Source organism: Saccopteryx bilineata, chromosome 1, assembly GCF_036850765.1.
Source record: "Saccopteryx bilineata isolate mSacBil1 chromosome 1, mSacBil1_pri_phased_curated, whole genome shotgun sequence".
Lineage (NCBI taxonomy): Eukaryota > Metazoa > Chordata > Mammalia > Chiroptera > Emballonuridae > Saccopteryx > Saccopteryx bilineata.
The window spans coordinates 3,277,140-3,414,820 of NC_089490.1; the positions used below are offsets into that span (position 1 = coordinate 3,277,140).

Genomic DNA, 137,681 nt, shown 5'->3' on the forward strand with positions numbered 1-137,681 from the left:
TCTCATATGTGCCTTGACTGTGGGCCTTCAGCAGACTGAGTAACCCCTTGCTCGAACCAGCGACCTTGGGTCCAAGCTGATGAGCTTTTGCTCAAACCAGATGAACCCATGCTCAACCTGGCGACCTCGGGATCTCAAACCTGGGTCTTCCGCATCCCAGTCTGATGCTCCATCCACTGCGCCACTGCCTGGTCAGGCTTCAGTGGATTTCTTTAAGTGAACTCATAAAATGAGAAAAGGATAAACTGAGGAAGTCACTCAGAAAATCCCAGCCAGACCCTGGCCATGTGGAAGTCCTAGATTTGATTCCCCGCCAGGGCACACAGGAGAAGCGCCCATCTGCTTCTCCATCCTTCCCCCTCTCCTTTCTCACTGTCTCTCTCTTCCCCTCCCACAGCCAAGGCTCCACTGGAGCAAAGTTGGCTCGGGCGCTGAGGACAGCTCCATGGTCTCCACCTCAGGCACTAGAATGGCTGTGATTGCAGCGGAGCAACATTCCTGATGGGCAGAGCATCACCCCCTGGTGGGCTTACCAGGTGGATCCCAGTCGGGAGCATGTGGGAGTCTGTCTCAAAAAAAAAAAAAAAAAAAGTAAATAAATAAATAAGTTTATTTTCAAAGACATGTTTTGAAAGTGGTTTACTGGTTTCTAATTTAAGCATTACCATTTGAGATCATATGTTAGATTGACAAGAGTCCTTATAACTTTTATGTAATTTATTTAGAAGTTAAATTTAACGAGGTGACATTGATCAATAAGAGTACACAGGTTTCAGGTAAACATCTCTATAGCATTTGAACTACTGATTGCGTTGTGTGCCCATCACCCCAAGTCAGATCATTTTTCGCCACCATATATTTGTCACTCTTGACTCCCTTCCTCACACCCCTCCCCCTGGTAACCGCTTCACTTTTGTCTAAGTCCACGAGTCCCAGTTTTATATCCCACCTGTGTGTGAAATCATATACTTCCTAGCTTTTCAGCTTCTTATGATTTACATATTTCACTTAGTATAATGTTCTCAAGTTCTGTCCATATTGTCATAAATGGCAATATGTCATCATTTCTTATGGCTGAATAATATTCCATTGTATATATGTACCATGTCCTCTTTATCCAATCCTCTATCAAGAAATACTTTGGTTGCCTGACCTGTAGTGGCGCAGTGGATAAAGCGTCTACCTGGAAATGCTGAGATCGACAGTTCAAAACCCTGGGCTTGCCTGGTCAAGGCACATATGGGAGTTGATGCTTCCAGCTCCTCCCCCCTTCTCTCTCTCTGTCTCTCTCTCCTCTCTCTCCCTCTCTGTTTCTCCTCTCTAATAATGAATGAATGAATGAATGAATGAATTAATTAATTAATTAATTAAAAAAAACCTTTAAAAAAAAAAAAGAAATACTTTGGTTGTTTCCATGTCTTGGCCACTGTGAACAATGCTGCGATGAACATGGGGCTGCATGTGTCTTTACGTACCAATGTTTTCAAGGTTTTTTGGGTATATATCCAGTAGAGGATTTCTGAGTCATATGGTAGTTCTATTCTTTTTTTTTTTTTTTTTTCATTTTTTCTGAAGCTGGAAATGGGGAGAGACAGTCAGACAGACTCCCGCATGCGCCGGACCGGGATCCACCCGGCACGCCCACCAGGGGCGACGCTCTGCCCACCAGGGGGCGATAATCTGCCCATCCTGGGCGTCGCCATGTTGCGACCAGAGCCACTCTAGCGCCTGGGGCAGAGGCCACAGAGCCATCCCCAGCGCCCGGGCCATCTTTGCTCCAATGGAGCCTTGGCTGCGGGAGGGGAAGAGAGAGACAGAGAGGAAAGCGCGGCGGAGGGGTGGAGAAGCAAATGGGCGCTTCTCCTGTGTGCCCTGGCCGGGAATCGAACCCGGGTCCTCCGCACGCTAGGCCGACGCTCTACCGCTGAGCCAACCGGCCAGGGCCTGGTAGTTCTATTCTTAATTTTTTTTTTTTAGCAATCACATATTTATTTATATGACAAAATGCTGTTAACTTTGTGCAACATATGACTGTAAATAGTTACAGAACACTGGGTGATAACTACCAGAAGTAATACTAGACATAGGATTACTTACAAAACAAGCAATTTTTAATAGAAAACTAGTATTTCCCTTGGGAAAAAAATTGAATATTTTATTATTCTTAATTTTTTTTTTATTCTTAATTTTTTGAGGAAGCACCATACTGTCTTCTATAACACTGGGGAACAACATTTTTATTGCATCCACAAAAACACTTGTTCTTTCCAAATTTGAGTGTGCTAATCTCAAATCTGACATTAGTATTTCTCTGTAAGCTACACTTTTTTTGCAATTCAAGATTTTAGGGTTTCATTTTATTTTAAAATTTTCAACATTTAGTTTAGCCTAATGAAGTAGAATGTCTTCTTGGGCATCATCTTTGTGAAAATATAATAATTTATATAATGCAGTTAATACACTAAAAGATATGATTGTATCAGAATTTGTCTACAATTTCAAAATAGAACATATTAAAACACTTATTTTAATCATAAAATTTGCGCAAAACTTATTTAAATTCTACTCAGGAAAAAATTTGCATTTGTAGTTCTTGCATTTGTGTACTTGTTGAGGACAATCTCATTTGATACTCCAGCAGTGTTGCTCATCACTAACAGCTCCAAGATTTTCGGGAAACTTATCAAGGTGACTGTTCAGGAAGTGAATCTTAACGCTTATGTTACATCCAATGTTGTGGAAAGCCAACAGCATCCTTTGAACCAGAAGTTCATAGTTTTCTGCTTTTTTGTTGCCAAGGAAGTTCTTTGTTACTGCCACAAAAGACTGCCATGCTGCTTTCTCCTTATTCATCTTCCTGGCAAATTCTCTGTCAAGAATGAGGGTTTGAATTTGAGGTCCATCGAATACACCTGCTTTTATCTTGTAGAAAGACAAGGCAAGAAAAGCAGAAATAATATGTTGAAAGCATTCACTTGCTCTATTCAAAGCCTGAACAAACTGCTTCATTAAGCCAAGTTTGATGTGAAGTGGGGGGAAAATGATCCTGTCTCCATTAACTACAGGTTTATTCACAATATTTTGCATCCCTACTTCTAGAGCTTCATGTTTCGGCCACTCCTTTTTTTTTACTTTTTTTTTAATTTTTATTTATTCATTTTAGAAAGGAGAGAGAGAAGGGGGGAGGAGCAGGAAGCATCAACTCCCATATGTGCCTTGACCAGGCAAGCCTAGGATTTCGAACCTGCGACCTCAGCATTTCTAGGTCGATGCTTTATCCACTGTGCCACCACAGGTCAGGCATGGCCACTCCTTCTGTGTCCAGTGTTTCTCCCGAGCTCGGCTGCCCACAAACACAGAGAGCAAGGATACTTCGTGAAACGTCTCTGTTGTCCTAGCAGGAAATTTACCATTTTAAGATTGTTGTTGTGAGTCAAGGGTGCAGAGAGAGAGATCAGCAGACAAAATTATCAAGGACTAGCAAAGGCTCACTCAGGCAAATGGCCCCAAGTTTGCACTGTGTCCTATTTTTATTCACAAGACTTCAAAAAGCTTATGCCTGACCTGTGGTGGCACAGTGGGTGAAGCGTCGACCTGGAATGCTGAGGTTGCCGGTTCGAAACCCTGGGCCTGCCTGGTCAAGGCACATATGGGAGTTGATGCTTCCAGCTCCTCCCCCCTTCTCTCTCTCTCTCTCCCTTCTCTAAAATGAATAATAATTTTTTAAAAAGCTTGTTTACTGAGAAATTGGCATAACATCAAGCGTAACTTTTACTTAAAGATACACGGAATACATCTGCATGATAGCTTAATAACAACATAATATCAAAAGACATTAATTGCTATTGTTTCTATGGTTTCCACAACATTCTTCTCCTTATCTGAAGGGATAACCTTGGAAGGTATAGAAATCTTATGAGAATGTTTTACTGAGAAAGCCCAGCAACTGCCTTCAGTCACATAGACCTGTTTCAGTGACCCGCCTTCAAGTCACAAAACAATTCTCTTGGCAAAACATTCTTTTCTTGTTGGCTGTGTTCCCATCCAAGGCCATGCAATGGGTTATTCCACTACATTTCCCCATTTTGTTTATGCTGAATGTTATGAAGCAGCACAGAAAACACAGCCTTCTGTCGTTCATCCCTTATTTCTCTTGCATTGATTTGTTGACAGACTACATATAAAAGAAAACATAGAATTAATATTATTATAAAAAGTCCTACAGTGGATCCCCCAAATTCTTCAATATATTCAATAGGATTTAACTGTGATAAATTATCCATTAATCCCTTCAGTATAGGCTGACATGTTACAATTTCTGATTTTCTTTGAAAAGCTTCATAAATATGTCTTTGTAATTTAATGATTTTTTAAATTACATTATCATGATTTAACAAATGCTTTTTAACATTTTTTAATGGAAATATGTACGATTTTAAGAAATAGGGGTAACACAAAAAGTAGTTACATTTTAATCACAGCTTAATTTGTCTTTGCAGGCTAACAATTTGATCTCTTAACACAATTATAGTCTGTTCTAAATCATTAACTTTAGTATTAATGTTACTATTTATACGTTATTGAGAAGTTCACAGTTGTTCAGAATCTTCATGATATTTTGTACAAAGGCCACAGTCTGTATTCTTTGATGTAATATAACTCCAGATACAGCAGCCGCGGTGGTTACAGCTATTTGTCCTATAATGATGGCCATGATCAGTCCAACCAGTCTCTTGGTTCGCTTCAAGGACTTAATAAGATGCTGTAACAGCAACATGAAGGGGAACCCTGCCACATCCGATGCATCTGTACTGAAATCCAGATTCCTGTTCAGTTTTTTAAAATGTAAAGACTGTGACTATTTTTATTAAAAAGAATAGAAGAGTTAATACATGTATAAAAAGCACACTTATTGCAAGTTATTGAATAATTTCAGCTGTCTATTTGGTTTCACCTATAATAAACATATAAGGCAATCTAACACAAGCAGATATGAAATGTGTTTCATTCTTCTTAAAGATTAACATAATATGATTAAAAGGATAATCTTTCTAGATTCCTCCTTTCCACGCTGACATATGTTTAAGTGCCGTGGCACTTTCTACAAATGATATTGTATAGGGCCAAATTTTATATGAGGAGCTGGAGGTGACATCCCTCCTCTATGCCATATGATAGTATGATTACTTTGATCACAGCTGTAATTAAATCATTGTTCTTATGCCACCTAAAATCAGCACCCTGCCCTTTAACTCGGATGGAGCTATGAGGGTTTTAACTTATGACGTTTTATGTACAGATATGTATTACTTTTAAATCCATATCCTTGTAACAAACCCTTTTTTTTTTCCATCTCCTTTACTGTTATCTTTGACAATAGAGAGCCAAGCTTCAGCTTCTATGTTTAAGCAATGTGGCTCATGTCCTATACATATAGGTAATTCCTCAATTCCTGTTGTATGATTTTCTAATTTTACGCCTTCTTCTGAAGGTGCTAAGGGTCCTCTATCATTAAAAGGTCCTGGAAGCCGATTAGAATCATTAACAAAAATAGGAAAGGCACTATTTTCCTAATGAATAGCTCTACTTAATGGAGGATTAGGGACATATGCCTAATAACTAAAATTTTCAGCTCTACTTACCGGCATTGTTACCAAAGCAATCATTGCTAAAAACAGGTTAGTAGCATTTTCTTCTTTTCTAGTAGCTTGTAGCATATTTTTACCATTAAAGATCAGTTTTTTTAAGTTGAACCCAACTTGGTATTTTAGCCTTTTCAATACCAAGCAGCAGCACCTTTAAGATTTTTCTTTTGAAATTCATTTCTTCCATCTGGGCAATGGGCAGATATGGAAAGAATCTATTGTTCTTATTCATGTTGTTAGTTTAATTCTGCGAGCAGGACTCCAAAGGACTTCACCGGATTCTGCAATGACACAAGCAAACCCTCTTCCCCAATGTTGCGCTACACTAGGTACCTATTAATCCAACTCACTTTTATAATGCACAGGTTGATTAATCTTAGAACTGTTATTTTTTGTCCAATGTCTGTCTGCAGCCGTCAAGTTATCCTCTCCTGTATTTAAGAAACTTAAAGTAAATAAGGCTTTGTGTAACATAATTCTAGGGGATAATCTCCTTTCTTCTCCCCCCTTTTGTGTAAGTAACATATTTTTCAGAATGCAATTACTGCGTTCAATAATTGCTTGTCCTTGTGGATTATATGGAATTCTAGTAGTATGTTTAATATTCTAAAATGCTAAGAATTGTTGAAATTGAGTAGATGTATAGGCAGGACTATTGTCAGTATTAATTGTTTTAGGAATGCCTATAACATTAAAAGCTTCAATAAGATGTTGAATGACACAATCAGCCTTTTTTCTAGGCAAAGGTGTGGGCTATCGAAAAGAAGAATAAATATTAATAAAACCATACATAAGATAGTTTTAAAAAAAATAAATATGAGTAATATTTATTTGCTATAGGTTATTACTGTGTTGCCCTCTAGGATTTATTCCTCTCGGTAATGGAGGAGCATTTATTATACTATATTGAGGAGAGTTTTCAATATTATTCCAAGCTTCTTGCCTGGTTATTCTAAATTTTTGTTTTAAACTTTTTCTATTTGTATGAGTTTTTTCATGAAACGTAGTAGCTATTTGTATTGATTTAATGAATAATTGATTAAGTTTATTATTTGTAGTAGACATAGGTCTTGGTAAAGCTGTATGAGAAGAATGTGAATTATATAGACAGGTGAATTTCATTTTTATAATAGAAGTTGTAACTTTTGAAACAATTTGTGTAATTCAGAACCATTATTTGAAATGTAAACAGTTTCTATAAGTTTAACTCTATGTTCTACATACTGTGAATCAGTAATAATGTTAATAGAACAGGATGTTTGAATTTTCTCTTCAGTCATAATTAAAATATGCTGATTTAAGCTTTCAGAAGCATTTTTAAGGATGACTGAAAGTTCAGCATTATTTTTACAAGCTATTAATATGTCATTTATATAATGGATTATTAAAGGTTGAGGATATTTTTGATGATTTTTTTAAAGGTTGATTGACATCATGTTGATATAGTGTTGGGTTATTCAACATTGCTTATGGAAGTAATATAAACTTAGTAAGAATAGTTCTGTTTATTGTTATAGACACAACAGCTAGCATTGCTAGATACAGAGTCAAAGATGTTTTTGAAGCCTTAGTCTTAAATAAAACATTTATTTTTTTGCCTCCTGGGTAAGTTTACTTAATTCTCAAATTTTTCTTTCTTTAATTTCAGACTTATGACGAGGCTTCAATTTTCTGGAAGGTATTTATTAGTCCCGTATTTGTGGAGATAAGAGTAAATTCTTACCTCTACATTGCTGTTGTAAATTAGTAAACTGTCTATTTAAAAAGGTCATTGTCGCCCTGGCCCGTTGGCTCAGTGGTAGAGCGTTGGCCTGGCATGCAGGAGTCCCGGGTTTGATTCCCGGCCAGGGCACACAGGAGAAGCGCCCATCTGCTTCTCCACCCCTCCCCCTTTCCTTACTCTCTCTCTCTCTCTTCCCCTCCCACAGCCAAGGCTCCATTGGAGCAAAGTTAGCCCAGGCGCTGAGAATGGCTCTATGGCCTCTGCCTCAGGCACTAGAATGGCTCTGGTTGCAACACAGCAACGCCCCAGATGGGCAGAGCATCGCCCCCTGGTGGGCATGCCGGGTGGATCCCAGTCGGGCGCACGCGGGAGTCTGTCTGACTGCCTCCCTGTTTCCAACTTCAGAAAAAAAAAATAAATAAATAAGATAAAAAGTTCATTTTCTATAATATTAATAAGTAGGTTAGCATTAGTATTTTGATTAGCTTGAATACAAGCCTGATTCTTTTACTAAGTCATAAATTGTAACTTTTTCATTTTTGAAAGAACAGTCCGAGTTAACATTTCTAAATTTTTTGAAATAAAACATTCAGAGTCTATGAAGGAGGATAGCAGCTCCTGCGTATAAAGACAGCTTTATACTGGGAGCAAGCCGTTTTTAGCTCTTTAAGAGTTTTGACAGAAATTTGTTCATAGTGAGTATAAAAAACTCCTTGTCAGAAAGTTTAGACTGTAATTTAAAAAGTTGCTCTTTTAGTTATTTATAAGATAAATGTTTTTCTTTATCAGAGACCAAATGACCCTTGTCATTTTCCTATTGTAAAAGAAATCTTAGAGCTTTGTTAGGGACTTTCCCTAAGCCATGTAGCTTAGTGACTACTGCCTAAGTGGGCTAAAAAGAAAACTAATGTTGCTTAGTAATAGGAGATGCATCAGCTTCTATAAGTCTTTTGTATTGTTCAGTCTATTATAGGGCATCAGAGGAACTAAATTCCCGCTTTCTTCAGTGCCTCCTTTTTTAGGATGTTGCCTTACAAGCAGCCAACTGTCTGAAGCAGCTTGAGATAATTCCTTTTTTTTTTTTTTTTTTTGTATTTTTTTTTTTTCCTGAAGCTGGAAACGGGGAGAGACAGTCAGACAGACTCCCGCATGCGCCCGACCGGGATCCACCCAGCACGCCCACCAGGGGGGGATGCTCTGCCCCTCCGGGCGTCACTCTGCCCGCGACCAGAGCCACTCTAGCGCCTGGGGCAGAGGCCAAGGAGCCATCCCCAGCGCCTGGGCCATCTTTGCTCCAATGGAGCCTTGGCTGTGGGAGGGGAAGAGAGAGACAGAGAGGAAGGAGGGGGGGAGGGGTGGAGAAGCAGATGGGCGCTTCTCCTGTGTGCCCTGGCCAGCCAGGCCGACGCTCTACCGCTGAGCCAACCGGCCAGGGCCGAGATAATTCTTAAAATGACTTAATTTTACTTAATTCCTTAGTTTTACAAATTTGAGCATATTTTACACACAAACAAGACAATTTTCAATACAGAAACACAAGTATCACATATATCTTTAATTAATCCTAATACTTGAATTCTTATTTGAATTCGAACTTTGAATATACCTTACAATGTATTAACTAAATTAGCAAGTCTTAAGGATCTATATTCTATTCAATTTAAATTTAAATGAGCGCTCCTTATAATTTCTAATTTTAAAGTAAAAAATATATGGATGAAACTATTTTTTCAATATAAAAGCCGGCATTTTTTATCTTTGTATGTAAACAATTCAGGCCTTAAAAATCACATTTTAGACAACATCAAACAAAAACTAAACAGAAATTAGAATCAGACAAACCAAAGAAAAACCCGGGATTTCAGAGCACAGACTAGAAAGATGCCTGCCTGATTTTAATCAGGGCATTTTCTGACAGAGGGACTGACGATGGATGAGACTAAACAAAATTTCCCCAAGAAAATTCTCTTGGCAGCTGCTGGGATATTTTCTATAGTTAGATCCAACACATGTCCCTCGCCTCAGTTTCCAGGCAAAGAATAAGAAAGAAACAAAATGATAGCTCAGAGAATTGTAGCTAAAACACCAAATAAAATCAGTACTTATTTTATTATTACAAAGACTAGAGAATTCTAAGAACTTCATGATTCTTCTGTATGTCCTAATTCTAATTGCGTTTGTATCAACTGATGTAAAGCTGCAAGCTTTTCTTCCTTGTCTCCATCTCCAGTGATCTGCATCCAGGCTTTAAGACAAGCGATCTAATCTGAGCTATAAAAGCAGCAGTATAACCAGTTTGTTGTCCCACAGCTGTATTAGCGTCAACGCCCATGAGCATTTCAAAAGTATTATAGCTTCCGGGGGATTATTTCTGGCATTCATGCGAGATATTCAAAAAGCTTCCTCTCTCCACCAAGATTTGAATTGTAAATATTGTCCTGGTTCCAAAACCGTACTAGCAAGTAAATCCCAATCCAAAGAAATCATTAAATGATCATTACAACAGGAATAAATAAGACCTTGAACATATGAGGACTGAGGTCCATACGTAGCAACAGATTGTTTGACTCGCTTTAAGAAAGTAAATTCAGTTTGGTCAAATTGGGTATTATGCCCTCCCCCAGGATCTGGAGCATTAAGAGGAAAAGGCTGTCGAATAATTGGAAAAATAGATGCAGAAAAATTACTAGAATTAGATTCTAAATCAGGGGTCCCCAGACTACGGCTCCCTGAGGCCATTTATCCGGCCCCCACCGCACTTCCAGAAGGGGCACCTCTTTCATTGGTGGTCAGTGAGAGGAGCATAGTTCCCATTGAAATACTGGTCAGTTTGTTGACTTAAATTTACTTGTTCTTTATTTTAAATATTGTATTTGTTCCCATTTTGTTTTTTTACTTTAAAATAAGGTATGTGCAGGGTGCATAGGGATTTGTTCATAGTTTTTTTTATAGTCTGGCCCTCCAACGGTCTGAGTGACAGTGAACTGGCCCCCTGTGTAAAAGGTTTGGGGACCCCTGTTCTAAATCATTATGACGCACAAGCACCTGTTGCATTTCAGAGATTTCAGGGAATTGAAAAACCCTTCCCCTGCCAGTACCAATTAATTCTTGACCTTGAATTGGAGGAGCCGTAGGCTCACATACATCTTGCTTTTGAACAGGATAAGCAGTATACTGATTTCCATTCTCCTGTTGTTCCAGTGTAAATTGTAGTTTACTTAATAAATGTTTTAGACAGGCAGCATCATCCATAGGGGCTCCCTCATTTTTTAAGAAAGAGGGATGAAAGCCTTTGGACGGCTGAATTTCATTAACATTATCAGTAACTTCAGAAGCAGAGACAGTATTGTCCAAATCATTATTCTGTTCATTCTGTGCTGAATCAAATTCTTCAGGCTCATTAAAAATAACCTCACTCAAGTCTTTAACAGAATCTCCATCTGATTGCAAAGGGCCAAGGGCTGTAGCAATAAGATTATAAGCAGCCCACATTTCAGCATCAAGCGGATCTTTGTGCTGATGAGCACGACGTAAAGATTTTCCTACTTGTTGCCAAACATTCAAATTCAATAGATTACGATGCTCAGGAGTATACCAATAACAGTGTTTCTGAATAGCATTTAAAAGACGTAACAAAACCCTGCCTTTCATCTGAATCTCTGACCCTCTTGAGAGGGATTTTAAAACTTGTACATAATTGTCCAATAATAAATGGGAATTTTCCATGACTTTGCTAGTTTTCCTGGAAGTTTCGCGTACACAGCGCGTCCAACTTACCCTTTCGGGGTTCCGCCTGTTCCTAGTCTCTTCTTAAGGCCCCACGGTAGGCACCAAATGTTGTTGTGAGTCAGGGGCGCAGAGAGAGAGATCAGCAGATGAAATCATCAAGGACTAGCAAAGGACCACCGCTGGCTCAGGCAAATGGCCCCAAGTTCGCGCTGTGTCCTATTTTTTTATTCACAAGACTTCAAGGCCCTGGCTAGTTGGCTCAGTGGTAGAGTGTCGGCCTGGTGTGAGGAAGTCCCGGGTTCGATTCCCGGCCAGGGCACACAGGAGAGGTGCCCATCTGCTTCTCCACCCCTCCCCCTCTCCTTCCTCTCTGTCTCTCTCTTCCCCTCCCGCAGCCAAGGCTCCATTGGAGCAAAGATGGCCCAGGCGCTGGGGATGGCTCTGTGGCCTCTGCCTCAGGTGCTAGAGTGGCTCTGGTCGCAACAGAGCGACGCCCCGGAGGGGCAGAGCATCGCCCCCTGGTGGGCGTGCCGGGTGGATCCCGGTCAGGTGCATGCGGGAGTCTGTCTGACTGCCTCCCGTTTTCAGCTTCAGAAAAATACAAAAAAAAAAAAAAAAAAAAAGACTTCAAAAAGCTTGTTTACTGAGAAATTGGCATAACATCAAGCATAACTTTTACTTAAAGATACATGGAGTACATCTGCATGATAGCTTAATAACAACATAATATCAAAAGCATTAATTGCTATTGTTTCTATAGTTTCCACAACATTCCTCTCTATCTCAAGGGATAACCTTGGAAGGTACAGAAATCTTATGAGAGGCCCTGGCCGGTTGGCTCAGTGGTAGAGCGTTGGCCTGGTGTGCAGAAGTCCCGGGTTCGATTCCCAGCCAGGGCACACAGGAGAAGCGCCCATCTGCTTCTCCACCCCTCCCCCTCTCCTTCCTCTCTGTCTCTCTCTTCCCCTCCCGCAGCCAAGGCTCCATTGGAGCAAAGTTGGCCGGGGCGCTGAGGACAGCTCCATGGCCTCTGCCTCAGGTGGTAGAGTGGCTCTGGTCGCAACAGAGCGACGCCCCGGATGGGCAGAGCATCGCCCCCTGATGGGCGTGCCAGGTGGATCCCGGTCGGGCGCATGTGGGAGTCTGTCTGACTGCCTCCCTGTTTCCAGCTTTGGAAAAATAAAAAAAAAAAAAAAAAAAAAAAAAAAGGAAAAGAAAAAGAAAAAGAAATGTTATGAGAATGTTTTACTGAGAAAAGCCAGCAACTGCCTTCAGTCACATAGACCTGTTTCAGTGACCCACCTTCAAGTCACAAAACAATTCTCTTGGCAAAACATTCTTTTCTTGTTGGCTGTGTTCTCATCCAACGTCATGCAATGGGTCATTCCACTACATAAGATCCACACAAATGATCCAGTTATGCTCCTCATACTTCAGAAAGTCAAGAACAATTTTTATGTCATTATAATCTTCTCTCAGATGAGTTGAATAACCAATTGGAACCGCTGCATAAACATTACCGTTGTGTAGAACACATTTCAGACTCCATTTAGAGCTGTCAAGAAATAGCCGCCATTCTGTTGGACTCTAAGTGGTGAGAAGACTACTGATACCATGACAGTAAACAAAGTGTTTATCTTCAGAAAAAAAGTCCACAAAAATTTGTTCAAGCTTCCTGAAATGGGATACTTTAGTTGACTGGTGAAGTACATTCTTTTCTTGAAGCCTGGAGGCTAATAACTCAGCTGCTTTCTTTGATAGGCCCAAATCTCTTACTAACTCATTCCATTTGGGTTGGCTAAACTGCTGAGGGGTTAATGACTGCTTGGCATCAGAAGAAGACCCTTCAGATTCTACAACCATTTCCTCATGCATCTTATCAAAATACACTTGATCACCATGTTCACTTTCTTCATCCTTAGAAGAAATAAAACCATTGAAAACTGGAATTGGAGTGTCTCAGAGTGTGGGATAGGTCGTATTGCTGAAGGAATATTAGGATATGCGATCATATGCGTTTTTTTCTTGCTGATACCCTTTGTATGGATCAGACAGAAATAATAGTCACTACTGTGGTCCTCAGGTTCACGCCAAACCATGGGAATACCAAAAGGCATTCCTTTGCATTTTCCTTTTGTCCAGTCACGAAGCATTTCCTCACAATTATAACACACAATACGAGAAACCCAATTCTTGTCTTGATCGCCAAACAGAACTTGAAAATAGGCAATATATGCACGTGTCACAAATGATGAAATATTTATTGTGCCTTTGATGTTGAAGTGTGTAACAGCCACATATATAACAGAAAGTGTGCCCTGGTCAGTTGGCTCAGCGGTAGAGCGTTGGCCTGGCATGCGGGGGACCCGGGTTCGATTCCCGGCCAGGGCACATGGGAGAAGCGCCCATTTGCTTCTCCACCCCCACTCCCTCCTTCCTCTCTGTCTCTCTCTTCCCCTCCCGCAGCCAAGGCTCCATTGGAGCAAAGATGGCCCGGGCGCTGGGGATGGCTCCTTGGCCTCTGCCCCAGGCGCTAGAGTGGCTCTGGTCGCGGCAGAGCGACGCCCCAGAGGGGCAGAGCATCGCCCCCTGGTGGGCAGAGCATCGCCCCTGGTGGGCGTGCCGGGTGGATCATCCTGGTCGGGCGCATGCGGGAGTCTGTCCGACTGTCTCTCCCCGTTTCCAGCTTCAGAAAAAGCAAAAAGGAAAAAATAAATAAATAAATAACAGAAAGTGTCAGGACTATTCTTACATTTACGCCTACTCAAAGAAGCCATGATTCAATCTTGAAACAAAATAAGAGGGTGTTTTTATCCGATAATAATTTTTTTTTCCTTTTCTTTTTTCTAGAGACAGAGAGAGAATCAGAGAGAGGGATAGACAGGAACAGACAGACAGGAACGGAAAGATGAGAAGCATCAATCGTTATTTTTTCGTTGCGCATTGCGACACCTTAGTTGTTCATTGATTGCTTTCTCATATAAGCCTTGACCGCGGGCCTTCAGCCGAGGGAGTAACCCCTTGCTTGAGCCAGTGACCTTGGCTCCAAGCCAGTGAGCTTTTGCTCAAACCGGATGAGCCAGCTCTAAAGCTGGCGACCTTGGGGTCTCGAACCTGGGTCCTCCGCATCCCAGTCCGACGCTCTATCCACTGCGCCACCACCTGGTCAGGCTCAGATAATAATTTTTTACATTTAAAAACAACTACAATTATGTAAAAGTGATGTTTGTAAAACATTAATTGCCTTGTGGTTATGTTCAATCCAAGAGTCGTTGCCTTTTAACTCCAATTTAAAAACCAATGCATGTCATTAACTGTAACAAATAGAAATTAAAATTGCATAAAACCTAGAGCACCCACCAAAAACCAGATTTTAGATTTGGAATCAGCGATGCAGAAATATATAGAAAAAGTTCTAAAACCTGATGCAACAGAAAATGAAAAAAAAATTGTTCCCCAGTGTAATGATTGTATTACTTTACATTCCCACCAGCAGTGGATGAGGGTTCCTTCTTCTCCACAGCCTCTCCAACTCTTGTTATTACCTGTCTTGTTGATAATAGCCAATCTAACAGGTGTGAGGAGGTATCTCATTGTAGTTTTGATGTGCATTTTCTCTAATAGCAAAGATGAGCATTTTTCATGTATATTTGTTTGTATGTCTTCATGGCAGAAGTGTCTGTGCAGGTCCTCTCCCCATCATTTTCAAATGATTTTATTTATTGATTTTCAGAGAGAGGATAGAGGCGGTGGGAGGAGTGGGAAGCACCAACGTGTAGTTGCTTCTTGTATGTATGTTCCTTGACTGGGCAAGCCCGGGGCTTCGAAATCGTGAGCTGAGTATTATCCACTGCACCACCTAGGTTAGGTCCCATTTTTTAATCAGATTGTTTGCTTGTTTGTTGCTGAGCTTTGTGAGTTCTTTTTATGTTTTGGATATTTTTTTATATGTTTTGGATATTAACACCTAATCAGAGCTGTTGTTTGTGAATATCATCTCCCATTTGGTTGGCTGCCTGTTTTTTTTTTTTTGTTGTTGTTGTTGTTTTTTTTTACAGAGACAGAGAGAGAGTCAGCGAGAGGGATAGACAGGGACAGACAGACAGGAATGGAGAGAGATGAGAAGCATCAATCATTAGTTTTTCATTGCGATACCTTAGTTGTTCATTGATTGCTTTCTCATATGTGCCTTGACCACGGGCCTTCAGCAGACTGAGTAACCCCTTGCTCGAGCCAGCAACCTTGGGTCCAAGCTGGTGAGCTTTGCTCAAAGCAGAATGAGCCCATGCTCAAGCTGGTGACCTTGGGGTCTCGAACCTGGATCTTCCCCATCCCAGTCCCATGCTCTATCCATTGCACCACCACCTGGTCAGGCTGCCTGTTTGTTTTAATAAGAATCTTTTTTTTAATTTTTTAATTTATTCATTTTAGAAAGGAGGGGGGGAGAGAGAAGAGAGAGAGAAGGGGGGGAGGAGCAGGAAGCATCAACTCCCATATGTGCCTTGACCAGGCAAGCCCAGGGTTTCGAACCAGCGACCTCAGCATTTCCAGGCTGACGCTTTATCCACTGCGCCACCACAGGTCAGGCTGCCTGTTTGTTTTATTGTCAAGTTTCTTTTGCTGTGCAGAAGCTTTTTAGTATAATATAATCCCATTCATTTATTTTTGCCTTTACTTCCCTTACCTTTGGGGTCAAATTCATACGTTGTTCTCTACGGCCAAGGTTCATAACTTTAGTACCTATGTTTTCTTCTATCTAATTTATTGTTTCTGATCTTGTATTCAGGTCTTTGATCCATCTTAAATTAATTTTTGTCCGTGGGGACAAGGTGTACTCAAATTTCATTTTTTCGTGTGTAGATTTCCAATTTTCCCAGCACAATGTATTGAAGAATTTGGGTGTTTTTGGCTCCTCTGTCAAAGATTATTTGTCCATATGCCTGTGGTGTTATTTCTGGGCTCCCGATTCTGTTCCGTCGCTCTGCACGTCTGTGTTCCTGCCGGTGCCCTGCTGTTTGGATTACTGAGGCTCTGTGGGGTAATCTGGAGTTGGGCAGTGTGCTACCTCTGGTTTCATTCTTTTTTAATTCATTTTAGAGAGGAGAGGGAGAGACAGAGAGAGAGAGAAGAGACAAAGAGAGAGAAGGGGGGGAGGAACTGGAAGCATCAACTCCCATATGTGCCTTGACCAGGCAAGCCCAGGGTTTCGAACCGGCAACCTCAGCATTTCCAGGTCGACGCTTTATCCACTGCGCCACCACAGGTCAGGCTGGTTTCATTCTGTTTTTCTCAGTGTTGCTTTCTTTGGCTATTCGAGGTTTCTTTATGGTTTCATACAAATCTGATAATATTTTGTTCTATTTATTTAAAACATGTCCTTGGGATTTTAATGGGAACTGCATTAAATTTGTATAATGCTTTGAGCAATGTTGGCCATTTTAATTATGTTAATTCTTCCAATCCGTGAACATGGAATAGTTTTCCATTTCATTGTGTTTTTTCAATTTCTTTAAAATGCTGCCTGACTTGGCAGTGGCTCAGTGGATAGAGTGTCTGACTGGGATGCAGAGGACCCAGGTTCAAAACCCCGAGTTCACCAGCTTGACTGCGGGCTTATGTGGTTTGAGTGTGGGCTCACCAGCTTGAGCATGGATCATAGATATGACCCTATGGTCACTGGCTTGAGCCCAAAGGTCACACTGGCTTGAAGCCCAAAGTCGCTGGCTTAAGCACAAGGTGGCTGGCTTGAGCAAGGGGTCACTTGCTCTGCTGTAGCCCCAGGTCAAGGCACATATAAGAAAGCAATCATTGGTCCACTGTCTGGTTGGCTCAGTGGTAAGAGTGTCAACCCAACATGTGGTGTCATGGGTTCGATTCCAGTTGGGGCACACAGGAGAAGTGAACATCTGCTTCTCTTCCTCTCCCCATCCTTCTCTTTCTATTCCCCTCCCGAAGCCAGTGGCTCAGTTGGTTCGAGCTTGGCCCAAACATGGCCCCAGGTGCTGAGGATAGCTTGGTTGGTCTGAGTCCATCAGTGTCAGGTGCTGAAAGTAGCTCAGTCAGAGCATGGCCCCAGATGGGGAGAGCATCGGCCCCAGATGAGGGTTGCTGGGTGGATCCCTGTCTGGGTATTTGCGAGAGTCTGTTTATCTCCTCTCCTTTCAACTAATCTACTAAGAAAAGAAAAAAAAGACAGAAGGAAGTGGGCAGTGGGCATGGGGAATGGAGATACTATGTTAGACCAGAACACCCAGAGGAGGATTGTGTTCCACAGGAGAGCCCAGAAGACTTCACCTCTCATCTAAGCCATGAGGAAGGTGCTGCAGAGAAACACATATCACTAAGGAATTCAGGGGTCTTTTCCTCTGCAGGCTGGGGGGGTGGTGGCAGCAAAGGTGCTTCCAGCTCATTAATATCACAGGGAGGGTATGGCCCGGAAGAGACAGAAGCCAAGTGGTGGGAGTTGACAGGGAGGAGAAGGGCTGGAGAAGCAGAAAGGGGAAAAGCAGCAGAGGGAGAGATCCTAAAGCAGGACTCAGATCTCACGACGTGTTACAGACCTGTGGTCAATACATCCTCAGAGCCTGGCAGGGTGTTCTTTGCATTTGGTACTATAAGAATGAGATGGCACTCGATCACCAGGTGTGCAGGCTTTCTTAGAGGAGAAAGACCTGCCGGGCACTCCTCTGGGAGAAGTGCACCAGTACAAGCTGGGGGAACAAATTATATGGGGTCAAGAATTTTGAGCATGTGGGTGTTGAAACAAAAGTCCTGGTATGTCCGGAGCCCCTCCTTGGGGTGGCTTGCCATCTTCTTGGAATTCCTCTGTCTCAGGGGCGATAGTCCAGTAAGGGTGAGGTCTGACAGATAAGCGGAACATCAAGAGGGCAGTTTGGAATTCAAGTATCTATCATTTCTCAACTGTGTGGTTACATATAAAAGGCAGTTATTAATTTTATAATATATGGTGAGGGGTGATGAGGAAAAAGAGGAGAAAAAATTGGAAAATTATTGCTTCTTCTAAAGAGAAGTCAAGAAGGGAACCTTGCCAAGCCAAGTCCCTCATCCAGTTAAGGAGGTCGTCAATTTCCATGCTGTAAGGTCTGAACCAGGCCATGTCTCCGAAAACCTGAGTGAGGAAGTAAAAAAATTTTGCGAGGTAATAATTGTTAGTTGCTTCCTGTGAGTGCTGATTGAACAGGGTGACATGGTGATACATGGTCTCCTGGTTGAGCCTCATGAGACGTGCTGGTCTGGTTCCCCTCGAATGGGAGGACATGTGGAGATTTGTAGAGACAGGAAACCTGTTGGTGTAAGTTTTTAGAAGGACTGAGTATGTGTGGTTTAAAAGGAAGGGGGTTTGGAGAACATTCAGGAGAGAACTTCTCGGGCTGAGGGGCGGCTTCTTCCTGCTGTCATCCCTACCTATTTGATATTTCCCTCGTGAAGTTCTCCTTGGAGTATTGGGAATAGGAGTGTAGGAGCATTTGATTGTAGGTAATTCTAGAGATTTCTGTCATCCGGGCCTGTAGGAACTTGTAAAGAAAGAGACAAGTATTTGGAGATCAGGAATGCAGAGATAAGGAGGGTTGTATAGCAGGGGGTGAAAGTTTTTCCATGGTAAAGTTAGAGATATTTTTCCTGGCAGCCCTGGAGAGAGCAGTTACCTTGAGCTAAAAGAAATGTTTCATGTCCGTTTGTAGGCTCTTCTTCAGCCAAGAAGACCCAGCGGTCTTGTCCCCTTACTATGTGAAGGGTAAAAAGACTGAGAAGCGTTAAGAGGTGAATGCTATTCATTCTCCTAGTTCTTCAGGGATACGGAAGAGCTTTAGGGTTAGGGGTCCTGTAGGGGTTGAAAGATAGGATTTAGGAGGTTTGCTGATATAGGGTTTCAGATTTTTCTGTTTCGCAAGGGCAGGTTTCAGGGTTGGTGTGTAGGGTTAGGTAGATTTTTCCAATTTTCTGATTGGTGAGGGTCTACATGTGGTTCTGGAAGAAACTAGTGAACAAACGTAAGAGGCAGGGTCCAAAAGTTAGAAAAATAAATAGGAGAGTCAGTAGACTAATGAAAGGCAATAGTCAAGATGCCCAGTTTGTGTGAAACCATTGACTCCATGTTTACGAATTCACTGGGCTTAAAAGAGAGAGAGAGAGAGAGAGTAGGAATAAGACAGGGAAGTAGCCAGTCCCCCTGACCCTAGACCTACTTTTGTAGAGATTTCTAAAGCAATAAGAAGAGGGATTACTTGTATAGCTAGTTTGGTTCTTAGATTGATGGGTAGTGTATTAGGAACTGGAAGAGGCTCATGGGGTGGGATTAGGTTGATATTTAGGGTGAGATAGATTAGGGTACAGGTTTTTGTCTAATTAGTATGGAGACACAAATAGGTGTTGGTCCCACACGAGTAGAAAGCCCCTGATTTGGTGAGGCAGGCTGAGAGGAGAATAGAGAATAGAAGGACAAGGGGTCAGTTTTGTTTCTCTGTTTCTGAGCTCCAGATGGTCAGGGTGGAGGAAAGAGTCATCCCAATAAGTGGGGAGGGTAGAGGATTGTTAGCTAAGGTGACTGATTAAACCTTCTTTGAAAACCAGTTTTCTGACTGTACAAATTTTTTTCTCTGTACAAACTTCTACAATCTGCACAAACCTTCTACAACTTACATCAACCTTCTGCTTTCATGCACTTTCTTATCCAGAAATAAATGGCCTTCATAACAACTTGCTTTTCCTTTTTCTTTCAAAAGTATTTCCATACCTTAAACCTTATATTATCAAAACCATACGATTCTTTTCTAGTCAGAACTCTTGATTTAAAAATCTTTAACCTTTAGTGACAATTAAGTTGACTTTCTTTTTATCTAGTTTCCCTTTTCCCAAAGCCTGATTAAAAGAGTCCTTAGTTTTTTCATATATTTGCCATACGTAGACCAACCAGCTTCTGGTTTGTGGTTGGAGTAAGGCAGAGGTCCCCAAACTTTTTACACAGGGGGCCAGTTCACTGTCCCTCAGACCGCTGGAGGGCCGGACTATAAAAAAAACTATGAACAAATTCCTATGCACACTGCACATATCTTATTTTAAAGTAAAAAAACAAAACGGGAACAAATACAATATTTAAAATAAAGAACAAGTAAATTTAAATCAACAAACTGACCAATATTTCAATGGGAACTATGCTCCTCTCATTGACCACCAATGAAAGAGGTACCCTTCCAGAAGTGCGGCGGGGGCCGGATAAATGGCCTCAGGGGGCCGCATGTGGCCTGCGGGCTGTAGTTTGGGGACCCCTGGAGTAAGGCATGCTGTTTTTCTACTTTAGCAGCAGTGGGAGTTGTCAGGATCACGGTGTGTGGACCTGTCCACATGAAAGTCAGTCCTTGGGTGATGTACTGCTGGAAGCGCCTCTTGGACTGTCTTTGAACAGTTTGCTGAGTGACCTGTAAATCCTGCAAGTGCTTAGGGAAAGAGTGGTTACATTTCTACACTTTGCAGTTAGAGTTTAAGTCCTAGTGACCACTGCTTCTAGCTGGAATTAGCAGCAGGTCCCAGCCTATAATAGGTATGGGGAATTGAGATAAGAGGAATAAAAGAGATATTATACATTAAATAAAGTAACAAAATCAGACTGTCAATACCCACAGTAGAGATCTTTGAGGGATAAATAAAACTTAAATATTCAAGTGAGGCATAGTAGATGGCACTTGTGTTTACAAGAAATGAGATTAGCTTATCTGCTATTTGGAAGAAATACCTTAGGCTCATGAAGAATGTTCTTGGGCCTTCAGTGGCAATTCCCAGCATGCTGGGCAAGGTCAGGTCACAGGTAGCTGGAGCAGGGCTAGAAGAGACTGAACCCTCCCTCCATGGAGCAAGAGGGCAGCTTACCTTCTCGTGTCCCTCTTTCTACAGCACAGGTGTGCCACTGATGGGGCTGGGAAGCCTGGCAGCCTTCAGTTCAATGACCTTTCTTTCCACTCTGGAGCAGGGTCTTGATGAAATGCTATGAAGCCCCTTAGGGCGCTGGTGCCTTTAAGAGCGTATGCCAAAAGCTGGTATTTCCTGACCTCTTTTGGGCCTTATTTGCCTTTTCTGTTACTTCCTTGGCCATTATAGACCTTAAAAGTCATGCTCAGAAGATCTCACTGAGGGGCTTGACTAAGAGAGCAAAATTGGGAGTCCAGTGTCTAAAGAAGCCTGTTAGACCGAGGAAAGAAAAGATTTGATCTGTGGTGGTAGATGGTTGGAGACTGTGGAGGGTCTGAGTTTGATCTAGGGTGAGACCTCAGGTGGTGGGGGTGAAGGCAATGCCCAGATAGGCTACAGACTGAGAGTAAAGTTGAGCCTTAGCAGAGAAGACACAATATCACTTCATGAGGAAGTTAAGAAGGGTGGAGGTGTGTCTCCTTGAGGCAGGCAGGGAGGGGCTGCAGAGGAGTAGGTTATCTACATATTGTAAGAGAGTACTAGTTTCGAGATTGCATGCTGTTAAGTCCTGAGCTAGTGCCTGCCCAAACAGGTGTGGGCTGTTATTTATCCCCTGGGGTAAAATAGTCCGTGTAAGTTGCTGGGCTGCATTAGTGTCTGGGTCAGTTTAAATAAAGGTTAATGCAAGCAGAAAGTAAGAGTCAGGGTGTAGAGGAATGGTAAAGAAGGTATTCTTGAGGTGTAGGACCATGAAGTAAGTGGTGTTTGAGGGAATGTGTGATAGTAACCTGTAGAGATTAGGGACTACTGGGTGGAGGGGAATTACTGCCTCATTGATTAGGCGTAAATCTTGTATGAGGCAATAAGCCCTGAAGGTTTTCAGACAGGAAGGGTGGGAGTATTGCAGGGAGAGTCCATGAGGAGTAAGCCTCATTTGAGAGGTGCGTAATTACTGGTTTAAGGCCTTAGAAACAGACACAGTTACACATTAAACAAAGACTTTACAAATTATGAATTAAGGAATTTAAATGAATGCGCTTTACTTGTTTCAATTAAAATTATACTAGAGATATTTTCTGACAAAGAGACAAGACGGATTACTTACTCACATAGCTTAATATACAATTCTGTTTTTTTAAGTTTTTCAAGATGGCAGGGAGTTGCCAGCATAGAGAGGAGGAAGAGAAAGCAGACAGATGGACAGTGTGAGCAGCTGGATGGAAAGAAGGAGGGTCAGAATCTGCAGCAGGAGGAGGAGGAGGAGGAGGAGGAGGAGGAGGGTAAAGTACTGGTGTGGCACCATGTGGTCAGAGGAGTCAAAAAAGACTTAGAGCTTTGAGGAGAGGGGAGAGGGCGAGGAGGAAAGAGGCACAGTCACAGTTTGTAAGGAAGGAGGAGGGGTCGGAGAGGAGACAGAACTGCAGTTTGTAAGGAGGGAAGAGAGGTCAGAGATGAGACAGGCACTGCAGCCAGAGCCACAGCTTCTAAGGAGGGGGGAGAGGACGAAGAACACAGTGGAGAAGGAAGGGGGCTCTTGGAGGAAAGAGACTCGAGTGGAAAAGATTTGCAGAGGGACCAGGGAGGGGTCCTGAGAGAGGGGTGCCCTCGGGGGTCAGGCAGGAGGGAGAGAGAGCAAGGGGTGCCCTCAGGGGGGTCAGGCAGGAGGGAGAGAGAGTTGGGAGTCTGCAGAGAAGGAAAGATTAGGAGCGAAGGATTTAGGTGAGGTTTCTTTGGCTAAAACGGCCTGCGTGTAGAACAGAAGGCACAGAAATTAAGGACAGGAGAGAAGGGAGAAGAAAAGACTGCATGTAAGGAATTTCCGATGCCCTTCCTGTCCGGTGGCAGAAATTGTCAAGCTCTCTTAGGATATTGTAATCGAATGTCCCATTTTCAGGCCAATGGGAGTCATTGTCTAATTTGTACTGAGGCCATGCTGTGTTACAGAAGAAAATGATTTTTTTTTGGCTTAAGGACAAAGAGGCCCAACCTAGTGAGGTTTTTTATGAGACATCCTAGAGGGGTCTGGTCGGAAGGCTTAGACCAGGGGTCCCGAAACTTTTTACACAGGGGGCCAGTTCACTGTCCCTCAGACCATTGGAGGGCCGGACTATAAAAAAAACTATGAACAAATCCCTATGCACACTGCACATATCTTATTTTAAAGTAAAAAAAAGGGGGGGGGAACAAATATAATATTTAAAATAAAGAACAAGTAAATTTAAATCAACAAACTCACCAGTATTTCAATGGGAACTATGGGCCTGCTTTTGGCTAATGAGATTGTCCTCTTACTGACCACCAATGAAAGAGGTCCCCCTTCCGGAAGTGCGGTGGGGGCCGGATAAATGGCCTCAGGGGGCTGCATGCAGCCCACGGGCCATAGTTTGGGGACCCCTGGCTTAGACTCTGAAGAGCCCATAGTGGAGACAGGTGAGCAAGAGGGGGCGTCCCCGCCTTTTGTCACTGTCCCAAGAGGAGAGAATCTCCGTGTGGGGGAGTCATCCCTGATAGAGGTCGTCACCACCTGTCAGGGAGCTCCGAGGACGAGAAGACCGAGAGAGAGAGTGGAGAGGTTTGGCTAGGCGCCTAGTCTTCCTTGCAGTCCACTGAGACTGAAAGTCAAACCCCTCAAAACGTGAGGCGTGTCAGAGAAAACCATCCGACCAGGAAGGGGTGTTTGAAGAGAGAAATTTAGAGGCCAACCGGGGAGGGAGAGGGAGAAAGTCCTTACCTTTCTCTGGTCCAGCAGGGGTTCAGGACAGGTTAAACTGCCGGCCAATCAACGCACAATTACACGTCCAAACAGAATCAGGGAGTAAGCCCGGGACGAGCTGCCGCTGCCCATTGCTTCCCTGGTTGTAAGTTTGGACGGCAAAGAGGGATCCTCCAGGCAGTTAGTACCCTGTCCCGGGTTTCGGCACCAGATGTAAGAATGAGACGGCACTCCATCACCAGGTGTGCAGGCTTTATTAGAGGAGAAAGACCTGCCGGGCACTCCTCTGGGAGAAGTGCACCAGTACAAGCTAGGGGGAACAAATTATATGGGGTCAAGAAAATTTCGAGCATGTGGATGTTGAATCAAAAGTCCTGGTATGTCTGGAGCCCCTCCTTGAGGTGGCTTGTCAGCTTCTTGGAATTCCTCTGTCTCAGGGCGATAGTCCAGTAGGGCGAGGTCTGACAGATGAGTGGAACATCAAGAGGGCAGTTTGGAATACACATATCTATCAGGTACTAGTTATATTCTGTGGAACTACCTAAAAACTATGTGCACCTATGTTAATCAGATTAAAAAATAATGTGACCCGCTAAAATATGCACCCTGCTTATGAATAATTCATAAAAATAGGTATTACAGGAGTGTTGAAGGGCATTTTGGCCGCATTGAACACGTGCAACTTCAAAGACTTACATGCTCCTGTTGAAATGCACAGTGAGCCTGACCGGGTGGTGGTACAGTGGATAGAGTGTCAGACTGGGATGCGGAAGACCCAGGTTCGAGACCCCAAGGTCAACAGCTTGGAGACCCATGGTCAAGGCTGGTATGAGAAGGCAATCAATGAACAATTAAGGTGTTGCAATGCGCAACACACAGTGACACACGGCTTCCCTGGGCTTCTCTGTACTGAGGACGTGGGGGACTCACAGACAAACTCAGGGCTACGGAATGAAGATCATTTCACAATGTAACAATACCGAGTCACAGACACACTGTAGGAAGTAGAATTCAGGATCTTTGTGAGTCTGACTGCAGTGCTGGTTAGACACATTTCTGTACAAGGAGCCCAAATCATTTCTTTACAGATCAGCTTCCTGATGTTCAGGGTTTCCAAGACTGGTCTCTGAGGATCTCCATCCCGTGTTTTCAGACACAGCTCCTCCAGGGTTAAGAGAAACCCTGTCCCTCCACCTCCATTTTCAGGGCGAGCTCACTCTCTGACATCAAAGTCCCTGGGGTGAGTTTTCTTCTAGAAGAGTCCCGGGGGAGAGATAAGGGGTGGGAGGCAGGGAGTCCATTTCAGGGGAGGAATTCCGGGAAGAGAAGAGGAGGAAGGGCGGGGCCAGCCTGGGGGTCTCTCCCTGGTGTCCTCACAGCCCCTGGGCTCGGACTCAGGGAGACAGGGTGACAAAGAGCTCTCCGCGCAGGAGGAGGGGAGGAGGGGTCATGGGTCCCCAGGCAGAGTCTAATTTTTTTTTTATTATTCATTTTAGAGAGGAGAGGGAGAAAGAGAGAGGAGAGACAGAGAGAGAGAAGGGGGGAGGAGCTGGAAGCATCAACTCCCATATGTGCCTTGACCAGGCAAGCCCAGGGTTTCGAACCGGCGACCTCAGCATTTCCACTGCTCCACCACTGCGCCACCACCCGGGGGGTTTCAATTCTGCCTCTCACAACCTGTGTCGGGTCCTCCTTTCTGGATACTCATGACGCAGCCAGAGATTTACTCCCATTGGGTGATCTGTAGAAAAGCTTCCCGGATCCCGGTCCCGCGGACGCGCCCGACTCAGAGCTTCTCGCAGTAGTTGGTGAACTGCACGCAGCAGCAGCGGGAGTAGGGTGGGACCTGCCGGATTCAGACCCTCAGAGTGCTGTCATGAGGTCCCCACCCCTCCTCCTGCTGCTCTCGGGGTCCCTGGTCCTGACCCCGACCTGGACGGGTGAGTGCGGGTCGTGAGGGAACCGCCTCTGCGGGGAGGAGCGAGGGGACCCGGCGGGGGGGGGGGGGGCGCAGGACCTCGGGGAGACGTGTGTCCACCACCTGCGTCATGACCTCTGACTCCTGCTCAACACCGGTCTCCGCCACGTCCGGTCTCGACTCTGACCCTGTTCCGGACCCTTTTCCGTTCCCGGGACCGCTCCCCGATCCTGTCCGTAGACTGCAGAGGAAGGGTCGCCGGGTCTCAGCCCCTCCCCGTCCCCAGGTCCCCACTCCCTGAGATATTTCTTCACCGCCGTGTCTCGGCCCGGCCTCGGAAAGCCCCGCTTCTTCACCGTCGGCTACGTGGACGACACGGAGTTCGTGCGGTTCGACAGCGACGCCGCAAGTCCGAGGGTGGAGCCGCGGGCGCCGTGGATGGAGCAGCCGTGGGTGGAGCAGGAGCACCCGCAGTATTGGGACGAGAACACACAGAACGCTAAGGACAACGCGCAGACTTACCGAGTGAGCCTGAACAACCTGCGCAGCTACTACAACCAGAGCGAGGACGGTGAGCCACGCGGGCGGGTTCCGGTCACGACCCCCTCCCCACGGACGGGCCGGGGTCGCCCGAGTGTCCGGGTCCGAGCTCCACCCGAGACCGCAGAACCCCGCACCCCACCCGGGAGGAGCCCACGGGAACTTTGATCGGGTTTCATTTTCAGTTTAGGTTTAATCCCCGCTGTCGGGGCGGGGTCAGGGTCTCACACCATCCAGGGGATGTACGGATGCGAAATGGACCCGGACGGGCGCCTCCTCCGCGGGTACAGTCAGTTCGCCTACGACGGTACCGACTACATCGCCCTGAACGAGGACCTGCGCTCCTGGATCGCGGCCGACATGGCGGCTCAGATCACACAGCTTGATTGGGAGGAGGCCGGTGAGGCGGAGCACTGGAGGATCTACCTGCAGGACACGTGCGTGGAGTGGCTCCACCTTCACCTGGAAAAAGGGAAGGAGACGCTGCAGCGCGCAGGTACCAGGGCCGCGGGGCTCCCTCCTCTCCCCTCGGGCTGCGGCTCCTACACGGAGACAGGAAACGGACCCGTGCCAGAACATCCTTTTTTGGGTCGGATTTTGAGTCGCCTGAATTTTCAGATCCAGCACCAGAGCGACTCCCCCTTCTCTCACGGACAATTAGGTGCAGTCTCTCCGGGATGGAGGGGAGACCAACCCTGAACTAACCCATCAGCGGTTCCCCTGGACCCTGGCAGTGGCCCTGGACCCATGGGGACTTTCTCAAGCCTTGTTCCTGACCCCCTATGTAAGGCCAGTGGACGCCAGGGCCATGCATGCAGGGTCACACTGATTCAGACAAACGGTAAATGAACAGTGGAGCCAGACAATGGTGGTTCATTCTGTTTATTAAAGTCTCCAAACTGCGGAAGAGCAAACAGGCAGAGAAGACCACTTCCCTTTCTCCCTCCCCACTCTCCCGGACTCAAAGGCCCCCACCACTCTCAACACTCCCCTTCCACACAGGCTGGGTGGAAATCAGGTCTCCCCAGCCTCTCAGCACTCCCTCCCTCTCTCTCTCTCTCTCTCTCTCTCTCCCTCTCTCTCTCTCTCTCCAGCCAAAACCAGCTGGGGGAAAACTCCTTCTCCAGCATCCTGAGGGCGGGTATCCATAGCCTTCCACAGACTGTACACACATGGGCTGCTCCAATATAACCCAGCAAACCTAAAAAAACCACATTTGTTTACCCAACATTCCTCCCTTTTTGCTCACTTCACAGTTTACTCCTCAGGTATCCCTGTGCGAGGAATGTTACATCACAGTGTCTCCCTGAGCACCCTGCCCAGAGTGCCAACCAGAGGCCCATCTCTAGCCCCCTGCTCCACGGTAGGTGGCAGGGCCTGGATAGTCCAGGGCTGTGTCCATGGAAACCTTAGCAGGGGTCCCCAAACTTTTTACACAGGGGGCCAGTTCTCTGTCCCTCAGACCGTTGGAGGGCCACCACATACAGTGCTCCTCTCACTGACCACCAATGAAAGAGGTGCCCCTTCCAGAAGTGCAGCAGGGGGCCGGATAAATGGCCTCAGGGGGCCGCATGCCGTAGTTTGGGGACGCCTGCTAAAGTGTCCTTGATGTGCCTCTCCAATGACGAGAGCAGCTTCCCGGTGCATGAGGGCCTCCTCCAGACCTGTCCGCCCCCCATCAGGTCGCTCATAGTGTCCAAAGCGGCATGTCCATCCAGCAAGGGAGCTGGTGCCCTCTCTCAGTGGTCAGTCCACGTGAGACAGCCCAGCTGTCTGTGCAGATCACCGAGGTAAAGGTCCGTTACAGGCTACTAGGTTCACACAGGGGCTCAGGCCTCCCCCTCATCCCTGCCGTCATGACAGCTCTGAAGACGCTGCCCCAAGGAGGAGTGCGTGGCAACGGTGCCCAGCCTCTCCACCTCTGCCCCAGAGAGGAGGATGCCGTCCACCCCGTGCCCCACACTCACAGCAAGTCTGCCAGGGGCTCAGGGGTGCTCTTTGCTGCTGGGATTTTACCTTCTGGACGACCTCTGGCCGGGCTCTGAGTGTGCGGACGGCAGCTTCAGCCTGAGCCTCCTCGTCCTCAGAAGTGTGAGGAGCTGGAAACGCCTGCTCCCGCCGACGCAGAGCCCCTCGGCCAGCACGGCTCCGTCTTTGGCTCCTGGGACTGCCGGCCCCCGGCCTGAAGCTGAACCCACACTTGTTCCTCTAACAACGGCCGCTGCCAGTGTCCAGCTTCCAGGGCAAACTGCGACTCACGAACTCATTCAACCTCCTTCTTCAGAGACTTTTCCAGTTCAAGCCGTTGCTGGTGCTGGGTCTGCACCTCATCCGGAGCTCTCACCTCAGACAGCCTCTCGCAGGATGTAAAAACAGCAGCCCCCGGTCCCCAAAAGGGCAGCCGGGGAGAACCCTACACTGGGGGCATTGACCAGTCCTCCACCCCTCCCAAGGGTGGCTGTGGCCCCATACCAGTCTGACACAAATCCTGCCGAATATGCCAGGGGTAAGGCCAGCGGCCGCCACGGTGGCCGTGCAGGTTCACACTCACCCAGTGTCTGAGGTCCGACCCCGGCTTTTCTGGGTCATTGGCCTCCACCCAGGTCAGGACCAGAAATACCTTTATCCTCTTAGAGACCTGTTTTCTACCCTGAGCTGTGTCACTCTGACTCTAGAACTTTCCAAAGACTAGTTGATCATCCCAGGTGCCTCAGTCCAGGCTGGTGTCTGGGTTTTGTGCTCCCCCACCCCCCACCCCAGCTGTCCTGTCCACTCTCAAAATGGTCACAAGAGTGCTGCTGGAGTGGCCTATGACTGATGCTAAGTTCCAGAATTTTCTCACCCTTCTCCTCAGAGCCCCCAAAGACACATGTGACCCACCACCCTATCTCTGACCGTGAGGTCACCCTGAGGTGCTGGGCCCTGGGCTTCTACCCTGCGGAGATCACCCTGACCTGGCAGCGTGATGGGCAGGACCTGACCCAGGACATGGAGTTTGTGGAGACCAGGCCTGCGGGGGACGGAACCTTCCAGAAGTGGGCGGCTGTGGCGGTGCCCCCTGGAGAGGAGCAGAGCTACACGTGCCATGTGCATCATGTGGGGCTGCCCGAGCCCCTGATCCTGAGATGGGGTGAGGAGGGGACGTGGGCACAGAGCCTCTTCTCAGGGAGCAGGGGCCTCTGGAGGACTTCAGCAGGGTCAGGGCTGTGGCCTGGGGGTCAGGGCCCTGACCTTTTCTTCCCTTCCCAGAGCCTCGGCTCACCATCTTTATTTTGGTCATTGTTCCTGTCCTGTTCCTCGGAGCTGTGGTCACTGGAGCTGTGGTGGGAGCTGTGATGTGGATGAGGATGCGCTTAGGTAGGGAAGGATGGGGTCTGAGTTTCTTGTCCCACAGGGGGTTTCAAGCCCAGGAAGAAGTGTGTCCACTTCATTAGTGGGAGCTATTGCTCCTACACGTGTGGTTGCCCAGTCTGGAGCCATTTACTAACACTGACTCTTTAGTGAGGCACGTGTGAACATGAGGGACAAAATTATCACCTTAATAAATCTGGTGATAGGGACCTGGTCCCCAAAAGTCACAGATCAGAGTGGAAAGTCCCTGCTGAGGACAGGGTATTTGATCCATTCCATGTACTTTCCTCAGGTTTCCTGATCCTGCCCTGGGTCTGTAGTCACAGTTCTGGAAACTTCTCTGGGGCTCAGGACTAGGGGTTCCTTTCGGACCTCATGGCTCTGCCTCCTCCCTGGTCTCTCACGGGATGTTTTCTTCCTGCAGGTGGAAAAGGAGTCAGCTATCCTGAGGCTGCCAGTGAGTATGGAGGGGTGACCCCTGAGACCCTGTGACAGTGCAGACGGGAGCCATGGAGGGACCTCACTCCCCATAGTTCCTCCTTTAGTCTCCTGTCCTGGGGGCTCTGACCACATCCTGTTGTGTTCTACCCCAGGCAGTGACAGTGCCCAGGGCTCTGATGTGTCTCTCATGGCTTCTAAAGGTGAGACCCTGATGTGGGGAGGGGTTGGGACAGAGGGGATTCTCTGGGACATTTTGAGCTTGTGGTGAACTATTGAGAATGTCATAGTTACAGTGACTGACTTGAGTTTGTTTGTGATTACTTTCTTCTACAGCATGAGACAGCTGCCTTGTCAAGGACTGAGTGACGGAAGATTCTTCACACGCACACACCCGCCAACCCTGTTTGTGACTTTAGGAACCTCTTACTTCTCTTTCTGCAAAGGCCGCCCTAACATGCCTGCATTGCTATCAGCATAATGTGAGGAGCTGGGAGGCTGGACTACACCTTAGTTGTTCATTGATTGCTGTATTATAAGGGCCTTGACTGGGGGGCTTCAGCAGACCAAGTGACCCCCTGCCCGAGCCAGTGGCCTTAAGCTGGTGAACCTTGTTCAAACCAGATGAGCCCACGCTCAAGCTGGTGACCTTGGGGTCTCGAACCTGAGTCCTCCGTGTCCTGGTCCGACACTCTATCCACTGTGCCACCACCTGGTCAGGCAAAGCTAGTTAAAAAAATTTTTTTTTTAATTCATTTTAGAGAGGAGAGGGAGAGACAGAGAGAGAGAGGAGAGACAGAGAGAAGGGGGGGAGGAGCTGGAAGCATCAACTCCCATATGTGCCTTGACCAGGCAAGCCCAGGGTTTTGAACCGGAGACCTCAGCACTTCCAGGTCGACGCTTTATCCCACTGCGCCACCACAGGTCAGGCCAGGCAAAGCTAGTTTAAAAAAAAAAAAAAAATTATTGCCTGACCTGTGGTGGCGCAGTGGAAAAAGCGTTGACCTGGAACACTAAGGTCACTGGTTCGAAACCCTGGGCTTGCCTGGTCAAGGCACATATGGAGTTGATGCTTCCTGCTCCTCCCTTCTCTCTCTCTCTCTCATTCTCTCTCCTCTCTAAAAATTAATAAAAGAAAAAACTTAAAAAAAATCTCTAGTGTCAGAGTTGGAGACACTAGAGATTAAAAAAAAAAAAATTATTGAATTTGCCCCTAGCCAGATAGCTCGATTGGTTGCAGGCATGGCCAACATATGGCCCGCTGGCCAGATACGGCCTGCCTAATGAGTTTATGTGTAATGACTTTATTTGTTTACTTAAATGAATCATTTTTTATATTTAACATTTTTTAATTTTAATATTTTGTCCGGCCTGTGAAAAAATTTTCTTTCTAATCTAGCCTGGGGGCAAAAACTGTTGGCCACGGCTGATAGTTTAAAGAAAAAAAAATTATTGAATTTGCCCCTAGCTGAATAGCTCAATTGGTTAGAGCAGTGGTAGTCAACCTGGTCCCTACCGCCCACTAGTGGGCATTCCAGCTTTCATGGTGGGCAGTAGTAAGTTGTTTTATAAAGATTTATTCTGGCCCTGGCCGGTTGGCTCAGTGGTAGAGTGTCGGCCTGGCGTGCAGGAGTCCTGTTTTCGATTCCCGGCCAGGGCACACAGGAGAGGCGCCCATCTGCTTCTCCACCCCTCTCCCTCTCCTTCCTCTCTGTCTCTCTCTTCCCCTCCCGCAGCAGAGGCTCCATTGGAGCAAAGATGGCCGGGGCGCTGGGGATGGCTCTGTGGCCTCTGCCCCAGGCTCTAGAATGGCTCTGGTTGCAACAAAGCAACACCCCAGATGAGCAGAGCATCGCCCCCTGGTGGGCATGCTGGGCGGATCCCGGTCGGGTGCATGTGGGAGTCTGTCTGACTGCCTCCCCGTTTCTAGCTTCGGAAAAATGCAAAAAAAAAAAAAGATTTATTCTGCCAAACTTAACGAAAATATGACATAAAGTACTTGGTAAATAATTATTATATGCTTTAACTTGCTGTAACTCTGCTTTATAAGTTTTATAAAGTAAAGTTACTTCCCTACTTTATAAATCACCATTACTGTGGAAACCAGTGGGCTGTTAGAAAATGTTACTACTAGGTTGCCGGTTCGAAACCCTGGGCTTGCCTGGTCAAGGCACATATGGGAGTTGATGCTTCCTGCTCCTCCCTCCCCCTTCTCCCTCTCTCTCTCTCTCCTCTCTAAAAATTAATAAAAAAGTAAAAAATAAAAATAAAAAAGAAAATGTTACTACTAACAGAGATACAAAAGTGGGTGGTAGGTATAAAAATTGACCACCCCTGGGTTAGAGCATTGTCCTGAAGTGTAGAAGTTGCTGGGTCAATCCCTAGGCAAGGCACATACAGGAACAGATCAAAGTCCCTCTCTCTCTCTCTCTCTCTTCCTCTCGCACTGAAAAATTAAATAAAGAAAGAAATTGTTGAATTTATTGGGATGCTCTGAGTTCATAAAATTTCATTCTTGTTCAATGAACACTTAGTAAGCTTGGTGCTGGACACTGAGCGGGCACTCTGGGTACGGCACTGCCCACGCTGAGATTCTGACAGTATCTCCTCCTTCTGTCTGGTGGACTTCACCCCTGACTCTGGACCCTATTGTATGCCCAGTGGTGCCAAGGGGACTGGATATTGGGCATAGGGTATTGGAGAGTATAAGACCCCTACCCTTACCCCAGTCAGAGAACAAGGCTAGAGAGCTCTCATTATCTCTAGGCTCCAAAGCCTTCTGTTCAGCTGAGAAAAATTATATCCAACCTTTTCAAGTCAAGGGTCTGAGAAATAACTGGGCTTTTTCTGACATAGCCACCTCCCCACCCCCACCAGCCATTAGAGGAGTCCCGAACACCCCATCAGGGTCTCGGGCAAAGAGTATTTCTAACCTTTTCTGTTCATCTGGCAAACATCTGAGGGTCTAACCCGTGCTGTTCAGTGTGCTGTTACCAACAGTAAACATTGCAAGAGCAGCTCCTAGTTTTGGATTTCTATTGGCAGGTTTTGCATTAACACCACCTTGCGGTATCTCATTTCGATCTTTACTTGTGAATAAGGACTGTTACTGTCTCCCTTCCCCAGATGAGGAAAGTGAGGCTTAGGGAGGTTCAATTCTATTTGCCATGGGCACTATAGCCAATAGCGGCCTTGACATCTAGGATTTAAACATGGTGCTGTGCTGGGCACAGGGCACGGGTCCCTGCCTTCAGAAGGGCTCAGTGTGGGGGGTTCGCTCTGTACGGTAACTCTGGCATGAGTAATGCATGCTGGGAACACAGCAGGTTGTCCCTAGGGGCTGGGGTGAGAGGCTGGGGCCCAGCAGGCCTGCTGGGGACATGCATGACAGAGCAGGTATGCTGTGGAGAGTGCGTAAGGGTTTATCCGTGGAGAAGGGAATTCCAGGCATTTTGGGAAGCGGTGGGAGCCGAGCGCGAGCTAGAGAAGGCCTCCGTTTTGCTGTCCTGTAACTTTGGAGTTTTGGGGCTTGGGGAGTTCAGGTGACATGCTCCGGACCATGGGTCTGTGAGAGGCTGGGGAACCGGAGCAGCCAGGGGAACTGCAGGGGACAAGGGAGAGGAGCAAGTCCTCATGACCAAGAGCTGCCTCTTCCCTCAGGGACGGGAGTGGGGAAGGAGGAAGGGCTGTGGCCTCTGCGGGGGACGATGGGACAGCAGGCCTCCCTGTCTGCCCCACAGCATCTATCCCATTTCCTGTGTCCCCTGTGAGCACAGCTCCGGGGCCGACCAGCCTCGTCATTGCCCTGCCTTCTCCACACAGACTTGGTCAGCCCTTTCTCCACCTGGTGTTCGAGTCCAGACCCAGGGCTTAGCACCCCGGGGCTCAGGGCTGACCACCAGTCGCTGTGGAAGGCAGTGACGGGTGCCTGGGTGGCAGCCACTGCCCGCGGGAGACCCTGCGGTTTGCAGACTGGAGGCGGCACGCCTCCCCTGGTTGGCAAGCCTTGTGGTCGCCTCCCTTTCCCGGTAGCCCCTCAGTGCATGGGACTCCGCAAAGCCCCTGAGCGGGAACCATCCCAGCACGCGGGGCCCTTGACTTCTGTCCTCCACAGTCCACCTCACCTGGTTCAGAGATGGGCCACCCCTGAGCCCTAGTCCCTGCCTGGGACCTCAGCCAGTCGGCCCCAGGAGGATGGGGCAGCTCAGGGCCAGCAGTCCCCTGAGATGCCCTTTGCCGTGCTCAGAGGTGCAGCGTGTGTGGTGCTGCAGCAGGCGGATGCTGGATCTCTGTGGGACCTCAGAGGAGCAGCCAGAGTGGCTCACGGGAAGGCCAGGGGTGGGGGGAGTCCCAGCGGGTCTATCAGAGCCTCCATCCTGAGCACCTCACATCTGGATTCACTGTGGACTCCCGCTTCTGAGGTGTCACTGCAGAAGCTGTGGGCAGGCACCTTGCTCTGGAAGTGAAAGTAGCTCAGAATTGTGGAGATGAAAGCAACCTTAAGGACCGCCTATTGTCCCTTTCTCTGGGAGACTGAGGCCCAGAGATGCAGAGAATAATAAGTGGAATATAGAAGGTTTTTTTAAAAAAAAAGGTTTCTTTGGCCCTGGCAAGCTGGTTCAGTGGTAGAGCATTGGCCTGGAGTGTAGATGTCCTGGGTTCAATTCCTGGTCAGGGCACACAGGAGAAGCGCCCATCTGCTTCTCCACCCTTTCCTCTCTCCCTTCTATCTCTCTCTTCCCCTCCCACAGCCAAGGCTCCACTGGACTGAGTTGACCCCAGGAGCTGAGGATGGCTCCATGGCCTCACATCAGGCGCTAAAATGGCTCTGGTTGCAGCAGAGCAACACCCCAGATGGGCAGAGCATCACCCCCTGGTGGGTGGATCCTGGTCAGGTGCATGCGGGAGTCTGTCTCTCTGCTTCTCCACTTCTCACTTAAGAAAAAATAAATAATAATAATAAATTTTTTATTGGTTGATTTTATTTTTAATTATTTTATTTATTTTAGAGAAGAGAGACCAAGAAAAAGAGAGAGAGAGAGAGAGAGAGGAAAAACAGGAAGCATCAACTCCCATATGTGTCTGGACCAGGCAAGCCCAGGGTTTTGAACTGCTGACCTCAGTGTTCCAGGTCAATGCTTTATCCACTGTGCCACTACAGGCCAGGTCTTTATTGATTGATTTTAGAGAGACAGGAAGGGGGAGAGAGAGAGAGAGAGAGAGAGAGAGAGAGAGAGAGATATCGACCTGTTCCTGTGAGTGCTCTGACTGGGGATCTAAGCCGTAACCTTTGCACTTCAGGATGATGCTCCAGCCAAGACAATGGGCAAAACATGAACGAGGAGGAGGGAGCAGGTTAGCGTTCCTGTTCCTCGCTAGCCTTTGGCCTTGGTGGTCTCCTTCCCTACAGACATCCCTCTGTTTTCTTTTTCTTTTTTTAATTTTTTACAGAGACTGAGTCAGAGAGAGGGATAGACAGGGACGGAGAGAGATGAGAAGCATCAATCATTAAGTTTCCATTGCGCGTTGCAACACCTTAGTTGTTCATTGGTTGCTTTCTCACGTGCCTTGACTGCGGGCCTTCAGCAGACCAAGCAACCCCTTGCTGGAGCCAGCGACCTTGGGTCCAAGCTGGTGAGCTTTTGCTCAAACCAGATGAGCCCGTGCTCAAGCTGACGAGCTCGGGGTCTCGAACCTGGGTTCTCGGCATCCCAGTCCAACGCTCTATCCACTGCGCCACTGCGCCACCGCCTGGTCAGGCGACACTCCTCTGTTTTCCATGAGGAGTTTTACCTCCTGAAGTGTGTTTCTAGTGAGCTCCCAGGACTGGAAACCAAATCGGAACTGGCCTCCCAGCTCCTCACCCATATCCTAACCAGACTTGAGGACAAACCTGCTTGCTTTTCCAGGAAGGCTGCTTGGAGACGGGACGGGGTGCGGAGGGCCCAAGCCGGAATCGCACTGAACCTCTTCTCTCCTACACATCCAGCCCTAGCTTCTCTTTACATCTGTATGAAGAGAAATTCATATTTCCGTGACAACTAAGTTCGGAGGGTCGCAGGACAGTGCATGGCAGTGGGCAGGTGATTTTTGTACGGGCTGGAAGGAAACTGGATTTATTTAGTTCAATTGCTCTTGATTAGGGGAGGAAACTAAGGTGCAGAAGAGGAGGTACATCAGCTAAGGAGTCAGAGGCAGGCCCAGCACCCTGCTCTCCCGACCCCGGATTTATCCCTGACCACTTCTGCTGGCTTCCCACCCACACCTCTCACCTCTGTCTCCCCAGGACTGCAGCCAGAGAGCTGACTCTGCTATCTGAAATAAGAGTGGGTTCGGGAAAAGAAGACTTAGTTTGCAGAGCTCCTGGGAGAGACCAGAGGATCAACCGTGGAGAAGAGGGAGACTGATGTACAGTGAGCAGTGGAACGTCTGTCAATTGAAATAAAGGGAGGTAATCAACCCCAGTCAGCAAGACCGTGTGGACCAAAACTAGTTTGAGACCATCATTTGAGAAAAAGAGCTGCAGCTCCGAGTTCCTATTTTGGTGTTTCATGTAAATGAGGTTTCCAACTTGGACAGTTCTGATTGGTCAGTAGCTACGCAAATGAGGCTGTCGTTTCTGCGGTTCTGATTGGACAGGGCAGGTCGCAGTCTGTCGGTAGGAAGAGGACCGCAGGGTTTCCTCTTAGTGGTTGACTCAGACTCCACGAACAAGCGGGGTGTAACCCGCGAGTTCCGTTGTAGGTTCTCCCCAGGAGTGAGGAGCCCCCCCCCCATCAGTAGACGGTCACTAGGCTCTTATTATTCATAAAATTTGAGTTCTAGGTTAAACCATGGGGAGTCCACCTCAGGGTGTAAGTTCATTCTTGGGGGGTGGGTCCACATCACGTGAATCTCCTTGGGGCCCACAGCCTGAACGCTGCTCTCCTCGGCCCTCCATTCTTCTGCCTTCAGCTTGACGGAACCCAGGAGGCAAAACAAGTGGTTTGCTACCCTGTCCGAGAGCAAGTCTCCGTGGGTCCCCATCCGAGCCCTTCCAGCTGGCTTTTTTGAAGCAAACAGCACCCCGTGCCCCCAGCAAGGCCACCCCTACACCTCTTAGCAGCCCCCCGGGGAGTGTGGCCGCAGCTGCTGCGTCTGTGTGTCTCTACGAGGGCCTGGGCCCTGCAGCACGGTTAAGAGAACGTGGAGAGATTGTGAGCCCAGTCCTACGTTGGTTTCGGGGATTTGAGGTCTTTTCGGTGACTAAAGGGCAGGAGAGTCAGGTTTGATGACTCAACCCGGCTTCCCGCCCGCCTCGCCCGGCCAGCAGCGTGGGGCGGGGCCTGCAGGTAGCCCCCGGCAGAAGCGAAGTCGCCTGCCCCGCAGGCCTCGCACCCCGGAGGATGGGGAAGGGGAGGGGAGCGTGGGTCAGCCCGGCCACCGGACAAGCCTCCCTGCCGTGAAGGTTCTGGGTCAGACTCCAGGCCATCACAGGGCCGACCCGGCTCAGCTGTCGGCCACAAGGCAGTCTGGGGCCAGGGCCCGGGGACCTGCCCCTGCTCCAGCTCTCTCTCTCTGGAATGGCCTCCTCCGGGCCGGGCCACAAACATACCACCTACAGCAGCTACAGATTAATCTAAAGCAAGAAGTGGTGTTGAGTGGGACCTGGGGAAGGTGTTTGCGGAGCCACCGGGAAGACGGGGGTGGCGGGGGGGGGGCAGCAGGAGCTCTCAGGACTGGCACCGGGAGAGGGCTTTCTGGGGGACTAACCGGTGGCCAGCCGAGGCGCCTGGGTGCGGAGGGATTCCGTGCGCTCTAGTCCTTCCCCTCCCCCTCCTCCGGGAGGCCGGCTCCTTGAGGGCTCTGTCTGGGGGTTTGGGGCGATGGCTGCGGAGCGCCCCTCCTGCTTCAAAGCCCATTCTCCACCACACCCACACCCCTAAATCTATCCTTTCGGGCAGTTGGTGGTTTAGCGGTGAGTACAGCTCCAGCCCCCCCCCCCCTTTGGGAAGGGTTGAAATGAATGAATACAGTTAGTTGTCCAAAAAGTACATATAGGTGGGCAACACACAGCAACAGGGCTGTGTGACAAACTCAGAGGGGGAGAAAGAGGCTCAAAAGTCTCACGGATGCCACCAAGGTGAAAACGGCGGCCTGTTGGGAGGGGCCCCTTAGGAGGCAGACCCCAGCCCCTGAGCCCAGCCAACAGCTCCAGACAAGGCCCGGATGAAGACATGCCCGAAGTCAGCACAGGTCGAGCTCCCAGGCTCAGGATTCCGGCCTTCCAAGCCGCAGGGAGCTCCCTCCTCGTTCACCCCGCCCCGCCCCCTCCCGCGGCCTCCATTCAGGGCAGGTTTAGGGAGCAGGGGCCACTTGGTCCGTCGCTCTCATCTCAGACGGGCGCTCGGAGCGCTGTTCTCTTTCAAACAGCGTCACACACTCCTAGGCCAGCAGTGCGAACCCTCCGGACACCCCCGACGACCCAGAAAAAATAGGCCCTGCGGGAGTGCTTGGGCAGGCCTCCTGCACCCCCTCCACAAATCGCTCTCCACCTCCTCTGCAGCAGCCCGCCAAGCCCCCCTACACAAAGCGCATCCCAGGGACTGGAGGCCTGGGGGGCGGGGTGGATGCCGGGCTTGAAGCGGGACTCCCCCCCGAGGAAGGGGGCAGGATGCCTCCTAGGTCTCCGCGGGGGGCCCCGTCTGAGGCTCGGCCTTTGAGAGGGATGTGGGGTGGGTTCCTGGAGGTCTTTCAGCTACTCTTGCGGGGATTCGGTGTGAGGGGACTGGGGCTAGGGGGTTGGGGGGCAGGAAGCTGTCCCCAGGGGAGCCATCCAGGCCCATTCAAGAGTTGAGCACTTGTTTAGGGTTAGAGCTGCCCCCTCTGGGGACCTGGATTGTCCAGCCAAGGCCATTGTCCTGCCCCCTCCCCCAGTCCCTCCCAAGCCTCTTTGAACCTGAAGTCAGATTTTTTTTTTTCTCCCCCTCCCTCCTCAGCTTTCCCCACCCAGGGCCTGAGGCTGGAGCCTTGGGCCGGGGCAGTGGGGGAGGGCGGACAGCCGGCTCTCAGGTTCTGGGTAGAGAGTTGTTCGGGTGGATGTGGATGGTGATGTGTCTGTACGGAAAGTAGTTTCTTTTGTCACTCTGGAGAGGGTGTTGTAATTGTTTTGAAGGATGTCTGTCAGTGTTAGGGTTTTTTTCCTTTTGACATTTGATATCAGTCCCATTTAGGTTGCTTTTAGATAAAGCCAGTGGTGCCTAATTTTGTTCATAGCTGTTAGTTTAGGGTCAATTTTAACACGGAGTGCAGAAAGAAACTTTTTTTTCTTTCCGTAAAGGCAAGAAAACTGCTGAGGCTCACAGAAAGACATGTGAAGGTTATATGGTGTTGATTGGATAACAGAAAGCACGTGTCATAATTGGTTTTAAAAATTCTGTCTGGAGATTTTTTCACTCAAAGATGACCAACGTTCTGGTCGACCTACTGAAGTTGATGATGACCAAATCAAAGCCATAACTGAAGAGAATCGTCATATAACCGTTCGAGAAATTGCAGAGAGGTTAAATGTATCGAACACAACAATTGGACTCGCTAAGAAGCTCGATATTTGGGTCCCGCCTCACTTAACACAACGAATCAATATTTGCGATATGCATCTCAAGCGTAATAAAACTGATCCTTTTTTGAAAAGAATCATCACTGGTGATGAAAAGTGGGTCATCGACAGTAACATCATTTGAAAACGATCATGGTCCAAGCCTGATGAACCAGCACAAACCACGTCTAAAGCTGAATTGCATCAAAAAAAGGTGGGACTACAAAGGTGCTGTGTGTTTTGAGCTACTTCCAAGAAACCAGACGATCAATTCAGATGCTTACTATCAACAACTAATGAAAGTGGATGAAGAATCAAAGAAAAAGGGTCAGCCTGACCAGGTGGTGGCGCAGTGAATAGAGCGTCGGACTGGGAGACGGAGGACCCAGGTTTGAAACCCCGAGGTTGCCAGCTTGAGCATGGGCTCATCTGGTTTGAGCAAGGGGTTACTCTGCTGTAGCCCCCTGGTCAAGGCACATATGAGAAAGCAATCCATGAACAATTAAGGTGCCATATGAAGAACTGATGCTTCTCATCTCTCTTCCTTCCTGTCTGTCTGTCCCTATCTGTTGCTCTCCCTATCTGTCACAAAAAATAAAAAATAATAAGAAAAAGGGCCAGATGACAAATCGCGAAGGAATTGTGTTCCACCATGATAATGCAAAGCCTCACACATCTTTAGTAACTCGTGGGAAATTATTGGAGTTTGGTTGGGAAGTGATGTCACAGCCCTGACCTGGCACCATCTGATTACCATTTATTTCGAAGTTTGCAAAACACTGTGAGTGGTAAAACTTTCACAAATGTTGATGGACCTTAAGTCGCACTTGGTTTAGTTTTTTGCTGATAAGGACCAAAATTTGTATGAGTCCATTGATTGGACTCATGAAGCTGCAAGAAAGATGGAAAAAGGTCATTGAACAAAATGGAAAATATATAATTGATTAAAGTTTATTCTTTGTATAAAAAAATGAGTTTTATTTCACACTACAAAACCGCAATTACTTTCTTGCCAACCCAATAGATGTTCGAGTCCTAGGGCCCCTGTGAGGGGCTGTCTGATCCCTCTGTCTGGGAAAGGCTGGGGAACTGGGGCCCAATCAGCCCAGAGCCTGGCCCCTAGAAGGGAAAATGGGGGTCAGTCCTTGAGTGGGGTGGGTGAGGGGGCTGTGGAGTGGAAGCCTCGGGGTGCGAGGGTCTGAAGAAAGACCTGTCTGGCAATCTGCCCCCGGATATGGGGTGGAATTTAGCAGATGGGCACCGGGCATCCACAGCTTTGGGGTGATGGAATCTGGCCGGTGGGCGGGGTGAATGGCGGGGTTCCTGGGCTGGGGTTGGGGGAGGGCATGAGGAAGGGAGGGGTAGTCTCCGCAGTCCTCGGCACATACACCATAAGTGTGTCGGGAGCTGGGCCCCAAGGAGGAGATGATGCCAGGGTCTTTGGGGAGGGGTCAAGCACCCGGGCTCCCGAGGAAGCTGGAGAAGGCGTTGAGGGGTCCCAGACAGCTCCGAGGTGTGTAGAGCCCGAGGGAGCGCTGGGCAGCCGGGCAGAGAGTGGGAAGAGGACGTCTGAACCGGGGGGCCTGCACCCAGGGCCTTGGGGGTCTGGCCTGGAGAGTAGCCTAGTTGGGGCTCCCGGGCCACCCCCCTTCCACAGACACCAGCGCCAGTAGCAGCAAACACCTCCTTCGCCTCAGTTTCTCCCCCCCACCCCCACTGCCCTCTCCTCCCCCACCCAGGGGGCGGGGCCAGAGGTCAAGGCTAGTGGGTGGGCTTGGGGAGGGAAGAGGTGGCGAGCAGTCCGTGCCTAGGCGAGGAGCCCTCCTTTGCCAGGGCCCCGGCTTGGGGCGCCGTCCTTCCATGGCGGGACACCTGGCCTCCGACTTTGCCTTCTCACCCCCGCCGGGTGGTGGAGGCGATGGGCCCGCAGGGCCGGAGCCGGGCTGGATTGACCCTCGGACCTGGCTGAGTTTCCAGGGCCCACCTGGCGGGGCGGGCATCGGGCCTGGGCTGGGGCCCGGGGCCGAGGTGTGGGGGATTCCGCCGTGCCCCCCGCCCTATGAGTTCTGTGGGGGGGTGGCCTACTGCGGACCTCAGGCTGGAGTGGGGCTGGCGCCTCAAGGCGGCCTGGAGACCCCCCAGCCCGACCGCAAGGCCGGAGCTGGGGCGGAGAGCCACTCCGAGGGGGCCTCCCCGGAGCCCTGTGCCGCCCCGCCTGGGGCCGCGAAGCTGGACAAGGAGAAGCTGGAGCCCAGCCCCGAGGAGGAGGCGAGCGAGGTGCAGTGGGGCTGGGGCGGTGGCCGGCGGGCAGGGGCGGCCAGGACGGGGGGCGCGGGGCTTACCGCTGCCTAGGCCTGGAACCCGGGGCCCGGCAGCCGGCGGGGGCGGCGCCGGGCCGGGGGAGCAGAGCCACGGTGGGAACCGAGGCCTGAGTTCTGGGGGAGCCCCCGGGAGGGGAGTGGGGGCCTCGGGGGCTGGGGGCTGGCCCGAGCCGGCCTTCTTTCCACCCAGCCGTCCGTTGTCAAGTGTGTCCCTTCCACTCACTAGGCCTGACCAGGGTTCCCTCCCTCCGCTCGCTGTCCAGCCCTCGACCCAGGTCGGGGTTTTCGCCCCTTCTCCCGCCGTGAGCCCTTCGTAATAATTAGATCCGTATCAGACCCGAGCGCTCGGCCTCCGGGGGAAAGCGTGGCCCGAGGGTGAGAACAGTGCTGACCCGGGGTTATTGTTCCTGCAATTCGAGGGTGTGACCGGTTTGCGATAGGGGCCCCTGCCTGGGCGGTGTGTGGACCTTTGGAGGGGGTCTGCCTCGCGTCAAGTTCAGGGCTGGTCTGCCCCGGGCTTCCGCCTGGGGCGTGAGTCCCCCCCGGGTGCGGGGCGCACACCCGGCACCGTCTGGCGCCGAGGGCTCGGCGGTTCTCGAGGGCTCGGTGGTTCTCGAGTTGTGAGCAGGCGGGAAAGTGAGGGGATTCGGCTCCAGGCCGCTTCCCAAATGCAGGGTTTGCTGGGGGACCGGAGACTTCCCCGTCCAGCCCTGCTGGGGACTGTTAATAAGGATGTGCGTTCCCAGGACGCTGCAGAGACAAGTGTAAGCGATTAGGGGTCAAGCGCGGGGCCTTTCCGCCTGGCGGGAGAGGTGGTGGAGTGGTTTCAGCCGAGCTGGTGGCAGCCCCTCCACTCGGGGCAGGAGGCGACTGCCGCCGAGCCGTGAATGATAATGGCTGCCAGTCGCGGGCCCTTTCCCAGGCGCCTGGCTGTGTGCCCCCCGGTCTGCGCCATTACCTCATTAACCGCCGCAGGATCTCCCAGGGAGGTATTACGAGCCTATTTCATGGGTCTTAATTGCTCGGTGATAAAAGCTGGGATGTGACCTGGGCTTTACCTTCTTTCAAATCCCTGAAATGTGGCCGGGGACAGCGGCGAGGATATTTACGGGGTTTTTGAACCGTTGGCTTGAGCAGAAGAAGCTGAGAATGGAAGTCAGCCTAGGTGAACTTGGTGTGATTGATTACCCGCGGAATACTACTTCCCTCAAAGCTTCCAGGGTCTCACAAAGGACTGACTCTTCTGGTTCCCTGGGCCACTGGTCTTCACCGGAGTGCCCCCCCTCCCCATGGCTCAGTCCCTCAGTCCATCAACCTCTGTTCTGTCTACCCTTCCTTCCACTCACCCACCCTCAAGGCCTGAGGACCTGCCCCCTGCTGGGATGTCTCCCTGAGCAGCCACACCTCACCCTCTATCACCAGCTCAGGGCCCAAACCTGGCGCCCTCATGCCTCCGTCTCCCTACATCCGTTGCTTTGGAAACGCTACTCTCTTTCCATCGAAATAAATAACACCCCAAATCAATACTTAACAACCAGCCTGGTCCCAACCATCGCTATCTGTGCCCAGATAACAACTGCATTTGCCTCCCTCGTAGTTCTAGCCTCACTTCCTCCTTAGTCTTTTGTCACCAGGCCAACCAGAGTGGATACCTTAAAATGTGAGTCAGCTCATTTCACTCACTGCCACATGCCTGCAGGGTTTGCCTAGCTCCACCCCTCTGATCTCCTAGCTCCTCCCCCTTCCCAGGTCCTCAGCCCACTCACCAGCTCCGGCCCCCTGGCCTTGCTGCTACTCGGCCTGTGCCTGCCAACCTCCCTCCGTCTGTTTTCTCCTCGGCTCTTTCCCTTTGCTCAGAGCCCTCCATCTTCCTGCCCTGTGTGGGTCTTCCATGGCACTTCTCACATACTGGAGAGTGATTACTTGTCTGCGCATTAGAATGGAACTTCCATGAGGCCCAGGCTTTTTGTTGATGTTGTGTAGCTGTCGGCTTATAAAAAGGTGTGGAATAAGTCAGTAAAGGGTGCTTCAGTATTGTTAAAAAAGAAAAAGAAAACTGAGCAGCTACTTTTGTACAACGCACTTTATTCATACCTCTCGTGACACCTGTAACTTTTTGAGGTGTGTGTGTGCATATGTGCACACTGTCACGGTCTGGGACCCTGCAAGCAAGCTGGGAGAGTGTGTGTGTTGACATGGGAATCAGAGACATAGTATTTGTTTCTCTTGAGCGGTTACTTGTCAAAAAGTTTTAGCAGGAGCTCCCTTCCTCCTGACCTGATGGTGACTCCATTGTGCGTGGTGCCCTGCAGCGCCAGATGCGTGGCTTTCTGGGGAGAACCGGCGTTTGTGATACGTTGTTGCAGATGTTGGGCGGGCAGCTTGGACACAGATACGCCCGCAGACCTCAGACCTCTCTTTGATACCCAGTTGGGGCGGGGTCGACCATCGGTGTGTTTGTGTTCTTACATGTCCTCTGCCATTTTAAATGCTGTCCCAGGACATGAGAGCTCTGCAGAAGGACCTCGAGCAGTTTGCCAAGCTCCTGAAACAGAAGAGGATCACCCTGGGATACACCCAGGCTGACGTGGGGCTCACCCTGGGGGTGCTCTTTGGTGGGTCCCCGTCAGCATGTTCTGACCCATGAAACACGGGACCGCACCTTCAGCGGAACATTCCTGAACATGGGCCTTTCCTACCGAGGGAGCGAGGGGGACAGCGTTCCGGGGACAGGCTCTGCCCTCCCCCATCCATGAATGAAGAGGGGAGAGTGGGCGGGGGAGAGATCCTTGGGCCTTGAGCTCCCTCGGGGACGCAGGGGGATCCTGGTGAAGGGTCTTGTGAGGGCAGGAAGAGCTGATGACATCTGGGTCTTGGGGTCACGAGGACCCTGCCTGCTACCCCTTTACCTCTCTGTCAACCCACCTCCCCAGGGAAGGTGTTCAGCCAAACGACCATCTGCCGCTTTGAGGCCCTGCAGCTCAGCCTGAAGAACATGTGTAAGCTGCGGCCCCTACTGCAGAAGTGGGTGGAGGAGGCTGACAACAACGAGAATCTGCAGGAGGTGAGGCCGGCGAGAGCTCCGCACCGCTGTGGCCCCGCCCCGGCGTAGCTCCGCCCCCACTGAGGCTCCGCCCCACGGCCATTCCAGCACCGCTGGTCTAACCCTGCCCTGGCAGGCTTCGGCTTCCTCTCCCTCTCCCTCCAGCCACCGGGCTCTGGGGGCCCATCCATCCACCCAGTGCCCCTTGGCAGTCTGCTCTTGAGTCAGTGACCTCTGGCGCTGCTGCAGAGCAGGGTCCCAGCTTGCCCTCCCATCTCCTTCCTTGTCACCCCCTCCCCACCCGCCCAGATATGCAAAGCGGAGACCCTGGTGCAGGCCCGCAAGAGAAAGCGCACGAGCATTGAGAACCGAGTGCGGGGCAACCTGGAGAGCCTGTTCCTGCAGTGCCCTAAGCCCACCCTGCAGCAGATCAGTCACATCGCCCAGCAGCTCGGGCTGGAGAAGGATGTGAGTGCCTCGTCCCCGAGGACCCCGTTTCCCTCCAGGCCCCCCCCCCCCAGGGCCCCCTGCCCACCTCCCCGCTTCCACCCCCTCCCTCGCGCTGCTAGCTCTGACTCCTGGCTTTCCAACCGTTCTTGGATCTGTTGGTTTGGGGCCCAATGGCTGACCTCCTGGAGCAGACGCCCGACTCACTCTCCCCGCCCCCAGGTGGTCCGTGTGTGGTTCTGCAACCGGCGCCAGAAAGGCAAGCGATCAAGCAGTGACTATTCTCACCGAGAGGATTTCGAGGCTCCTGGGCATCCTTTCTCGGGGGGCCCAGTACCCTTTCCTCTGGCACCGGGGCCCCATTTTGGTACCCCAAGCTATGCAGGCCCTCACTTCACTATGTACTCCTCGGTCCCGTTCCCCGAGGGTGAAGCCTTCCCCTCCGTGGCGGTCACCACCCTGGGCTCTCCCATGCCTTCAAACTGAGGGGCCCGCCCTTCCCGGGAGAGAGGGGGAGAGCTGGGGAAAGAACCCTGAGAGTTGTTCCAGGGCTTTGGGGCGAAGGTCTTCCTTCCCTAACAGAATTGGGAGCACCAAGGGGGTGGGGGTGGGGCAGGGAGTTTGGGGAGCTGGTTGGAGGGAAGGTGAAGTTCAACAATGCGATGCTCTTGATTTTAATCCCGTCACATACCCCTTTGATTTTTAAATAAAGAAGCCTGGGACACAGCAGGTGGATACTTCTGTCTTTGGTTTTACCCTCCTCTAGTTACTGAAAGGGTGGGCCTATTATAGGGGGATACCCAGTAGTGGACAGTGATAGCTGTTGGACAGACCCAAATGACCCTGAAGCCACAGGCCAAGCCTGGTCGACTCACACAAGGTCAGGGAGGGACGACCCTGAAGCCACAGGCCAAGCCTGGTCGAGTCACAGGGAGGGCTGAGCCTGGAGCCCAAGTTTATTCGTAGAGCCCTCAGGGGCAGGAGCTGGGTCTTAGGAGCCCATGATGTGGGGTTTCAGGAGATTTGAGAGGAATGCCTTGTTTTCTCCCACAAGCGTGGTTACTGCGGAGCCCGTCCCCCCAGGAGCTGATTTACGCTCTCCCCGTTCCAGTCTGGAATTCCTCCGTGGCCTCATGCTGAGAAATCAAGACTTTAGACACTTCTGTCTTGGGCACGGCACCCTGGTCAGGAGCTCTGTCCTGTGCTTTCTCGGTGCCAGGGTTCACTTGGTTTCCGTTCAGGGTTTTGGCCTACCCTGCCCACGAGGGACTCGGCTGACCCCTCACACTTGAGTCCTGGCTCTACTGCGACCGTGTGGGGGTCCTAGCTCCGGAACTGTTTCCTTGGTGTGGCAAAAACTTGGGTTGGTAAGGCTAGGTACGAGTGCAGAGAGGGGTGGACGTACAGCTTGCCACAGGCTGTATCAATCACGATTCGGCTTCCCCGGGAAGAACTGGACACGCTGCCTTGACAGCATCCGGGCTTGGTGTGGGACTCACCGACGGAGATCGGTGCACCGTGGAGGGGCTGGGCGGGCCACGCAGGACCCGGCCCGCACCTGCTCCGGCTGGTTTGCCAGGTTCTCTCCCCTGGCAGTACACATATAGCTTGTATTGCACTTCAGTTCTGGTTTTGGTTTGTTTTTTTACAAATGGAAGGCAAGCTCTTCCACCAGTACAAAGATTACATCTCATTTTATCACTGTGGTTTGGAACTGAACCTCCTATATCTGAGGTAGGCTGCTTCTTGCACAGCTTATAAAAGTCCTGCCGCCTACATGAAACCCACCGAACATCATCTACCTAAATTTTGACAGTCAGAGAGAAGGACAGATAGGGACAGACAGACAGGTAGGGAGAGATAAGCATCAATTCTTCGTTGCAGCGTCTTAGCTGCTCATTGATTGCTTTCTCATATGTGCCTTGACCCGGAGGGCTCCCGCAGGGCGAGTGACCCCCCTGCTCAAGCCAGCGACCTCTGGGCTCAATACTATGGGGTCAGGTCTATGATCCCACCTCTAGCCAGAGAGCCCGCGCTCAAGCTGGTGACCTTGGGGTTTTGAACCTGGGTCCTCCGTGTCCCAGTCCTACGCTCTATCCACTGCGCCACCGCCTGGTCAGGTTCCATCTCCCCAATCTTAAGGGCAGTGGGTGTTTGCTTTTACCCTAGACTGCTGGGTTCCTGGGCTCCTCTCCCGTCTCCCACCTCCAGCCCGTCCCGGACACGTCTAGTCTGCGCCGCTCCAGGGAGCAGGCTTGTACTTCTCTGCCTTTTCCCGCTCACCTCCCCTTCCTCTGAGAACTCACGTTTCCCAAACCTTTCCAAGTCCACTCTCAAGAACTGGACGGCAAACGAGTATCAGACTCATAGGATGAAGAAATACCTAGCGATGAATGAATATATCCATTGTTTATTTGGAAATAAACCTCTGAAAAGCCAGGTCACAAACACGGACGGCAGGGACTGCCCACAACGTCAGGGAGCCTAGGGCGCGTCCCCTGGGTTGTCCCAGAATGCCTTCGGTGCTGCCACCCAGGTGGAGAACTCACTGGGGGTCTGGGGCTTACATCTTCTAGTGTCCATCACAGCAAGGGTCAGGGCTGTAGGGATTCCCAGCTCACTGGCAGCTCCTGAAGACGGCATTAGCTTTGGTGGGAAGCCGTCTCTGTCACCTTGGCCAGCGGGGCCAGGTCCAGACCTTGACTCCACAGCAACGGACCCTGGCCCTGGAGTCATTCCCTCCTGGGGAGGCAAGAGAAGGAGCACTTCTTAGGACCCACTGGCATTCTACTGTGTCCACCCACGGCCTGGAGGGGCCAGCTCTATCCTCTGGCCCCTTGCTGCCATGGGCCTTAGGTCTGGACGCCCATGTGACACCCTGGGCACCGGAAGTCAGTCTCCCAGGCAGCCTGGGTACCGCAGCCCACACAGGCCACCCAGAACCAGACGTCACATCCATCACACTGAACCCTGGCTACTTCTTGGGGCAGGCAGCAGTACGGGGCTGCACAGGGCTCCCCGCCCCCCACTGCAGGGGGCATGCTGGGGACGCTTCCTGGGTACTTCTGAGCACGCCCACGTCGATTTCCGAAGAAAGTGACAAAAACCAGGGTCACTGAAAACCTGTAGACGCCTAGAACTTCTCCCGAGATAGTGATAGTGGACCCAGAGAGATTCACTGGACCGATGGTCAGCCTGGTTAGCAGAGCTGACCCAAGTCTTGCCATTCCAGCCTCGAGTCTCGGTCCACTGCCCACACGGAGGCTCTAGAAGGGAAGTGTAAGGCATGAAACGTGGAGACGAGCTCTCCACTTACCCACGGGGTGCCGGCAGGGTCTCCTCTACCCGGAGTCTCTTCCTGGGCTCGCCAAGCGCGGAGGGGCCCTCGGGAGCCTCTCCCTCATCGTCCAGTTCCGCCAACACGCGGTGAGCTGACTTCCTCCGGTTTCTTGGGGTTGGGTTAGAAGGGGCGGTCCCCCCTTCCCCGGGGGGAGCGGAAGCAGGCAGGCCCTGCGGTGCGCCCCCACTCCGAGAGAAAGTGAGGGGCTGGGGCTGGAGCTTGCTGAGGCTGCCGATGGAGTTGAGGATCAGCGTGGCCTTCGGGGCAGGGGACAGGGCGCTGAGGGGGCGCTGTGGGGCCCCTTCCGGGGGCAGCATGGGCTGGAAGCCCGCCCTGGCTCCCTCTCCCCTAGACCGTGGGATGGTAATGGCAGCAAAATCTTGAGGTTTGACTCGGACTTGCTGAAACATGAAGTAGAACTCCGAGGGGCTGGTTCCTGGGGTCCCTTCAGGGCCAAAGGTCAGAAGGTCACCATCGCTCAGCTCCAGCCTGTGACCCCTCGGGAGTCGGACGTTGTTGACCAAAGTCCCTGTAGATGGCGGGGCACCAGACAGGTAAGTGGAGGACAAAGGCAAAGCATCAGTGAGGAGAGGGGACGTGAGGGGTCCTGGCACCCGCCATCAGACCCTCACATTCCAGGTCCCCCAGCAGGCGACATCAGGAAGTTAAGGTCTTCCTGAGCTGGGGACAAGTTTATTTCTTATGCCCGTCCACAGAACACGGAGGGAACAGACCCCCCCAGCCCCCTCCCCACCCCCCCTCTGCTGAGGCCCAGTCCTCAGACAGGCTCACTCTCCTCTCCCACTGCAGGTGGGCACGGCCTCCCAGCCCCCCAGCCCCCCAGGCCCAGACCTCAGACAGGCTCACTCTCCTCTCCCACTGCAGGTGGGCACGGCCCCCCAGCCCCCCAGGCCCAGTCCTCAGACAGGCTCTCTCTCCTCTCCCACTGCAGGTCGGCACGGCCCTCCACCCCCCCAGCCCCCCAGGCCCAGTCCTCAGACAGGCTCACTCTCCTCTCCCACTGCAGGTGGGCACGGCCCCCCAGCCCCCCAGCCCCCCCAGGCCCAGTCCTCAGACAGGCTCACTCTCCTCTCCCACTGCAGGTGGGCATGGCCCCCCAGCCCCCCCAGGCCCAGTCCTCAGACAGGCTCACTCTCCTCTCCCACTGCAGGTGGGCACGGCCCCCCAGCCCCCCCAGGCCCAGTCCTCAGACAGGCTCACTCTCCTCTCCCACTGCAGGTGGGCACGGCCCCCCAGCCCCCCAGGCCCAGTCCTCAGACAGGCTCACTCTCCTCTCCCACTGCAGGTGGGCATGGCCCCCCAGCCCCCCCAGGCCCAGTCCTCAGACAGGCTCACTCTCCTCTCCCACTGCAGGTGGGCACGGCCCCCCAGCCCCCCAGCCCCCCCAGGCCCAGTCCTCAGACAGGCTCCCTCTCCTCTCCCACTGCAGGTGGGCATGGCCCCCCTGCCCCCCCAGGCCCAGTCCTCAGACAGGCTCACTCTCCTCTCCCACTGCAGGTCGGCACGGCTCAGACTCCGTTCCAATCCTGGCTCCACCACTTACCAGCTTGGTGGCCCTGCACAAGCTCACGTCTTTGTGCCTCATTTTCCCTGTCTGCAAAACGGGGCTATCAATGCTCACCTACGTTCAATGTGTTTAAGACAGTGCCTGGCTCAATAGTGAGCACTGAATAAATATTTCCTACTGGAATGACTTAACCCTCCCGCACTCTGCAAACACACCTCACCAAGTCTTCTGTGTTTACCGTCAGGGAAACCAAGTCCCCGAGACGAGGGGTGACGGGTCTGAGGCTGGCTGTGACCCCCTTCACGTCAGGGAGTAAGGTACATGCTCGTGTCACTAGAACATAATCCAACCTATTATAACTGCCCTGAGACGGGAGCAAGGGGCCTCAGCAAGTCTGGAGACGGAGTCAGGTCTGAGCTTGGGCCCCCAAATGGCCAGAGAACGTCACTGATCTCTCCCGGATGCTGCCTCAGGCTTGGGCCACCTTCCAGCCCGTGTGAGCTGACCGGGGGCCTGCAGAGAGCTTCTGACACTGCACGCTGCTGTGGGAAGACCAAGGTCCGGACTTCCCTTGTCCATCCAACCTGATAGGGAGTTCGGGAGGCAGGCAGGCTCCCTGTGGAGTCCCTTAATCGTTTCAGCCCCCCAACTGCTCACGGCTCACCTTGGCTGCTACGGTCTTCCACGCTGACCCTCCAGTCCTCACCCCGGCGCTCAGCGTGCAACTCTGCGTGGACTCCAGAGATGAAACTGGGCTCCTGTTGAGGCCGCAGGGCCACATCACACAGGTCGGCCCTGCAGCCCAAGCGATAGGTGCAACCCGCCCCGCTTGGGGGGTGGAACGTGTAGAGGTCACCGCCCCGGCCACCCCCTATGCGCAGCAGCTGGAAGCAGGGCAGCATGGGCGGAGCCCGCTCCACACCACCTCTTCCACTTCAGGGATCCATCACCGTTCCCACTCCTGGGCCAGGCACGGTGGCCGTGGTCCACTTGCCATCTGATGCACACTTGAGCTATGCGCTGTGCAGTTCCAACTTGGAGCACCGTCCCTGAGCAGTGCACACGCAGAGTGCAAGGATCCTAGGCGTGCGATGCAAAAATGGCTGGAAAATTCAGGGAAGGTCCTGGCGCAGTCCCAAAGCGAACAGGTCCGGTGACACCTTAAGATGAACCGGGTCCTCAGGCTGCAAAAATAATTCGGTGAGCGTTCAATCGGTGCGAGGCAACATACCATTAGGCAGCTTCTGGGGAATGCAAACTCGTTGTGTTTAAGAGGGGGGCCCCTACTTCTCTGCCCTACTAACTTGTCACCTCTGTATCGAGAGAAAAGAAGCTCCTTCCTGCCAGACCCTGCTTAGCCGAGTGGCCAGCCCTGCTGCTCGCCTGCCCTCGCTCTCTGGCCGGCCCCTCGCTTCCCTGCAAATGGGCATTCTCCAGAAAACTGGGTCTAAATCCCGGCTGCCCGGCTTCTCCGGGTGGGGCAGAAACCGGGCTCCCCGAGACCGTGCAAGGCAAACCCAGCCTTCTCGCTGCCCTCCCCAGCCCAGTGTCGGGTCTACCTCGCGGTGCAGTCTCGGAGTGGTCTCTCCAGGCAGGGCCGGCCTGTGCGGCGTCCGGGACCCTCGGGCTCCCCGGGGCTGCCGCTCCGCGGCTGTTTGACAGCGAGAAAGCCGGGCCCGGAGGGGCGTGGCCTCCGCGCGCGCGGGCAGCGCCGACCCCGCCTTCGGCATTCCCGGGTACGAACTTCGCGCCAGCGGGCCCGCCTCCCCCGTACCCGTTTCTGATTGGCTATCTTCTGGACCTTCTCCGTCCCATTGGCCAGAGCTGGCAGGCTGCTCCCTGTCCCGCCTCTTGCCTTTTCTGATTAGCTCAGAAGTTTTCCCGGGTTTCCGGAGTTGGGAGGAGCCGGCAGGGCGCGGAGCTACCTGATGTCGTCATTGGGCCCGACTTTGGACGTTACTGCGCCTGCGTGCACCTCATCCCGGCTCCCATTCGTGGTGAAAACAGGATTTTGAGCCGCCCGCCACCGGGCCGGTCTGCGCAGGCGCGGCGAGGGGCGGAGTTCGGCCCCGAGCGAGAGTAGGGGGTGTGGCCAAAGGACTAAGGGGGTCTCGTGCTAGGTGAGGGAGGGGCATTCGAGAAGCGTCGGTTGGGGGCGGGAAGGGGCAGAGCGGGGGTTCGGGGGGTGGGTTCCGGGGTCCATAGGGGCAGAGGGGTGCAGGGGCCGGTGAAGGGTCGCACGAGGTGGTCAGAGGCCAGCAGGGGTCGGGGGTGGAGGGCTGAGAGGGGCCGTGCAGCCGGGAGGACGGCGGGCGCGAGGGAGCAGAGCGATGCCTTCAGGGGCGCGGGGACGTAGGTGCGGGGCGGGAGGGCGACGGGAGTCCCGGAGGGGGGGAAACAGGTGAATTTGGGGGAGGGGGGACCTTGAAGAGCCCTGTGCTCTGGGACTCTGGGAGGGAGCAGGGTGGGCGACAGGAAGGGACGCGGAAGGGACAGGAGGCGGAAACCGAGAGGAGGTTGCTGCAAGCTTGGAAGAGATGTCAGCAAGCTGGCTTTTCTGCCGGGGGATCTAGGCTCTGCCTGGAATCCCGGGATTCCTGGGAGCCGTCCCACTCGACCTGCGGCCACATCCACGTGGGTCCAGGCTGTGGGCGCGCGCCGGCGTGGGCCGGGACCCAGGGGTCCTGGCTTGGTGTGTGGGTGGGGGTCCCCAAGGCCGTGCCGAGCCGCGGATGGGGCTCTGGAGACGGGGCTCGCAGCCCCTGCACTGCGCACCCCCTTTCTCACCTGCGACCAGGAATGGCCGAGACTGGAGAAACTTGCGGAGGAGGGTAAAGCCACTGCCCAAAGTCCCGAGTAAAGCGTCAGAGCTCCCTTCAGCCTGTCCCAGAAATCCCCTCCCACCCCACGGTTATTGCCATCAGCTCTAGCAGCGACCCGGTGGGGTCCAGCAGATGAGGTTCGGGTATTTCCTACTTCTTTCGGGAAGTAGGGAAAGAGGAGAGTCCCGAGGCCCTGACTGTTATTTGAGGGTTATGGCTTTGTTATTTTTAGGGGCTTTCTCTTGGGAAGCGGGCCTGAAAGTTAAATACAGTGCCATTGTTTCTCCTCTTGTCCAGGGGGACATAGATGACTGGACACAGAATCTAGAGACCACAGATGACCTAGAGATGTTTCGACCTTCAGGTCAGTGGGACCTGGCAAGGGGACTGGTGATTGTCTCTCCCTGAGAAACTGACCCTCTTTGTCCTTGTGATTCCTCAGGTTCCACTGGGCTCATTCCCCCGTCCCACTTCCAAGCTCGGCCCCTTCCAACCATGCCAAGAATGGCTCCCACGTGGTTCTCAGACAGCCCCCTGGTCCAACCCCTGGCCCATCAAGGTGTGTCAGAGACGTGGCCAGACAACCGGAGGCCTCAAGTGATGCTGTGGGACCGGGATGTGTGTGATGATGGGCAGGAGCCCGGACGGAGGGGCAGGTAGGGCGTCCACTGTCACCGTTTCCTCAGGCTTGCTTGCCGGTGACCCTTCTTTACCGAGATAGATTCCTTGCCCTGTTTCAGACCTTAGTTCCATAATTTGTTCGTTTTTCCATAGCAACTATTGGTGCCTACAATGCATAAATAATGAGAGCGTGCTGGACGCTAGGGATGGGGATAATCAAACAAAATAGAAATCTTTTTTTTTTTTTTTAAATTTTTTAAAAATCTTTTATTTATTCATTTTAGAGAGGAGAGGGAGAGACAGAGAGAGAGAGAGAGAGAAGAGACAGAGAGAGATGAAGGGAGGAGCTGGAAGCATCAACTCCCATATGTGCCTTGACCAGGCAAGCCCAGGGTTTCGAACCGGCAACCTCAGCATTTCCAAGTGGACGCTCTATCCACTGCGCCACCACAGGTCAGGCCAAAATAGAAATCTTGATATCAAGGAATTTAAAATCCTGGCCCTGGCCGGTTGGCTCAGTGGTAGTGCGTCAGCCCGGCGAGTGGAAGTCCCTGGTTTGATTCCTGGTCAGGGCACACAGGAGAAGAGACCATTTGCTGCTCCCCCACACCCACCCCACCGCACCCCTCACTGCCCCTCCTCCTCCCCTGCTGCAGCGATGGCTCATTGCTTTGAGCAATTTGTTATTCGGTTGCCCAGCAACCGAGCAAAGCCCCAGGTGGGCAGAGCATCGCCCCCTGGTGGGCATGCGGGGGTGGGGGTGGGGGTGGGGGTGGGGGTGGGGGTGGGGGTGGGGGTGGGGGTGGGGGTGGGGGTGGGTGGGGGGTGGGGTGGATCCCGGTTGGGCGCATGCAGGAGTCTGTCTCTCTGCATTCCCCTTCTCAATTTAAAAACAACAAAGAAAGAGGAATTTAAAATTCCAAGGGAAGACACAGATTGAGCAACAACTGGTCGTAACAAAGCAAGAGGAAGTTCAAACTAGCCCCGTGTACTCTGCTCTGCGGACTCATTGGGGCGGTGGACATGCTATTGGAGCTGGCCATGCTATTTGTCGATGTGTTTCCTGTCTTGCCTTGTGTACTGGCATGTCGTTCTGCCCTGTGCTCCAGAGTGGGCTGGCGGACGGACCTGCCCTGGGCCCCGTCAAAGAGGAAGGAGAAAGGGGAGCACTGGAGCGGATGTCAGGAGACGGAGACTCTCGGTCCCTCGTTTGGCTGCCAGCTATGGGTCACAGTTTCTGTAGGCTACAGTTCTGGCTTTAGCCTGATCTATGGTGGCACAGTGGATAAAGCATTAACCTGGGGTGCCGGTTCAAAACCCCAGGCTGGCCGGGTCCAGGCACATGGGAGGAGCAACTACTATGAGTTGAGGCATCTTGCTCCTCCTCACCTGTTCTCTCTCATCTCTCTAAAATCAATATATAAAATCTTTTTGTGTGTGTGTGTGTGTGGCAGAGACAGAGAGCGAGAGGGAGAGATAGGGACAGAGACAGGAAGGGAGGGAGATGAGAAACATCAGTTCTTTGTTGCAGTTCCTTAGTTGTTCATTGATTGATTTCTCATATGTGCCTTGACCTGGGGGCTTCAGCAGAGTGACTCCTTGCTCGAGCCAGCGACCTTGGGCTCAAGCTGGTGAGCCTTGCTCAAGCCAGATAAGCCCGCGCTCAAGATGGTGACCTCGGGGTTTCAAACCTGGGTCCTCCACATCCCAGTCCGAGGCTCTATCCACTGCGCCACCACCTGGTCAGGCAATATATAAAATAAAAAAAATAATTAAAATAATAAGTCCTGTAGCCCAGTGGTCCCCAACCCAATGTAAGAATAAATAACTTACATTATTTCCGTTTTATTTATATTTAAGTCTGAATGATGTTTTATTTTTAAAAAATGACCAGATTCCCTCTGTTACATCTGTCTAACACTCACTCCTGATGCTTGTCTCGTAAGTTTGACAATTATATTTAAAAATACCACAGTTTTTATGCCGGTCACATAATTTTATTTTGTGCATTTACCCGTCCCACCGTAAAGCTGGTCCGTGAAAATATTTTCTGACATTAAACTGGTCTGTGGCCCAAAAAAGGTTGGGGACCACTGCTCCACTGCTGTAGGACCCCTGCTGTAGGACCCCTGCTGTAGCCTGTGGTTACGGCCTCAGTGTGGAGCCGTGCCCAGAGCGCCCGGCCTCGCCGGATGGAGAGAAGCCCTGAGCTTTCTCTCCCCACATCTCAACTTCTTGCCCTTAAATCAATTCAGGAGCCTCTGCACGAACTACCAACCTCTTCCATCCAGACCGTGTGGTCTAATGATGGGTACGGTTGATGTTAAGACGTTGGCCTGTACTCGGCTCCCGCTAGAGCGCCCTGTGCCGTGAAGTCAGCCAGCCTTCCTGTCTGTGAGCCCATACACCGACCGGCAGGCTTAGTAGAACCTCGATGGAGGATGGCGGTGATGGGAAGGCTGACATCCGCCCCGCCCGCGCCACCCCATTTCCCCGCCTGGGAGCGGAGGGATTTCTTCTGTTCTGTTCTGCCCCAGAGACGGGTCTCCCCTGTGCTACCCTGTCTCTGAAGGTCCGTGGAGCTGCAGGGGGCGCAGGCCTTGAGCCAGCAGGCTGAGCTGATCTCGCGGCAGCTGCAGGAGCTGCGGCGGCTCGAGGAGGAGGTCCGGGCCCTGCGAGAGACCTCCCTGCAGCAGAAGATGCAGCTGGAGACCCAGGCCATGGAGCTGGAGGCCCTGGCGCGAGCAGAGAAGGCCGGCCAGGCTGAGGCCGAGGGCCTGCGCGCCGCCCTGGCTGGGGCCGAGGTCGTCCGGAAGAACCTGGAAGAGGCGGCCCAGCGGGAGCTGGAGGACGTTCAGAGGCTGCACCAGGAGCAGGTGAGTGTGGGCGTGGCGAAGGCCGGAAGCTTCCCTGCAGAGAGCAGGCCTGGAAGGCAAGGCCCCCACGAGCCCAGCTGTGGGGTGGTGAGATGTTTGGTGAAGGTGGAAAAGCATGACCTGGGAAGAGGGCGACCTTGGTGGGTGGTCTTACTCAGATGGCTCTTGTTCCCGAGACTGGGATGACCCCCCCCCCCCCCCCCACTGGACGCTCTCCCTTCCCTTCCAGTAGCCAGCAGTCTGTCTTCCTGTTTTGCTCTGGAGGCACTGGCTGACTGGGAAGGGGAGACCGTTCAGTGGGTCAGTGTTTATCAGAGCTTCCTCTTCCATCCCCGAGCTGAGAGCCGGGAGCCGGGTCCCTGGTGAGCACCTGAGCGAGCCACTGCCCGCCTGGGCCGCTGACAGCCTAGTGTGTGGGGGGGTGTTCAGCACTTGCTTTAATCCCAAGAAGGTGACTGCACGTGGGGGATGCAGTGCAGGACAGGGGTCCTTACGCTGGGGGGTGAAGGGAGTTGCCCTAACCACTCAGCGTGTTAAATGAGATCATACCGACACTGGGGGGACACTTGGGTGAATTCCTTTGTGACCTTGCATGAGTCAGATGCCAGAGCCACTAACGAAGGACTGGTGTGTTGACGAAAGCACTAAACTTAGAAGTGACAGAATGAAAGTAAAGTTGACAAATGACGAACGAGGGGAGAGTATTTATAGCTCATGCCACAGGAAGAGGCTGATATCTCTACAACTTAACGTGTGCTAGAAATCCGCAGGGGAGACCGCAGTCCAGTCAGAAAACGGACAAAGCAGGTGGTTCAAAAACCTACGTATAAGTGGCCTTAAGATTCACGAAAGATGCTTAAGGATGGGAAGTTGACATCTGTGCTGAATAGAAATTGGCTAGTGAGGCGTGTGGGGTGGCTATGAGAGCGGGTGTGACACAGGGCAGCGTGGAGGACCACGGGAGGGGCGTGGCCACGGGCTGCGTGGCTGTGGTTGGTGCGCACAGCGAGGCTGCAGGGCTGTGGTTGGTGCGCACCGCGAGGCTGCGTGGCTGTGGTTGGTGCGCACCGCGAGGCTGCGTGGCTGTGGTTGGTGCGCACAGCGAGGCTGCGGGGCTGTGGTTGGTGCGCACAGCGAGGCTGCGGGGCTGTGGTTGGTGCGCACCGCGAGGCTGCGGGGCTGTGGTTGGTGCGCACCGCGAGGCTGCGTGGCTGTGGTTGGTGCGCACCGCGAGGCTGCGTGGCTGTGGTTGGTGCGCACTGCGAGGCTGCGGGCCCATTCAGGACTCGATCTTGAGAACAGTGAGCAAGCGGGAAGGGTGTACAGCAGGGCATGACAGGACCAGGCCTGTGGCTCTTGTCCAGAGAGATCGCTCTGACTGGTATAGAAACAGGGTGGAGGGGCACAGGCTGGAGATGAGGGTGGCCACGTTCCCTCCTTCCCGTCTGTCCTGGACTCCCTCAGTGTCCCCGACACCACCACCGAGAGGTGCAGCAAGAAAAGGGCCAGGTTCTGGCCTCCCTAGAGCTTCCCCTTGGGTGGGGACAAGAGTGGGAGGGGCAGGAACAGGCTGCAGGACAGCGGGGTCAGGACAGTGGTTGGTCGGGACTGGAGGGCCCCGGGAGGCCTTCCAGAGGAGGTGGCCTGGAGTCTGAAGGAGGCGGGCTCAGAGAAGCTGCCTAGGCCAAGGCTGGGGGAGGGGGCTGTGCAGACAGAGGGAAGAGGCTGGGTGTGCTGGGGGAGGGGGCTGTGCAGACAGAGGGAAGAGGCTGGCTTTGCTTGGATGCCAAGGGAGCCACTGCAGGATTTTGAGGGCTGGTCAGGGGGCTGTTGCCGCTGGCAGGGTCAGAGGTGAGGGTGGCCCCCCTGAGGCTGGTGGCAGGAGGGGGAGAGAGGGGAAGAGAGGATTTGCGGGAGACCTGGCAGGAACGCTGATGAGTTGGAGCGCGAGGGGGCGTACGTCTCTTGAGATGGTCCCCACTTGCTGTGCACTGGCGGCCGGTTGGGCCGTGTGCTGGGCTGTTGTCTAAGGTCACAGGAAGCTGGAGGGGGAGATTTGCCCAGATGTAGGGGTGCGCTGGCCCCTGCTGAGCCCCCTCTCTCCACAGCTGTCTTCCTTGACCCGGGCTCACCAAGAGGCTCTTTCCAGTTTGACCAGCAAAGCTGAGGGCTTGGAGCAGGCTCTGAGCAGCCTGGAAGCCAGGAGGGACCGGGAAGCCCAGGAGCTGGCCGCGGCCCAGAAGGAGGCCGAGCTGCTGCGGGACCAGCTGGGGTAGGTGGGGGGGGGACAGGGGCCCAGCAGTTGGTGGGCGGGCGGGGCCGGCCTGCAAGGTGCCCCACTGCCAGCACCCTGTTCCCACCCCCATCCTAGCAAGGCCCAGCAGGACTTGGAGGTCCAGGTGACCTTGGTCAAAAACCTAAGGAGCTATGTGGGGGAGCACATCTCTCCCGAGGTCCGCAGCCAGACGTGGGAGTCGCAGCGGCAGGAGCTTCTAGAGACGGTGCAGGTGAGCTGTAGGCTGCCCCTGTGCGGGGCCCGGAGAGGGGGGGCGCAGACAGGCCGCCCCTGTGCGGGGCCGGGAGAGGGGGGGCGCAGACAGGCCGCCCCTGTGCGGGCCGGGAGAGAGGGGGCGCAGACAGGCCGCCCCTGTGCGGGGCCGGGAGAGAGGGGGCGCAGACAGGCCGCCCCTGTGCGGGTGGGGCCGGAGAGGGGGGCGCAGACAGGCCGCCCCTGTGCGGGGCCGGAAGAGGGGGCGCAGACTAGCCGCTGTCCGCCCTGTCTTGCTGGCAGCACCTCCAGGAGGACCAGGACGGCCAGCGCAGGACTGCGGAGCTGCTGCAGGTGCGCGTGCAGAGCCTCACGCACATCCTCTCCATGCAGGAGCAGGAGCTGGGCCGGAAGGTGAGCGTGCCCAGCCTGCCTGTGGGGGCGGGGCAGGTGCGGGGGGGGGGGGGGCTGGGCGGGACTCCGGCAGGGAGCTTCCCTCCCTGCACCCCTCTTCTGTTGCCTGGGCAGCACGGAGGAAAGCCAAGATGCGACCTCCTCCACTTGCAGCTCCCGCCGTCCGAGTCCCGGGAGCCCGAGCTTCCCGGGAAGGGCCAGTCCCTGCTGACGCGCTGGCGGGAGAAGGTCTTCTCCCTCATGGTGCAGCTGAAGGCGCAGGAGCTGGAGCACGGGGCCTGCGTGCAGCAGCTGAAGGGACAGGTGCCGGCGCTCCTCCTTCCCGCATTCTCCCCGTCCTTGCTCTTTACGTCCTCGGGGCTGCGTTCATACTGCCGCGTGCTGGGGACGGCCTGACAGACAGACAGACAGACAGACAGACAGGGCTTAGGCTCTGGAGCAGACACAACCGGCGAGCAGACGCTTAGGTAACAAACGGAACTCCACGTAGTGGTGTGTGCTGTGAAGGAGGGCTGACAGACTAGGGGCCAGCATTCTCAGGCAGGGTGGGCCTGCCCCGGGACATGCTTCTGGCAGGAGACTTGGACTCAGACTGCACTCCGGGGAGCCCAGGCTTCTTGTCCCCCTGCCTGGCGCTGTCAGCGGCCCCGCCCTGCCGCCCCTCACTTCCGCCCCCGCCCCAGGTGGCCGAGCTTCAGGAGAGAGCCGCGGCCCAGAGCCAGGAGCAGGCCATCCTGCAGCGCTCCCTGGAGGACAGAACTGCACAGGTGGAGGTGGAGCGGATAGGCGCCAAGGTCCGCGTCTGGGCAGGCGGGGGTGAAGGGAGCGCTGGGAAAGCCCCGGTCCCTGGGCCAGGGCCCCAGAAGGGACCCGTCTCTTTACTGGCTCCTTCTCAGGCCCTGCAGGTGGAGCTGAGCCGTGCCCAGGAGGCCTGGCGCCGGGGGCAGCAGCAGACAGTGGAGATCCAGCAGCAGCTGAAGCTCGTGGCCAGCGCCGTGGGCAGGTGTCTGGGACGGGGCGCAGGGTGGGGCGGGGGCGGGGTAGGATTTCTGCTTCCTCAGCCTCCCTGGCCCTTTGGAGTGGAAGAGCCTCAAGCAAGAGCAGCTGGAGAGCTAGCCCCCGGGACACAGGGCTGGGGGGCGGGAGCCGCCTCCACGTTCGCCCCGGGTCACTCTGACCCCACTGCGTGTTTGGCCGGAGGGGAGGCAGGCCCCCCATTTGGTCCAGTAGCAGCCTGACACTGGGAGGGCCCCCTTCCCAGCTGTTCGAGGACGGGGACTGTGGGCAGTTCTTCCCTTTGCTTCAAAAACTTGACAGCCGTGCCCTGATTAGTTGGGAAAAAATTGTTTATTTTAAAGTGGGACACACGTCATCGGCTTTTCGATTTTTTTTTTTCTATCTAAAATATGATGGTTTCTATTTTTTTTTTTCAGAGAGAGGGTTAGATAGGGACGGATAGGAATGGAGAGAGATGAGAAGCATCAAACATTGGTTTTTCGTTGCGACACCTTAGTTCATTAATTGCTTTCTCATATGTGCCTTGACTGTGGGCCTTCAGCAGACCGAGTGACCCTTTGCTCAAAGCAGTGACCTTGGGTCCAAGCTGGTGAGCTTTGCTCAAACCAGATGAGCTCGCGCTCAAGCTGGCGACCTTGGGGTCTCGAACCTGGGTCCTCTGCGTCCCAGTCCGATGCTCTATCCACTGCGCCACTGCCTGGGCAGGCTGACGGTTTCTTTCTTAACTGCAAGCCTGTGTCTCAGACCATGTTCCTTGGCGGTTCCTTCCCGACTCCTTGTAACCTTTAGAAAGACTGCTAAGGAGAAACAGGCTTCCCTGTGCTGGCAGCGCCCCCTGCCTCCGGATGTGGGTTCCTGTCTGAGTGGAGCTCTTAGCCGCCTGTCACCTGTGCTCTGTGAATGTCCACTGGGGCTTGGGCTCTCCGTGATGGGTCACAAAACTACCCCGACACAGCTGGGCCTTGCCCGCCACCCCTTCTGTTGGGCTTGTACCCTGGGGACTAACTGAACTTTAAAACTGAGGGAGGATTTCAAACGCCTGGAGTGAGAGTCGCTCTAGTTACGACAACACCCCGCCCAGTTCAGTTCTTGGTACACGCTCCTGCCTGCAGGAGAACAGAACCTGGGACAGGGTTTTCTCCCTGGGGACCCCGGGACGGGTCCTGCTGGTGGCTGATGGCTGGGAAGTCCCAGGTGCCGTCCGTGGCAGGTTTGTTCGTCTCCGAGTGGCGTGGAGACCTCAGGAAGTGGCTTTAACAAGAGTCACAGAGGGTGCTGGAGTCACCCAGACAGTTTTCAGGTGGAAGTGGTCTCCGCTGTGCCTTTGTGGAGAGCTTGTTTTTCTGTTGGGAAGAGGGTCTCCCTGGGGAATCCCAGTCCTGCCCCTGGGTGGTGCTGCCCCCCCCCCCCGGGCCTTCAGGCAGGGGGACTGGGGAGCCACGCTGGTCCCCTGGGCCTGGCTGGTCTCCTCTGGGCTGGGGCACAGCTGCTGCTGCGGTGATGCACCTGGCCTTCACTGGTCTGGGACCTGGGGGAGGGAGAACTGGTCTCACACATAAAGGGACACACTCACTGCTGCTGTATTTGGGCAAGGGCCCCTTAGAAGAGTGAGGGAGGCCGCGAGTTCTGCTCCTTAGAAAAGGGCACATATGTTCACATACCCCGAACATGGCACACGTGCGAGAGCCCGGGCCTGGAGAGGTGTCCAGGGGCCTGCAGGTGGGAGAGTCAGTCAGCTAGAGGTGAGCCCGCTGCGGGCACTCAGCCTGGCACCGCAGAACCGCTTCTGCTCCGCCCTCACTGTGGGGTCTGGGCCAGGCAGGGTGTGCTCCGCCCTCACTGTGGGGTCTGGGCCAGGCAGGGTGTGCTCCGTGGACATCGTGGCTTTACTGCTGGGGCCAGAGAAGGTGACCGTAGGCTGGGGACCAGGGTCACTGCGCTCTTCGGAGCGACTGGATCATGCTTATCTGATGGTAGAAAAGGGCCTCCTATACCCTCAGATTTTCCTCTGTCAGCTGGGGAGCCCGGACGTGGCCGCTTCACCTTTTTTCCTCCCTCTGCGACCCCTTCCCTGCGTCCCCGGGTCCCTGTAGGACAGGTGGGCAGTGCTGTCCCCTCCCTGTGTCCCCGGGTCCCTGCAGGACAGGTGGGCAGTGCTGTCCCCTCCCTGCGTCCCCGGGTCCCTGCAGGACAGGTGGGCAGTGCTGTCCCCTCCCTGTGTCCCCGGGTCCCTGCAGGACAGGTGCAGGGTGCTGTCCCCTCCTTGTGTCCCCGGGTTCCTGCAGGACAGATGCAGGGTGCTGTCCCCTCCCTGCGTCCCTGCAGGACAGGTGGGCAGTGCTGTCCCCTCCCTGTGTCCCTGGGTTCCTGTAGGACAGGTGGGCAGTGTTGTCCCCTCCCTGTGTCCCCGGGTTCCTGCAGGACCGGGGGCAGTGCTGTCCCCTCCCTGTGTCCCCGGGTCCCTGCAGGACAGGTGCAGGGTGCTGTCCCCTCCTTGTGTCCCTGGGTTCCTGCAGGACAGGTGGAGGGTGCTGTCCCCTCCCTGCGTCCCTGCAGGACCGGTGGGCAGTGCTGTCCCCTCCCTGTGTCCCTGGGTTCCTGTAGGACAGGTGGGCAGTGCTGTCCCCTCCCTGTGTCCCTGGGTTCCTGCAGGACAGGTGGAGGGTGCTGTCCCCTCCCTGTGTCCCCGGGTTCCTGTAGGACAGGTGGGCAGTGCTGTCCCCTCCCTGTGTCCCTGGGTTCCTGTAGGACAGGTGGAGGGTGCTGTCCCCTCCCTGTGTCCCTGGGTTCCTGTAGGACAGGTGGAGGGTGCTGTCCCCTCCCTGTGTCCCCGGGTCCCTGCAGGACAGGTGGAGGGTGCTGTCCTCTCCTTGTGTCCCTGGGTTCCTGGAGGACAGGTGGAGGGTGCTGTCCCCTTCTTGTGTCCCTGGGTTCCTGCAGGACAGGTGGGCAGTGCTGTCCCCTCCTTGTGTCCCCGGGTTCCTGTAGGACAGGTGCAGGGTTCTGTCCCCTCCTAGTGTTCCTGGGTCCCTGTAGGACAGGTGGAGGGTGCTGTCCCCTCCTAGTGTTCCTGGGTTCCTGCAGGACAGGTGGAGGGTGCTGTCCCCTTCTTGTGTCCCTGGGTCCCTGTAGGACAGGTGCAGGGTGCTGTCCTCTCCTTGTGTCCCTGGGTCCCTGTAGGACAGGTGGAGGGTGCTGTCCCCTCCCTGTGTCCCCACATCCATGCAGGACAGGTGCAGGGTGCTGTCCCCTCCCTGTGTCCCCACATCCATGCAGGACAGGTGCAGGGTGCTGTCCCTGCACAGCAGCTCCAGTCCTCCCAGGAGCGGGGTGGGATTGAAGGGTCAGCAGCCTGTACCTGTCCAGCTTTCAGACCTGGCTCCAGAACACCGTGGCCGGGGTGGAGCAGGCCGCAGCCCAGCTGCCCAGCCTCAGCAGCCGAGTCAGCTATGCCGTCCGCAAAGTCCACACCATTCAGGGTGAGCAGGGGGCTGCCCGACCAGGTGCCCCGGCCCCCAGCTCTCCTTGCCCATGTCCATCCTCCTGCCTTCTCGGCAGTCCGCCCTTGTTCCCCTCCCCCTGTGCATCCCCTCCCCCCTTCTCACGCTCACACACTCACACTCACACTCACACTGGTCTCTATTGCCCCCCCCCCCCCAGGCCTGATGGCTCGGAAACTGGCCCTTGCTCAGCTGCGCCAGGAGAGGTGAAGTTCCCGCATGCACGCGGACGTGGATGGGGGGATGGTGGTGTGGCTTTGAGGGATTGCATGCTGGGACCCAGGAGGGATGGGGCCGCTGGGTGACTCCCTGCCCTGCCTCAGCTGCCCCCCACCCCCGCCGGCCGAAGTGAGCCTCGAGCTGGAGCAGCTGCGGGAAGAACGGAATCGCCTGGACGCGGAGCTGCAGCTGAGCGCCCACCTCATCCAGCAGGAGGTGGGCCGCGCCCGGGAGCAAGGTAGGCTGGTCCAGGCCCCCCATCCCCATCCCCAGCCGGTGCGGTGCGGAGGGAGAGGAGGCCAGAAGAGCTGGGGTCTAGCGCGCGGAGGGACCCAGACAAGCTCGCGCGTTCACAGGTGAGGCGGAGCGGCAGCAGCTGAGTGAGGTGGCCCAGCAGCTGGAGCAGGAGCTGCAGCGGACCCAGGAGTCCCTGGCCAGTGTGGGGCTGCAGCTGGAAGCGGCTCGCCAGGGTCAGCAGGAGAGCACAGAGGAGGCTGCCAGCCTGCGGCAGGAGCTGACCCAGCAGCAGGAGAGCTACGGGCAAGGTGTGCAGGGGCAATGGGCCTGGAGGCGGGCCGTGGGGCTGGGCTCCCTGACACCCCCCCCCCCTCGTGGGCCGCAGGTTGGGGCTCCCTGACTCCCTTGAGCACCTTCTCCCTAGCCCTGCAGGAGAAGGTGGCTGAAGTGGAGTCCCGGCTGCGGGAACAGCTGCTGGAAACAGAAAGGAGGCTGAATGAGGCTCGGAGGGAGCACGCCAAGGCTGGTGAGGTCTGCCGGGGCGCACGGGGCTTCCAGGGAGGAGGAAGTGGCGACACAGGTTATCAGAGACTTTGTACAGCTCTCTCTGGAGTGTGCAGGTGATGAAGTTACAGGGCCTGGCACAGCCGAATTCTCAGGGGCGAACACCCAGGGAGCCAGCGCCCAGCCCGGGCGCCTCCCAGTCGCCCCCTCCGCAAAGGCGCCTGCCATCTGCCCATCTCCCAGTGACTGACGATTACCCCAATTATTAGGACAAGTTTCAGACCCTCAGCACGTGAGAAAAATGCGTGTTCACACCCATGTCTTCTCTGACCACACCTGCTCGCTGTCTTGACACAGAGCCACTTAGACGTTTCAGTGCAATTACTTACATTACAAACGTGACTGTTGACCTGCATCTCCTACGAAGGGGAAAATCCTCTTGTAACCTCAGTACTGATGTCACACTTGAAAAATGAACATTATTTGCACAAGACCTGATAACCAGTTCCTGTCCAGGCCTCTCCTGAGGGGTCCCAGGAAGGGGCGGTGTGGGGGAGGGGCTGCCGGCCCACAGGTCTCCCCGGGACGGGACAGGACAGGACAGGACGGAGGAGACCCTCAGGGAGCTGGGCACCTGCAGTCCCGCCCATCGTTCCAGCCCCGTTTTCAGGGGGCCTGGCTGTCCCTGGGCTGCCCACAGCTGCCCACACCCGCCCCTCTGCGCCCGGCTCCCCGCAGTGGTGTCCCTGCGCCAGATCCAGCGCAAGGCGGTCCGGGAAAAGGAGCGGAACCAGGAGCTCCGGCGCCTGCAGGAGGAGGCCCGGAAGGAGGAGGGCCTGCGCCTGGCCCAGCGCCTCCAGGAGCTGGAGCGCGACAAGAACCTCATGCTGGTAGGGGCCTCCAGCCGGCAGCGGGGGCGGAGGTGTGGAGGGGGAGGGGCGGCTCCGCCCGCTCGGCGGCGGTTAACCCTCTCCTTCCCAGGCCACCTTGCAGCAGGAGGGTCTCCTCTCCCGTTACAAGCAGCAGCGGCTGTTGGCAGTCCTTCCGCCCCTGGGCAAGGGGAGCTCTGTGCAGCCCGGCCCCGGGCCGGCAGGGCCCGCAGCGCCTGGGCCTCCAGCAGCGGCCCTCTCCCCCAGGAAGTCCGTCAAAGGTAATGGTCTGAGTAGGAGGAGACAGGTCTGGGCACTTCCGGAACCCCTGCCCCAGACACACTCGAGTGCACGAACCTTGTTCTCTTGTGAGCCTTGGAGGCCTCGGCCCCCTTGACCCGTGCCCACTTGTCCCCAGAGCCGCCCCCCTCCTCACCCCTGTCCGTGGCAGCGCTGTTCAGCTCCTCCCCCTCGGGGTCTTCTTTCCCAGGGTCCCTCTCTGTCCTGCTTGATGACCTGCACGGCCTGAGTGAGGCCATTTCCAAAGAGGAAGCTATTTCTCCAGGAGACAGCTAGACCACCCCGTCTCCCGGGCACCACTGAGCAGCCCGGGCTTGGGGCGCCTGCGAGCTCAAGGGGGTCCTCACGGTCCAGGAAGACCGTGGAGAAGTGGGGTGAGGTTTTGGGGGGGGGTCTGCCCTCGGGGACGCCAGCCACCAAGATGTCTGTGAATTCTGTGGCTCAATAAAGATGACTGGTAGGAGGCAGCGCTTGGGCCTGTCTCTGGAAACAGGACTTCTGGGCAGCGCCTCTCGGGAAGTGTGGGGGCAGGTCCACACTGCTCTCTCTAGTTCAGTTTCTCTTAGAGGACGGAACGGAGAGAAACATGGGTCGCTTGTTCCCCTTGTCTGTGCACCACTGGTTGACTCCTACGTACGTGTGCCCTGACTGAGGGAAATCGAAACCAGAACCTTGAACCTGACCTGGGATGCTGAGGTCACCAGTCCGAAACCCCAGGCTTGCCTGGTCAAGGCACATGCTTCCTGCCCCTCCCCCCTTCTCTCTCTAAAAATAAATTTTAAAAAACCTTCAGAAAACGAAACCACCACCTTGGGGCAGCGGGACGACGCTCTAACCCGGTGAGCAGCCCGGCCAGGGCTGGACGGCGCCTTCTTTAAGCCCCTTTCCTGGGTACTTGGGAAGTTTCTGGAGAACCCCTTGGTTTTCCTTATTTGCTAGTTTTAAGACTTCTACCTCTGTGGATGATCAGTGCCAGGAGTGAGGAAGACAAAACATCCCTGGTTCAACAGGACCTCCAGCCTGGCAGTGTGGCTCAGGGCGCACAGTGGGGGTTGACTGGCAGGCCCAGGGCTGGCATTCAGTGATAGGGACACAGGATGGACAAGTGCCTGAAGCGAGCATGTCCAGCAGGTGCCGTGAAGGGAAGATAAACGTACAGAAGCCGAGAGAGTGGGGGCGGCCGCAGGTGGGACAGGAAGGCCTCTGAGTGGAGAGGGCTGGCACGCCACGGGGTTCCTGCCTCGGGAATGCGGGGGCGGGGCAGGAGGAGTCCCTGAGTCAGTAAGGAGCCCTCCAGTGCTTTTGAAACTGAAGCAGCCACACAGCTGGGGGGGGGGGGGCTGGGGGGCGTGGGCAGCATGAAGAGAGTGACTGGGGGGGGGGAGGGGGACGCGCCCCCCGTGGGGCGTGGGCGGGGCTGGCGTGGAGGTGAGCTACAGAGGGTGGTGGTGTCCCTTACTGCTGGGAAGAGACCAGGTGGGGAACCTTGGGGAGGAAGTGGGTCCTGTTTTGGACACGTTCCTCCTGAGAGGCTCCTTAGACCTGCGGCAGAGGAGCCCTTTCTGAGGAATGTTCTAGCAGGATTCCTGAGAGACAGACTTTGAGACTCAAACGATGGGGGGGGGGGGGGGGGGCTGGAAGGACAGGAGGAAGGCCCAGAGGGAGGAGGAAGCAGCTGGCATCTTCCTGAGCCTCAGGGCCCGTGACTGATGGGACCAGCGCTGAGGTGGGGACGAGGAGTCAGCGTGTCCTCATGAGTCCTTCCTCACATGCAGCCGCCCCAGGTGGTTCCTGGGTGAGATCCTCGGAGGCCACTGTGCGGGAGGCCCTGTGTGCCCGAGAAGGCCGGCTGGGCACAGCAGCCGGGGTCCTGGGAGGAGTGGGAGCCCGCGGGAGGGGCTCAGTGGGGGGGGCTGTGTACTAACTGAGACCCCTGGTGTCCTGCCCGGCCCTGGAATCACGGGCTCCCTGGGCCTGGTTGCTCCCATTCCTTGGCTTCCAGGGGCCTCGAGGAATGAGAGGTGGAAGTCCCTATGATTACCGAGATGACAGGTGGGTATTGATTGCTGCAGGGTGTGTATGAGCAGGATGTGAAAACCAGGGTGGGGCCACCAAGGTCTGGGTCACCCACAGAGCTGAGTGGGCTGGGTCCTGGGCTGGGGAACTGAAATGAGGGACGCCAGCCTCGGCTTACACGCGAGCCCTGGCTTACACGCGAGCCCTGGCCTTCCAAACGGGTTTGACCAGTCAGGTTCCAATGGGATTCCTGTGTCACTGGGCTGGCCCCTCCTGGGAGAGGGGCCGCCTCCTCTCCTGCCTCCCCTATAAAGCCTGTGGGCACCCCAGGCACCCTGACCCAGCCCGCCCCTGACTTGGGGGCCAGGAGACAGCACGATGCTCAGCTGGAAGCTCCTGGTCCTGGTCCTGTGCCTGTGCGCTGGAGGTGAGTGGGAGTCGAGGCCAGGGGGCCACCAAGGGGGGAGGAGAAGAGGTGACCGCTAAGGAGGACGAGGTGAGCTGGGGGTCGAGGCCAGGGGGCCACCAAGGGGGGAGGAGAAGAGGCGACCGCTAAGGAGGACGAGGTGAGCTGGGAGCTGAGGCCAGGGTGTCACCAAGGGGGGAGGAGAAGAGGCGACCGCTAAGGAGGACGAGGTGAGCTGGGGGTCGAGGCTAGGGGGCCACCAAGGGGGAGGAGAAGAGGTGACTGCTAAGGAGGACGAGGTGAGCTGGGCGCCTCGGGTCGGAGGAGGCCCTGGGAAGAGAGGTGGCAGGGGAGCTGCGTGGGGGTCAGAGTCACCTCTGCTGGTTGCGGAGGGCAGGGATGTCAGAACTCGGGCGTGTGGAGCTGAGGTCTGCAGCAAGGATGTGGGAGGTCGTGGGGCGCCTCGTGTCACAGTGCAGGCTGTCTGGGGGCTGCAGACCAGCACCGGAGCCGGGCCAGTGCCGTGACCTGACCGGGGATGGGTGGAGCGCGTTGGGGGACCCTGTCAGATTAAAGGTCAAGGCTCAGGACAGCTCTCACGCCATCCTAAGATCACTTTGGTGTTCTGCAAATGTGTGGAGAGCTCCTTGTTACTCCTGGGGTCAGTCTCTGGGATGAGCCCCGGCTGTGCCCTCCGGGTCTGTAGCTGGCCGGGGCTGGCCCTGGCCCTCAGAGCCTCTGACCTTTCCCCTTCCTCCTCTGTAGGCATCTCGGGCAATGGAGACAACCCCTCATCCCCACACGCTGGGGCTGGAGAGGAGGAGGGTTCTCCACCGTTGCCTCGGGGGCCCCCGATCCCCGGTGACCCCTGGCCAGGGGCACCCCCTCTCTTTGAGGACCCCCCACCTCCAGGCTCCAATCCTCCCTGGAGACACCCGCCTGCATCTGGAGTCTGGCCACCCGAGCCTCCCAGGACTGATCCTCCTCAACCTCCCCTGCCCGACGATCCCTGGCCCGCAGGACCCCAGCCTCCCGTAAACCCCTGGCCGCCAGCCCCTGAGGTGGACCACGAGCCTCAGGGAGGGGCCAGACCTTGACCCGCCCCAAGGAGAGTCCAGACAGCCGGCCCTCCCAGCGGCTGGCCGAGCCCTCCAAACCCTCCAGGCTCCCCTGGGTTCTCGCCAGGATTCCCTCCCTCATTGCCCCAGGGGTATGCTGAACCCTGAAGGTGCGCCCTGCACATTTTCCCCCTCCTGAGACCCACATTTAGCTCCCACGCCCCTCCCCCCGCTTTGTTCGCTGTCGGCACAAGCGCACCCCCCAGCGCCCTCCGGCTGGCCTCGTCTTCTGGTTCCCCCCTCCCCGCCCTGGGGCTCCGGGGTCTCTGCTGCCACCTGGTGGCCTGCCGCTGGGAACTACACTGCTCAGAAAAATGAGGGGATTCGCTATTTCAAAATGAAATATCCCCTCATTTCTGTGAGCAGTGTATCAGGAGAGGAGGACCGTGCTTCCAGAAAACGGAAAGATAAAAACCTTGTTTTCTTCATTTTGAATCTAAGCTGCTGCTCCGCCAGTGGCTAGGCCCCTGGGAGCCACACGCCTGCAGAGACCTGGAAGGAACTTGAGTTCCCGGCGTGCCCGTGCGCGTCAGGATGTGGATGGAGCTCCGTCTCGGGCGGGTTGGGAATGTGACTGTCAGAGCTGCAGAGGGCGTTCGGGCCCACGTTAACCGCGCTCTGAGACCCTGGCCTTGAACAATGAGAAGCCAGGGTTAAGTCTCTCTCCATCTGCTCATAGTTTGCATAACCCCCGGGGACACATGGAGACGTCCCCAGGGGCATGTGTGCAGGACCAAGTTCTAGGGGTCAGTTTTCATAGAGAGGTGTGTCCCTTCCTAAGATGAATCTACCTGCCAGAGAACCGTCCTCCCTGCTCCCCACACTGTAACACTGTAACGAGCCGGCTCCTCCCACTAGGTGGGAGGGCGGAGCTCTCACCCAGAAGCTGCCCACGGAGCTCGTCCTGGAGCCCTCAAACCAAGTCAGGGGGCAGAGGACTTTCCTCATTGCGGGATGCGTTTCCAATAAAGTTTGCTCTTCTGTTCAATCACAGTCAACAGCTGTAGTTTTGATCAACTGCGTCTTGTTAATAATTGAAATTCTAAACCCACCACAGAATAACTTTAAAACGTGTGTGTGTGTGTGTGAGAGAGAGAGAGAGAGAAAGAGAGAGAGAGAGAGAGAGGAACAGACAGGAAGGGAGAGAGATGAGAGGCATCAATTCTTTGTTGTGGCTCCTTAGTTTTCATTGACTGCTTTCTTATATATGTGCCTTGACCAGGCGGCTACAGCAGAGTGAGTAACCCCTTGCTCGAGCCAGTGACCTTGGGCTCAAGCCGGTGAGCCTTGCTCAAACCAGATGAGCCCACGCTCAAGCCGGCGACCTTAGGGTTTCGAACCTGGGTCATCCACATCCCAGTCTGACACTCGATCCACTGTGCCACCTCCTGGTCAAGCCTGTTTTTAAAACTTAAAAGAGTCTATGGTCACACAAAATAAATTCTAATTTATATACATATTTTTGTTACACTGACACTAAGAACTTTCCAAAAATACAATGAAATATGAAAATGGTACAATAAAAAAAATTCATTAAGATAAAATTCTACAGGGAAAGTGGAATGGGAAAAGGGAAATAAAAAAGAAAATGAGGTGAGTTTGCTGGCTGGTTCAAGGGCTTGTTCACTTATTAAAAGGGTTTTAATGACATGGATGCGCTGTGGTATTGTTCTGTCTACTCTGTGATGTTTAGTGTGTAAGTAATTACAGATTCCTGGAAAGTATACCTTTTGCAATATTTAAACATCTAATGAGCCCTGGCTGGGCAGCTCAGTAGGTTAGAGCACCGTCTCAATACAACAAGGCTGCACTTACAGGTTCAATACCGGGTCAGGGCACATACAGGAATCAACCAATGAATGCATAAATAAGTGGGACAACGGATCAGTGTGTGTCTCTTTCTCCCTTCTTTTCTCTCTAAATCAATTTTTGAAAATTTAACTTACAGTGAAAGAATGTTAGCTGTAGACTTAATATATGAGAGATACTAAGTTTTTCAATTTGGGGGGGGGAAAGGCGGGAAAGGAGAGAGATGAGAAGCATCAACTTGTAGTTGCGGCACCTTAGTTGTTCATTGATTGCTTCTCTTACATGCCTTGACTGGGGGGGGGGAGGCTCCAGCTGAGCCAGTGACCCCTTGCTCAAGCCAGTGACCATGGGATCATGTCTACAATCCCACGCTCAAGCCAGCAGCCCTGCGTTGAAGCTGGTGAGTTTGTGCTCAAGCTGTTGCCCCCGGGGTTTCGAACCTGGGACCTCAGCATCCCAGGTCGATGCTCTATCCACTGCACCACCACCGGTCAGGCAAAATTCTTTAGGGGAGTATACGAGCAGGAAAGTTTGAAGGGCAGGAGGCCAGACAATGGCCTGCCAACCAAGCGGCTAGAAGAAATGTAGGATTTGGGATTTTAAAATTCATCCCTTAGGACCCAGTTTGTGTATATGGTGAAACTCCCATCAAAACCTGTAAGTAGCCTGACCCGTGGTGGTGCAGTGGATAAAGCGTCGACCTGGAAATGCTGAGGTCACCAGTTCGAAACCCTGGGCTTGCCTGGTTAAGGCACATATGGAGTTGATGCTTCCAGCTCCTCTCTCGCTCTCTCTCTCTCTTTCCCTCTCTCTCTCCTCTCTAAAATGAATAAATAAAATTAAAAAAAAAAAAAACAAAAAAAACCTGTAAGTAACCAGTTTTGGGGGAAAAAAACCCCAAACCCTAAATTTAGAGTTTAGAAATAATTTTGGAACATCGTAAGAATTTAGTAGACCCCCCCAAGGTGGTCTGGGTTAACCATTCACTCATTCCGTCAGTTATTATCTTAAACCCTGAATATGTCCATCAACGCTAGGTGTCCTGGGAGAGTATCAAGGATATAATTATACAGTTCCCACTCTCAGAAAGCTTAAAATTAAACCGGGGGAGTCAGTATTTACATCAAAGTTAACACCGTCATAGACTGTAGAGATGCATGTGACTAATTACATGAGGAAAGCGACAAAGTAACAACCTTGGCAGTCAACGCTCGGAGTTCCCATGAGAGCCAAGGGGATCGGAACAGTCAGGGGAGGCTTCTTGGAGGAGGAGGCGGAGGACGCCGCGAAAGGGCAGGCTGCGAGGCAGGGAGGAGGGGCCTGGAACGGCCCTCCTCTCCCCGGCCCGCCCGACGCCCCTCCACCCACCACCGCGCCCGCCCCTTCCGCGCGCCACTGCGTCCTGGGTGCAGCTGTGCCGCCCACTGCGGTGCGTTCCCCACCGCCCTCCCCGCGAGCCTCCCGGGGGCAGAGACTGTTCCGCACGTTTCTCCCCGGACCCTTCACCGTCTGGGTGCCTGCTGACTTCTAGTGTATGTCGCCGGCGCCGGTTGCTGGGACTTTGCCAGGGGCACGGATGGAGTGCGGAAAGCATCTGGAGACGTGCCGCCCCTACGCGCGCCTTCCCTCCAGGCCCCTGACCCTGAGACAGGCTAGTGAGCCAGGACAATGGAACTAGGGAAACGGAGACAGGTCGGTCAATGGGCAAGCAGTTTACACATCTAGTAAACTGCAAAATGCTAGCTTCCCTAACCAAGGACACTTAAGAGCAGGGGTCCCCAAACGTTTTACACAGGGGGCCAGTTCACTGTCCCTCAGACTGTTGGAGGGCTGTACTATTAAAAAAACTAGGAACAAATCCCTATGCACACTGCACATATCTTATTTTAAAGTAAAAAAACAAAACGGGAACAAATACAATATTTAAAATAAAGAACAAGTAAATTTAAATCAACAAACTGACCAGTATTTCAATGGGAACTATGCTCCTCTCACTGACCACCAGTGAAAGAGGTGCCCCTTCCAGATGTGCGGCGGGGCCAGATAAATGGCCTCAGGGGGCCGCATGCCGCCCGCGGGCCATAGTTTGGGGACCCCTGCTTAAGAGTAAAGCTATTGACCCCCAATCAGAGGGTCAGTAGCTTAAATCACCCTACTCAGGGAGAGAGACAGCAGAAATAAATACAGTTAGTACCATCTGTGCCAACCGCAACCAAGGACGGATAAAGTTAAGGAAATAAACTTCATTTTGGTGCATCTGCATAAAGCTGATAAATATTCTATTGAGCCTGACCAGGCGGTGGGTGCAGTGGATAGAGCCTAGGACTGGGACGCAGAGGACCCAGGTTTGAAATCCCAAGTTCGCTGGCTTGAGCGCGGGCTCATCTGGTTTGAGCAAGGCTCACCAGTTTGAGCCCAAGGTCGCTGGTTTGAGCAACGGGGCACTCGCTCTGCTGTAGCCCCCCCACCCCCCGCAAGGAACATATAAGAAAGCAATCAGTGAACAACTAAGGTGCCAAGGAAGAACTGATGCTTCACACCTCTCCCTTTCTGTCTGTCCCTCTCTCTGCCACTCTGTCACACACACACAAAAATTCTATTGAGATCCTCCGCCAAACTCCCAGCCTTTAAAACCCTCAAAAAAGGAAGGCCCCATGCGCACTCTCCCTCCCAGGAGCACGCCCACGTCTTTCTCCCCACGCAGGCACGGATCTCCTGAGCTCTAAAGGTCCCCATGAGTCGCAATGGGCACAGCAGCTCGACCAGGGCTCACCCCCTGGACCCATCTCCCAGGTCCCCTTTCTCTGACTGCTCCGTGAGCTGAAGCAGCCCCACCTCCGCTCCTCCTGTGACTTCTGTCCTAGGCCCTTCCTTGTGTCGCCGACCCCAGCTTTAATAAAGGTACTCTCAACATCACCCGGGCTCGTGTTGTGACATCTTTCCTGCACAAAGTCAAGAACCCACACACTCCCGGGTGGCCCGAGGCATTCCCACTGCCTTTCCTCCTCCCTGAACCCTCAATTTTTTTTGGGGGGGGGAGCGAGAGAGACAGAGAGGGACAGATGGGAAGGGAGAGAGATGAGAAGCATCAATCATCAGTTCTTTGTTGCAACTCCTTAGTTGTTCATTGATTGCTTTCTCATATGTGCCGTGACGGGGGGGGGGGGGGCTACAGCAGAGCAAGTGGCTCCTTGCTCAAGCCAGTGACCTTGGGCTTAAGCCAGCGACCATGGGTGCCGCCAGGGTCCAGCCCCGGGGGGGAGATCCAGGGGTCCCACAGGAAGGGACGGCGTTGGCATGAAACAAGTGAGAGAGCCGAATGCTTTAGCATTAACTGCCAGGCATCTCCGCCAATGGCTAGTCTAGCTTTATTTTTATACACACACACTAAGTTACAATCACATGGTATACAGAATGCATTGATTAATAATTGGTTTTGTTTCACTACGGATACATATTTCTGGTAATGGTTAGTACATTTCTTTTTTTTTATATACTTTATTTTATTTTTTGTATTTTTCTGAAGTTGGAAACGGGGAGGCAGTCAGACAGACTCCCGCATGCACTCGACAGGGATCCACCCGGCACGCCCACCAGGGGGCGATGCTCTGCCCATCTGGGGCGTTGCTCTGTTGCAACCAGAGCCATTCTAGCACCTGAGGCAGAGGCCACAGAGCCATCCTCAGCACCTGGGCCAACCTTGCTCCAATGGAGCCTTGGCTGCAGGAGGGGAAGAGAGAGACAGAGAGGAAGGAGAGGGGGAGGGGTGGAGAAGCAGATGGGTGCTTCTCCTGTGTGCCCTGGCCGGAAATCGAACCCGGGACTCCTGCACGCCAGGCCAACGCTCCACCACTGAGCCAACTGGCCAGGGCCTGGTTAGGACATTTCTATAAGCTATAAATCAGGTGGTAAGCCATTCTAAGTACAGTTATACAATAACTTGAAAACAGCACAACGGTTTTTGTGCAAGCTTCCAAAAGGTCAGTATTGATGAATAACTCTATTTTATCTAAGGGTCTGTTGTCTAGCCAAATTTTATTTGTCTGCTATATTCATATACTAGTTAAGTTCTAACTTTATTTTCCTCAGAGTGTTCCACCACCTGCAGGTCAGGTATGCAAGAGGAATGGAAAGTTTTTCTATTCTATTATATGAAAAGGCTAGGGAGGTAAAGTAATGAATTAGGTGAAGGCTGAAAGGTGCTTTTGTGTATAGTTACTGTTTTCTACCTATTCATACGTCACAACCTATTTTTCCTAACATGATGTATAGGATGGAATTTTCCTACAGACTTAGCCCTTTGGGGGGGATATCATAGCCAGCCTCTTATGTCTATGAGCCCAGGCAAGGGGGTTTGTAGGCTTTTCTGTGGAACTCACACCGTCTGTCTCATTTCCAGAGAAATTACTGTGAATGTGCAGGGAAAGCAGGGTGCTATTGTCCCTGTGCCATCAGTGATAGCACACACCCAGAAAAGGGGGGATAGAAGGCCATATTAATTCAAAAAGATAAAGGAGGAAGTATCATTGCGCCTCTTCTTTGCTGTGACTCTGTCAACCGGCAGCTGTTGATCGGCTCCCGACACATGGGTCAGGTTTATGATCCCACACTCAAGCCAGCAACCCTGCGCTCAAGCCAGTGGCCTTGGGCTTTTGAACCTGGGTCCCCTGCATCCCAGTCCGATGATGCTCTATCCACGGCGCCATCGCCTGGGGCAGGCCCGACGCTTGTTAAATGCCTTAAAGATTACGCTCTCACTGAATTTGCACAACCACCCTATTGTCAATGTAAGAAGCTTCCAAACCTGTAGGAATTTTTTATGAGTTTATTTGAGCCCAACTGTCTACAAGTGCCGGGAAGCAGAGTCTCAGCGGACTGAGAGAACGCTCCGGAAAAGGATGGTTTTTACCACGTACTTTATAGACACGGAAGCGCGTCACATGAGGTCGATTGGATTGGAGATTGGGGAGGTGGGTGAAAGCAAAACAGAGAAATCTCGGGGATTGGATGAAAAGCAAACTTCTTTCCCATGACAGTGACAATGAGAGGGTGGGGTGGGTCCCTCTCGCTCTGGTGGACACGTGCCCTGAGCGGGGGCAGGAAGAGATGACTTGCTTGTTATCCGGTCCAGTGCTTGTCGGGCAAAAGGCGCCAGGCAGGCCAGAGGGAGGTAAGCGCGGACCTCTGTTAGAGAAGAACTTCGCCCCAGGGGACATGACCACCCGCCCTGAACTGCTTTTAGTTGGAAAGTTTTCATTTCAGACCATCCTGTGTGGTTACTTTTTTTTTTATCTTATTTTTATTAATTTTAATGTAGTGACATTGATAAATCAGGGTACATATGTTCCGAGAAAACATCTCCAGATTATTTTGACCTTTGATTGTGCTGTATACCCCTCACTCAAAGTCAAATCGTCCTCCATCACCTTCTATCTGGTTTTCTTTGTGCCCCTCCCCTCCCCCACCCCCTCCCTCTCCTTCCTCGCCCCCTCCCCCCCTCCCCCCCACTCCCTGTTACCATCACATTCTTGTCCATGTCTCTGAGTCTCATTTTTATGTCCCATCTATGCATGGGTTCATATAGTTCTTAGTTTTTTCTGATTTACTTATTTCACTCCGTATAATGTTATCAAGTTTCATCCATGTTATTGTAAAAGATTCGATGTCATCATTTCTTATGGCTGAGTAGTATTGCATAGTACATATGTACCAAAGCTTTTTAATCCACTCGTCCTCTGACGGACACTGGGCTGTTTCCAGATCTTCACTATTGTGAACAAGGACACCATAGAACAGTTCCAGAAGGAGAAATACACCCTCTGTTTGGTTACTTTTGTTAGGGCAAAATGTATCCTCAGGGCTCAGAACTGCCCGCTCCCCACCCTCCCTCAGTCAGGACGTGAGGGACGGTACTTAACCTTTGAGTTGATCAGGCAGGAGCCGTTACCGATAGAGGCAGGAACAGAAACAGACCCGTCACCAACAGAAGCAGGAACCGAAAAACGGAAGCAGAACCAGAAACAGAAGGATATCACCGCAAGCCCAGGCTGGAGGCCCGGTAACCCGCGTCAACAGAAACTGCCAGAAGGGGGCAGCAGAGTATCAAACGAACCCTCTCGCCCCTGCTCGGTGTTTGCAATAAATCTTCTTCCCTACACCTTGGGCTCTGTGTGCTTGATGAGACTCCTGCCGGGTCCCGAACCTTTCAACTTTAGTTTTCTAATTTTTATTTTTTCTCCTTTTCCAAGTGAGAAGAGGGGAGATAGACAGACTCCTGTATGCACCCCGACCAGGATCCACCTGGCAAGCCCATCTGGGGCCAATGCTCTGCTCATCTGGGGCCATGCTTGAACTGAGTTATTGTTTTTTTTTCTTTTTCTTTTTCTTTCTTTTTTTCTTTTTTCTTTTTCTAAAGCTGGAAACGGGGAGAGACAGACTCCAGCATGCGCCCGACCGGGATCCACCCGGCACGCCCACCAGGGGGTGACGGTCTGCCCACCAAGGGGCGATGCTCTGCCCCTCTGGGGCGTCGCTCTGCCCTGACCAGAGCCACTCTAGCACCTGGGGCAGAGGCCAAGGAGCCATCCCCAGCGCCCGGGCCATCTTTTGCTGTGGGAGGGGAAGAGAGAGACAGAGAGGAAGGAGAGGGGGAGGGGTGGAGAAGCAGATGGGCGCTTCTCCTGTGTGCCCTGGCCGGGAATCGAACTTGGGATTTCTGCACGCCAGGCCGACGCTCTACCACTGAGCCAACCGGCCAGGGCCGAACTGAGTTATTTTTAACACCTGAGGCGGAGGCTCCACGGAGCCATCCTTGGTGCCTGGCGTTGATGCACTCGAAACCAATTGAGGCAATGGCTGTGGGAGGGGAAGAGAGAGAGAGAGAGAGAGAGGAAAAGGAGGGTGGAGAAGCAGATGGTTGCTTCTTACGTGAGCCCTGACCAGGGATCGAACCCGGGACACCCACAGGCGGAGCCGACGCTCTATCACTGAGGCTGCCAGCCAGGGCCTGTGTGGTTACGTCAGCTCTCTGCGTCTGCAAGGCCACCAGGCAGTCCCCCCCTGAGCTTGTCAGGTTCAGCAAGTGGCCGCTGTTCTATCCACACTCTCGTTATCACCATTTTAGAGAAGAGAGAGGCAGAGACCACGGAGAGAGGTAGTCACACAAGGTCACAGAGGGGACAAATGGCAGAGCTGGGATCTGAACGTCAGGCCTGTCCTACGTCAACATCTCGGTTTTCACCCCAGCATTTTCCCATCTCCTTACTCAGCTGTGTATCCCGGACGGGGCCCAGGAAAGGGCTTGGGGCTCTTCCTGTTTTGACTTAGTTTCCGTGATATTATGTTGGTTTGCGTGTCTTTCTCCCCTTGTAAACTAAGTGCGGGCGTTTCGTGGGCAGGACGGCCTCCTCTGTGTTTGTGTGCTTTCCCTCTCGCCTACCCTCTGGCCGGGAAGCTGTTCAATCAAGCTAATCACTAGCCCGTTTTGACAGACGAGGAAACCACCGCTGAGGGAGGTGACCGCCTGTTCAAGACATCCCAAGTGCCAAAGTCAAGGCTGGGCGTGGACTGCTGGGCTCCAAACCAACTCCTCCCATTCCCGGATTGACGCAAGAGGCGGGAGCGTGGGAGGGGGCAGGGAGAGAGGCATGAGGTCACTGGAAAGTTGAGCGCTTGTCAATAGGCCGCAGGCCGGCACCCACACGCGCTGTGGGCGGAGACCGAGTGGGACTGCGTGGCGACGACGCTGAACCCCGGGGACCCCCTGTGCACTCGCCCACTCAGGTTAGCCAGGGCTCGTCGCTCCCGTCCGCCGCCGCGGGCCACCGAAGACGGAATGTGGTGGGGACACTGCTGCATCTTCTGTCCACACGGAGTCATGGCAGTCAATGACAGGGTGGGGTCACAGATGCAGAGAGAGCAATGGCCCGGGACCTTGGTGGCCGCGTCATCCAATGCCAAGGAGGGGGAGTCCTAACTCAGCCAAGTGCACCTTTCAAACTCATTCGACCGAAGACCTGCTTTGCTATCAAACTAACTAACCTCTCGGGCTGTCCGCTGTCTCTCGCTAACCTCTAAGGAAGTGCCCACCCCCGGTGCCTGCCGCCGGCTCGTTAACAAGCTGGGTGAATTAAACCAGATTGGCCACCTGCTTCACCCCCTTAGCTCTGCCTTTTGCAGTATAATTTCAACTCCCGCGGCGGGGCAGACAGGATACAGCGCAGAGGGGAGAGCATCAGACTGGGACCCGAGTCTCTGTCCGCTCTGAGCCATCCGTTCTCAGTGACCCTGGGGTGTTACTTGAACCCACTTCCTTCACCGCGTCTAAATTCCCACGCAGCGCCGGGAGCCTCCATTCCTGGGGTGCGTTCCACGTTCTACCGCCAGAGGGCGGCGTGGGGACGTGTTCTTGGCCTCGAACCGCACCAGCTCCGGGCCTCGTCCGGCACCCCCGAAGTCCTTGGGCGGCCAAGGTGGCCCCTCTAGGGTGAGTCAGGCAGCGAGGTGGGGGTCGCGGGCTCCAGGGCCCTCGGGAAAATCCAGGCACAGGCTGCCCGGCCCAGCGGCACTGCGCTCCCCCAGCTGAGGGCACAGCGCCCGGTCCCAGGGCAGAGGGCCCGGCCCACGCTCACCTCCCAGTGGGGGCGCGACAGGGACCGAGGACGCAGCGTGTGTGTAACAGCATGCCATGTCCCCATGAGTCCCGTGAGGAAGAATAGGCAGAGGGAGCAGATACTGACGGTCCCTGGGGCGGGGAGGCACGCTGGGGAAGAGTCCGTGCGCTCGCTCTCCGGTTCCGGTCCTGGACCTGGGTCCAAGAGAGCAGAGAGCAGAACGGAGCGCTCAGCCTCTCGGGCTCGCCAACAGGAGCCCCTGCGTCCTGCGCCCTCTGCACAGGCGCCGGCGCCCAGGGGGACCGGAGAGGCTCCGTGCCGTCCTCAGACCGGACAGGCGGAAGGGCTGGGCTCACGCACCCCTGCCTGGCAGCTCGGTCATGCGTGCCAGGACGTCCTCCCTCCCGCCCGGCCCCTCAGCCTCAGCCGGGCCCCTCCCACCCTCTCCCGCTCAGGCCTCGGCGCTGGGGAGGGAGCGGGCTCCGGGTTCTGGGTGACCAGAAGCAATAAACAGCATTAATAGCCGCCCTGGGAAGAAACACCGGTGGCGATCCTAACGAGGCGAGGCTGAGCGCTGGTTTCCTGGCGCTCGGCCCGCGGAGCAGGGAAGAGGAAAAATATTATTGCTCCCTGAGAGCTAATCACAGCCTCCGCTGCTCACCTCCTCACGAGACTAGAGGGCTGGCGGCCACATCAGATGTGACAACACAGAGCAATGGAGCCAGGGAGCCTCCGGCCCCGCCCTGGGAGCACGAGGGTCACTCAGCTGACATTTTGCTACTTGCAGAAAGCCGGGGGTGTGGGAAGGGAGTGGGGGGGGGTGGCTGGCAGAGCCCCCACCTCCCACATTCCTCCTCCTCAGGATTCCTGCTGGAGGATGCCCCAGCTCTGACCCGGTCCTCTGACCCCCTCCCTACACCCATGCCCCAACTGCAGTGCCCCAGGCACCTGGGAGGGTGTCAGCCGGGCTGTAAGGGCTAGGACAGGGCCTGTGAAGAGGAACAATGGAGGTCTAGCAAGCCAAGGCCCAGGAGGTCAGTCCTAGTGGACAGGCTGATGGACTTGGAGCCAAGTGGAGGAGGACCAGGGGTGGGCAGAGCTGAGTGGGGGCCTCAGCAAAGCAGTGGTTCTTAGCACAGGCAGCACACACTGGGGCAGCACACAGATCAGCACACAGATCAGCGCACAGATCAGCACACAGATCACACAGATCACACAGAGCAGCACACAGATCAGCACACGGATCAGCACACGGATCAGCACACAGAGCGGCACACAGATCACACAGAGCAGCACACAGATCAGCACACGGATCAGCACACGGATGAGCACACAGAGCAGCACACAGATCAGTGCACAGATCAGCACACAGATCAGCACACGGATCAGCACACGGATCAGCACACGGATCAGCACACAGGGCAGCACACAGATCAGCACACAGATCAGCACACAGATCACACAGAGCAGCACACAGATCAGCACATGGATCAGCACACGGATCAGCACACAGGGCAGCACACAGAGCAGCACACAGATCAGCACACAGATCAGCACACAGATCACACAGAGCAGCACACAGATCAGCACACAGAGCAGCACACAGATCACACAGAGCAGCACACAGATCAGCACACAGATCACACAGATCACACAGAGCAGCACACGGATCAGCACACGGATCAGCACACGGATCAGCACACGGATCAGCACACAGGGCAGCACACAGAGCAGCACACAGAGCAGCACACAGGGCAGCACACAGATCGGCACACAGATCGGCACACAGGGCAGCACACAGATCACACAGAGCAGCACACAGATCAGCACACAGAGCAGCACACAGATCAGCACACAGGGCAGCACACAGATCACACAGATCGGCACACAGGGCAGCACACAGATCACACAGATCGGCACACAGATCGGCACACAGGGCAGCACACAGATCAGCACACAGATCGGCACACAGGGCAGCACACAGATCACACAGAGCAGCACACAGATCAGCACACAGATCAGCACACAGGGCAGCACACAGAGCAGCACACAGGGCAGCACACAGATCAGCACACAGATCACACAGAGCAGCACACAGAGCAGCACACAGAGCAGCACACAGAGCAGCACACAGAGCAGCACACAGATCACACAGAGCAGCACACAGAGCAGCACACAGAGCAGCACACAGAGCAGCACACAGATCACACAGAGCAGCACACAGAGCAGCACACAGAGCAGCACACAGATCACACAGAGCAGCACACAGAGCAGCACACAGATCACACAGAGCAGCACACAGAGCAGCACACAGAGCAGCACACAGAGCAGCACACAGATCACACAGATCAGCACACAGGGCAGCACACAGAGCAGCACACAGATCAGCACACAGATCAGCACACAGATCACACAGAGCAGCACACAGAGCAGCACACAGAGCAGCACACAGAGCAGCACACAGGGCAGCACACAGATCAGCACACAGATCACACAGGGCAGCACACAGGGCAGCACACAGATCAGCACACAGATCAGCACACAGATCACACAGAGCAGCACACAGAGCAGCACACAGATCACACAGAGCAGCACACAGATCAGCACACAGAGCGGCACACAGATCAGCACACAGATCAGCACACAGAGCAGCACACAGAGCAGCACACAGGGCAGCACACAGATCAGCACACAGATCAGCACACAGAGCAGCACACAGAGCACACAGATCACACAGAGCAGCACACAGAGCAGCACACAGAGCAGCACACAGATCACACAGATCAGCACACAGGGCAGCACACAGAGCAGCACACAGATCAGCACACAGATCAGCACACAGATCACACAGAGCAGCACACAGAGCAGCACACAGAGCAGCACACAGAGCAGCACACAGGGCAGCACACAGATCAGCACACAGATCACACAGGGCAGCACACAGGGCAGCACACAGATCAGCACACAGATCAGCACACAGATCACACAGATCACACAGAGCAGCACACGGATCAGCACACGGATCAGCACACGGATCAGCACACGGATCAGCACACAGGGCAGCACACAGAGCAGCACACAGAGCAGCACACAGGGCAGCACACAGATCGGCACACAGATCGGCACACAGGGCAGCACACAGATCACACAGAGCAGCACACAGATCAGCACACAGAGCAGCACACAGATCAGCACACAGGGCAGCACACAGATCACACAGATCGGCACACAGGGCAGCACACAGATCACACAGATCGGCACACAGATCGGCACACAGGGCAGCACACAGATCAGCACACAGATCGGCACACAGGGCAGCACACAGATCACACAGAGCAGCACACAGATCAGCACACAGATCAGCACACAGGGCAGCACACAGAGCAGCACACAGGGCAGCACACAGATCAGCACACAGATCACACAGAGCAGCACACAGAGCAGCACACAGAGCAGCACACAGAGCAGCACACAGAGCAGCACACAGATCACACAGAGCAGCACACAGAGCAGCACACAGAGCAGCACACAGAGCAGCACACAGATCACACAGAGCAGCACACAGAGCAGCACACAGAGCAGCACACAGATCACACAGAGCAGCACACAGAGCAGCACACAGATCACACAGAGCAGCACACAGAGCAGCACACAGAGCAGCACACAGAGCAGCACACAGATCACACAGATCAGCACACAGGGCAGCACACAGAGCAGCACACAGGGCAGCACACAGATCAGCACACAGATCACACAGGGCAGCACACAGGGCAGCACACAGATCAGCACACAGATCAGCACACAGATCACACAGAGCAGCACACAGAGCAGCACACAGATCACACAGAGCAGCACACAGATCAGCACACAGGGCAGCACACAGATCAGCACACAGATCAGCACACAGAGCAGCACACAGAGCAGCACACAGGGCAGCACACAGATCAGCACACAGATCAGCACACAGAGCAGCACACAGAGCACACAGATCACACAGAGCAGCACACAGAGCAGCACACAGAGCAGCACACAGATCACACAGATCAGCACACAGGGCAGCACACAGAGCAGCACACAGATCAGCACACAGATCAGCACACAGATCACACAGAGCAGCACACAGAGCAGCACACAGATCACACAGAGCAGCACACAGAGCAGCACACAGAGCAGCACACAGAGCAGCACACAGATCACACAGATCAGCACACAGGGCAGCACACAGAGCAGCACACAGGGCAGCACACAGATCAGCACACAGATCACACAGGGCAGCACACAGGGCAGCACACAGATCAGCACACAGATCAGCACACAGATCACACAGAGCAGCACACAGAGCAGCACACAGATCACACAGAGCAGCACACAGATCAGCACACAGGGCAGCACACAGATCAGCACACAGATCAGCACACAGAGCAGCACACAGAGCAGCACACAGGGCAGCACACAGATCAGCACACAGATCAGCACACAGAGCAGCACACAGAGCACACAGATCACACAGAGCAGCACACAGAGCAGCACACAGAGCAGCACACAGATCACACAGATCAGCACACAGGGCAGCACACAGAGCAGCACACAGATCAGCACACAGATCAGCACACAGATCACACAGAGCAGCACACAGAGCAGCACACAGAGCAGCACACAGAGCAGCACACAGGGCAGCACACAGATCAGCACACAGATCACACAGGGCAGCACACAGGGCAGCACACAGATCAGCACACAGATCAGCACACAGATCACACAGAGCAGCACACAGAGCAGCACACAGATCACACAGAGCAGCACACAGATCAGCACACAGGGCAGCACACAGATCAGCACACAGATCAGCACACAGAGCAGCACACAGAGCAGCACACAGGGCAGCACACAGATCAGCACACAGATCAGCACACAGAGCAGCACACAGAGCAGCACACAGGGCAGCACACAGAGCAGCACACAGAGCAGCACACAGAGCAGCACACAGAGCAGCACACAGATCACACAGAGCAGCACACAGGGCAGCACACAGAGCAGCACACAGAGCAGCACACAGATCACACAGAGCAGCACACAGAGCAGCACACAGAGCAGCACACAGGGCGGCACACAGATCACACAGAGCAGCACACAGATCAGCACACAGATCAGCACACAGAGCAGCACACAGGGCAGCACACAGATCACACAGAGCAGCACACAGAGCAGCACACAGATCACACAGAGCAGCACACAGATCAGCACACAGATCAGCACACAGATCAGCACACAGGGCAGCACACAGATCACACAGAGCAGCACACAGATCAGCACACAGATCAGCACACAGGGCAGCACACAGATCACACAGAGCAGCACACAGAGCAGCACACAGATCACACAGAGCAGCACACAGAGCAGCACACAGATCACACAGAGCAGCACACAGAGCAGCACACAGATCAGCACACAGATCAGCACACAGATCACACATAGCGGCACACAGAGCAGCACACAGATCAGCACACAGATCAGCACACAGATCACACAGAGCAGCACACAGAGCAGCACACAGATCACACAGAGCAGCACACAGGGCAGCACACAGATCAGCACACAGATCAGCACACAGATCACACAGAGCAGCACACAGAGCAGCACACAGATCACACAGAGCAGCACACAGATCACACAGAGCAGCACACAGAGCAGCACACAGATCACACAGATCAGCACACAGATCAGCACACAGAGCGGCACACAGAGCGGCACACAGATCGGCACACAGAGCGGCACACAGATCGGCACACAGAGCGGCACACAGATCGGCACACAGAGCGGCACACGGATCGGCACACGGATCGGCACACGGATCGGCACACGGATCGGCACACGGAGCGGCACACGGATCGGCACACAGGGCGGCACACAGATCAGCACACAGGGCAGCACACAGGGCAGCACACAGATCACACAGATCGGCACACAGGGCAGCACACAGATCACACAGATCGGCACACAGATCAGCACACAGATCAGCACACAGGGCAGCACACAGATCAGCACACAGGGCAGCACACAGATCAGCACACAGGTCAGCACACAGATCACACAGAGCAGCACACAGATCAGCACACAGAGCAGCACACAGATCACACAGATCGGCACACAGATCAGCACACAGATCGGCACACAGGGCAGCACACAGATCGGCACACAGGGCAGCACACAGATCACACAGATCGGCACACAGATCAGCACACAGATCGGCACACAGAGCAGCACACAGATCACACAGATCGGCACACAGATCAGCACACAGGGCAGCACACAGATCAGCACACAGATCAGCACACAGATCAGCACACAGATCAGCACACAGGGCAGCACACAGATCAGCACACAGGGCAGCACACAGATCACACAGATCGGCACACAGATCAGCACACAGGTCAGCACACAGGGCAGCACACAGATCACACAGATCGGCACACAGATCAGCACACAGATCGGCACACAGGGCAGCACACAGAGCAGCACACAGATCAGCACACAGAGCGGCACACAGATCGGCACACAGAGCGGCACACAGATCAGCACACAGATCAGCACACAGGGCGGCACACAGATCACACAGAGCAGCACACAGATCAGCACACAGGGCAGCACACAGATCACACAGGGCAGCACACAGATCAGCACACAGGGCAGCACACAGAGCAGCACACAGATCAGCACAAAGAGCAGCACACAGATCAGCACACAGAGCAGCACACAGGGCAGCACACAGAGCGGCACACAGAGCGGCACACAGATCGGCACACAGATCGGCACACAGATCGGCACACAGAGCGGCACACAGATCGGCACACAGGGCGGCACACAGATCGGCACACAGATCACACAGAGCAGCACACGGATCAGCACACGGATCAGCACACGGATCAGCACACGGATCAGCACACGGATCACACAGAGCAGCACACGGATCAGCACACGGATCAGCACACGGATCAGCACACAGGGCAGCACACAGATCAGCACACAGATCACACAGAGCAGCACACAGATCAGCACACAGATCAGCACACAGGGCAGCACACAGATCACACAGAGCAGCACACAGAGCAGCACACAGATCACACAGAGCACCACACAGAGCAGCACACAGATCACACAGAGCAGCACACAGAGCAGCACACAGATCAGCACACAGATCAGCACACAGATCACACAGAGCAGCACACAGAGCAGCACACAGATCACACAGAGCAGCACACAGGGCAGCACACAGATCAGCACACAGATCAGCACACAGATCACACAGAGCAGCACACAGAGCAGCACACAGATCACACAGAGCAGCACACAGAGCAGCACACAGATCACACAGAGCAGCACACAGATCACACAGAGCAGCACACAGAGCAGCACACAGATCACACAGATCAGCACACAGATCAGCACACAGATCGGCACACAGAGCGGCACACAGATCGGCACACGGATCGGCACACGGATCGGCACACGGATCGGCACACGGAGCGGCACACAGATCAGCACACAGGGCGGCACACAGATCAGCACACAGGGCAGCACACAGGGCAGCACACAGATCACACAGATCGGCACACAGGGCAGCACACAGATCACACAGATCGGCACACAGATCAGCACACAGATCAGCACACAGGGCAGCACACAGATCAGCACACAGGGCAGCACACAGATCAGCACACAGGTCAGCACACAGATCACACAGAGCAGCACACAGATCAGCACACAGAGCAGCACACAGATCACACAGATCGGCACACAGATCAGCACACAGATCGGCACACAGGGCAGCACACAGATCGGCACACAGGGCAGCACACAGATCACACAGATCGGCACACAGATCAGCACACAGATCAGCACACAGAGCAGCACACAGATCACACAGATCGGCACACAGATCAGCACACAGGGCAGCACACAGATCAGCACACAGATCAGCACACAGATCAGCACACAGGGCAGCACACAGATCAGCACACAGGGCAGCACACAGATCACACAGATCGGCACACAGATCAGCACACAGATCAGCACACAGGGCAGCACACAGATCACACAGATCGGCACACAGATCAGCACACAGATCGGCACACAGGGCAGCACACAGAGCGGCACACAGATCAGCACACAGAGCGGCACACAGATCGGCACACAGAGCGGCACACAGATCGGCACACAGATCAGCACACAGGGCGGCACACAGATCACACAGAGCAGCACACAGATCAGCACACAGGGCAGCACACAGATCACACAGGGCAGCACACAGATCAGCACACAGGGCAGCACACAGAGCAGCACACAGATCAGCACACAGAGCAGCACACAGATCAGCACACAGAGCAGCACACAGGGCAGCACACAGATCGGCACACAGAGCGGCACACAGATCGGCACACAGAGCGGCACACAGATCGGCACACAGATCGGCACACAGATCGGCACACAGAGCGGCACACAGATCGGCACACAGGGCGGCACACAGATCAGCACACAGATCACACAGAGCAGCACACGGATCAGCACACGGATCAGCACACGGATCAGCACACGGATCACACAGAGCAGCACACGGATCAGCACACGGATCAGCACACGGATCAGCACACAGGGCAGCACACAGATCAGCACACAGATCAGCACACAGATCACACAGAGCAGCACACAGATCAGCACACAGATCAGCACACAGATCACACAGAGCAGCACACAGATCAGCACACAGAGCGGCACACAGATCGGCACACAGATCGGCACACAGGGCGGCACACAGGGCGGCACACAGGGCGGCACACAGATCGGCACACAGGGCGGCACACAGATCGGCACACAGAGCGGCACACAGAGCGGCACACAGATCGGCACACAGGGCAGCACACAGATCGGCACACAGGGCGGCACACAGATCGGCACACAGGGCGGCACACAGAGCGGCACACAGATCGGCACACAGAGCGGCACACAGATCGGCACACAGGGCGGCACACAGATCGGCACACAGATCGGCACACAGGGCGGCACACAGATCGGCACACAGGGCGGCACACAGGGCGGCACACAGATCGGCACACAGATCGGCACACAGAGCGGCACACAGGGCGGCACACAGAGCGGCACACAGGGCGGCACACAGATCGGCACACAGAGCGGCACACAGGGCGGCACACAGGGCGGCACACAGAGCGGCACACAGATCGGCACACAGAGCGGCACACAGATCGGCACACAGGGCGGCACACAGAGCGGCACACAGGGCGGCACACAGATCGGCACACAGAGCGGCACACAGATCGGCACACAGGGCGGCACACAGATCGGCACACAGGGCGGCACACAGATCACACAGAGCAGCACACAGATCAGCACACAGGGCAGCACACAGAGCAGCACACAGGGCAGCACACAGAGCAGCACACAGGGCAGCACACAGATCAGCACACAGATCAGCACACAGGGCAGCACACAGATCACACAGAGCAGCACACAGATCAGCACACAGGGCAGCACACAGGGCAGCACACAGAGCAGCACACAGATCAGCACACAGATCAGCACACAGGGCAGCACACAGATCACACAGGGCAGCACACAGATCGGCACACAGGGCGGCACACAGATCGGCACACAGATCGGCACACAGATCGGCACACAGAGCGGCACACAGATCGGCACACAGATCACACAGAGCGGCACACGGATCAGCACACGGATCAGCACACGGATCAGCACACGGATCAGCACACGGATCACAGAGCAGCACACGGATCAGCACACGGATCAGCACACGGATCAGCACACGGATCAGCACACGGAGCGGCACACAGGGCGGCACACAGATCGGCACACAGAGCAGCACACAGGGCAGCACACAGATCAGCACACAGATCAGCACACAGATCAGCACACAGAGCAGCACACAGATCAGCACACAGATCGGCACACAGGGCAGCACACAGATCGGCACACAGGGCAGCACACAGATCACACAGATCGGCACACAGATCAGCACACAGATCAGCACACAGAGCAGCACACAGATCACACAGATCGGCACACAGATCAGCACACAGGGCAGCACACAGATCAGCACACAGATCAGCACACAGATCACACAGAGCAGCACACAGATCAGCACACAGAGCGGCACACAGATCGGCACACAGATCGGCACACAGGGCGGCACACAGGGCGGCACACAGGGCGGCACACAGATCGGCACACAGGGCGGCACACAGATCGGCACACAGAGCGGCACACAGAGCGGCACACAGATCGGCACACAGGGCAGCACACAGATCGGCACACAGGGCGGCACACAGATCGGCACACAGGGCGGCACACAGAGCGGCACACAGATCGGCACACAGAGCGGCACACAGATCGGCACACAGGGCGGCACACAGATCGGCACACAGATCGGCACACAGGGCGGCACACAGATCGGCACACAGGGCGGCACACAGGGCGGCACACAGATCGGCACACAGATCGGCACACAGAGCGGCACACAGGGCGGCACACAGAGCGGCACACAGGGCGGCACACAGATCGGCACACAGGGCGGCACACAGGGCGGCACACAGAGCGGCACACAGAGCGGCACACAGATCGGCACACAGAGCGGCACACAGATCGGCACACAGGGCGGCACACAGAGCGGCACACAGGGCGGCACACAGATCGGCACACAGAGCGGCACACAGATCGGCACACAGGGCGGCACACAGATCGGCACACAGGGCGGCACACAGATCACACAGAGCAGCACACAGATCAGCACACAGGGCAGCACACAGAGCAGCACACAGGGCAGCACACAGAGCAGCACACAGGGCAGCACACAGATCAGCACACAGATCAGCACACAGGGCAGCACACAGATCACACAGAGCAGCACACAGATCAGCACACAGGGCAGCACACAGGGCAGCACACAGAGCAGCACACAGATCAGCACACAGATCAGCACACAGGGCAGCACACAGATCACACAGGGCAGCACACAGATCGGCACACAGGGCGGCACACAGATCGGCACACAGATCGGCACACAGATCGGCACACAGAGCGGCACACAGATCGGCACACAGATCACACAGAGCGGCACACGGATCAGCACACGGATCAGCACACGGATCAGCACACGGATCAGCACACGGATCACAGAGCAGCACACGGATCAGCACACGGATCAGCACACGGATCAGCACACGGATCAGCACACGGAGCGGCACACAGGGCGGCACACAGATCGGCACACAGAGCAGCACACAGGGCAGCACACAGATCAGCACACAGATCAGCACACAGATCAGCACACAGAGCAGCACACAGATCAGCACACAGATCAGCACACAGAGCAGCACACAGATCAGCACACAGGGCAGCACACAGATCAGCACACAGATCAGCACACAGGGCAGCACACAGATCACACAGGGCAGCACACAGATCACACAGAGCAGCACACAGATCACACAGAGCAGCACACAGAGCAGCACACAGATCACACAGAGCAGCACACAGATCACACAGAGCAGCACACAGAGCAGCACACAGATCAGCACACAGGGCAGCACACAGATCAGCACACAGGGCAGCACACAGATCAGCACACAGGGCAGCACACAGAGCAGCACACAGATCAGCACACAGAGCAGCACACAGAGCAGCACACAGGGCAGCACACAGATCGGCACACAGGGCGGCACACAGATCGGCACACAGATCGGCACACAGATCGGCACACAGATCACACAGAGCGGCACACAGATCAGCACACGGATCAGCACACGGATCAGCACACGGATCAGCACACGGATCACACAGAGCAGCACACGGATCAGCACACGGATCAGCACACGGATCAGCACACGGATCAGCACACGGAGCGGCACACAGGGCAGCACACAGATCAGCACACAGAGCAGCACACAGGGCAGCACACAGATCAGCACACAGATCAGCACACAGATCAGCACACAGAGCAGCACACAGATCAGCACATAGGGCAGCACACAGAGCAGCACACGGATCAGCACACAGATCAGCACACAGATCAGCACACAGGGCAGCACACAGATCACACAGAGCAGCACACAGATCACACAGAGCAGCACACAGAGCAGCACACAGGGCAGCACACAGATCAGCACACAGAGCAGCACACAGATCAGCACACAGGGCAGCACACAGGGCAGCACACAGATCACACAGATCACACAGAGCAGCACACAGATCAGCACACAGAGCAGCACACAGAGCAGCACACAGATCACACCGAGCAGCACATGCTGGGGCGGCACAGTGACAGCGCACCCTGGACCTCGCTGGAGGGACAGCAGCACGGTCCTTTGTCCCTGGGGCACGAGGGGAGTCCAGGACTTGTGCATATGCCCGCTCTGTTTTGTTCCAAACACCCACCGGGTGCCCCCGGGGCTGAGTGCTCGGAGTTTAGTTAGCAGCCAGGTGCCTCGCCCACTGGCGTGGACACTGCCGTCCAGGCCCGAGGGTTCCTGTCCCGTTTTGAGGCCACAAAGAGAGGGCGAAGGGGTCAGGCCAGGTGGGACGTGGGTTCTGCCCGTGGTGTCCACACAGGGAGGGCCTCAGAGTTTCAGGGAGGGAGAGATGAAGGCTGGTGAGCGCAGCCCATCACACGGGCACAGGCGCACTCACGGGGGTCCACCCAGCAGACCAGGCAGAAAATCCCGCATGCAGAGGCGTCCTCTCCTGTGTTCTGGGACCCAGGACGGACCGGGTGGTGGAGAACGTGGATGTCACAGGCCACCTACCCCAAGCACAGCGGGCGGGCCAGGAGCACAGCTTCCGTGAGAAGGGGGACCATGTGGGCAGAGACCAGAGTCCCCCCCAGCCCCCAGCTAGCAGGAGGTGACGGAGGAGCAGGCAGGGAGCCACCTCTGCTGGTGTCGAGCGGAGAGGGGACGGCCCACAGTCCTGGGGCCACGAGTGGCCTGGCGGCCTCTCCACTTCTCCTCTTTCGGCCTCTTTCTCTCCCTCAATTTGTCACTCACTCCCTTTCCTCCGTCTCCAGCCTGAGCCTGAGCAAGGACGGCCACTGAGACACTTGTTCTGGAACTCCTGTCCCGGCTGCAGCCCCTGGGCGAGATGCAGACGGGGGCTGTGTGTGTGTGTGTGGGGGACCACGGGAGCTGGGGACCCTCTCACTTCTTGACTTTGGAGGCTCCGGTGAGACGCGAGGAACGTGCACATTCTCGCAGGGTTCGGGGACTCCTGGAGGTCTGCCCATAGACCCCTGCCATCGGTGTGTGCACAGTGCCCGCGCAGAGAGGGAGGGGCCTGGGTGGGCTCTGGAGTCCGCTGGGCCTGGGCTTGAGCCCTTCCCAAACTCTTGTTCTTGCTGCCGGCTGGTGCAGGCCAGTCATTGACACCGTTTCCTCATCCATGAAGAGGAGGAGGAACCCTTAGCCTGCAGGGCTGAGGTGAGAGTCAAAGCCCAGAGCCTGCGGCCGTACCTGGGAAGGCAGCTGCCCGTGCGCGGTAAGCGGTCAACAGTCAGGACAGGGCGGTTCTGTCCCCGCAGCGGCTCCCGGGCCACGCTGTCCCCTGCGCAGAGCCCGCAGCCCCCCGCCAGCCGGGTGTCAGACCACCTGCAGTGCGGGTGCAGCCTTCCCACCCCTGCACCCCAGCCCCCTGCACCTGCCCCCCAGCAGCCCCACCCAGCGAGTCTCAGCCCAGGCTCCCTGCCCTGCTCCTCCTCCCTCAAGGCCCGGGAGAGTCCCGCCTCCCATCTCTGTGCCCTGTGCGCCCAGCCGGGCTGCAGCTCCTCCAGGACCAGGACCATTCCTCTTCCTCCTCCTTGCAACTTCCAAAGCAGGACTGCCCGCCCAGCCAGTGCCTGGTGCTGACCACAGCAGCGCAGACCTGCTGGGGCCCGGAGCTCCGAGTCGGCCTTCTGCTTAAACTGGGGCAGGGCCAGCGGTGGGACTCAAGTAACTCAACAACCGGTTCTCTGCCCTCCTGACCGTTTTCAGAAGGAAAAAAAACGATACATCAAAAGGTGGCTTATTATTTCATGCACTTAATATTTAAATAAGAACAGTAGAGGCCCTGGCCGGTTGGCTCAGTGGTAGAGCGTCGGCCTGGCGTGCAGAAGTCCCGGGTTCGATTCCCGGCCAGGGCACACAGGAGAAGCGCCCATCTGCTTCTCCACCCCTCCCCCTCTCCTCCCTCTCTGTCTCTCTCTTCCCCTCCCGCAGCCGAGGCTCCACTGGAGCAAAGATGGCCTGGGCGGTGGGCGTGCTGGGTGGATCCCAGTCGGGCGCATGCAGGAGTCTGTCTGACTGTCTCTCCCCGTTTCCGGCTTCAGAAAAATACAGAAAGAAAAAAAAAAAAAAAGAACAGTAGAAGAGGTGCACAAAACTAGATTGTGAGTTTTAAAATATTAATGAAAAATATGAAATAATACCTGACAAAATACAGTGAAACTGTTATTGAAGATGTTTCCATATTGCTTCTTCTTTTTTTTTTCTTACAGAGACAGAGAAAGAGTCAGAGAGCGGGACAGACAGGAACGGAGAGAGATGAGAAGCATCAATCATCAGTTTTTTATTGCGACACCTTAGTTGTTTATTGATTGCTTTCTCATATGTGCCTTGACCACGGGTCTTCAGCAGACCGAGTAACCCCTTGCTCAAGCCAGAGACCTTGGGTCCAAGCTGGTGAGCTTTTGCTCAAACCAGATGAGCCCGCGTTCAAGCTGGCGACCTCGGGGTCTCAAACCTGTGTCCTTGGCATCCCAGTCCAACACTCTATCCACTGCGCCACTGCCTGATCAGGCCATATTGCTTCTTGATTGGTGTTCTCACTTGCAATTTTTTTCACCTGTGGACGGAATGAACATGACTACGGGCACTTAGAATACACTGTTGCGCAGATGAACGTTAAAAAAGTCAGGAATGTCAATGTGTGATTTCCACATCGGGCGGCTGCCCAGGCGCCCACCTTAGAGAGAACCCTGATGACAAGTGCCATTTTAACAACCGGTTCACCAAACTCAACCAAAAATTGGGTATCAGTTCTACCAAACCGGTGCGAACCGGTTGAATCCCACCAAAGGGCAGGGGCCCCACCTCTGGTCTTTGGAAGGCACGTGCTTAAAGTTTGGTTTCTCTGGTCGGGGTTTGCCCCGGGCCACCCACGCTTCCTCATGCAGTGCAGGTGGGTTAGGGGTGGTCTGACGCCCCCACACCCCGACCCCCGCTGCCCCCTGGGCCTGGCCCTGGCCGGCACTCAGCCAGCGTCCCTCCTCTGCCTTCCTGGGCCCCGTCAGCTTCAGACTTTTGCTGCCTGAGCTGAGAGAGGGGCTGACTGGGAGCACCAGGGACACAGCCGCTCCCGGCCTCCCGAGCAGGTGGAGGGTCTGTCGGTCTGGGTGGGAGGAGGTGGGCAGAGTGAAGGAACGGAAGGATGGCGTGGGAGGAGGAATGTGGCCACACACCAGGTGTGTGGGCGGCTGCAGAGCTGGCGGGAGGCCCACAGAGACTGCCTCCTCCGGAGGGGGCTGTCCCGCCGGGTCTGCCGGCGCTGGGGGTGGGGGATGGGGCCGGGAAACAGAGCAGAGGTTGACACCTGTTTGTGCTGGAAAGGCACACCTCTCTCCCGATCTCCCTACCCAGAGGATGCCTCCCAGGCCCTCCTTGGGGGCACACCCCTCCCTACTCCCAGGCCACAGCCCCCCTCTGCCCGAGACACGCAGTGGGGCCTGAGAGTCTAGGGAGGGACCGGCGTGGCCAGGAGGGACACGGAGCAGCTGCCTCAGAAAGGGGCACTGTCAGTTTTTGACAGCACCCCTGTGTGCAGTGTGGGGGGCAGAGGGCAGAGGAGCCGGGGCTGGGGACCCCCCCCCAGAGAGAGGACGCAGTGCTGAGTGCCTGTCACCTCGTTCCTTTTGATCTTCCCGGGTACTTCCCATTTGAGAGTCAGGAAAACCTTCGAGGCAGGTGTGATGGGAAATGTTCCCGTGTGACAGGTGAGGACACGGACGGTCAGGAGAGTCTGGTGAGCTGCCCACAGCTGGGCGGCGAGCCGGGCGGCCAGCCGAGTGGTCTGACTGTAAAGCCGGGTCTCCCCCGCACCCCCTCCATCAACCCTTTTCAGGGGAGACCACCTCTGACCTCCTCTGGCTGTCACCCCCACGGTGCTTCCCTCCCACGCTCATTGGGAGAGCCGGCAGAGTGTCGGGGGCTCTGGGAGGAAGCCACGAAATGCGTGTGGCCATTTGCCTCTAGTTAATAGTTAGGTGACACGAAGCACTCAGTGCTGGTTGGCTCTGCGAGCCCCGTTCCAAGTGCTCAGCAGCCACGCGCGGCTAGTGGCTCTCTGGCAGGGACAGAGAACAGCACATCCATCGTCACAGAAGGTCCCACCGGTGGTGCGGGGCTGGAGGGAGAGGATGGGGGACCAGGGGGCTCCAGGGAGCCCTGTGAGGAGGCCGGGGCACGGACCCAGGGTCTGGGCCAGGGGAGCAGGGAGCGGCCCAGTGGGCGTCGGGGAGCAGCAGAGAGCAGCCAGACTTGACGCCCAGGCGCCTCCCTCCTGATACTGAAACTCTCGACAAAACCAGTGAGCAATTAAGTGGCTGGGCGGGGCCAGGGGTGCCGTGGGGGCGGGGCCGCCCCTCAGCAATCCCGGAGCCCTCGGTCCTCCAGCCCAGCCCTGCCTCCCTCACCTTCCTGTTTCCTCACCCGCCCGAGAGCCAGATAATGGGTGGCAGGGCCACCACCTTCCAAATTAGCCTTATTAGGCTCTGGCTCACCCACAGCGCCAGGGTCACAGCTTGTGCGTGACGGAGGCCTAGCTGTGATGGGGTCCCCAGCCAAGGCCGCTGCCCAGGATGGGGCCTGACCCCCACCCCCACCCCAGGCACCTCTCAGCCTGTCCCCAGAGGCCCCAGAGGGAGATGTCAAGGAGCTGGTTTTGCATTTTTCTGAAGCTGGAAACGGGGAGAGACAGTCAGACAGACTCCCGCATGCGCCCCACCGGGATCCACCAGGCACGCCCACCAGGGGCGATGCTCTGCCCACCAGGGGGCAATGCTCTGCCCCTCCGGGGCATCACTCTGCCACGACCAGAGCCACTCTAGCGCCTGGGACAGAGGCCACAGAGCCATCCCCAGCGCCCGGGCCATCTTTGCTCCAATGAAGCCTTGGCTGCGGGAGGGGAAGAGAGAGACAGAGAGGAAAGCGCGGCGGAGGGGTGGAGAAGCAAATGGGCGCTTCTCCTGTGTGCCCTGGCCGGGAATCGAACCTGGGTTCCCCGCACGCCAGGCCAACGCTCTACCACTGAGCCAACCAGCCAGGGCCAAGGAGCTGGTTTTGGAAGGCAGGGCCCCGTCTCTGGGAGGATAGGGCTCTCACTGATAGAACACCCGACAGGCGTAGGGAGGCATGGTGCCTGGGCACGGGGTGGGGGCGCACCCTATGTCTGGAAGAGAGTGGTGGACCCCCAGGGGCTGCAGACGGACGGGAGCCTGGTTACGGGAGCCTGGTTAACCGGCGTTCGGGAGGGGGGTGGGCAGGGCGAGGACCCGGCGGCGCGCACGCGCACGCGCACGTACACGTGCGCGCTGAAGGAAAGTTGAAATTGCCCACGTCTGTCTGCACGTGGTTGAGAGGCTGAGGAGTTGGACAGGTCAACACAGGGAAGGCAGACAACAGCTCGGGTCCCTGGTGAGAGGATCCGCCCACAGTGGGTGGCCACCGCCGGGGCAGCGTGCCCGGTTCCAGGTTAGGCAACAGGGAGACGTCAGGGCCCGTGGTACCCGCGCCACAGCCGCCTCGGCTGCTGAATAGACACATGCTCCTCCTGCCACACCAACTTGCCCCGGGCACTGTCCTCCCGTCCCTCCCCTCCCTCCCGTGACTCCTGCCCGGAGAATGTCCAGCCCCGACATAAAGGCTTGGGTGTCCACCTGCTGCCGGCAATCAGAAGACCACGGAGTCCAGGATGGGCTGCTCACGGGCACCCCGGCCCGGGTGTGTGGGAGGGCGAGGGCTGCTGGCCCTGCTGCTGGCTGGCCTGCTCCTGCCAGGTAGGAGGCTGGGCCCGGGAGCTGGGCGAGGACGGGACAGCAGGGTGCAGACACCAGGGCCGGAAGTATGGGGGGCTGCGCAGTCACTGGGGGCGACACCGCGCCTAGACGCGGGGAGAGCCACAAGGAGAAGGCGTGCTCTGCAGCCCAACGCTGCTGTCTGGCGCTCCTCTCTCCTGTCACCCGGGCCAGTTACTGAAACTTTCTGAACCTCAGCTTCTGAGACTCTCAAGTGCCGTGAATGGTGCCGTCTGGCTCCAGTCTCCCTGTGAGTCTCAGATCACAGACGCGGCAGAGCTCTGGAAACTTAGGGGGTTCTGTGGAAGCTGTCAGTTGTCGTTCTGAGTCCTAGAAGATGGACTGCCACTGATGGAGCCCTTTCGTGGGCCGGGCCCTGTTCCAGCACTTTCCACCTTTAGAAGAACTGGAAGAGCTGTGTTATTCACACTCCGCCCTCAGGACGCTGGGGCGCCCAGAGGCTAGGAAGCTCACTCAAGGGCAGGAACAGAAAGCAAAGCCGATGTGAGAGCCCCAGGCTGCGCCGCTGGCCGGACACGCGGGTGATCACCCGTGCATGTGGGACCGTGGTGGCGGCAGTGCGTGATGTCGGGGTAGCGAGAAGGACAGCTGAGGAGGCAGTGGGCAGGGCTGGGGTTTGGTGTGGAGATGCACAGAGAATGGCTCTTGGAGGAGGGATCGGGGACATCGCAGATGGGAGGCCTGCCGTTGGTGGGGGGCTCCAGGAGCGGTGCCGTGATACGTCACATGTGTCCCGCTTGGTTCAAGGCGCTCCAGAGCCACACTTGGTGCTCACAGTGACCTGGGGAGGGGGCAGGCCTGTCCTGTCCGAATGGATGAGCTCACTGAGGTCTCCTCACTTGCAGTGTGCTGCTTGGGGGGAGGGGTCCCGGGCAGGGGAGGAAGGTAGTGGGGGGTAGGTGAGCACATGGAGGGGTGTGGGGGTTGGACATCACCAGGGGGGGCAGAGGAGAGAGCAGCCTGGTTGGGGCGGGGTGGGGGGGTAGGGGGCAGGCGCTCCTGTGGTGCCTGGTCAGGGAGAGAGGAGAGGATGCACCAGGAGCCTTGCAGGAGGTCCATCCGGTGTCCCTGGGCTGGGCCAGGCCAGCCGGGTGGCTCAGGGTGCGGTGTCCTGTCGGGCTGTACCAGCCGGTTCTGAAGCAACGTGGGGGCCCCACAATCGGGCCCCCACCCAGCCTTCCTGCATGGGCAGCGCCAGGTCGGAAGCAGAATTTCCATCCTTCGCCTTAGCCGGGCCTGTCACGGGGAAGCTGCTGAGCAGTCACCGTCCTGAGGGCCTAGGGGCCCTGCCCTCTGCAGCCTGAGCATCTCTCTCACCGCCATGTGTCTTTTCTTGGTCTCCATGGTCTCCTCTGCGTCTTCCCCTCCCGCCGGGTCCTGAGGTCTTGTCTGGGGTTTCTTCCCTGGGGACCCACACCCACCTCTCGGGTTGGTCTCCCTGACAACTGTCTCTCTGGGGCTCTGGGCCATCTGTCCTGCCACTTGGCCCTCCCTGTCTTCCTTCCAGCCACTTTCTGGCAGATCTTGGCCCCTCCCTGCCCCTCCCAGAATGGCGGGGAGGGTTGCCCGCATTCTGCTGTCTCACTTCCCTGCAGAGACCCCAGCCTCTCCCTGGGCCCCTCCCAGGAGAAATCAAAGGGCCAAGTGATGGAGACAGACCTGAAAGGAGGAGGAAGCCAGGCCTCTCGGGCCCTTACTAACCACGACTTCCCTCCCCAGGGACCTTGGCTAAGAGCATCGGGACCTTCTCAGACCCCTGTATGGACCCCATGCGCATCACCTCCCCCAGCGACCCCTGTCTCACTGGGAAGGACGGGTCCAGCAGCTCCATTTCCAGTTCTGGTGGCTCCAGTGGCTCCAGTGGTTCCAGTGTTTCCAGTGGCTCTAGCGGCTCCAGTCGTCCCAGTGGCTCCAGCAGCTCCAGTGGCTCCAGTCATCCCAGTGGCTCCAGTGGTTCCAGCAGCTCCAGTGGTTCCAGCAGCTCCAGTGGCTCCAGTGGCTCCAGTGTTTCCAGTGGCTCCAGTCGTCCCAGTGGCTCCAGCGGCTCCAGTGGTTCCAGCAGCTCCAGTGGTTCCAGCAGCTCCAGTGGCTCCAGTGGCTCCAGTGTTTCCAGTGGCTCCAGTCGTCCCAGTGGCTCCAGTCGTCCCAGTGGTTCCAGCAGCTCCAGTGGTTCCAGTGGCTCCAGCGGCTCCAGTGGTTCCAGTGGCTCCAGTCGTCCCAGTGGTTCCAGCAGCTCCAGCAGCTCCAGTCGACCCAGTGGCTCCAGCGGTGGCCCCAGCGGCCCCAGTGTTGCCCAGGGCGGCTCCTCAGGAACTCTGCTATTTAAGCCGGGACCCGGGTACTCCCAGAGCAGCCACGTCTCTGGGTCTGGCTCAGCTCTACCCACGGGTGACGGTTCTTCCCGCTACGTGATCAGCTCTTCCCAGTCCGGAGGAAGCTCCAGCTCCAGCTCCTCTGTTTCCCAGACTTCCTGGATCTCCGGCAGCGGTGGCCAAAGGGTCAACTCTAACCTGCGCCCCTGTAGTTCGGACGTCCCCGACTCTCCCTGCAGCGGGGGACCCGTCGTCTCGCACTCGGGTTCCTCCTACATCTCCGGCTCCCACTCGGTGTCGGGGGGTCAGAGGCCGGTGGTGGTGGTGGTGGAGCAGCACGGCTCTGGTGGCCCCGGTGGGGCCCCAGGCGCCCCCTGCAGCAACGGCGCTGTTCCCGGCAAGCCCTGCCCCCCCATCACCTTTGTGGACAAGCCCTACGGCGGCTACGAGGTGGTGGGCGGCTCTTCTAACAGTTACCTGGCCCCCGGCATGACTTACAGCGGGGGCAAAATCTACCCGGTGGGCTACTTCACCAAAGAGAACCCTATCCGGGGCTCCCCCGGGGCGCCCTCCTTTGCCGCGGGGCCCCCCATCTCTGAGGGCAAATACTTCTCCAGCAACCCCATCATCCCCAGCCACGGCTCGTCCAGTGCCAGCGTCCTCTCGTCGTCGGGGGGCTCCTCGATCATCGTGTTCCAGCCGGTGGGCACCGGCGGGGTCCAGCCCTGCAGGGTCGGCTCCGCAGGCTCGCAGGGGCCCTGCTCCCTCTCCGGCTCCGGAGTCCACAGCGGCTCCAGCGCTTCCGGCGGCTCCGGGCCACACCCCAACCCCTGTGGCGGCGGCAGCGTGTCCCAGGGGCCCTGCTCCTCACCCAGCTCCGGTTCCGGCTCCAGCTCCAGTTCCGGTTCCGGCTCCAGCTCCGGCTCCAGCAGCACAGTCGTCCGTCAGCCCTGCGGCAGCAAGTCCACCCCCACTGGTGACCCTTGCGCTTCTGTCTCCTCCACGACACTGAGCGGGGGTCCCGGCGGCTCTCCCCAGCCAGACCCCTCAGCGAGCGCCCAGCCCTGCGGCGGCAGCTCTGGGAGGACGCCTTGCCGCTCCCTCCGGGACGTCCTGGCCCAAGTGCAGCCCCTGGGGCCCCAGTTAGCTGACCCCAAAGTCTTCCTGTCCCAGGGACAGTCGCCTGATCGTACCTAAGTCACTTTTGCCATGTGCCTGTGTGTCACGCACTCACTCACATGCACACACACACATGCATGCACACACACACGCATGCACACACGCATGCACGCACGCACACACATGCACACACACATATGGTCTTCCCATCAGGAGACGGCCAGGGGCCCAGGCGTGAGGTTAGGTCAGTTTCCCAGAGAGCTGCTCTGCTCCCTCCACTGCCCAGTGTGGGGCACCTCCCTCCCCAGTCTTCTTCCTTCGTGTCCCCAGACCGTGGGCACCTCCTCCCTCCCTCCCCTCTTCTCTCCTGCTGTGTAGAGTCCAGCCTCTGGTGGTAGTGCCTCCTGGCCTCAGAACCACTCCCTGAAACCCCCTCTGCCCGGTCTTTGAGACGCAGCAACAGTCCACTGGCCAGCCCCGCCCACCCGGAATCTTGACTGGGGAGCCCCTGAAATGTCCCAGAGTAACCCTGACGCCTGGACAAGTCACCTTCTACTCCTTCCCTTGAATAAAGGAAGCACACGCTAACCATTGTTTGAAAACAAGGCGCACTTGTCGCTGACCTTCCTCCGCCATCTGGTCGACCAGCGGGCTCTGCCACTAGGTTCTCACGCTGCCGGCCATGCTCCTCCCACCCTCCCTCTACGGGGGGGGGGGGGGCTCCCCACACGCTCAGTGAGTCCCAAAGTCTCGGCCTCAGTGCCCTTCCCGGCTGCTGCTTCCCTTGACGTCCAGACGCCCCTGTGTGAGGGGCGTGCAGGGCCTCCCAGGAGACCCGGGAGGGGCGGGCCCCTTCTCTCTGGACCCTGGACGGACGTCTCAATAGCCGGTGTGAACTAGAGGCTGACTCTCTGCCTCCCTGGAGTCCTGGGCGGTGCTCTCCTATGCCTCTGGAGGTCCCCTGTCCCCCATTTCCATTCACAAGTTGTCCCAGTATCACTCTTACACCCACGGCTCCTCCCACAGAGGAGGAACACAGTGCCTGTTTGTTGCAGAGGGTGTTTGGTCTCCCAGCCACCCTTCCCACGTCTCTGCCCCCCCAGGAAGTCCGCTCTCTCCTCCCTCCCCGCACCCCTGGGCTCTCCCCTCCCCCTCCCCAACCACGCTCTTCTCCCTCCGCCATTAGTCTACCTGGCCTTCTAGACACCGTCCCCTTGAAGAGTCCTGAGCGCCCATGTCTCGGGTGCTGGGACAGCTGGAAGCTTGGGAAAGCCGGGACACAACAGCCCAGCCCGGATTCCTGGTGCCTGAGTGGGAGCCCGGGAGGGCGTTGCTCTGGGAGCCGGAGGGCAGACGGAGTGCCAGGCAGCCAGGGTGAGAGCATGGCAGGCAGGCGTGCAGCCAGCGCGGTAACTCAGGGCCCCCCCCCCCCCCCCCCGAGAGTGTCCCAGCCCCTGGGAGGCACAGCCAGCGCCCCTCCCCTCCACATTCCTGCCGCCTCTGCCTGAGAGCGGCCAGAGGTGAGAGCACGGAGCTCCACAGGGCGGGGCGGGGCGGAGGCAGGGGCCTCTGTGGGAGGTGAGAGCACGGAGCTCCACAGGGCGGGGCGGGGCGGAGGGAGGGGCCTCCGTGGGCGGAGAGGGTGCAGACCGTCGCCAGGGCCGTGTGACAGTGTCCTGGAGATGGGCCGGAGATGGACGAGGAGGCCCGGGAAGTTCTCCTATCCCAGGAAGGCAGAGGGGGAGTGCTCGCCCCAGAGCGCAGGCCCCCTCTCCCGGCCTCTGCTTGGCTGCAGAGGAAGTCAGCTCGCCCTAAAATTTAACTCCTCCCCTCCTGTTGCGATGGTGTCTGCCGGTCTTGAATTTAGGATGATTGTTGCAATTTTAGGTCTCAAAACAGCAGAAATTTGTTACATTGATCAGCAGTTATCTGAAGCACCGGAGCCAACCTGCAGCATTGACTGAAGATGGGAGAGGGCTCCAACCATCCCTGCGTCCGCGGACTGTGGTGGCGCAGTGGATAAAGCGCCGATCTGGAACTTTGAGGTCAGTGGTTCGAAACCCCGGGGCTTGCTCGGTCAAGGCACATACGACGAGCAATCAATGAACAACTAAAGCGAAACCACTATGAGTTGATACTTCTCACTCCCACCCTCCTCCTCTGTAAAATCAATAAAATAAAATCTTTAAAAACAAAAATGGCCCTGGCTGGTTGGTTCAGTGGTAGAGGGTCAGCCCAGTATGTGGAAGATCTGGGTTCGATTCCTGGTCAGGGCACACAGAAGAAGTGACCATCTGCTGCTTCTCCACCCCTTCCCCTTCTCTCTCTCTCTCTCTCTCTCTCTCTCTCTCTCTCTCAGCCATGGCTTGAATAGTTCCAGCAAGTTGGCCCTGGGCACTGAGGATGGTTCCATGGACTCCCCTCACGTGTTGAAATAGCTCAGCTGCCAAGCAACAGAGCGGCAGCCCCAGATAGGGAGAGCATCACCCTGCAGGGGTGCTGCCTCTGATGCCAGGATTCCTCTAGTCTCTGCTGGTCCAGGTCAAAAGCACTTGCAGCCTGGCCTGTGGTGGCGCAGTGGATAAAGAGTCCACCTGGAACGCTGAGGTCGCCGGTTCGAAACCCCTGACTTGCCCGGTGAAGGCACATTTACTTCCTGCTCCTCCCCACTGGAACCTTCTCTCTCTCTCTCTCTCTCTGTCTCTCTCTCTCTCTCTAAATCAATAAAGTAATAAATAAATAAATAAAAGCGCTCACCAAACTGGCAGGTTTTGCCCCAGAACCAGCTGCCGTCCAACCACTGGCCAGTCCTGGAGAGGAGTCCTTCACTCTTCTGATGACCGGTTAGCAGGAGCTGGGATGAGGAGAGACTAAAAACCTAACAGTGAAATTTAGACTTCACGCAACCAGGGGAGCCTAATCTGGGCTCGGCCTGGGAGACACAGGAAGATGAAGGCATTTAAACTTTTCCTATAGCCTGACCTGTGCTGGCGCAGTGGATAAAGCCTTCACCTGGAGCACTGAGGTTGCCGGTTCGAAACCCCGGGCTTGCCTGGTCCAGACACATATGGGAGTTGATGCTTCCTGCTCCTCCCTCCTTCTCTCTTCCTCTCTCTCGTCTCTTCAAAATGAATAAAGTTTAAAGAAAATAGACTTTTTGTTATAAAAATTTTGAATGTATTTAAGAGCAGACAGAATCGTTGATGAACCCCTGCGCCCCGCTCACCCAGCCTGAACAATGACAGACTCGTAGTCGCCTGACAGCAGCGTTCAGATGCCCCCTCTCTGTCCGCTGGCCACGACTGCTCTCTCCGCACTTCTCGTATTCTGTGGTGGGCGGGAGGGTCCTCGACCCCAAAGATAGCCACATCCTAAGCCCTGGAAGCCGGGACTGTGTGAAGTAACATAGTGAAGGAAATGGAGGTTGCACAGGGCACTGAGGTTGTTAGTACCCCGATGACGTGGGTGGGCCCAGTGTCACCACAGGGGTCACTACATGTAGCAGAGGGAAGAGGCGGAGGAGAGCAGAGCGACGTAATGTGAGAAGGTCCTGCTGCTCTGTCGCTGAAGGAGGACAGGACGAGGACGAAGGGGCCCTGGGCCGAGGGCAGCAGGCGGCCTCTCGGGGCTGGACCACACCAGCCAGCGGACTCTGCCTGGAGCCTCCAGGAGGGAGCGGCTCCGTGCTGCCTCGATTTTAACCCAACAAGACCCGAGCCAGACTTCCTTTTTTTAAATTAATTAATTAATTTATTTATTTATTCATTTTAGAAAGGGGGGGTGGAGAGAGAGAGAGGAGAGAGAGAAGGGGGGGAGGAGCGGGAAGCATCAACTCGCATATGTGCCTTGACCAGGCAAGCCCAGGGTTTCGAACCAGCGACCTCAGCATTTCCAGGTCGACGCTTTATCCACTGCGTCACCACAGGTCAGGCTTTTTTTTTTTATTTATTAAGTGAAAGGAGGCAGAGACAGCCCGGGATCCATCCTGCAAGTCCCCTACAGCAGTGGTCCCCAACCCCCAGGCCACGGACCGGTACCGGTCCGTGGGCCATTTGGTACCAGTCTGCAGAGAAAGAATAAGTAACTTACATTATTTCCGTTTTATTTATATTTATGTTTGAACGATGTTTTATTTTTAAAAAATGACCAGATTCCCTCTGTTACATCCGTTTAAGACTCACTCTTGACGCTTGTCTCGGTCACGTGATACATTTATCTGTCCCACCCTAAAGGCCGGTCCATGGCCCAAAAAAGATTGGGGACCACTGCCCTACAGCACAATGCTCTGCCCATCTGGGGCCACTGCTCCATTGCTCAGGAAGAGAGAGAGAGAGAGAGAGAGAGAGAGAGGAAGGAGAGGGGGAAGGTGGAGAAGCAGATGGGTGCTTCTCCTCTGTGCCCTGACCGGGAATCGAACCCGGGACTTCCACACACTGGGCCTACAACGTTCTACCACTGAGCCAACCGGCCAGGGCCAGACTTCTGATCTTCAAAACCTTAAGACAATAAACTGAGTCGCTGTAAGGCGTGGAGTTTGTGGTTGTTCGTTACAGCAGCAATAGGAAGTTACCGCACTATCATCTCCTCAGGACGGGAACCAGATCTGTCTCCCTAGTTACAGGCTCTCCTCTGGGACAGCCCCTCAGAGGGAGGCCACTTCTGCACCCAGAGCTCCCTGCAGGCTGGGGTGAAGGCAGAGGAGCCAGGAGACTCACGAGAGAGGGGTGCTGGGAGAGAAGACCCGGGTCCCGCAGAGAAAGAGACGAGAACCAGAACCGAGGGTCTCTATTGCGAGAAGGCAACGGAAAGGCCGGGGCTCGAAGGCCTGAGGTCCCTGTACTCAGCACAGGGAGCCGGGGAGGACGGGGCTGGCTACGGGGGGTGAGCCGTGAGCCAGGACGCCCGGGCCAGGCAGGGGCAAGGAGCTTGAGGAGAGGAGCCGGGCGGGACATCCGGCCGCCCTGGAACATGCCGGTGGCACCTGTCGGCACAGATCAGGCGAGGGATGAGGATGGAACGTGGAGATTCGCTGTCTGCACAGCCACTGGCCCAGCCCGTTCCTGCAGCCCCCGCCCCCCAACAGGATAAAGGGCTGGCTGTCTGGAGGCCCCGCGAGGGGCTGGATGGAGCTGGGCACAACGCAGGGCTGCGTGGCAAGGTGCCGGCTCCTCTGCACCTGCTCCTGGTCTGCCCTCCTCTCTCGGGCATGGAGCCTGTGCCCAGCCCTTGAGCTGGAGGGGACTGGGGGCCCCTGGGGAACTGGGGTGAAGGCTGGGGCAAGGGCGGGATGGTGCACACCGGGGTCCCTGGGGGAGGTAAGAATCGGGTCTGGGGGACTGAGGGACTCAGGGGTCAGGGGGTCAGGGAGTCAGTGGAGGAGGGTGTGGGGTCCCTGGGCGTGGGGTCCCTGGGGAGGTAAGAATGGGGTCTGGGGACTGAGGGACTCAGGGGTAAGGGAGCCAGCGAGTCAGTGGAGGAGGGCGTGGGGTCCCTGGGTGTGGGGTCCCTGGGGGGGTAAGAATGGGGTCTGGGGACTGAGGGACTCAGGGCTAAGGGAGCCAGGGAGTCAGTGGAGGAGGGCGTGGGGTCCCTGGGGGGGTAAGAATGGGGTCTGGGGGACTGAGGGACTCAGGGGTAAGGGAGCCAGGGGGTCAGTGGAGGAGGGCGTGGGGTCCCTGGGCGTGGGGTCCCTGGGGGGGTAAGAATGGGGTCTGGGGACTGAGGAACTCAGGGCTAAGGGAGCCAGGGGGTCAGTGGAGGAGGGCGTGGGGTCCCTGGGAGGTAAGAATGGGGTCTGGGGGACTCAGGGGTAAGGGAGCCAGGGAGTCAGTGGAGGAGGGCGTGGGGTCCCTGGGCGTGGGGTCCCTGGGGAGGTAAGAATGGGGTCTGGGGGACTGAGGGACTCAGGGGTAAGGGAGCCAGGGAGTCAGTGGAGGAGGGCGTGGGGTCCCTGGGCGTGGGGTCCCTGGGGGGGTAAGAATGGGGTCTGGGGACTGAGGGACTCAGGGGTAAGGGAGCCAGGGAGTCAGTGGAGGAGGGCGTGGGGTTCCTGGGGGGGGTAAGAGTCGGGTCTGGGGACTGAGGGACTCAGGGCTAAGGGAGCCAGGGGGTCAGTGGAGGAGGGCATGGGGTCCCTGGGCGTGGGGTCCCTGGGGGGGTAAGAATGGGGTCTGGGGACTGAGGGACTCAGGGCTAAGGGAGCCAGGGAGTCAGTGGAAGAGGGCGTGGGGTCCCTGGGAGGTAAGAATGGGGTCTGGGGGACTCAGGGACTCAGGGGTAAGGGAGCCAGGGAGTCAGTGGAGGAGGGCGTGGGGTCCCTGGGCGTGGGGTCCCTGGGGGGGTAAGAATGGGGTCTGGGGACTGAGGGACTCAGGGGTAAGGGAGCCAGGGGGTCAGTGGAAGAGGGCGTGGGGTCCCTGGGCGTGGGGTCCCTGAGGGGGTAAGAGTCGGGTCTGGGGACTGAGGGACTCAGGGCTAAGGGAGCCAGGGGGTCAGTGGAGGAGGGCGTGGGGTCCCTGGGCGTGGGGTCCCTGGGGAGGTAAGAATCGGGTCTGGGGGACTGAGGGACTCAGGACTCAGGGGTAAGGGAGTCAGTGGAGGAGAGCGTGGGGTCCCTGGGGAGATAAGAGTCGGGTCTGGGGGACTGAGGGACTCAGGGCTAAGGGAGCCAGGGGGTCAGTGGAGGAGGGCGTGGGGTCCCTGGGCGTGGGGTCCCTGGGGGGGTAAGAGTTGGGTCTGGGGACTGAGGGACTCAGGACTCAGGGGTAAGGGAGTCAGGGAGTCAGTGGAGGAGGGTGTGGGGTCCCTGGGCGTGGGGTTCCTGGGGAGGTAAGAGTCGGGTCTGGGGGACTGAGGGACTCAGGACTCAGGGGTAAGGGAGTCAGGGAGTCAGTGGAGGAGGGCGTGGGGTCCCTGGCTGCCTCCTCTTTTCCCCAAGGCCTCTTTGCCCGGAGCATCAGTGTAGCAGAGGAGAAAGTTCCCCAAGACTTGCGGACCAACTTGCTTCTGCTCGGACACCCTTCCTGGACCGGTTCCTCCAACCCCAAACATCCTCAGCCCGATCCCGACCGTGGGGCCAAGGACTTAGCAAGGGTTCTGCTGAGGCCCAAGGCTTTTCCATCAGACGGCTCCCGGCCAGGGGGTTCGGGGGGCTGCCTTCCGTGGGTCCCTGGCACTCTGAGGGTCCCTGGCAGATCACGGCTGCTGTGGAGGACCACGTGGGGGAAGCCCTGGCCTAGGACGGGTCTTTCCCTTCCAGGGCTGCGGCTCTCCCTCTGAGGGGCAGTCCTGTGCCTGCCGGGTCCTGGGGGTCCTCCCCTGAGGCTTCACGCCCCCACCCGGACTCTGAGTCTGGACGGCCACCTCGTGCCCACGTGCCAGGAGCCCAGGGAGAAGTCCTCGCCGGATGCCCACCCTGGTCTCTCAGCAGCAGGTTTCCACAGCCACCTCTGCCAGGTCACCCCCGGGGGACCCTGAGTCCCCGCGTGTCCTGGGCAGGTGGAGGTCTTGGGACTGGATGGGGAACCAGGCCGATGCCCCACGCTGTGGGAGGCTGGGGTATCGATAATCAATACCCAAGTGCCAGCTGGGGAAATGCTAATTGGTACCCAAGAGGCTGCTGGGAGAATGGTCATCGGCATCCAGGTGCCAGCTGGGGGAATATTCATCCACACCCAGGCATTAATAATCACCTCCGGGCCCTGGCTGGTTGGCTCAGCGGTAGAGCGTCGGCCTGGCGTGCGGGGGACCCGGGTTCGATTCCCGGCCAGGGCACATAGGAGAAGCGCCCATTTGCTTCTCCACCCCTCCCCCCCTCCTTCCTCTCTGTCTCTCTCTTCCCCTCCCGCAGCCAAGGCTCCATTGGAGCAAAGATGGCCCGGGCATTGAGGATGGCTCCTTGGCCTCTGCCCCAGGTGCTAGAATGGCTCTGGTCGCGGCAGAGCGATGCCCCGGAGGGGCAGAGCATCACCCCTGGTGGGCGTGCCGGGTGGATCCCGGTTGGGCGCATGCGGGAGTCTGTCTGACTGTCTCTCCCCGTTTCCAGCTTCAGAAAAATACAAAAAAAAAAAAAAGAAAATAATAATCACCTCCCCACGAGTTCTCCATCCTCCTGGCTCTTCCTGGAACACCCCGGCGGGCTTCCCCAACCCTCAAAACCCCGGGTCGCAATGGGGTTAGGAGAACGACAGGGGAAAGCCCAGAGCTGGACCTTAGAGAAGGGGTCCCGCCCCCTCCTCTCAGTGTGAGCTGAGTCAAGACTCAAAGTGCGCTCCCAGGACCACCTCCACCTTTCTCTGCACCCACCCCCGTGCTGATCGATCACCAATAAAACACGAGCAGTTATTGAATCTGCCCTTTCACGGTGTCTTGGCTTCTGGGTGCAAACGGATGTGAGTGTTGTCCATCCCCAAGTCTCTCTAGAAACCTCCAGACGCGCTCTCGCTGGTCCCATTCTTTGCCAGGTGTTTGGGGCCGGAGGCTCGTGGTCTCACCGGGTCAGGTGGACAGCTGGTTCCAGAGTTGTCCTGGATCTGACCGGGGGCGGATTGATTCGGCAGCTGCGGCCGGAGGGAAGCATGAGGCCCGGGAGGTGGTCGCGGTGAGGCAGGAGAGGAAGAAGCCAGGGAGGTTCCCTGACAGGCGGAGTAAGGGAAACGGAGACCAAATCATTAGAGCAGGCCAAACGATTTGAGCAACTTACAGCCAGCTACTGAATCACGAGGTTCCGTCCTCCCTGACCGTGGACACTTAGCAGCGAGTGGTGTACACTTTCCAGACCGTCCAGAGCGGAGCAGACCCGCCCCGGTCCCTATCCCTGTCCGGTGACGTTCTTTAAAAATAAAACTAAGCTCTGGCCAGTTGGCTCAGTGGTAGAGCGGCAGCCTGGCGTGTGGAAGTCCCAGGTTCGATTCCTGGCCAGGGCACACAGGAGAAGCGCCCATCTGCTTCTCCACCCCTCCCCCCCCTCCTTCCTCTCTGTCTCTCTCTTCCCCTCCCGCAGCCAAGGCTCCATTGGAGCAAAGTTGGCCCGGGCACTGAGGTCGGCTCCATGGCCTCTGCCTCAGGTGCTAGAATGGCTCCAGTTGCAACAGAGCAACACCCCAGATGGGCAGAGCATCGCCCCCTGGTGGGCATGCCAGGTGGATCCCGGTCGGGTGCATGCAGGAGTCTGTCTGACTGCCTCCTCGCTTCTCACTTCGGAAAAATACAAAAAAATAAAATAAATAAATAAATAAACCTAACCAGAAAATAACCTGATCCCCTCTTTACACGTATTTTGATGAATCAGCATGTTTAAGGGCACAGCTGGAAAGCTAGTGAATATTCTGTATGGCTCTCTGTTTCTCCCTGTCCTGGTTCTGTGGTTTTGTGGTTCTGTTTCCAGCACCTGCCCAAGTTCGTTGTCTGAGGCGCGTGGTCTCCTTTCGCTCCGCCCCTCTTTCCGGCCGCCTCCCTCCCCCCAGTACCACAAGGGCAGGGACCTTGTTTCCTTCACGGCGGCCCCCTCAGCACCATGGACAGCGCCTGGACCAAGGTCGGAGCTCAGTCTCTTCCTCTGCCTCCTCAGTCTGCGTTCTGTCCTGTCCCACCTTATTCCCCGGGGCTGTTCCCACAGCCTCCCTGACATCCCCTTACCCACAGCCTCCCTGACACCCCCTTACCCACAGCCTCCCCGACACCCCCTTACCCACAGCCTCCCCGACCTCCCCTTACCCACAGCCTCCCCGACACCCCCTTACCCACAGCCTCCCCGACACCCCCTTACCCACAGCCTCCCCGACCTCCCCTTACCCACAGCCTCCCCGACACCCCCTTACCCACAGCCTCCCCGACCTCCCCTTACCCACAGCCTCCCTGACACCCCCTTACCCACAGCCTCCCCGACACCCCCTTACCCACAGCCTCCCTGACACCCCCTTACCCACAGCCTCCCTGACACCCCCTTACCCACAGCCCCAAGTCCTTGGCTCTTCAGATGCTCTGTCCACTCCACCGTTGAACCCTCATTATTCTTTTTATTATTAAGTGAGAGGCGGGGAGGCCAGGAGGCAGAGAGACAGGCAAGCCCCTTACAGGGCAATGCTCTGCTCATCTGGGGCAGTGCTCTGTTGTTTGGCAACTGAGCTATTTCAGCACCTGAGGCGGAGGCCATGGAGCCATCCTCAGTGCCCGGAGCCAACTTGCTGGAATCATTCAAGTCATGGCTGTGGGAGGGGGAAAAGAGAGAGAGAGTGAGGGAGAGGGAGTGGAGTGGTAGAGAAGGTTGCTTCTCCTGTGTGTCCTGACTGGGAATCAAACCTGGGACTTTTACGTGCTGGGCCGATGCTCTACCACTGAGCCAACCAGCCAGGGCCAACCTGCCAGGGCCTGAACCCTCATTACTTTCTTTTTTTTTTTTTTTTTTAAGATTTTGTTTATTCATTTTAGAGAAGGGAGAGAGGGAGACAGAGAAAGAAGGAGGAAGGAGCAGGAAGCATCAACTCCCATATGTGCCTTGACCGGGCAAGTCCAGGGTTTCAACCTGGCAACCTCAGCATTCCAGGTCAATGTTTTATCCACTGCGCCACCAGAGGTCAGGCTGAACCCCCAGTACTTTCTGTGAGAAAGGTCATGTAAGATGAGGCTCAAAGGGATAAACCAACTTACACAAAGTCACATACTAACAAGAGACTGTCATGATCTGTCCAGGGGAATGTTCCAGTGCAGTTTGCAGTCAACACAAGCCCACCTACCTTTTCCTGTGTCCCCAGTGTGGGCCCGACTCCCGACGAGGTGCTTCCACCCGCACCCTCTCAGCTAGTCCACTGCCGCGCCCATTGTACAGGTGGGGACACCGCGGCCCAGAGGGGGAAGTGAGCCAAGGGTTCCCCAGGGGTGACCCTGACGAGGCCCAGAGGGAAGTGAGCCAAGGGTTCCCCAGGGGTGACCCTGACGAGGCCCAGAGGGAAGTGAGCCAAGGGTTCCCCAGGGGTGACCCTGAGCCAGGGAGTCCGGCACTTGGAGCTGGTGAAGGGGCTGGGAGTAGCTGCAGTCAGCCCATCAGAGTGGTCTTTGCCTTAAGAGTGGTTGTTAAAAAAGAGAAGATTCCTGCCTGATGAGGCCGTGGTGCAGCGGGTAGGGCATCAGCCTGGGACACCGAGGTCCCAGGTTTGAAACCTGAGGTCACCGGCGTGAACATGGGCTCATCTGGCTTGAGGACAGGCCAACTGGCTTGAGCGTGTGATCACAGACATGGCTCCATGGCTGCTGGCTTGAGCCCAAAGGTCACTGGCTTGAAGCCCCAGGTCACTGGCTTGAGCAAGGGGTCACTGGCTCAGCTGTAGCCCCCGGTCAAGGCACATATGAGAAAGCAATCAATGGATAACTAAGGAGCCACAGCTATAAGTTGAGGCTTCTCATCTCTCTTACTTCCTGTCTATCTGTCCCCCCCCACACACACTAAAATAAATAAATAAAAAAGAAAAAACAAAGACTCGTGGTGGGTCAGGAATCCGTGACACCACGGAAGTCCTCAGGTTTGCGGTGGGAGCTGCTGCTCCTCTCGGTGGTTAACTGGCGGTGCGGTGGCTGCGGTCACCGGGGTCACGGCCCCTCCCTTCGATGGACGGTGGGCGGGGCTGCAGCAGAACGAGCACTCGCCTGGGGTTGGGGACCAGGTTCCCGTCCCGGGGCTCACGCCGGCTTCTCCGTCCTGCTAGTTTAAGGTTTTGGGTTTTTTTTTTGTATTTTTCCGAAGCTGGAAACGGGGAGAGACAGACAGACAGACTCCCGCATGCGTCCGACCGGGATCCACCCGGCACGCCCACCAGGGGCGACGCTCTGCCCACCAGGGGGCGATGCTCTGCCCCTCTGGGGCGTCGCTCTGCCACAACCAGAACCACTCTAGCGCCTGGGGCAGAGGCCAAGGAGCCATCCCCAGCGCCCGGGCCATCTTTGCTCCAATGGAGCCTCGGCTGTGGGAGGGGAAGAGAGAGACAGAGAGGAAGGAGGGGGGGTGGAGAAGCAAATAGGCGCTTCTCCTGTGTGCCCTGGCCGGGAATCGAACCCAGGTCCCCCGCATGCCAGGCCGACGCTCTACCGCTGAGCCAACTGGCCAGGGCCTCCGTCCTGCTAGTTTAGATGAGTCGTCCTCCCCTGCGGGCCTCAGCCTTCTCACCGGTCAGCGGGATGAAGGGTGGTGTCCAGCCTACCTCACGGGGGCTAGGAAGTTTGACTGAGGTACCGAGCGAGTGCCGCAGAGACAGGACAGCTCAGAGCCGTTGTAGCAGATTGATCATAATAACGCCGTGTGCTGTCCCAGGGAGGCAGCGCTGGGGGGACCCCACGGGAGGAGAGTTCGCTACCTCACCCCCACCCCCCAGAGGGAGGCTGGTCTGGCCGAGTGCCCGGTGGCCGATGGTCATGGTTGAGGTTGGTGTGATGCTCCCCACGGAGAATCACCCTTCAGGGAATTACTCCACCAGCCAGAACTGTGTTCACTTGGACGTTTGTCACACACACACACACACACTCTGGGACAATAAATAATATGAACAGCTTCCTTTATCATACATTCTCCACGAGTGAAATGTGCTGTAAGGTTATTTCAATTCTCACAACAATTCCAGGATGTCGCTGACTCAGATTATTTCCGTTTGACAGGTGGAGAAACTGAGGCTCAGCAAGGTTAAGTAACTTGCCCAAAGTCACACAGCCCGCGAGAGGGGGAGCTTGACTCTGGCTGCATTTGGAAACTGCAGGGCTGTGTGTCCCCTGAAGACCAGCCAGGTCTTGGTTCCTTTCTGGACCGAACGCCTGCCTCTTGTTCCTCTTGTTATTCAGTTGGAAGGACGTCCCCTGTTACCTTCTTTCTTCTCTCTCTTTAGGTCAGCCTTCTCCTGTCACGGTCACCTTTTCTAGCCCCCCATGTCTGATACAAGTGAGCACTCAGGACCTCAGGGACAGCAGTCAGACACCAGGGTTTTTCGTCCTGTCCACTCACGGAATGTTCTGGTCCTGGGCGGTCCAGGGTGGGGGCATTGGGAGCAGACTCAGGGCTTCAGATCCAGGAGACCCACTGGTGGCCAGGCTAGAGAGTCATTTCCACAGTGGCAGTGACAGTGCTGTTTTTGTTTTTTGGGTTTTTTTATTATCTTAAGTGAGAGGCAGAGAGACAGACTCTCGCATGAGCCTGACTGAGATCTACTCGCAAGCCCACTAGGGGGCGATGCTCTGCCCGTCTGGGTGGCTGCTCCGTTGCCTGGCAACCAAGCTATTTTAGTGCCCCAGGCAAGGCCATGGAGCCATCCTGGTGCCTGGAACCAGCTCGCTCCAATCGAGTCATGGCTGCAGGAGGGGAGGAAAGATAGGGGGAGAGAGAGAGGGAAGGGAGAGGGAGAGGGGTGGAGAAGCAGATGGTTGCTTCTCCTGTGTGCCCTGACCAGAATCGAACCTGGGACTTCCACACCCCAAGCCAATGCTCTATCACTGAGCCAACTGGCCAGGACCCACTCTAGAAATTTTGAAGCCATCAGATTGGGACAGAATGAAGTGCTCCATGATATTTCCACCTGTCACTCTCACCTGGCTGGGGCCTGTTTGAACTACAGTCATTTGGAGTAAGACCATGCTCATGAGGTGAATTGTGTCCCCCCAAAAAGACATGCTGAAGACCTACCCCCCAGGACCTGGGAGTGGGACTTTGTTTGGAGACAGGTTCTTTATAGAGGTGATGCGGTGAGAATGAGGGCATTGGGGAGGGCCCTAACCCAGCAGGACCGCTGTCCTCATACAGAGGGGAATTTGGACACAGACACACGCAGAGGGAAGACACTGTAAAGTCACAGGACAACCACCGGCACAAGCCAAGGAGCCCCCAGGCCACCAGAAGTGAGGAGACAGGCACGGGACGTGGGCCTCGGGCAGAACCGGCCCTGCCCGCCCCTCGAGTTCAGACTTCTAGTCCCAGGTGGTGAGAGGACATTGTCCTGCTGTTTAAGCCCCTGGTTTGTGGACCTTTCTCACAGCAGATGCAGCAGACTCTTGCAAACCCTGTAGGGACGCCCGCTTGCCTCCTGGCTCTCCAACCTTCTCTCCAGGATCACCTGCATTGTAACTTGTCACCTGAGACTGACTGCAATGGACTCTCAGACACCACCTTCCTTCCTTCTTTTTTTTTTTTTTGCAAGAGAGGGAGAGTGAAAGAGAGAGAAAGAGAGAGAGAGAGAGAGAGAGAGGAAGGGAGAGAGATGAGAAGCATCAACTCATAGTTGTGGTACCTTAGTTGTTCACTGACTGCTTTCTCATATGTGCCTTGACCAGGGGGCTCCAGCAGAGCCAGTGACCCCTTGCTTGAGCCAGATGAGCCCATGCTCAAGCTGGTGACCTAGGGGTTTGAACCTGGGTCCTCAGCACCCCAGGCCAATGCTCTATCCACTGCGCCACCACCTGGTCAGGCTCTCAGACACTGTCTTGAGAGCAGGTTGCATTATACACTCAGTTAGCTAGTAAGACTCACATACCTGCTGTGTGCTCCCGCGGGGAACACGGCTCGCGTGGTCCTGTTCTCCTGCCTCCTGCAACTCACCGACTAACGGTGGAGAAACACAATCACGTTCACGCAGGTAATACTGAATTGAAGACAGTGCTGTGCTGGAGAGAAGGGCAGCCTTGTGTGTGAGAGTGTGTGTGAGTATGTGTGTGTGAGTGCATGTGTGAGTGTGTATGTGAGTATGTGTGTGAGTGCATGTGTGAGTATGTGTGTGTGAGTGCATGTGTGAGTATGTGTGTGTGAGTGCATGTGTGAGTGTGTATGTGAGTATGTGTGTGAGTGCATGTGTGAGTATGTGTGTGTGAGTGCATGTGTGAGTGTGTGAGAGAGCATATGTGTATGTGTGTGAGGACATGTGTGAGTGTGTGTGTGAGTACATGTGTATGTGTGTGAGAATGTGTGTGAGTGCGTGTGTGAGTATGTGTGTGAGAATGTGAGTGAGCATGTGTGAGTATGTGTGTGAGTGTGAGTGTGTGTGTGAGTACATGTGTGAGCACATGTGTATCTGTGTGAGGACATGTATGAGTGTGTGTATGTGTGTATGTGAGTGTGTGTATGACTGCATGTGTGAGTATGTGTGTGAGTGTGTGTGTGAGTGTGTGTGTGTGTATGTGTGAGGGGCAGGGGGATGGCAGCAGGCACCGTCCAGGCAGAAGGAGCACTTGTGAAACCCTGAGAGCCACAGGTGGGTCCCCCAGCAGATCCTACCAGACCTCGTCGGCTCTGAGATAATGGGTTTTAGCCCTGGCCGGGTAGCTCAGCTGGTGAGAGCATCCTCCCAATAAGCCAAGGTTGCAGGCTCAGTCCCACTCAGGGGCACATACAAGAATCAGCCAGTGCCTGACCTGTGGTGGCGCAGCGGGCAAAGCGTCGACCTGGAACGCTGAGGTCACCGGTTTAAATCCCTGGGCTTGCCCGGTCAAGGCACATTTGGGAGTTAATGATGCCTGCTCCTCCCCCTCTTTCTCTCTCTCTCTGTGTCTCCCCACTTTCCAAAAATAAAAAAATAAAATATAAAATAAAAAAGAATCAGCCAATGAATGCATAAATAAGTGGAACAGCAAACTGATGTTTCCCTCTCTCTCCCCTTCCTCTCTCTAAAATCAGTTTAAAAAAAAAAGACTATGGGTTGTATCCATATGCGAAGATCCATGGGAATTCAGAATTGGAGATAGGAGTAGCATTTAACTGTTAAAATGATCTCTCTGAGCCTGACCAGGTGGTGGTGCAGTGGATAGAGCGTCAGACTGGGATGCAGAGGACCCAGGTTCAAAACCCCGAGGTCATCAGCTTGAGTGTGGGCTCATCTGGTTTGAGCAAAGCTCACCAGCTTGGACCCAAGGTCACTGGCTTGAGCTCCTTGAGCCCCAGGTCTCTGGCTTGAAAAAGGGGTCACTGGCTCGGCTAGAGCCCCCCGGTCAAGGCACATATGAGAAAGCAGTCAATGAACAACTAAGGTGCCGCAACAAAGAATTGATGCTTCTCATCTCTCTCCCTTCCTGTCTGTCTGTCCCTCTCTGTCTCTCTCTCTGTCACACACACAAAAAATGATCCCTCTGGGAGGAGAAGGGCTTGAAGGGGGGTGAGTGTGGACAAACTAAGGGGTCGACTTTGAGGATCCGGAAGCTTCAATCCTGTGAGAAATGGGCTCGGAGCAGGGACAGCAGGTGAGGTGCTTGGCGTCTGTGAGTGCCAGGGGGCGGGGCAGGCGGGAGAGAAAATGACTCCTCAGATGCCCCGGGGGCCTGGCGCAGTGCCCTCCTCCCGCACAGGGAGGGCTCCTGTCTAACGATCACCTTTGCTTCCTGCTGACGCCCGTCCTTCTCCCGAGGGTGTCCTTGTGGCCTCCTCCTGCCTCTGTGGTCACAGCGATCTGCTCCCGGGCTCGTACCCGGGCCCTGTCCCCTCCCACCTGTCCTGAAGTCAGCGGAGAGGCTCAGACGCACAAGGTGGGCAGAAGAAGGGGGGTGGCCTGTGCTGGGGGCCGCACAGCAGTGTGAGTGGGTTCAATGTCACCCAACGGTGCCCTTTACATGGTTGAGACAGGAAACCTTACATTATGTGTGTTTTAACACAGAAATAACAGTCAGACCGTTCCCTGCTCACAGGTGGGCCGGGTGCAGAGCCTGGGGCTAGCAGCGAGGGACATTCACGTGTGGCCAAGCACGTCCCCGCCCCGATTCCGGTCTCTTCTGCCCCTCACCCTCACTCCGCCCGGCGTCCTGCTTGGCGGAACTCAGAGGAGGTCCTCAGAATCAATGGGTGAATGTGGGTGTGCACCAGACCCCTGCCCAGCCCGCCCACCCTGTGCCCAGCCTGGGGACCCTGGGCCATGCTGCAGCCTTTTCCTGTTATCCACCCGCCTCCTCTTTCTCTGCCTGCTACGTGGTCCGTTCAGGTTCTGGACACCCAGGTCCTGGCCCGTTCAGCCTCTGGACACCCAGGTCCTGGTCCGTTCAGCCTCTGGACACCCAGGTCCTGGTCCGTTCAGCCTCTGGACACCCAGGTCCTGGTCCCTTCAGGCTCTGGACACCCAGGTCCTGGTCCGTTCAGCCTCTGGACACCCAGGTCCTGGTCCGTTCAGCCTCTGGACACCCAGGTCCTGGTCCGTTCAGGCTCTGGACACCCAGGTCCTGGCCCGTTCAGCCTCTGGACACCCAGGTCCTGGCCCGTTCAGCCTCTGGACACCCAGGTCCTGGCCCGTTCAGCCTCTGGACACCCAGGTCCTGGCCCGTTCAGCCTCTGGACACCCAGGTCCTGGCCCGTTCAGCCTCTGGACACCCAGGTCCTGGCCCGTTCAGCCTCTGGACACCCAGGTCCTGGCCCGTTCAGCCTCTGGACACCCAGGTCCTGGCCCGTTCAGCCTCTGGACACCCAGGTCCTGGTCCACTCAGCCTCTGGACACCCAGGTCCGGAAGATTTTAACGAAGCCCGGGTGGGGGATCCTGGGAGGTAGGGGAAACAGGAAGAAGGAAGAAGGGAAACTGTGTTTGGTTCAGGGGAAAGACTAAAGATACTGAGTAATATTTGATGTTACATAAAAATAAAGCCTGACTGGTGTGGGCACACTGGATAGAGTGTTGACCTGGGATGCTGAGGTCCCAGGTCCGAAACCTCAAGGTCATCAGCTTGTGATCATGGACATGACCCCATGGTCGCTGGCTTGAGCCCAAGGGTCACTGGTTTGAAGCCCAGGGTCCCTGGCTTGGGCTTAAAGTCTCTGGCTTGAGCAAGGGGTCACTGGCTCAGCTGGAGGCCCCCTCCCCCACCGTCAAGGCACATATGAGAAGCGGTCAATGAATAACTAAGGAGCCACAATGAAGAGTTGATACTTCTCGTCTCTCCCTTCCTTCTCTCTCTCATCTTTCTGATGAATAAATAAAAACAAAGCTTTACATGGCTTTGTTAAAAATGTAAAGGTAACCAGAAATTCCACTCGACCTTGAAAGTCCATGTTTAAACTCTCGGAAGGGCTGCAACAACACAGAAAACAATCTTTTCAGTGAAAATCAGGAAACAAATAAAGATACACAGAAAAGAGCCCTGGCTGGTTGGCTCAGTGGTAGAGCGTCAGCCTGGCGTGCAGGAATCCCGGGTTCAATTCCCAGCCAGGGCACACAGGAGAAGCACCCATCTGCTTCTCCACCCCTCTCCCTCTCCTTTCTCTCTGTCTCTCTCTTCCCCTCCCACAGCCGAGGCTCCATTGGAGCAAAGTTGGCCCAGGCACTGAGGATGGCTCTGTGGCCTCTGCCTCAGGCGCTAGAGTGGTTCGGATTGCGGCAGAGCATCGCCCCCTGGTGGGCATGCCGGGTGGATCCCAGTCGGGCGCATGCAGAAGTCTGTCTGACTGCCTCCCCGTTTCCAACTTCAGAAAAAAATAAAAATTAAAAAAAAAAAAAAAAAAGATACACAGAAAAACTAAAGGAACAATCACCAGCTGGAGCTCTGTATTCAGGCAGAAAGTTACATCAGGAGGTTGCTGGGAGGTGACACCCTGGCGGTGGAAGCTTTCCCGCCTCTTACCTTGTGCCCGAAGACACTGTATGAACTTATTTGAGGAGCATCTATACACACAGGACTAGGTTCACAGTGAACACAAGACACTAAACAAACAAACCAGCCCGTCTTTCTGCAAATGACTTTGTTCGGGGAAGTCTTTCCTGACCCCTTACTGCACTCCCATGCCTTTCTCATGACATTGAATAATTGTAGTTTTAACAACTGTAACTAATGGGCCAGGCACTAACCCTCTAAGCCTAGTTTCCTCATCTGTAACATGGGACAGCCTGCATTCCCGCGTGATATAGGCTTGTGAAGATGACTCAGTCGGATAATTACATGTTCCATGCTCAGCAATGTGTCTGGCACAATAAGAACTCAATGAACACTTGCTGCTCTTACTGTTATTGCAATTTACTCTAAATCCAAACAATCCTCCAAGGCAGACATGGGCGACGTGATCAATACTAGAAAACAAAGCTCAGAGAGGTTTAGTAACTTGCCTGAAGTCACACAGCTTGGAATGAGCTCCCTGGGAAGGTAGAGGGAAGTTCATCAGCCGCGCGTGGACGTTGTGGTGAATCTGCGCACAGTGAGTGAGAGGGGAGGGGCCGAAGGGGGTGCCAAGGAGGGAATCTAGTTCTGGAAGCATGCCTGGATGGACACTACAGGCAAGAAAGAAGAAAATCAGCCTGACGGGGCGGTGGCGCAGTGGATAGAACGTTGACCTGGGATGCTGAGGACCCAGGTTTGAAACCCCGAGGTCACCAGCTTGAGTGCAGGCCCTGCTGCTTAATTGAGCCCAAAGGTCACTGGCTTGAGCAAGGGGGTCACTGGTGAAGGCACAGATGAGAAAGCAATCAATGAACAACTAAAGTGCAGCAACTACGAATTGATGCTTCTTATCTCTCTCCCTTCCTGCCTGTCCCTCTCTGTCTTGCTAGAAAATAATAATAATAATAATAATAATAATAATAATAAAATTCAAATCCATGGCGCTGGGCACTGTCTGAAGAAAGAGCATGGATGCAGAAAGGGGTGGCGTTTATGGGATCTAGGAAAGGGGGACCCAGGGGATAAGAACTGTGAGCCGTTTAGTCATCGCCCCCAGGGGAAGGACAGGCCTGTTCTGGTTGTCGCCTGCTTGTCAACAGCAGCCCAAAGTGGCTGTGATGTCACTCGTCTAATAATAACACTGAACTCACAGTCATGCTCCACGTATCAAAAGGTGGGTGGGGGCCCTGGCCGGTTGGCTCAGTGGTAGAGCGTCGGCCTGGCGTGCGGAGGTCCCGGGTTCGATTCCCGGCCAGGGCACACAGGAGAAGCGCCCATCTGCTTCTCCCCCCCTCCCCCCCTCCTTCCTCTCTGTCTCTCTCTTCCCCTCCTGCAGCCAAGGCTCCATTGGAGCAAAGATGGCCCGGGCGCTGGGGATGGCTCCTTGGCCTCTGCCTCAGGCTCTAGAGTGGCTCTGGTCGTGGCAGAGCGACGCCCCCTGGTGGGCAGAGCATCACCCCCTGGTGGGCGTGCCGGGTGGATCCCGGTCGGGCGCATGCGGGAGTCTGTCTGACTGCCTCCCCGTTTCCAGCTTCAGAAAAATACAAAAAAAAAAAAAAAAAAAAAAAAAGGTGGGTGGAGAGGGGAGCTTCCCAGGTCAGTCTGGTGGGAGAACATGATTGCCATGATCGTGCTGGCCCAGCAGCACGGGCACACAGACTGCGTAGCTCCGGGTGACTCTGTCTGAGCACAGGCCCAGCAGCACGGGCGCACAGACTGCTCTGGGTGACTCTGCCTGAGCACAGGCCCAGCAGCACGGGCACACAGACTGCTCGGGGTGACTCTGTCTGAGCACAGGCCCAGCAGCACGGGCACACAGACTGCGTAGCTCCGGGTGATTCTGTCTGAGCACAGGCCCAGCAGCACGGGCACACAGACTGCGTAGCTCCGGGTGATTCTGTCTGAGCACAGGCCCAGCAGCACGGGCACACAGACTGCGTAGCTCCGGGTGATTCTGTCTGAGCACAGGCCCAGCAGCACGGGCACACAGACTACGTAGCTCCGGGTGATTCTGTCTGAGCACAGGCCCAGCAGCACGGGCACACAGACTGCGTAGCTCCGGGTGACTCTGCCTGAGCACAGGCCCAGCAGCACGGGCACACAGACTGCGTAGCTCTGGGTGACTCTGTCTGAGCACAGGCCCAGCAGCACGGGCACACAGACTGCGTAGCTCCGGGTGACTCTGCCTGAGCACAGGCCCAGCAGCACGGGCACACAGACTGCGTAGCTCCGGTGACTCTGCCTGAGCACAGGCCCAGCAGCACGGGCACACAGACTGCGTAGCTCCGGTGACTCTGCCTGAGCACAGGCCCAGCAGCACGGGCACACAGACTGCGTAGCTCCGGGTGACTCTGCCTGAGCACAGGCCCAGCAGCACGGGCACACAGACTGCTCGGGGTGACTCTGCCTGAGCACAGGCCCAGCAGCACGGGCACACAGACTGCGTAGCTCCGGGTGATTCTGCCTGAGCACAGGCCCAGCAGCACGGGCACACAGACTGCGTAGCTCCGGGTGATTCTGCCTGAGCACAGGCCCAGCAGCACGGGCACACAGACTGCGTAGCTCCGGGTGACTCTGCCTGAGCACAGGCCCAGCAGCACGGGCACACAGACTGCGTAGCTCCGGGTGATTCTGTCTGAGCACAGGCCCAGCAGCACGGGCACACAGACTGCGTAGCTCCGGGTGATTCTGTCTGAGCACAGGCCCAGCAGCACGGGCGCACAGACTGCTCTGGGTGACTCTGCCTGAGCACAGGCCCAGCAGCACGGGCACACAGACTGCGTAGCTCCGGGTGATGCTGTCTGAGCACAGGCCCAGCAGCACGGGCACACAGACTGCGTAGCTCCGGGTGATTCTGTCTGAGCACAGGCCCAGCAGCACGGGCACACAGACTGCGTAGCTCCGGGTGATTCTGCCTGAGCACAGGCCCAGCAGCACGGGCACACAGACTGCGTAGCTCCGGGTGACTCTGCCTGAGCACAGGCCCAGCAGCACGGGCACACAGACTGCGTTGCTCCGGGTGATTCTGTCTGAGCACAGGCCCAGCAGCACGGGCACACAGACTGCGTAGCTCCGGGTGACTCTGTCTGAGCACAGGCCCAGCAGCACGGGCACACAGACTGCGTAGCTCCGGGTGACTCTGTCTGAGCACAGGCCCAGCAGCACGGGCACACAGACTGCGTTGCTCCGGGTGACTCTGTCTGAGCACAGGCCCAGCAGCACGGGCACACAGACTGCGTAGCTCCGGGTGACTCTGCCTGAGCACAGGCCCAGCAGCACGGGCACACAGACTGCGTAGCTCCGGGTGACTCTGCCTGAGCACAGGCCCAGCAGCACGGGCACACAGACTGCGTAGCTCCGGGTGACTCTGCCTGAGCACAGGCCCAGCAGCACGGGCACACAGACTGCGTTGCTCCGGGTGACTCTGCCTGAGCACAGGCCCAGCAGCACGGGCACACAGACTGCGTTGCTCCGGGTGACTCTGTCTGAGCACAGGCCCAGCAGCACGGGCACACAGACTGCGTAGCTCCGGGTGACTCTGTCTGAGCACAGGCCCAGCAGCACGGGCACACAGACAGCTCGGGGTGACTCTGTCTGAGCACAGGCCCAGCAGCACGGGCACACAGACAGCTCGGGGTGATTCTGTCTGAGCACAGGCCCAGCAGCACGGGCACACAGACTGCGTAGCTCCGGGTGACTCTGCCTGAGCACAGGCCCAGCAGCACGGGCACACAGACTGCGTAGCTCCGGGTGACTCTGCCTGAGCACAGGCCCAGCAGCACGGGCACACAGACTGCGTAGCTCCGGGTGACTCTGTCTGAGCACAGGCCCAGCAGCACGGGCACACAGACTGCGTAGCTCCGGGTGACTCTGCCTGAGCACAGGCCCAGCAGCACGGGCACACAGACTGCGTAGCTCCGGGTGACTCTGTCTGAGCACAGGCCCAGCAGCACGGGCACACAGACTGCGTAGCTCCGGGTGACTCTGCCTGAGCACAGGCCCAGCAGCACGGGCACACAGACTGCGTAGCTCCGGGTGATTCTGTCTGAGCACAGGCCCAGCAGCACGGGCACACAGACTGCGTAGCTCCGGGTGACTCTGTCTGAGCACAGGCCCAGCAGCACGGGCACACAGACTGCGTAGCTCTGGGTGATTCTGTCTGAGCACAGGCCCAGCAGCACGGGCACACAGACTGCGTTGCTCCGGGTGACTCTGTCTGAGCACAGGCCCAGCAGCACGGGCACACAGACTGCGTAGCTCTGGGTGATTCTGTCTGAGCACAGGCCCAGCAGCACGGGCACACAGACTGCGTTGCTCTGGGTGACTCTGCCTGAGCACAGGCCCAGCAGCACGGGCACACAGACTGCGTAGCTCCGGGTGATTCTGTCTGAGCACAGGCCCAGCAGCACGGGCGCACAGACTGCTCTGGGTGACTCTGCCTGAGCACAGGCCCAGCAGCACGGGCACACAGACTGCTCAGGGTGACTCTGTCTGAGCACAGGCCCAGCAGCACGGGCACACAGACTGCGTAGCTCCGGGTGACTCTGTCTGAGCACAGGCCCAGCAGCACGGGCACACAGACTGCGTAGCTCCGGGTGACTCTGCCTGAGCACAGGCCCAGCAGCACGGGCACACAGACTGCGTAGCTCCGGGTGACTCTGCCTGAGCACAGGCCCAGCAGCACGGGCACACAGACTGCGTAGCTCCGGGTGACTCTGCCTGAGCACAGGGCCACCAGCTATCGCTGGGGACACTGGATGAAATGAATGAACCCTGTGAAACCTGCATTTGCGTGAAGGATGTGTGAGAGGTTGTTCACTTGGTCACACACTGCCAGTCTGTGGGAACCAGAGGAGAAGTGCCCCCAGGTCTCAGGAAGGGAGGGGGTGTGCCCTGGAGCTCCGGTCACTTTCTATTTTGAGGACACTGGGTGCCAAGCAAAGACCGTGCTTCCCTCTGTGGGTGTCTGCTGGCCCGCCCAGTTCCAACGTCGCGTCCTTTCCCCAGCATGGTGATTATACTAACCTCACTCTTGCTTTATCTGATTTCTCTAATTCTTCTCCCTCACCATTTTTAAAAAATTGTGTTTAAGATATTTTAGATTATGTTTAAAACAAGGCTGGTATAAATGGATATGTTTTATTCCAGGATTGGGTTTTACTGTGACCAGCATGAAATGTTCCGAAAATATCCACCTCTCCTGACTTTGATTTCCTGGTCACCAAGCGACATTCTGATTGGCAGCGGCTAGGAGATGGGCACCGCGAATACAGGACAAGTGTGCTCCGCCTCAGGAGCTGAGCGGGCCTTAAAGCAGAGGTCCAGCGATTTCTGGTCTGTCCCAGCTCCGTTTCTGGGAGTGGGGATTGTCCTAGAGCTCAGAAGGGAGCTAGCTTCCTGGGCCAGACAGCGCGGGCCACTCCCTTGCTGCTTCTGTGAGAGGGAACCGGTATGGAATGCTTTCCATGGGGGGGGGGGGGGGGGGAGACAAGCGGACAGACGGAGCCAGCAGGAAGGGGGACCGAGGGCCCTAACGGGTGTGCTGTACAAACACGTTTAATCTGGCAGCGGTAGCTGTCGGAGGGAGGGGGGGGGGGCAGAAGAGAGAAGCTCTCGGAGTCTCCGTTTCTTTATTGGTAAATGGAAAGAAGAACATCTCCTCCCTCCTTGTGTGGATTCAATGGGATGATTCCCGTAAACTGTTTAGCACGGCTGCTACATTGTTGCCACTTCTATCACCGCGAAGACCTTAATAACACATTTCAGAGAAAGGGAAGCAGGGACACTGTGCCCGCCGCACCGCGGTCCTCCACTAGGGGGCAGGCGGAGGCCGGACTTCTCCCGAGCAGGAGAAGGAGGCACCAGCTGGGCACGGGGCACGGGTGTGGGGGAGGGGGGCAGACCCTGATGAAATATGTGGCCCCGGGGCCCTAACCGCCTCAGGGAGCTCCACCCCCTGCCTCTTCTTCCCTCCACTTCCACCCTCAATGCCCTGGGGTTCTCGCTGTGCCCGCCCAGGGCCTGTGGGCTTTGCTTCTGCCCATGAGGCTACGAGGCAGGTGGCAGACCCAACCACCCAGGGGGACTTCCACCCAGGGGCCGGCTCGGTGCCTGCCCACCCCGGGAGACAAGTGCGTGAGTGTCACACATACAGCGCAGTTCCCATGCTCCGTGCCCGTCATTCCTTAAAAGAGAATGCTCTCTCATTAGAAGGAACTTCAGCCCTGGCCGGTTGGCTCAGTGGTAGAGCATCGGCCTGGTGTGCCGGAGTCCCGGGTTCGATTCCCAGCCAGGGCACACAGGAGAAGCGCCCATCTGCTTCTCCACCCCCCCTCCTTCCTCTCTGTCTCTCTCTTCCCCTCCCACAGCCAAGGCTCCATTGGAGCAAAAGATGGCCCGGGCGCTGGGGATGGCTCCTCGGCCTCTGCCCCAGGCGCTAGAGTGGCTCTGGTCGTGACAGAGCAACACCCCAGATGGGCACAGCATCGCCCCCTGGTGGGCGTGCCGGGTGGATCCTGGTCGGGCGCATGCGGGAGTCTGTCTGATTGCCTCCCCGTTTCCAGCTTCAGAAAAATACAAAAAAAAAAAAAAAAAAAAAAAAAAAAAAAAAAAAAGAACAAAGGACTTCAGCCATGAAAAAATAAGTTAATGACTCTCAGAGGCCCAGAAAAAAGTGATGTTTCCTCTACTTCAGTGATGTTTCCACCACCTACATCTGATTGCATTGGGAGAGCCGTTTAACGGAGAAACGTCTGTCATTAAAAAACTATCTATAGTCCTGGCTAGTTGGCTCAGTGGTAGAGCGTCAGCCTGGTGTGTAGAAGTCCTGGGTTCGATTCCCAGCCGGGGCACAAAGGCGAAGCGCCCATCTGCTTCTCCACCCCTCCCCCTCTGCTTCCTCTCTGTCTCTCTCTTCCCCTCCCACAGCCAAGGCTCCATTGGAGCAAAGTTGGCCCGGGCACTGAGGATGGCTCTGTGGCCTCCGTCTCAGACACTAGAATGGTTCTGATTGCAGTGGAGCGACAACCAGATGGGCAGAGCATCGCCCCCTGGTGGGCATGCCAGGTGGAGTCTGGCTGGCTGCCTCCCCGCTTCTCACTAAATAAGTAGAAAACAAACAAAAAACGATCTATATGATTAACTTCTCCAATAACCCCCCCCACACACACACACACACACACACACGGGCCCTGACGCCCTCCCCACCGAGGCACCCTCCCCGGACTATCCTTTAACATCTACGGTTCCCTGTCTGCAGGGCGCCCTTCCCTGTTTCTCCTCTCCAGGGGATCTCAGCTCTTCACAATCAAACCAGCCCAGAAAACCACAGCCTTGGGCACCACCACACTCGGCTGGGATAGGACTCAAAGCACTTCGTCTCTGAGGGCAGCCGCCCTTCGGAAACCATGAACTCTTTTGTCCGTAGATAGAGAGAGGTGTCTGGGGTCTGGAGTGGTGAATCCACCCTCTGCAGCACTGAGAACGAAGGGCATCGCTCTTCTGATGGACTCGAGTGTACAAGATGCTACCACTGGGGTGAGCTGGCTGAAGGGTGCAGGTGGCCATCTCTGGGCCGTTTTTGCAATTTTTTTTTTTTTTTTCATTTTTCTGAAGCTGGAAACAGGGAGAGACAGACTCCCGCATGCGCCCGACCGGGATCCACCTGGCACGCCCACCAGGGGCAACGCTCTGCCCACCAGGGGGCGATGCTCTGCCCCTCCGGGGCATCGCCTAGTTGCAACCAGAGCCACTCTAGCGCCTGAGGCAGAGGCCACAGAACCATCCCCAGCGCCCGGGCCATCTTTGCTCCAATGGAGCCTTGGCTGCGGGAGGGGAAGAGAGAGACAGAGAGGAAAGCGCGGCGGAGGGGTGGAGAAGCAAATGGGTGCTTCTCCTGTGTGCCCTGGCCGGGAATCGAACCCGGGTCCTCCACACGCTAGGCCGACGCTCTACCGCTGAGCCAACCGGCCAGGGCCGTTTTTGCAATTTTTTATAAGTCTATTATTATTTCTAAACAAAAGGAGGAGGGGGAGAGGAAGGAGAGGAAGAGGAGAAAGAGGTGGGACATTGAAACTCAGTGCTGTAAACAAGTGTAATAAATGACACAAAGTACGCCCTTCCTAAGGCATGGAGGACATTCCAGGGAAAGGGACCCTCTGCATTTCTGACATTGTCCCCAGCGCTGTTGCGGCTTCCTCCCTTAGTGAACCAGAGCAGTGGACATGGGTGACCACAGTGACCATTGTTTGCCCTGCCACGTGTTCCGTGAGCCCTCCCTTTGGTCAAAGCGTGTTTCCCCAGCAGGAGAGGCTCCGAGTGGTTCTCCTGGCACCAGCCTGCGAGGTCTTGTCACAAATTGTCCCCAGGACCCCGGCAGGGCCACGGCAGCTGGTCGGCGGCTGAGGGAGGAGTTTAGAGCTCAGGATCTTGGTCACTGAAGGCTTGCCAGCATCTGGCACGGTCCGGGAAGATGGAACCGAGGCGGGGATACACACGGAGCCCCGGGGAGTGGAGCGCTGAGTCACTGCAGAGGCCGAACTCCCCAGAGCAGCTGCTCTCTCTTGGGCACAAGCCAAGCGCGAGGGAGGTTGGGGACACATGGGGTTTCCTCGGTCCCCGGGAGCACGGGCTTATTCGCCACCGCGGTAGCCTCCTTGGCTCGAGACTGAGGAAGCCCTGGGTTTCTGCAGCGGTGTGTGAAATCAGAGGGGAGACTAGCAGACGGCCCTGAAATGTACCTGGGTGTCCACTGGAATGGGAGGAGCCACGTTTTAAAAAAAGCCGAGATACCGATCTCGGGATGCTGGGTGAAGACTGTCTACGAACACCAAGAGGCTTGTAAAGTCATGGGAGGTGTCCCTGTTACACATCTGTAAATTTTCCAGGCGGTAGGAATGTTTCAGATGCCACTTAAATAAACAACAACACAGTCTGTATAGATGGTGGCACTTAAACAAACAAACCCAGTATATGTCTTAGGGCTTTATTGTATATAATCTCCTTAATGAGTTTTTTATTTGACTATTTTAAATTTTTACCAAACTTATACATGTGTGTAATTTATTTTACTATCATTATTATTATTTTTTTTAAATGAGACAGACTCTTATATGCACCCCGCCCAGGATCCACCTAGCAACCCCTGTCTGGGGCAGATGCTCCAGTCAACTGAGCTATTTTTAGTACCTGAGGCTGACGCACTCGGACCAACTAAGCTACCTTCAGCACCTGGGGCCCACAAGTCAATCGAGCCACTGGCTGTGGGAGGGGAAGAGGGAGAGAAGAGGGAGGAAGGGAAGAGAAGCAGATGGTCTCTTCTACAGTGTGACCTGACCGGGAATGGAACCTGGGATGTCCATACACTGAGCTGATTCTCTATCTACTGAACCAACTGGTTAGGGCCTTATTTTATTTATTTTTATTTTTTTATTTTTTGAGAGAGATAGGAAGGGAGAGGGAGGAGGGAGATGAGAAGCATCAACTCGCAGTTGCTTCACTTTAATTGCTCATTGATTGCTTCGCATATGTGCCTTGACCCAGGGGCTCCAGCTGAGCCAGTGACCCCTTGCTCAAGCCAGCGACCTTTGGGCTCAAGCCAGTGACCTTTGGGCTCACGCCACAACCTTGGAATCATGTCGATGAACCCACGCTCAAGTCGGTGACCCCCGCCACACTCAAGGTGGCAACCCCAGGGCTTTGAACCAGGGACCTCAGAGTTCCGGGTCGACGCTCTATCCACCGTGCAACCACCATTCAGGCCCCAAACTTACACATGTGTATAATTGTAAAAGGCAGAAGAGTTAGTTGTTCAGGACTTACAACAAAAACCTGTGGTCCCTGGCACCACCTGTCCCAACTCAACTCTCTCCTCCCAGGCACAGACACTTCAGTGCTCGCTTGGTTTTTGTCTTCCTGTTTTTAAGTAACAAGTGGTATCGGTCAGGGTTCAGTTCAGGAAATAGGGATTGTTCCAGGTCTATTAAACAAGAGGGGCTTTTACAGAGGGTTTTAGGGGCTTCTGAAATCTTCAGCAGGGCGGGAGGGGCAGGGTCTCGGCCGGGCCCTTTGGAATGACAGGCAGAACAAGGTGGCACTGCGAGGCTTCCCTTCGAGGGTTTGTCTGTACAGTTATCACTACTCTGGCTCCGAGTTCTCCCTCTCCGTTCAAACACGTGATAACTAATTTTGTCTTTTTCTTGGACCTACCCTTCTGCAAGCAGGTAGAGAAAGACTCCCAGGGTTTAGGGCGCAAACTCCTGCTTCAGTCTGGAGCTGTCGGCCCCGCCCTCTCTTGCAAACCTGCCTCCTGGGATGTCCCAGCATCATCCTCGCTTCCCATGCACCTCACTCTTTGGAGAATCTTTTATCTTCTTTTTTACTTTTTATTTATTTTATTATTTTTCTTAAGTGGGAAGCGGGGAGGCAGAGAGACACACTCCTGCATGTGCCCCGAGCGGGGATCTACCTGGTAAGCCCACTAGGGGGCGATGCTCTGCCCATCTGGGGACGTTGCTCAGCAACCAAGCTATTTTATAGCAACTGAGGTGAGGCCATGGAGCCACCCTCAGTGCCTGGGGCCAAGTTGCTCCAACCGAGCCATGGCCATGGCAGGAGAAGAGAGATATAGAGAGAAAGAAGGGAAGGGTGGAGAAGCAGATGGTCACTTCTCTTGTGTGCCCTGACCGGGAATTGAACCCGGGACATCCACACCCTGGGCCGATGTTCTACCGCTGAACCAGCTGGCCAGGGCTGAGAATCTTACGTCTTGATCTTTCTTGTTCCCCTCACTTTGGTGGAACAGGTATACCAGTAACTCCCCGAGGAGGGGGGCAAGGGAGAGAAATTGTTGAGACTTTGTCAAAAATGCCTTCATTCTACTGTTACATCCGATTAATGCTTTTCTGCTGAAGATAGAGTTATTTCTAAGTGGCCAAATTCACGCCTACATTTTGATAGCATTGCCCCACTGTCTCTGGCTTCCAGCATCACTGTTGCAAATCCTGTATCATCTGAGCTCAGTCTTTTATTTCTATTTTAAAAAGATGTTTAGTGATTGATTTTAGAGGGAAGAGAGAGAGGGAAGAGCGTGGGGAGGAGCGGGAAGCAACTCATAGTCGCTGCTTCTTCCATGAGCCTGGACCAGGCAAGCCCAGGTTTCAGACCAGTGAACCGAGCACTCCAGGTCGACGCTCTGTCCACTGAGTCACCACAGCTCTGTCCACTGAGTCACCACAGCTCAGGCAGAGTCTTGATTTTTTTTTTTTTTTTTTTTACGGGATCTGCTTTTTCTCTTAACTAATTTTAGATTTTTTTCCTCTTTGTCCATAATATTTTTAAAACTCATGACAACACACCTTGAGCCTCGTTTGGGTACACACTCCCTGCTCCCTCTCCATCTGGAATCTTACGTCTCTCACTGCTGGGAAACTTCTTGAGTTATTTCTTTGATGACTTTCTCCCTTCTCTCTTATTCTTTGCTTCTTTTTTGGAGAGCCCTTCAACTTTAAACACTTTTGTTGAAATTTTTGTGTTGGAAATCCTATTTTAAATTAAGACGACACTTTTTTAGTTCTCTAGATGTTCATTTTTTTTTATAGTCTCTTATTCTTTTTTTCACAGAGACAATATTTTTTATTAGTTTACTAAATTTCTTTGAAGTTTCTTAATTCTTGTGTTTCCACCCGCAGGGTTTCGGGTTAGTGGTGGCTTTTGTCTGACGGTGAAGTTATCAACTCCAAGTCCACGCCCTCTCGGTGCAGCGCGCGCCATCCTAGGATTGGCCAGTAGAGGGCACTGGAGGGGCGTCGCTGGAGAAAGGGACTTTTTCTGGTTAGATTAGAAGGAGCTGCAGCTTTTGATTCTTGCGGGGGCGGGGACAACCCTGGCCTCAGCCACGTGCTGGGAGGACGCAGTCCCTCAGCGAGCTGGTGCCCACCGGGCACCGCGTGCCCCAGGCCTGGCATGGCGTGAGTGCGCTCCACCGCGCGGTGGGCTGACTGTTTCTCCAGGCGACCCGCGTGCAGCGTCCCATCCGGGGAAAGGAAAAGCTCCCTAGGTTGTCTTTTATACAAAGTGGAACCACGCATTGAGATCTAAAAAGTCAAAGGGGACCCTGAGGTGTCGCTGGGGCAGAGAGTTCAAGAGTCAGCCACGCAGGGAAGGCAGTGATGGCCCTGGCTGGTCAGCTCAGTGGATAGAGAGTCAGCCCAGTATGCAGATGTCCGGGGTTGGAAACCCCGTGCAGGGCACATAGGAGAAGCGACCATCTGCTTCTCTTCCCCTCCCTTTCCCCCTTCTGTCTCTCCTCCCCTTTGCTAGATTGGTTCCAGCATGAGCCTCAGGCGCTAAAAATAGCTTGGTTGATTCAAGCATACCCCCAGATGGGGTGGCGGGGTGGATCCCAGTAGGGGTGTATGCGGAACTGCACTACTAGCTCCTGTCCTCTCACTTAAAAAATAATCGGCTACTTCTTGTTTTATCAGTGACCAAGCAGGACAGATGATATCATCACCCACTAAATAAGTGGACAGACTGAGACCGAGAGAGATGACACATTGTATCAAAGGGAAGAACAGACTAGAACTCAGCTCTTCTGATTTCCCTCGTGGTATCTGTTTTCTTTTCTGGTATCTGTTTGCCTTCTGGAAATCATCCACCGTCATAGAAATCACTGACTCACCGAAGGTGAGTGCGGCCGAGATCATCAGAAACCCCACATCGCCAGGACAAACGCCCTGCAAAGGCAGGGCACCCACTCACCAGGCCGATCCCAGCACCGCCGCTGAATACACGTGCGTAGAAGGAATGCTCGCGGATGAAGGGACGGTGAAGCCGGCTGTTTATGCGAGGAGGCAAAGCTCCCGCCGTGACTCAGCCAGAGTCACTTAGTGTGTTTTATGGGTTACAAGGCACAGAGTCATTCTTACACTTGACACCTGTCCAACCGGAATGCCACTTACAGTGAACCCTGTGCCACAATTTATTGAATAATTGTGTTTTTATTTATTTATTTTATTTATTCATTTTAGAGAGAAGAGAGGGAGGGGGAGAGAGAGAGGAGAGAGAGACAGGGGGGAGGAGCTGAAAGCATCAACTCCCATATGTGCCTTGACCAGGCAAGCCCAGGGTTTTGAACCGGCGACCCCAGCATTTCCAGGTCGACGCTTTATCCACTGCGCCACCACAGGTCAGGCGAATAATTGTGTTTTTGTTCTCGGCGGTGAATGAAATTAATGGCGTGTCTTCCAGCAAGTGGAGTCTAAGAACCAGTGAAAAACGGTAGCTGTCTGTGGACTTACACTGTCTCAGTGCCCAGCAAACGCAGGATGAGGAGGGAGCGGGGGTGCGTCACTCTGAGATGTGATGCGGGGGGGACTTTCCCTGGGGCACTCAGAAGTGGGCGACCAATTTCCAGGACAGGTGCCTGCCTCCCGCAGGGCCGCTGCCGGGCCACTGCCACTAGAGGGCGCGTCAAGACGCTGTATCCGGAAGATGCTGCAGCCTGGGAGCCCTTCTCTGGTCCGGGTCCTTTGTTGCCATGGATACTGTTTCTATGGTTGCTGGGACTCCTGTGTGTGTGTGTGTGTGTGTGTGTGTGTGTGTGTGTGTGTGTGTGTGTGACTGTCCTTACATCCCCGCCTCACTCATGATCTCCTTTCACACGTTGAATATATATTCCGATTAATATATATTCACGCCAGTTTAACAATTTGACCATAAGCCAGTTATTGTTTCTAATGGCCAGTTTTCATCCACTGTAATGTTGATGGTATTCGTGTGACTTTACTAGTGAGTTCTGCTTTTTAAAACACGTGCCGGCTGTGGCCCAGCGGCCAGCAGGGCGTTAGACCCCAGCTGCTCCCTTCACAAACAGTGTGTGTCCACGGCTAGCAGTGACCGCCCGCAGCCACGAGCAAGACGGTCCGTGTGGCCTCCGCAGGAGAGGAACCGGCCTCTGCTCGGGCGGACCCGGCGCTCGCCTTGCCTGCGGCCCGGCCTGCATAAGTCACATCACTGCTGGGAAGTGTCACCAGGAAAGCTCCTTTTTTTTTTTTTTTTTTTTTTTTTAAGGTTCCCGAGGAGGGTGTGACACTGCGCGGAGGTATTGCACAACTTTCGGGCCCATTAGCTTCTGCCGGGCACCCTGAGGGCAGAAGCGGTTCCTGTGGGTGTCCCCTGCGTCCTCCGAGCCACACACGGCAACCGGCACGTGTGTCCCCAGGACAGACCTGAGGGCAGCTACATGCGTCACCGCGCGCCACCTCTCCCGTGTGCAGAGCGCAGGAGCGGGACAGCTCTCGGGGGAGAGAAAACCCCAAGGGCCTCGAGGCCACCGTGAATAAGCAGCGGGGTCCTGAGCTGGACAGGAGTCAGCGCCGGGGTCCAGTCTGCAGGGCCTTCCCAGGGTGTGGCCCGAGATGCCGCCACTATCCCCTCAACGCAAATACGCCGCTCACGAAAATGAGGGGACCAGGGACCTGCAGGCCCTCCAGGACTCAGCCTTGTGTCTGGCGCGTTTTCACCAAGGAGATCAGAGTTGGTTTTGCATCTCATTTGCATAATCGAACAACTTTCTTTGACTTGTTTGCTTTTCTGATGTTCTTGTTTAATAATAAAAAAAATCAAATGCTTCTCTTTTAAATTTTTATCGCTGCATATTCATCTTGGAATGTCCCCTCGTGTTTGTGAGCAGGAGAGTGTGCCGATGTCCCCTCGTGTTTGTGAGCAGGAGAGTGTGCCGATGTCCCCTCGTGTTTGTGAGCAGGAGAGTGTGCCGATGTCCCCTCGTGTTTGTGAGCAGGAGAGTGTGCCGATGTCCCCTCGTGTTTGTGAGCAGGAGAGTGTGCCACGGGAGCCAAACCGGGCGCGCGTTTCCTGCCGCCCCCGCACACGCGGAGGGGGTCTGACCCGGGTCTGTGTCTGAGCTCATCTTCGGACTGGACTGGGCGCCCAGGAATGGGGACCGCGTCTGGTTTCACAGATGAAAGGCGAGACCCAAGGGCCGGTCGGTCGTGGGCAGCTGGGAGGGGCGGGTTCTCACACCGGTGAGGAGCTTTGTGAGGGGAGTGCTGAGCGGTTGTTCCTCACTCGGGACTCAGCTCTGAGGAGGTGAAACGTCAGTGATCCTGGAGCCAGAAGGCCTGAGCGTAACGGGACCCCCTCCTGCTCCCACTGCCCTGACCGGTCATGTGGTTTGGGGCAGTTCATGTATCTTCTCCAAGCCTCAGTCTTTGCACTTTTTTTTTTCTTTTTCTTTATTAAGTGAGAGGTGTCGAAGGAGAGATACAGACTCCTGCATGCGCCCCTACCAGGATCCACCTGGTAAGCCCCAGGGCTCTATCCATCTGGGGCGACTGCTCTGTTGTTCGGCAACCAAGCTATCTTAGCATCTGAGGGGAAGACCATGGAGCCATCTTCAGTGCCAAGGGCCAACTTGCTCGAACCAATCGAGCCTTGGCTGTGGGAGAAGAGAGAGAGAGAGAGAGAGAGAGAGAGAGAGAAGGGGGAGAGAGAGGGAGAGGGGTGGATAAGCAGATGGTTGCTTCTTCTGTGTGCCCTGACCGGGAGTCAAACCAGGACACCCACATGCTGGGGCCCACGCTCTAACACTGAGCCAACTGGCCAAGGTCTTTTGCATTCCTAAGACGGGGTGATTTTCCTACCTCACAGAGCTCACGTAAGGATCCAAAGAGACACCGTGTGTAAAAAAATGCCGAGTGTGCCCAGAACTGAGTCAGAATCCCGGGTCCATCACCCCTGCCCCCACGGGAAGCTCCCTCGTGTCTCGTGAGCTGAGGGAGGCCCCTCCTCTGGCTTCACCCCGACGCTCAGCTCCATCAGAGCACTGAGCACTCCACCCTCGAGGGCAAGGCAGCGTCGTCCGCCTCTGCTAGTCTGCCATCCTGTTCTCAAAAGAACACCCAGCTCATACAGAACCCTCGTTAGAGGAATCTTCATTTCTTTGTATTCCCAAACAAGACCCAAACTGAGGAAATGGCACCGGAAGAAAGCATGAATTCATTTATTCCAAAAAAATGCATTTCATCAGATGTAAGATGGCACTGAGTTTGAGATGCACCGTGGAGAATGGAGAAGTGCAGCCCACAGAACTGCAGCTGCCTGTGACACCAGGGCCAGACGATCTCCACGTTAGACTCCATTTAAACTGGGACAGGGTCTTGGCTGGTGGGCTCAGTGGATAGAGCATCAGCCAGGCGTGTGGACGTCCCAGGTTCAATCCCCGTTCAGGGCACACAGGAGAAGCGTCCATCTGATTCTCTCCCCATCCTCTGTCCCTTCTCTCCCTCTTCCCCTCCCGCAGCCAGTGGCTCCGTTGGTTTGAGCATTGGCCCCCAGCACTGAGGATAGCTCGGTTGATCCGAGCATCGGCCCCAGACAGGGGCTGCTGGGTGAATCCAGTTGGGGCACATGCAGGAGTCTGTCTCTCTGCCTCCCCTCCTCTCACTTAACCTATGAAATAAAAAGGCCCGTGAGGTAATGGGGGGAGTGCACAGCTTCCCACCAGTGAGCAGTGACCCCCGCATGCCGACCCCCTGCCTGTCTCCCTCAGGACCCCTCCTCTCCGGGCGCCGAGGTCTAGTGGGAGGAGTCAGCGCACAGACGGGTCAGGACGTGAATGAAGGTAAGCTCAGCTGCCATCAGCCCCCAACGGGGCGTTACTATGGTGACGTCCAGAGACTGAGAGCCGTTCTGGTTACGGCACTGGACAGGGGCCAAGACTAGAGGTAAAGCTATGTGTTTACTGTCTGGACAGCGGGGGCCCAGTCCACAGCGCGCCCACCTGCGGTGCTGAGGTCGCCAGTTCGAGGCTCTCCCGGTCAGGGCACATAGGACAAGCAATCAATGAACAACTGAAGTGAAGCAGCTAAGAGTCAATGCTCCTTGTGTCGCCCCCCCCCCATAAAAATCTTTAAAAATAAAAAAACAACGGCGTGTTTACCAAGGTGTGGAACAGTGTCTCTGCGGGCAGAGTGTTGAATCACTGTTGTAAAGACAGGGGCCTGGGCCAGCAGGGACCTTGGCGAGCGCTTTCGCGATGAGTGACGCACCCAGACAGGCGTAAGTCCCGTCCAGGCACGATCCGGGCCGGGGTGCTGGCCCCGCCTCCTCAGTCCGCGCGGTGTGCTATCGACGTGGGCGTGGGCCCCTCGGGGTCACCGGGATTTCCTCCCGCCCCGTCACAGGCCCCGCAGAAATCCTTCACAGGCCGGACTTCACACAGAAAACAGGAGGATTAGCTGAGTGGGGTGGACTCACACATTGGGTGAGCTGGCACGCATGGGCAGTGACACACATGACAGGTGTCACAACGAGGAAGAGCAGACGGTGGCTTGAGAGTCAACTACCAGATCTTGTAGTTCAAGGTCCCAGGAGTGGTTAGAGAGGTATTTCCCTTGTTCTTTAAAGCTTCACTTCTTTTATTCTTCTGGATGT

General features: G+C 55.3%; 8 protein-coding genes and 1 non-coding gene across 27 annotated transcripts; 6 read left to right on the forward strand and 3 right to left on the reverse strand.

Annotated features, from left to right (window-relative positions):
* Positions 1 to 25,547: 25,547 nt before the first annotated feature.
* Positions 25,548 to 32,452, forward strand: LOC136321091 (saoe class I histocompatibility antigen, A alpha chain-like). Of its 6 annotated transcripts, none has more exons than XM_066254178.1 (8): positions 25,548 to 25,674; positions 25,939 to 26,223; positions 26,383 to 26,688; positions 29,047 to 29,322; positions 29,442 to 29,549; positions 29,968 to 30,000; positions 30,137 to 30,184; positions 30,318 to 32,452. In XM_066254178.1, the coding sequence occupies exons 1-8, from the start codon at positions 25,611 to 25,613 to the stop codon at positions 30,320 to 30,322; spliced, it is 1,125 nt and encodes a 374-aa protein (XP_066110275.1). In that variant the 5' UTR covers positions 25,548 to 25,610; the 3' UTR covers positions 30,323 to 32,452. The 6 variants fall into 6 exon arrangements, 5 of the variants coding, with proteins under 5 accessions (XP_066110275.1, XP_066110276.1, XP_066110277.1 ...); XM_066254179.1 differs by having other exon boundaries at positions 26,413 to 26,688; positions 30,318 to 32,449; XM_066254180.1 differs by lacking the exon at positions 30,137 to 30,184.
* Positions 32,453 to 41,418: 8,966 nt separating this feature from the next.
* Positions 41,419 to 45,919, forward strand: POU5F1 (POU class 5 homeobox 1). The gene is made up of 5 exons (XM_066252877.1): positions 41,419 to 41,835; positions 44,380 to 44,494; positions 44,813 to 44,943; positions 45,232 to 45,390; positions 45,592 to 45,919. The coding sequence occupies exons 1-5, from the start codon at positions 41,419 to 41,421 to the stop codon at positions 45,853 to 45,855; spliced, it is 1,086 nt and encodes a 361-aa protein (XP_066108974.1). The 3' UTR covers positions 45,856 to 45,919.
* A 1,858-nt stretch (positions 45,920 to 47,777) lies between these two features.
* On the reverse strand, positions 47,778 to 51,953 carry TCF19 (transcription factor 19). The gene is made up of 4 exons (XM_066252878.1): positions 51,797 to 51,953; positions 50,902 to 51,421; positions 48,686 to 49,238; positions 47,778 to 48,111 (listed from the first exon to the last, which is right to left on the reverse strand). The coding sequence occupies exons 2-4, from the start codon at positions 51,137 to 51,139 to the stop codon at positions 48,102 to 48,104; spliced, it is 801 nt and encodes a 266-aa protein (XP_066108975.1). The 5' UTR covers positions 51,140 to 51,421; positions 51,797 to 51,953; the 3' UTR covers positions 47,778 to 48,101.
* Positions 51,954 to 52,234: 281 nt separating this feature from the next.
* On the forward strand, positions 52,235 to 66,568 carry CCHCR1 (coiled-coil alpha-helical rod protein 1). Of its 9 annotated transcripts, none has more exons than XM_066254194.1 (18): positions 52,235 to 52,357; positions 53,357 to 53,423; positions 53,502 to 53,715; positions 56,253 to 56,556; positions 58,665 to 58,828; positions 58,928 to 59,063; positions 59,348 to 59,458; positions 59,573 to 59,761; positions 60,142 to 60,252; positions 60,355 to 60,461; positions 63,842 to 63,954; positions 64,136 to 64,181; positions 64,299 to 64,432; positions 64,551 to 64,739; positions 64,856 to 64,957; positions 65,674 to 65,825; positions 65,917 to 66,085; positions 66,295 to 66,568. In XM_066254194.1, the coding sequence occupies exons 2-18, from the start codon at positions 53,408 to 53,410 to the stop codon at positions 66,378 to 66,380; spliced, it is 2,343 nt and encodes a 780-aa protein (XP_066110291.1). In that variant the 5' UTR covers positions 52,235 to 52,357; positions 53,357 to 53,407; the 3' UTR covers positions 66,381 to 66,568. The 9 variants fall into 9 exon arrangements, with proteins under 9 accessions (XP_066110291.1, XP_066110288.1, XP_066110289.1 ...); XM_066254191.1 differs by lacking the exon at positions 52,235 to 52,357 and adding an exon at positions 52,726 to 53,068 and having other exon boundaries at positions 64,856 to 64,962; positions 65,956 to 66,085; XM_066254192.1 differs by lacking the exon at positions 52,235 to 52,357 and adding an exon at positions 52,727 to 53,068 and having other exon boundaries at positions 64,856 to 64,962; positions 65,959 to 66,085.
* Positions 60,516 to 66,052, reverse strand: LOC136321097 (ice nucleation protein InaU-like). Of its 4 annotated transcripts, XR_010728402.1 has the most exons (4): positions 65,922 to 66,052; positions 65,272 to 65,354; positions 62,137 to 62,188; positions 60,516 to 62,003 (listed from the first exon to the last, which is right to left on the reverse strand). XR_010728402.1 is itself a non-coding variant. In XM_066254196.1 (2 exons), the coding sequence occupies exon 1, from the start codon at positions 63,745 to 63,747 to the stop codon at positions 62,515 to 62,517; it is 1,233 nt and encodes a 410-aa protein (XP_066110293.1). In that variant the 5' UTR covers positions 63,748 to 63,831; the 3' UTR covers positions 60,516 to 62,003; positions 62,137 to 62,514. The 4 variants fall into 4 exon arrangements, 1 of the variants encoding a protein (XP_066110293.1); XR_010728401.1 differs by lacking the exon at positions 65,922 to 66,052 and having other exon boundaries at positions 65,272 to 65,663; XR_010728400.1 differs by lacking the exons at positions 62,137 to 62,188; positions 65,922 to 66,052 and having other exon boundaries at positions 65,325 to 65,663.
* Positions 66,569 to 68,175: 1,607 nt separating the features above from the next.
* PSORS1C2 (psoriasis susceptibility 1 candidate 2) lies at positions 68,176 to 69,768 on the forward strand. The gene is made up of 2 exons (XM_066254197.1): positions 68,176 to 68,547; positions 69,292 to 69,768. The coding sequence occupies exons 1-2, from the start codon at positions 68,499 to 68,501 to the stop codon at positions 69,621 to 69,623; spliced, it is 381 nt and encodes a 126-aa protein (XP_066110294.1). The 5' UTR covers positions 68,176 to 68,498; the 3' UTR covers positions 69,624 to 69,768.
* Positions 69,769 to 98,025: 28,257 nt separating this feature from the next.
* Positions 98,026 to 102,249, forward strand: CDSN (corneodesmosin). 3 transcript variants are annotated; one of them, XM_066254199.1, is made up of 3 exons: positions 98,026 to 98,174; positions 99,933 to 100,058; positions 100,194 to 102,249. In XM_066254199.1, exons 1-3 carry the CDS (start codon positions 98,090 to 98,092, stop codon positions 101,720 to 101,722), a joined length of 1,740 nt encoding a protein of 579 aa, XP_066110296.1. In that variant the 5' UTR covers positions 98,026 to 98,089; the 3' UTR covers positions 101,723 to 102,249. The 3 variants fall into 3 exon arrangements, with proteins under 3 accessions (XP_066110296.1, XP_066110297.1, XP_066110295.1); XM_066254200.1 differs by having other exon boundaries at positions 99,933 to 100,055; positions 100,200 to 102,249; XM_066254198.1 differs by having other exon boundaries at positions 99,933 to 102,249.
* Positions 102,250 to 106,649: 4,400 nt separating this feature from the next.
* On the forward strand, positions 106,650 to 109,822 carry C1H6orf15 (chromosome 1 C6orf15 homolog). Its single transcript, XM_066274154.1, is given in 4 exon segments — positions 106,650 to 106,848; positions 108,582 to 108,785; positions 108,788 to 109,339; positions 109,734 to 109,822. Coding segments are annotated over 4 exon segments (1,044 nt in total).
* Positions 109,823 to 130,901: 21,079 nt separating this feature from the next.
* On the reverse strand, positions 130,902 to 130,977 carry TRNAP-AGG (transfer RNA proline (anticodon AGG)). Its single transcript has one exon. It is a non-coding gene; the product is annotated as a tRNA-Pro (tRNA).
* Positions 130,978 to 137,681: the final 6,704 nt, after the last annotated feature.

Excerpts from the sequence above, each read along its gene's own strand:
- PSORS1C2 (XM_066254197.1), top strand. The coding sequence starts at position 68,499 with ATGCTCAGCTGGAAGCTCCTGGTCCTGGTCCTGTGCCTGTGCGCTGGA. Across the intron at positions 68,548-69,291 it reads CCTGTGCCTGTGCGCTGGAG|GCATCTCGGGCAATGGAGAC; the intron begins GTGAGTGGGAGT and ends CCTCCTCTGTAG.
- POU5F1 (XM_066252877.1), top strand. The coding sequence starts at position 41,419 with ATGGCGGGACACCTGGCCTCCGACTTTGCCTTCTCACCCCCGCCGGGT. Across the intron at positions 44,495-44,812 it reads CACCCTGGGGGTGCTCTTTG|GGAAGGTGTTCAGCCAAACG; the intron begins GTGGGTCCCCGT and ends CCACCTCCCCAG. Across the intron at positions 45,391-45,591 it reads AGCTCGGGCTGGAGAAGGAT|GTGGTCCGTGTGTGGTTCTG; the intron begins GTGAGTGCCTCG and ends CCCCGCCCCCAG.
- CCHCR1 (XM_066254186.1), top strand. The coding sequence starts at position 52,970 with ATGGGGCTCTGGAGACGGGGCTCGCAGCCCCTGCACTGCGCACCCCCT. Across the intron at positions 59,762-60,141 it reads TGCAGCAGCTGAAGGGACAG|GTGGCCGAGCTTCAGGAGAG; the intron begins GTGCCGGCGCTC and ends CCCCCGCCCCAG. Across the intron at positions 66,086-66,294 it reads CCCCAGGAAGTCCGTCAAAG|GGTCCCTCTCTGTCCTGCTT; the intron begins GTAATGGTCTGA and ends CTTCTTTCCCAG.
- LOC136321091 (XM_066254178.1), top strand. The coding sequence starts at position 25,611 with ATGAGGTCCCCACCCCTCCTCCTGCTGCTCTCGGGGTCCCTGGTCCTG. Across the intron at positions 29,550-29,967 it reads GTGGATGAGGATGCGCTTAG|GTGGAAAAGGAGTCAGCTAT; the intron begins GTAGGGAAGGAT and ends TTCTTCCTGCAG. Across the intron at positions 30,001-30,136 it reads CAGCTATCCTGAGGCTGCCA|GCAGTGACAGTGCCCAGGGC; the intron begins GTGAGTATGGAG and ends GTTCTACCCCAG.
- TCF19 (XM_066252878.1), bottom strand. The coding sequence starts at position 51,139 with ATGCTGCCCTGCTTCCAGCTGCTGCGCATAGGGGGTGGCCGGGGCGGT. Across the intron at positions 49,239-50,901 it reads GGAAGACCGTAGCAGCCAAG|GGACTTTGGTCAACAACGTC; the intron begins GTGAGCCGTGAG and ends CGCCATCTACAG.
- LOC136321097 (XM_066254196.1), bottom strand. The coding sequence starts at position 63,747 with ATGGATGTGGGGACACAGGGAGGGGACAGCACCCTGCACCTGTCCTGC.
- CDSN (XM_066254198.1), top strand. The coding sequence starts at position 98,090 with ATGGGCTGCTCACGGGCACCCCGGCCCGGGTGTGTGGGAGGGCGAGGG. Across the intron at positions 98,175-99,932 it reads GGCTGGCCTGCTCCTGCCAG|GGACCTTGGCTAAGAGCATC; the intron begins GTAGGAGGCTGG and ends TTCCCTCCCCAG.